Source organism: Notamacropus eugenii, chromosome 2, assembly GCF_028372415.1.
Source record: "Notamacropus eugenii isolate mMacEug1 chromosome 2, mMacEug1.pri_v2, whole genome shotgun sequence".
Classification (NCBI taxonomy): domain Eukaryota; kingdom Metazoa; phylum Chordata; class Mammalia; order Diprotodontia; family Macropodidae; genus Notamacropus; species Notamacropus eugenii.
In genome coordinates, this window is record NC_092873.1 from 360891705 (window position 1) to 361035883 (window position 144179).

The 144179-nt window shown below is 41.1% G+C and overlaps 2 protein-coding genes and 1 long non-coding RNA gene across 6 annotated transcripts; 1 reads left to right on the top strand and 2 right to left on the bottom strand.

Moving 5' to 3' along the window:
- The first annotated feature begins 45530 nt into the window (after positions 1 to 45530).
- Positions 45531 to 55862, top strand: WFIKKN2 (WAP, follistatin/kazal, immunoglobulin, kunitz and netrin domain containing 2). 3 transcript variants are annotated; one of them, XM_072646698.1, is made up of 3 exons: positions 45531 to 45621; positions 45929 to 46475; positions 51895 to 55862. In XM_072646698.1, exons 2-3 carry the CDS (start codon positions 46284 to 46286, stop codon positions 53407 to 53409), a joined length of 1707 nt encoding a protein of 568 aa, XP_072502799.1. In that variant the 5' UTR covers positions 45531 to 45621; positions 45929 to 46283; the 3' UTR covers positions 53410 to 55862. The 3 variants fall into 3 exon arrangements, with proteins under 3 accessions (XP_072502799.1, XP_072502800.1, XP_072502798.1); XM_072646699.1 differs by having other exon boundaries at positions 45602 to 45618; XM_072646697.1 differs by lacking the exon at positions 45531 to 45621 and having other exon boundaries at positions 45708 to 46475.
- A 14643-nt stretch (positions 55863 to 70505) lies between these two features.
- LOC140528658 (uncharacterized) lies at positions 70506 to 75176 on the bottom strand. Its single transcript, XR_011975244.1, has 2 exons — positions 71767 to 75176; positions 70506 to 71455 (listed from the first exon to the last, which is right to left on the bottom strand). It is a non-coding gene; the product is annotated as an uncharacterized lncRNA (long non-coding RNA).
- Positions 75177 to 87964: 12788 nt separating this feature from the next.
- On the bottom strand, positions 87965 to 92193 carry TOB1 (transducer of ERBB2, 1). 2 transcript variants are annotated; one of them, XM_072646700.1, is made up of 2 exons: positions 91853 to 92193; positions 87965 to 89877 (listed from the first exon to the last, which is right to left on the bottom strand). In XM_072646700.1, the coding sequence occupies exon 2, from the start codon at positions 89732 to 89734 to the stop codon at positions 88709 to 88711; it is 1026 nt and encodes a 341-aa protein (XP_072502801.1). In that variant the 5' UTR covers positions 89735 to 89877; positions 91853 to 92193; the 3' UTR covers positions 87965 to 88708. The 2 variants fall into 2 exon arrangements, with proteins under 2 accessions (XP_072502801.1, XP_072502802.1); XM_072646701.1 differs by lacking the exon at positions 91853 to 92193 and adding an exon at positions 90740 to 90971.
- Positions 92194 to 144179: the final 51986 nt, after the last annotated feature.

Sequence of the window (144179 nt, forward strand, 5' to 3'; positions counted from 1 at the left end):
CTTGAGTCTTATTTTAATAACTAGGTTGCCACCAAATATTCCATACAGAATCTGGGGCCAGCAAGGGGTCAGGCATTGTGTGGGACTGATGATGCTACCTTAGACTCAAGGATGGATGCATTTATTGTAACCCATTCTGATCTTTATGGATTATAGATTTAGACCATAAGGAAGTTTAGAGGCTATCTATTTTTTTCAAATTCATATTATTTAACACTGTTTTGAAATTTAGCCTCTTACTGGAGAGACTGTATGACTCTGAAGATAAAGAATTTTTCTTTTCTTTTTTTAAATTTATTTTTAGTTTTCAGCATTCACTTTTATAAGATTTTGAGATTTATAAGATTTTGAGCTCTAAAATTTTTTTCCCTTCCCTCCCCTCCCCAAGATGGCATGCAATCTTATATAAGCTACACATGTATGTATGAGGAAAAGCGAGGTGGCGCAGTGAATAGAGCACCAGTGCAGGAATCAGGAGGACCTGAGTTCAAATCTCACCTCAGACACTTGACACTCACTAGCTGTATGACCTTGGGCAAGTCACTTAACCCCAATTGCTTCATCCTGGGTCATCTCCAGTCATCCTGATGAATATCTGGTCACTGGATTCAGAGGGCTCTGGAGGAGAAGTGAGGCTGGTGACCTGCACAGCCCTCCCTCACTCAAAACAAAGTCAAGTACAAGTCATGTCACCATTTCTCTGATGGCATGGTCTTCTTCAGCAACGAAGGATGAACACACACATGTATGACCACAGTAACCTATTTCCACATTAGTCATGTTGTAAGACTCAAAGCAAAAGAGAAAAAACACAAGAAAAAGAAAACAAAGAAGAAAATATTGTATTTCAATCTGTAGTTAGACTCCATAGTTCTTTTCCTGGATATGGACAGTGTTTTCCATCATCACTCTTTTGGAATTGTCTTAGATCCTTGTGTTGCTGAGAAGAGCCAAGTTTATCAAAGCTGGTCATTGTACAATGTTGCTGTTACTGTGTACTATGTTCTCCTGGTTCTGCTCCTTTCACTCAGCATCAGTTCATATAAGTTTTTCTAGGTTTTTTGAAGTCTGCCTGCTCATCATTTCTTACAGAACAATAGTATTCCATTACATTCACATACCACAACTTGTTTAGCCATTCCCAAATTGATGGGCATCCCTTCCATTTTCAATTCTTTGAGACACTATGTATATAACACTCATTTCAAGAAATCTGCAGCCCAGAGAAGCTAAGTACTTTACTTGAGGACACACAGGTAGGTTACAAGTAACAGAACCAACGTTTGAACACAGGTCTTCCAGTTCCATATCCAGCATTCTTTCCCACTGTACCAACAACAAAGGTGTCCACATTTGTCATAAACTTTAGTAGGTGGTCCAAGGGTGGGCATCATCCCATCAGCTTCTAAACCTGTGCTACCTGAATTGTATCACTGACATTGAAGGTCACCAGTTCCAAGGGTTTACTGCCTGGTTTTTAGTCTTTTCCTTTGTGACCTCTGTGTTCACAGACTCACCTGGCTTCTCACTTTGAGCTCTGTCTTGACTGCTACTGGGTACTCCTCAGTTCTCATCTTGATGTCTCACTTTCAATATCAACTCATCCTTAGCTCTTCAGGCCCTGGCTTCCCACCCATTTTGAAATCCATGACCATCCTAGTGACCATGGTCCTAGTGAGACAGTGAACTCTTCTTGTCAACCTTGAAAGTGGAAAAAATGGGGCAAGGGACCACACTAATAGTTCCATCTGGGATCAAAAATCAAGTCACAGAGAAGATGTGAGTCCCTCTTCCACCTGAGGTCTCTTCTCTAAGGCCCTTCCTGGAAAAGTTCCTCCCCTGCCTCCCTTAGGTGTCTAAGATCAAGCGCCATTCTTAGTCTCTGGCTACTTTCTCAGAGCAGCAAAGTGATGGCAGATCAAGTCAGGCTGAGTAAGGTGGACACTTTCACAGCTTCTAATCTTATTGACAAAGTCTGAGAATAAATCCAGCTCCAGTCACTAGTATCTATCATGGGAAACCTTGTGATTTTGATAAGCTCTAATGCAGCTTAGAATGTCTGGGGTTTACTCACTCTCCACCCCTGATAATCTCCTCAAGTCTTAGCAAGAATGTGGCAGTGTCAGGCAGGTAGGGGGGCTGCCTAATCCCATTCCTCTCAGGAAAAATTTACAAAAAGAGTGGAGGGGGTGATGGGAATGGAGACGGTGTCTTTTTTTATTTTTCTCCTGGTGCTAAATGTTCCCCTCTTAGTGCTGAAATTTCCCAGATTCCTCATGGAAATCCATCCCAAAGTTGGGGTGTGTGTGAGAGAGCAACAGGGGAGATTGCACATATTGGTCCAACCTCCCCAACCCCCCCACTCCCGACTCCTTGGTCATCTCTTACCCTTGCAGATGGAATGGGCAGATCTCATCATTTAGAAGTTGACAGTGATAGTGACAAGGTCCTTTCCCTATTAGCCTACCATATTCTGGTATAAGGGCCAATCCTGGAAAGTCTGAGGATCTAGGCTCAAATCACACCTCTGATACCACCTCTTGGTCACATTGATCAATTTCTCGGACCTCTGTTTCCTCGACTTCAAAACAAGTGGGTGAGGCTGGGTGGCTTCTAAGGTTTAAGAGCCTATGACTCCTCAAAGGGACCTTGAAGTCCATTCAGTTCATCCATTAAAAAAAAGAGAAGCAAGGTTGAAGGAAGACAGTGTGCTAGACTCTCTGACATAGGCTGCTGTGTGACCCTGGGCAGCTCTCTAGAAGCTGACACTCCATTGGGGTGGGTTTTCTCACTGGGATCTCCTTAGATCAATGAAGTCACAGATTTGGAGCAAACAACCACAACAGATTTAAGGTTATTTTTAAGGTTCAGCACTCCACAGAAGCAGAATGGCCACAGAAGTCACAGTGTTCCTATGTTGTTCATAGTCATATTTTTTCATCTCAAAAAAAAAAAAAGGTTTATTAGCATGACTAAGAACATTTTTCTGAAGAATTATAGCCAGAGAGAAAGTAACTTCTTAATATGGAAGAATATCAGTTGTACCACGATAAACAGTGTTTGGAACTGAATGGACAGTTTTATTGCCACTCTTTTTGATTAAGTCCAAGCCATATGTTGATTGTATGTAATTGGGACTTCTGCTTTGCATAGATTGACTCCCTCGGTCATCATGGTTGGATTGTGGGGGTGTTAAAAATTGGTAAAAACAAAACAAAACAAAAAACATACAAAACAAACCAAAAAACTCAAACAAAAAGCAAAAAAACCCCAAAACTCTAAAATGAAATCTTCTTTCTTTATATTGCTCATCTCCTAATAACCCTTCTTCAATAGAACCTTCCCTTAAAGGAGACAAAGAAAACAAACCTCCCATTTACCCTCTATGACTGGAGGGCAGGGCCATGGGCTCCAAGGTTTCTTCTGTTTGAGGAAGGGTCTCAGCACTGTCTTCTCCCTGTTTCTCACCAGCTATACTGCTTTTGTTCATCATTGGACCTCTCCACCATACCTTCCTTCCCTAGAAAACTCATCATTATCCTGCAAGATTGAACCTGCCCTGTACTCACTCACATGTCATCAGTGTCCTCTGTCCCTCAAACTGGACCCTATAACTAGAGGGCAGAGTTATGGTCTCCAGGGCCTGTATTTAAGGCGGGGGCTCTACACAGTCCTCTCTCCATTTCCCATCAGTTCTGCTACTTTTAAATTTCTCTGGATTTCTCCCCTTTCCCTATCTTTCCTGCATCCTTGTGTTGTCTATTTTCTCCCATTAGATTATTAACTCCTTGACCACAGGGACTGTTTCTGTTTTTATTTGTACTTATATTGCCAGCATGGTATATAGTAGGTGCTAATAAATGTTTATTGACTGATTTGCTGAATGATCAGAGTTTCCCTAGCAAGTGATGGAAAGGATGGGAGGAGGGAGCTAGCCCAGAGACTAGAGGACCAGAAGTTTTGATCTCACTCTCTCCAATCAAAACAGCCCCAGGGCAGGAGTTCAAAGTTCTGAGCTTGGATGAAGGTATGTTCCACCATCAGTCCTCTGGATTCAAGATTGCTTCTTACATTGATTTGAATTTGGATTTCCCTTAAAGTTGATTTCCCTTACCTTACTGTGGTCATTGTGTATTGAAGCAGATCTGAAGAGCACTGGGCACCTTTTAGGCATTTAGGTGACCAGAAAGTCAATAACCTACATAACTGGAGGCCACCAGGAAGTTGTCCCAAGGGAAGCACAGTTTAAACTTTTCCCTGTACCTTACCTACTCACCTCTCAAGTCAATCAAGTCTTGGTTTTATTGCCTTTTAGGGAAAATATAGCCTAACTCAGGTTAAGGTAAAGAGGAAAAGGGAAACCCTGGTAGATATTGATCCTATTACATAGGTCCACACAACTTACCATTACCCTTATGACCTTGGCCCAAGTCACTTCCACTTTCTGAGGCTTGTTTTCCTCCTCTGTAAAATGGTGAGGTAAACTAAGTGACTTCTAAGATTCCTTCCAGCTAGGACTGGACATCGTTTGCTCCTCTGAAAGTCTGGTTCATTTTCTTTTAGGAATTCCTTGTTTTAACTTCTAGATGGGTTGCCTTTATAGCCCAGGCCACTGAACCACTCCAGCTTTTCTAGTTAACCATTACATCTGATCTCTCCGAACACTTGTTCCAGGTACTTCTCAGTTCTCCACACTAGGATTAGAATAACTGTCTGCATCTTCATAGTTATTTACTCAGACTCTAGTGGTACTAAGGCTATACCTAATTCCACAAAAATTTGGGGGAGGGAGGAGACTTTTTTGGCCACCTTACTTGGATATGAATTCCTGGGGACCCCACTTAGTGATTCGAACCAAATAGGTGAGCACTTTATCTCTCTGTGGTGACAGGCAGTGGGAACAGGGAGCTTATCTTAGGTGTCAAGAAAATCTATTTTCAAAGCCAAAGATGTTATGTGACTTTGGGTAGGTCACTTCTCAGTGACTCAGGTCAGTCTCTAATACTGTTATGGACAGGTGCTGATTTGTATGAGGGATTCCCTACATGAATGAAATCACAGATCTTGAATCCTCACTTCCCTCCAAAAAAATAAAAATGAACACATTAACTGGGACATGTTATATACAACTCACTCCTCAGATCCCATAGGGACAATTGGTGAACAGGAATCCAGGTTGCTAAAGCATCATAGTCTCCTTCCACCAAATTTCATTGCACCCAAACCTAGTACTCAGGCCTGGTCATTACTTTGTAAGAGAGACCCAGTGTTGCCAGAGAAGACCCAGAGAAAAGCAAGCAAGATGATTAAGGGCTGGAGTGGGGAAGGGCAACTTATAGGAGAGGAGATCCAAACATCAAAGGCCGTTTCTTTTGGAGTGGAGAAGGCTGAGAGCAGGTAGCCTAGGAAGGCACAATGAGATTTTAGTGTCCCTGACTGCTCGGCTGAATCAATGTGTGGGATGGCTGCTTGGAATCCTGCCGCTGCCCACCTATGTGGTCAGCGAGAGTCAGGTCTCTCAGACTTCTGTGCCGCAGCCCTGAGGGGAGTGAATTCTATGCACAGGCCAATGTCAGCTTCCCAGCTCCTACCAGCAAGAAGAGAGGTTGAAATAGGACAAAACAAATGCCAAAAGGCTATTGATTGTGGCTTAATTATAAATACCAATCTCAGTCAAGGGAACAGGTCAGTGAAAACAGTCTCTTAAGGACCTTCTTCCACACTTGGCATCCCACTTCCAAACTGCTTTATTTTTGTGTCATCAGTTACAAGAGAAATATCATAGCATAGTGGATAGGACACTGTGCCTGGAGTTATTAGAATCTGGGTTCAAATCCTACCTTAGAAATGTGCCATCCATGTGGGCAAGTCATTTAAGCTCTCTATGCCTCTATCTCTTTATCTGCAAAATGAAGGGAGAAGGTAGCCCTAATGATGGCCCCTAATGCTAACCCTCCTCCACTCCAGACAGGCTGCCTCCAGCTGAAAGGCCCTCTAGGGGTGATTGGAGCAGAGGGAGGCCCACCCAGCTAGTCAGGGTTTGAGTCCAGCTTTACATCTATAATCCTACATCTCTTCACTTCCCTCACTCTCACCCTTACCCTAGCCAGTCATCTGCCACATCTTTTTACTTCCATCTCTGCGGCATCTTTCTTAGCCTAAGTGACCACCACTTTAGTTCAGTTCCTTATCACTTTCCTCTTTAACTATTGCAAGTTGCCTTCCTTCCCTTTTTCTTCCTTCCTTCCTTCCTTCCTTCCTTCCTTCCTTCCTTTCTTCCTTCCTTCCCTCCTTTCCTCCTTCCTTCCTTTGTTCCTTCCTTCCTTCCTTCCTTCCTTCCTTCCTTCCTTCCTTCCTTCCTTCCTTCCTTCCTTTCTTCCTTCCTTCCTTCCTCTTTCCTCTTTCCTTCCTTTCTCTCTTTCTTTCTCTCAGACTGTAAAGTGTTTACACCAAAACTGGAAATAAGCCTGCTCTTTCAACAAATAAGTTCTTCAGGTTCTTAGGTTCCACCCTGTTCATCTCCTTATTACATGAAAATAGCCTGTAGTCCACATCCCCCTTCTCCTTATCACCTCAGTTATCCCCTTGAATTATGAAAATTCTTGATCTAAGAGGAATGAAAGAAACCATCTGAGGGACTCAGCACATTCCATCCTTGACCATGACTCCTGCCTGAGTCTTACCTTTCTCAGGGCCTGATCACTGAGGTATTCACTGGGATGGTTTGCATAACCCTCATTTGGTCCTAGGTACCAAGGGCATGCAGATAATAGTCATTTTACCTCAAGTATCACCTTCCATATTTATAGATTCTGAGTCCCAGTCTCACTATTGTACAGCCCATTGATGTTCATCTGATGAGTCAGGCCACTTGGATCTGCCTCCCTAGGTCATGATCAATTTTGTACAAAGACACTTCAGTGAAGGAAGAGAGTGATATGGTTCAGACACCACTAGCCTGGCAGATCACTACTACTTCCTACCTCATTCTCCTCTTCCTCATCTCCAGACTCCCTGTTCCATGAGAGAAACTTCAGGTCAGGGTTGGAAATAGGCCCAATTGTGAGGTTTAGGACCTGTTCACTGTTGGAACTGAGGGGTTTGAGAGTAACGTAGAGGGTATCCCAGATGGAGGGAAAAACCCAGTCAGATAAGGAGGCTGATCTGGCCCTCCCAGCAGATGACCTACCAGCAGCAAAGCACAGACTTCCTTAAAAAATCTCAGCAATGGAGACAATTAGACTCAAGGCTCTGGAGACCAACTAGAACCCAGCAGTCCAAGCCAAAGGTGAGAATGCCACCAAGGAAGAATCTCAAAATGTTGTTTTACTCTTGGAAAGGAAAAATTAGTTTCTTTATTTTTTTATACTCATATCCATGTTGAACTCTAGAATTTATTTCCTTTCATATAAGATAGGGGGTATGGGAAGGTTTACCAAAACATCAAGGAGTACTGGTACCAAAAATAGTCAGGAACCCCAATCTAGGATAAAACACAAACTCCTCAGCTTAGCATTGAAAAACCTCCATGATCTGATTCTGTTTCTCTTTCCAATCAGTTCATTTTGCTTCCAGTTAAACTGGCCTGCTAGAAGTTTTCTGCACATGACATCCCATCTCTAGCCTACTCGCCGTTACAGAGTTGGTTCCTGTGTCTGCAATGTTCTCCCTCCTCATTTTTACCTTGTAAAGCCCTTCCCTTCCCTTCCCTTCCCTTCCCTTCCCTTCCCTTCCCTTCCCTTCCCTTCCCTTCCCTTTCCTTCCCTTCCCTTCCCTTCCCTTCCCTTTCCTTCCCTTCCCTTCCCTTCCCTTCCCTTCCCTTCCCTTCCCTTCCCTTCCCTTTCCTTCCCTTCCCTTCCCTTCCCTTCCCTTCCCTTCCCTTCCCTTTCCTCAAAGCACAGCTCCAGTGCCCCCTTCTGTACAAGGGCTTTCCTTTTAGAGTTTTCCCTTTCTTGAGATTTCTTTGTCCTGCCTTGTACATATTTATTTGTGTACACATTGTATACCCCTAGAAGAATGCAAACTTGAAAGCAGGACTGTTGGTTTGCTGTTTATTTGTTTTGCTTTGGCATTCCCAGTGCCTACCACAAGGTCTGGTTCATAGTGAGTACTTAATGAATACTTGTTGAATGTTTGTTGAAATGTTGAGTCTTTACACTGGTGCTATGATGACCAAAGTCTCCCTCTTACTGAAATTAGGAAGTTCTACACTGGCGTGAAGATTAATGTCATAGTCTTCTAGATCTTGCAGGTTGTGACTTTCACTAGACTTGACCATTCTTTGTGTGCTACATACAGATTGAGGCCCAATTTCATATGATGTTATCACTTGAAGGGACCTCAGTTATCTTATACACCCATTCCAGAATAAGGATTCCTTCTTCAGCATACTTGATGAGTGGTCATTTAGGTTCCCCTGGGGACTTTCAGAGAACCCACAGTCTCCTAACAGCAGCTCATTTCAATCTGAATATCTCTTTCAGGAAGGTTTTCTTTATTTTGACCAATCGTTCTAATTCTGTTTTCTAGGTCAAGCAAAACAAGTTTAATTCTTCTACATAGCAGCCCTTCATATACTTTCAAAATGCTCTTATGTCTTTCCTTCCCCCCTCCCCAAGTCTTCATTTCTGAAGTTAAACATTCCTTTTTCCTCCAACCAAACTTCATGAGGCATAGTCTCTATCTCTGGCCATATTGGTCACTCTCTTATGTCCTAGTCACAATCTGAATTGTCTTAAGCCCTTTTTCAAAGGTGGTGACCAAAACTGAGTACAGTGCTCCAGAAGTGATCTGACCAAGGGATATGACTATCGAGAGGCTACCTCTTCCCTCTTGGCTTCTGAAAAAATATACCATCCAAGACCCCTTAAATGCCCTCTAAAATAACATTAGCTTTTAGGTTTGGGGTTATCATATCACACTATTGATTTGAAATTGAAGTCCACTAAGAGCTATAAATTTATATACAGACACATATATGTGTATATATGCATGTAAGTGCACAAGTGCATGCACACATATTTATAATACACAGATAAATACAATATACATATATATATATATATATACACATGCATATATTGCCATAATTCACATATATACTTGTACACATGTACATGGGCAGCTAGGTGGCACAGTGGATAGAGTGCAGGCCCTGGAGTCAGAGAAACTCATCTTTGTGAGTTCAAATCTGGTGCTACTTACTAGCTGTGTGACCCTGGGCAAGTCACTTAACCCTCAGTTTTCTCATCTGTAAAACGAGCTGGAGAAGAAAATGGCAAGAAAACTCCAAATGGAGTCATAAAGAGTTTGATACAACTGAAAAACAACTGAATAACAGCATGTATGCACATACACATACATATATTTCATATACATGTAGATTTGGAGGTTTTAGTGGATTTCAATTTCAACATGAGTCAATGGTGTGACATGACATACATCTACATCTACATCTACATGATTGGTAATTTGTTTTCACAACACAGTCATTTCATTTGTCCCTCCAGATTGAACCCTCTTTTGTGGTAAAGAAAGATAATTAAGCAAAATCATCTATTACAATGACTGTATCTAATAATGTGCCTAATATTCAATCCTCTGCCTCTCAGCCATGAGGAAAGGTATGTCCCATTATCTGCCTCCCAAGACCTCATTGGTTTTTCTGTGCTTCTGGATTAGGCTTCCATTTAGTAATAGTTTTCTTTGCATTGTCATAGCTATTGTGGATGTGGTTCTTTTGGTTTTGTTTACTTCGGTTTGTATCAAATCATAGATTTTTCCTTAAACCTCTGAAGTATCCATTTTTGCCATTTCTTCTAATACAATGCTATTCCACTGTCTGCATATATCCCAGTTTTCCTAGCCATTTTCCAATCAATGGTCACTCATTTTCTTTCTAGTTCTTTGTCACAAAGAGTGCTACTGTAAGTATTTTGGTCTAATCTGGATTTTTGTTTCTACTTTTAACTTCCTTAGGGTAAATGCCCAGAAGCAGGTTTACTATATCAAAAGATATAGACATTTTCATCATTTTTCTTTCATTATTCAAAGCAGTATTACTGATCTGGAGCATGTTTTCACATGGTCATGTATAGTTTAGAATTGATATTTTTTAAGATGTTCTTATTTTTTGACTACCTATCTATTGCTTCTTGATTTTAGATATCCATTTGTGTCGATTTCTACATATTTTGGATATGAGACTTTTATGGATGATATTTGAGGGAAATGTTTTCCCTGTTGTCCATTTCTCTTCTCATTCTATCTTTGTGGATTTTATGTATAATTTACTTTTCCCAGAATGCCTTCTCTATCCACAGCCTTGGGCACTGATAACATTAATCACATAACAAGGGTTAAAATGAGAGCCACTAATTCTTTAAATAGCAAGAGGAATTTGGTAGTGGAGGAAATAGCAAAGTAGCAGGGAAGAAAGAAACAGCCTGTGAATGTGGGCAGACCGTGTAGGATTCTGCTCATTGCAACACAGAAATATTTACTCTTATCTCTTTCCTCTCACAGAGTGAAACTGGAGCAGCTGCTTCCTTCTCTAACTCAGAACTATAGGAGAGGGATATTATCTCTAAGGGGGCGGTTTGGGTCATCTTACCAAACCTGCTTTGATCAACACCATATGTCTACTGGTCATATTACCCTGCTCCATCCATTAATAACTATGACGTTAACCACAGCAGCAACGATGATAACATCTTTTAGAGTCTTGATAGGAAAGATTAGGTGCAGCTAGATGGTACAGTAGATAAAGTACCAAGCCTAGGGTCAAGAAGACCTGAGTTCAAATCCAACCTCAGACACTTTCTAGCCAAGTGACCTTGTGCAAGTTGCTTAACACTGTTTGCCTCAGTTTCCTCAACTGGAAAATGAGCCGAAGAAGGAAATGACAAATCATCCCAGCATTTTTGCCAAGAAAATCCCAAATGGGGTCACACGGTGTTGGACATGACTGAAACGATTGAACAACAACCAAAGAGTAGACCAGAGGAGCACATATCCAGAGACAGCTAAGTATTTGACTCTGGAAAAAGTCCATGTGATACCAAGATGAATTCTGACCTCTGACTTTCAACCTGTTTTGTTTCCCTTCGGGCATTTCTCCAAGAAATCTCCACAAAACAGACCAAGAAAACCCAGGCCCACAATATCAGTGATGGAGGATTCTGGAGAGTGTCATATCTCTTATAGCAATGTTCATGAGACATTACACTTTTACATTTATATACACACATATACATACATGCATATATACATGCACATACATACACACACATACACATATAGCTTTTTCCTGTAGAATGTAAGCTCTCATTTCCTAATGAAACAGTAGGAAATGTTTCATTCTATTCATTTGTATCCCCAGTATCTAGCACATTACTTCTATTGGGATATAGTGGAGGTTTAATAAATGCTTGTGGTTTGATTGATTATATTTTATAATCTACTTTATCTCTTGTTTAGTGAAGAATTTTCCCCTTAGCCTTAGTTAGGAAAGGTCCCTGATATTGAATCTCTTCAGAGTTTTATAGTATGTCCTTTTATATTCAGTCTGCTATGAATTGTAGTGATTAGAGCAGTGGACTTTGAGTCGAGAAGACAGGAGTCTAAATCCTGCCCCAGATATTTACTAGCTCTATGACCCTTGGCAAACTGCTTATTCTCTCAGGCCCAAAGTTTCCTGGACTGGACTTGCTGGCCTCTATGTCCCTTCCAGCTTAAAATCTAGGTTCCATTTTAAGTTTATTGTGGTATCTGGTGTAAGATGTTGGCTTACACTTAATTTCTGCCAGACTTCTTTCCAAGTTTTTCAGAAATTCTTGTAAAAAATAGTACTCTCAATAGTAATTTATGTTCCTGAATTTAGCAAACACTGGGCTGCTGTTTTCAGCTGCTTCTATTTTGTTGCTAGCTAGTCTGTTCCACTGATCTATTTTTTTTAAACCAGTACCAAAGAGTTTTAGTAACGACTGTTTTATAACATAGTTTGAGGTCTGATAATATAATTCCCCTCCCACTCATCTATTTTCTCATTATTCCTCCTTTGAGGTTCAAGATATTTCATCCTCCAAAAAATTAAAGATATAAAGTGAATTTTTATATTATTTTGTTCCCCAGATCTTTTTTCTCCAACATGAACTGCTGTCTAGACATATTTCTTCATCTTCTTCTTATAAAATTGATTTTGGAACCCAAGTGTAGAACTTTAAATTTGTCCTTATTAAATTTCTTTTTGAAAGGAAATATGGTGTAGTGGAGAGAGGGAAGGTCTCCAAGTCAAGAGGCTTTGGGTTCAGATTTCCTGCCTCTGATGCATTTTGGCCATGTGTCACGTAATGCCATGGGAAAGTCACCAAACTCCTTTAATGCCCTAAACACTTCTCGTTGTTGCATAAGTCTAGAATATCTATGTTTATGTGTATATGTATATGTATATATATATATATATATATATATATATAGTATCACCTACATATGTATATATAAATATAACATATGTAACTTACATCGATATATATCACCTACATATGTCTGTAAATTGCTGAATTACAAGTTTCCTCACTAGAAACTTGTTACATAACATCCATGAAACCACATATCCAGAACTGTCCCCTGCCCAAAAGATATCCATTATTTTAACCTGTAGGGATCTTTTTCTGATCCTGTGTCTGTCATCCAATATGTTAGCTGAATCTCCTAGTTTCACATCTTTTGAAATTTTAATAATCAGTCATGCCTCCTATTACCCTCAACCAACTCATTAATGAAAATTTTGTAGAGTACAAGGAAAAATCTTCCAGACAAACACCAGTAAAAGCAAGAGCTTAAGGATTTGATCCTTCTTGGGTGTATTCCAGACACTGAAGAGTTATTCAAAGCCACCAAGCATGGGGAGTTCTGAGACATCTTTGAAATAGAGGGAACTGAATAAGGGAATAATATCCAACCAAACTAGTAGAATGTTGGATTTAGTGTTCTCTCCTGGCCTCTCAAATGATCATGTATGTACTTATCTTTAATACTCTAACGAATCTGGAACACAGGGACTAATTTTCATTAGTCTTTGGCACCCCACTGATCAGCATGATGCCTTGCATACAGTAGGTGCTTAATGCACATGGAATTGGATTGGATTCAGAATCAGAAAAACTGGATTTGTATCCTCCCTGTGCTGCTACTTACTAGTTATGTGATCCAGGAGCAAATCATTTCACCTCTCTGAGGCTCAGTTTACCTCAACTATAAAATGTTTCTACTACCTACTCCATCAGGTGAAACTCACATGAAAGGCTATTCAAGAGCACTTTGTGCTTAAACCTTAGGGCACTGGGAAATGGTTTGGAAGAAGTTAGATTAAGAATAATATTTATCATAATAAGTTTAAAATGCATATTCTATCCATCAAAGATCATACCAAATAAAAATTAGAAGAAAAGAAGATTAGGAACTTTTCAAAAGTATGACTAGAGGGAGAATTCTTAAACAACAGAGTATAGTGGAGATCATAACAGATAAAATAGGTAATTTTGATTAATTGATAAAATGAAAAGTTTTTGCACAAACAAAATCAATTCAACAAGGATAAGAAAGGAAACTATTGATTGGGGGAAATCTTTACATTAAATATCTCTAAGAAGCATCTGATAGCAAAGATATATAGATAATTAACACAAATACATGACTCCAATGGGTAATTGATATGAATAAAGTTTACAAATGAGAATTACAAACTATTAACGACCATATGAAAGATTGTTCCCGAATCACTAATAATAAGAGAAATTAAGATAAAAGCAGCTCTAAGTTTCCAGCTACAAATTGGCAATATACTCTTAGTGGAGGTATGGAAAGGTCCAATCATTCTAGAAGGTAATTTGGAATTATACCCTTGAACCTAGAAATTCTACTGCTAGGTATATAACCCAAAGAGGTTAAAGACAGAAAGAAAACTTTCATATACACTAAAATATTCATAGCAGTCCATCTCATGGTAACAAAGAATCTGAAACAAAGTTGACACTTATATATTGAAGAGTGTCAAGACAAACTGTGACACATGAATGTAATGGATTATTTTTGTGCCATAAGAAACAATGTTTATGTAGAATTCAGAGAAGCTTGGGAAGACTTATCCAAACTGTTGCAGAGGGACATGGGCAGAACTGGGGAAGAAAGTATACATACATACACACACACATACACACATACGTATGTATGTATGTGTATATATATATATACTTATATATACACATATATACACACACATATATGCAATTACACAGCAAAATAAATGAAAAGAATGAAAAAGAAAAGTAACTGAGTATTTTGCAATTATAATGATGGAGCTTGGCCCTAGAGAAGAACTGGAAAAAATGAACCTGCAGAGGTAGGGGGGCTGTGAGTGTGATGTGTTGGTTGGTTTTGTTGAACTATTTTTTTTTGTCTTTTTTTTTTAATCTTTGTTACAAGGGATGGCTTGCTGGGTGGGTGGGTGGAGATATAATTGGAAATGAATGTGATATAAAAACAAAAGACATAATTTTGTAAAAACCCTTAAGGCACAGTGTGAATGTGAGCTCTTCTGCTAACACAATGAAATACACTATAGCCAGAAAAAATGAGAAGTATGTGGACTATGTTTATACTTGGAAATAAGAACATGAAATAAGGTTAAGGAGAAAAAAGGCAGAACATAAGATAACATGTACCCACTGAATTATGTTAAGTCACATGCATGCCAATCAACAAAGATCAGAAGACTATGTGAAAAGATGTAAATAGTTTAGTTGAATGTTCATCTCTTGTCCCTGTGGAATTGCTTAAATTAAAAATAGAACTAAGAAAAGAAAAAGAAAAAAGTGAACTGGGGTTCTTTCTGATTGCTGACCCACAAATGCCTGGCTGACCTTCAAATAGGCACCCTCCAGTTGAATCTATGCCCCACCCTCTTTCCCCTGGTCTTATCCATAGAGAATAACCTTGGACCAAACTTGAATGGTGCCTCATCCTTCTATTTGGGCCCTTGGAAGGAATCCATGTTCAGTAGATGAGAAGGTTAGGGGAAAGATGCAGATGGAGCTGCCATAGACTATTTGGCTCTTATCTGTATCATGGCAAACAACCCATGCACCCTTGTCATTATCCCAGGGAGGACCGAAGTAACTGCAGGGACCAATTATTCATGTAGTATACACTTTAGTGAGAATTCAGAAAAGGCCGAAGTGAAAGCATTGCTTTTGACATCTGCTCTTATCATTTGAGCATAGTAATGCTGCAAGATTCGGTAATATTCTACCAGCATGCAGACATTTTGTCTTTTATAACTTTGTGGCCCTGGGCAAATAACTCCCTCTGTCTGGGCTTCAGCTTCTTCCTTTGTAAAGTAAAACGCTTAGGTTAAGATCTCAAGGTTTCTTCCAGCTCTTTAAGTCTCCGGGTTTTTTTGTTTTTGTTTTTGTTTTGTTTTGTTTTTCCTATTTGGGGAGAAGGAAGGGTGGAATAGGGACAAAATTAAATTTATTTATTAATAGTTAATGGTTATATAGGTGACATTTGGTATATTTATATTATATCACACCTTTAAAAAATCTCAAATCTTAGTGAATTGAAAATAGCACCATTTATGAACAAATAGCTCCCAAATCACCTAAATGTTGAAAAAAATCTTTTTTCCCAAATTTCGTCTTTACATTGCCTTCATTTCCAAATATAGCCCTCTCTTTCCTCTCTGCTTCCCCTTTGTGACTTCCCCAGAAGCAAAGAATGGAAAGAGAGAAAAAGAAAACAGTTCAGCAAAACAAATACATCAAACCATTCTGATAGTATATATAATGTTCCACCTCCATAGACCTCCACCTTTATTTAAAAAAAAAAAAGAGGGAGAGTTATGATTATTTTTAAAAAATATTTTACTGATTTTTAAAAATATTACAAATGAGAATTATATAGTAAGGAATAAAGGATGGTATCAGAGAAATGAATGACTGGAAATATAGGGGGATCATATAATGAAAGTGAGGGTTCTCTCTCTACAAATCCCAGAAAGAAATAGAAATTTCTGTTTGGCTTTTGAAGCCTTTCACAACCTGGCCTCTTTTTACCTTTCCAGTCTCCCTGTCTTTATCCCTCTCCCTGTACTCTCCAATCTAGACACGGGGCTTCTTGCTTTTCCTAGCACAAGACATTGTATCTCTGGACTGTGCATTTTCACTAACTCTTTTCCATGCCTAGAATGTTCCCCTTCTTCATCTTCACTTCTTAGTTTTCCTGGCTTTCCTGTAGACTCAGCTCAAGTCCCTCCATCTGCAAGAGATTTTTTTCCCATTTCCTTTCATGGCTACTGCCTTCCCTCCTACTTTATCTCCCATTTATACTGTACTGATCTTGTATGGATGAGATAGCAAGTTGTTATTGTGCAGTGGATAAAGTGCTGTGCTTGGAGTCAGGAAGATCTGAATTCAGACACTTACTAGATGTGTGACCCTGGGCAAGTCACTTAACTTTGTTTGCCTCAGTTTCCTCATCTGTCAAATGAGTTAGAAAAGGAAATGGCAATCCACTCCAGTATCTTTGTCAAGAAAACTGCAAATGGAGTCACAAAGAGTCATTGGCAATTTACAGCTCATTTTACAAATGAGGAAACTGAGGCAAATAGGGTTATTAAGTGGCTTGCCCTATTTCACTGCTTAGCACACAGCCTGATAGACAGGAATAGAGATAGGGATTGGACTTGGGATTTCATTGATATAGGGAGCTTCCAAGTGATGTAACCCTCTACCGATACAGAATGATCCCTTCTTTCCAACTTTAGTCTTGGAGAATTGTGGCATGGAGGATAGAGAGCCAGCCTTGAAACCAGAAAATCCTAGGGTAGAGTCCTGCCTCTGACACATACTGGCTGTGTGGCCCTGGGCCAGTCACTTAACTTCTGTGCTTCTGGCACTTAACAAATGTTTATTTAGTTTTTGATGGAGCCTGCCAGAATCTATTTGTTACTGGCACAGTCTTTGACAACCCTAGGTCACATGCATATCAATGCTGAGTCATAAATGTAGGACATTAGGGAAGCTGAATAAATATATTTGTGTACGTATACATACACATATACTACAAATGCAATGCAAGACTGCAAAGTGAGGAGACTGCTGTATTTTGTTTTGTTTTAAGCAGTGTGCTGGAACATACATGTTCAAAGGAGTAACCTGCTTCAAACTCATTGGATTATTGGATTTAGAGCTAGAGAGGGAGTCTTTAGATCAATTACTGCAACCCCTTCATTTAAGAAATAGACAAAAAAATTAAAGAAATACACATTAAAACAGCTCTGAGGTACCATATCACACCTATCAGAATGGCTAATTTGACAGAAAAATAAAATGATAAATACTGGAGAAGATGTGGGTGGAGTTGTGAACTGATCCAACTCTTCTGCAAAGGTGTTTGGAACTATGCACAAAGGATAACCAAACTGTGCATACCCTTTGATTCAGCTACTGGATCTGTATCCCAAAGAGATCATAAAAAAGGGGAAAGGATCAACATGTGCAAAAAGGTATTTATAGCAGTCCTTTTCATGGTGGCAAAATATTGGAAATTCAGGGGATCCTCATCAATTGAGGAATGGCTGAACAAACTAATATATGAACGTAATGGAATGCTATTGTGCAATAAGAAATGATGAATAGCCAAATTTCAGAAAAACCTGGAAAGACTTGTATGAACTGATGCAAAGTGAAATGAGCAGAACCAGCAATATTGTGTGATGATCAACTATGAATGACTCATCTCTACTCAGCAACATAATGATCCAAGACAAGTACAAAGGACTCACGAAGGAAAATGCTGTCTACATCCAAAACACTGACGGATTCTGAATGTAGATTGAAGCATAATATTTTCACTTTATTCTTTTTTGTATTTTTTCCCTTTTGATCTGTTTTCTTTATCACAACTGTGATTAGTATGGAAATATGTTTTACATGATAGCACATGCATAATCTATATCAAATTGCCTACCATTTTAGGAAGAGGGGAGGAAGTAGAGGGAGAAAAACTTGGAACTCAAAATCTTCTGAAAATAAAAGCTAAAAATTGTTTTGACATGTAACTGGGGGAAAAAAATAAAACACTATTTTTAAAAAGTCAAGATGGACAAAAAGACTTGGAGAAGTCTAAGAGATTGCACAAGGTTGCAGGGAGATGACTCGAACCCAGGTTGTCTGACTCCAAGCACAAAGATCTCTCAAATTTGTGATGTCTTCAATTTATCCTTCCTCTTCCCTTCCAAGTCTCCACCTGAGGTCAGGTGAGGTTCTTATCATCTCTCCTTTGGGCTCCTATTATAGCCATCTGACTAGCCTTCCTGCCTCCTATGGATTATTATTGATCTTTTATTAATATTGTTTGAACTTTACCAAACGACCTAATCAATTTCTATACAAAACTATTTCAAATTTGAGTGTTTGTTCTTATGAACCACACTCTTTTTCTCTTCCTCTCCAAATCCATCTTCTTCAAAATGTTCCACTTTGATCATGTAACAACCCTGCTCAAAATTTTGAGTAGGTCTCGAGTGAGTACCGAATAACATATAAACTCTTTGGTCTGGCATTCAAGGTTAAAGAGCATATTCATAAATATTCATAGTCTAGCTCCAGTGTGGCTCCCCAGTCATTTCATACGTGGTCTTCTCCCAATTCTGCCTGACTTGCCAACCTGCAGCACCATAATATGCAGCTAGAGGATGCAGCGAACAGAGCACTGCCTCTGGACTCAGCAAGACCTGACGTGTTCATCAAGAGTTCAGATGTGACCTTAGCTGCTTACTAGCAGTGGGACCCTGCCCAAATCTCTTAAGTTCTGTTTGTCTGTTTCTTCAACTGTAAAATGGGGATAATAATAGCCCCTACCTCCCAGGGTTATTGTGAGATCAAATGAGATAATATTTGGAAAGCATTTAGTACAGTGCCCAGCACATAGTAGGTACCATATAAATGCTTATTCCTCTCCCTTTCCTACTTTCTCACCTTGGAACTTCCTCAGTCTTTATAGCTTTCCCATTCCTCTGCATCTGAAGCCCCCTTCTCCCATTGATGAGTTCCTCCCATTTTGGGGATGGTCCAGGGCAACCATCTTTCATTCCTCTTCTGGTTCTGCTTTTGACTCTCAGAATTCTCCACCATGCCCCCACATAGGGGTGCATCTCCACTCCCATCCATCCCCAAGCTCCCTTTCATGTATGCCTTTCTCCATTAAAATGGAAACTCTTTGAAGGCAGGTGCTCTTTCTTTTTGCTTGTCTTTTTATCTCTAGCACTTAATGCCATCCCTAGCATCCCTAGTGCTTAATAAATAATTATTGGTTGACTGACTGCCTCCACTGATGCTGCACAAAGCATTTTCGAAGTTTCTTGCAGGTATAGATTGGACCAGAATCTGCATTAACCCAGATGTTGAATTGATTCAGCCAAAGTCACACACATGCAGAATCAGGACTTGATCCCAGATCCTGGAACTCTAAATCCAGCATTCTTTCCACTGCAAGAATTATTTCTTCTTTTTCTTGCATACAGCTTGTTTCTACATAGTTGTTTGCTTCTTGTCTCTTCTATTAGATTTTAAGCTCCTTGAGGACAGGCATTGTTTCTCTCCCCCCCCCCTTTTATTGTTTCCCCAGCACTTAGTATATTTGCCTGACACAATAGTTTACACTTAATAAATGTTTATTGACTTACTGATTATACCACATGTCTTTTTTAATCTCCTATTACATAGATGAGAAAATTGCAGTTTAGAGAGATCATTCAGTCAATCACCTCACAGCAAAAGGGGTTTGTCCCAGGTCATTTAGCTATTTAGTGCCTGGGCTGACCCTGGAGTGCAGGTCTTCTCGTTTCTTTCCAGTGGGTCATTCCCTTGACCTCAGGCAACTTGTCTCACAACTGCCTTCTGAGTCTGTTGTAGTTCAATCTTTTACCCCATTTGGGGTTTTCTTGACAAAGATTCTGAAGTAGTTTCAATTCATTTAACAGATGAGGAAACTGAGGCAAGCAGTATTAAGTCACTAGTCCAAGTGTCTGAGGCCAGATATGAACTCAGAAAGATGAATTTTCCTGATTTCAAGCCCAGTGTTCTAACCATTGTGCCACCCAGTCTTCCAAGTTAATATAGGCATTTTCATCATTGTCCTTTTTCAGATAAAGAAACTGAGGTACAGAGGGGGAAAGTAATATCACACAGCTATTAGCTGACAGATTCAAGATTAGAAGTCAGCTCTTCTCACTCTTGGGATAAAGTTCTTTCCACTACCTCATGCTGCCTCTTTGTATTATGGACTGAAACCAAACATAGGAAGAAATAAGGATATCTTAGGTTATCAGATGCCCCTAATTCTTTTGGATCAATTAATATGACTTATTGGACTGAGAAGGAATTGGGTTTGTATTGTTTTAATTATGTCATGGTCCTTCCTTCTACCCACTTAAAAGAAGTTCTCTGTTACTCCTAAAATCCATTCTCTTTAACCTGGCATTAACCATGATCCTTGGCACACTATTTCTTTTCCTAATTTTACAACTTTATTTCTGCCACACAAACCCTCTGAGACAGCTGGAATGATCTATTTCTGCCCTCTGAACACAACGTGTGCATTCCTCAGCCTAGGATTCTAGACAGGCCATTCCTTTTGCCTGGGAGCCCCTCCCACCTTTTCTCTGTCAAAAAGAACCCAGTCATTCTTCCAAAGTTCAATTCAACTTCCTCTTCCTCAGGGAATTCAGTTCCATTCACAATAATTTATTAAACACCCACTATCATAGTACATAGGTGCTGTGGATAAAAAAAAAAAAACAAACCAAAAATAAGGTAATGTCTGCCTTTCTGAAGCTTGAATTCTACTGGGTAAGGAGGTGCATGGAGGAAGCTAGGTGACTCAGTGGATAGAATACTGGCTCTGGAGTTAAGAAGACCCAAGTTCAAATCCAGCCTCGGACACATAACTAGCTATGGGGCCCAGGGCAAGTCATTTAACCTCTGTTTGCCTTAATCCACTGGAAAGGAAATGACAAACTGCTCCATTATCTTTGCCAAGAAAATACTATGGACAATATGGTCTATGGGATCACAAAGAGTCAGATGTAACTGAAAAACAACAAAATGGAATGAGACATAAATAGATAAGGGAAAAAGTGTTTATTATGTGCTAGGCACTTGACAGAGAATACAAATAGAAGAAAAAGAAAAAAAAGTTCATTCAAAGACCTTCCATTTGAATGGGGAAAGATGACATAGAAAAGTGGAATGGGAGGACAGGAGAGGGGAGGTGCTTTTTTGAGACCAAATAAGGATAATCTATAATCGATTCAGAAGCATTTTTAAGGACTTCCTTAGTAAGTACCAGGCATCGGAAATTCACAAATATAAATGTGAGATAGTCTCTGCCATCAAGGAGCTTAATTTTACTAATCAAAGAATTTGTTTCATTCTGTAAGCACAGGATGAATTGTTATTAGATGTTGTTACAGTTGTTGTTCAGTCATGTCCAACTCTTTGTGACTCTATTTAAGGTCTTCTTGGCAAAGATATTTGCCATTTCCTTCCCTTGCCCGTTTTTACACAGGAGGAAACTGAGAAAAACCGGGTTAAGTGACTCACCCAGGGTCAAACAGCTAGTAAGTGTCTGTGGCTAGATTTGAACTCAAAAAGAGGAGTCTTCCTGACTCCAGGCCCAGTGCACTATCCACTGAGCCATCTACCTATCCCATCTTACCAAATTGTTAGACTGCAAAGTTTGAAGGATGTTGCCTCTACCTTCAGAAGGATAAATACTCAACCCCAAATGGCCTGTGAAATCTTTCAGGCAGACATCACTGGTCTGGGTGATTCCTGTCCTGGAATCCAAAGAAACACAAAATTGACTATTTCCAGAGGCAGGTGACCTGGAGTCTGGTACTGCTATTATCTGAAGTCACTTATATCAGACTCTGCTTTCCCCCTTTCTCCCTCACAGTTCTAGCTGGAGTTAATATGCACTGAGTTTCCAATCCCCTCACTTAAAACAGAAGAACAAATACCAGAGTAAGCAAAAAAACTGAAGCCTGAGTCTGTAGGACCACATATCAGTCTTGGATGCGGAGGGGAGGAGCGGAGGGAGAAGAGAATAAGTTCTTATTTAGTGCTTACTATGTGCCAGGCACTGTGCTAATTTACAAATGTTATCTCATTTGATTCTCACAACTACCCTGGAAGGTCAGTGCTAGAATTATCTCTATGTCACAGTTGAAGACACTGAGGCAAAGAGACAGTGACTTGCCCAGGGTCATACAGCTAATAAGTGTCTGAGGCCAAATTTGAGCTTAGACTTTCCCAACTCCAGGCCCCTAACCCTATCCATTGTACCACCAGCTGCCACTGTAGGGAGAGAGGCTTACTGAAGATGCCTCCAGTTCCCATTATACAAATTCAGCCAATCAAAGAGACTGCCATTTGCCACATGGTTAGCAGACCAGAACCAGTTACAGGATGTCCATGCATGCTCCAAAGTGTCTCCACATCATCACAATTCTCCTAAAAGCAGGTTTCCCAGCCTCTTCTGCATGGGGGATGGTATCAGCCATTACAGACTCATAAAGACTGGGGTTTACTGGCCAGTCCTCCCTTACAGGGCATAGGTCTGGAGTACAGCCAATGACTGTCCAAGAGACTTCGAAGCATTCATTTTATTTACAATGTGCCAAGCTCCCATTCAATGCCACATATCACAATGCCACCTTGATTGTTCTGCTGTAGTCCTTTTTCAGGTAGCTTTTTCTGTTGTAACTTCTTTAGATCCCATCAGCAGCATACTTGTTTTATGAAAACTTTATCCATTGGATCCCTAGATAGAATGTTTGTGAGTGGATAGAAAATTTGAGCATCTCCCCTACCCAACCTCTAGGAGCTATGGATACTGTGACCATGTTTGAAATGTGGGAGGAACTGAAAAATCTCTAGAGACGTGAGAAGGGAACAGTGTGCCAAAGGTAGAATGAGACTTATCAGTGGTGGTGTGCCAGGAGAGAGTGAGGGCAGAGGAGCTGACTGCCTCACAGTGCTATGGACTTTTGCCATGATCTTGAATGAGATGGAAGGGGTAAGAGAGACAGAGACAGAGAGAGACACAGAGAGACAGAGAGAGATGGAGATAGAAACATAACAGAGAGAGAAAGAAAGGAGAGAGGGAGAAAAAGGAGGAGAGGATGGTGAGAATAAACTGCAGCTGTCCCCAGCTGTAAACCACAGTGATGAAACTCACATCTCTGTCACCTCTCCAGTAGCTTTCTTACTAAGCATATTTTTCATTACTTGTTTCTTTTAAACAGTCTATTTGGTTGGTCAAGTGTCTTCAAACAGAAACTAGCTTGTCTAAGATATTATTCTATAAGTAGGGGTGTATGTATATGTGTGATTTAAAGGAAATTGTAAAGAGGGGGGAAGTTACACTTCAGGATACAAACAAAAAGAAGGAAATTCTCTTTCCAGCTCACCAGGGTGTTCTGGCTGGGAGGCTCAACATGAATCAAAGAGGAGGAAAAAGAAAAGGTCACATGAATCTGGACCTCCCCTAGGCATAATAGCTAATTAGACTTCATAGGAAAGGAGCATGAACCACATCCCTCAGATTCAGTTGCCTTGGGTGTCTCAGATGTCTCTTTGTTCTTCCTACACAGGTTAAAGAGCTTCATGCTTCCTCTCTCCCGCTCTGAGGGAAGCAACTAAAGGAAAACTCACATCCACAGAGATGCTAGAAGGGAGGAGTTAGGAAAAGGGGACTCTAGCCATACGAGGGTGGGGGCCCAAGAGAGGGAGCACAGCTTTCCACCTTTAACCCTCAACCACTGTTAGATGTGGAACCTTCTCCTGGTTGTTTTATCATCATTAATTATTTTTTTAATCTGAAAATTTTCCTCTGCTCTGGGAACTTAAGTATTGTTTTAATTCCTCCCTCTTTTAAGCAGAAGCTTCTTTTCAGTCAATAAGCATTTATTAAGCACCTATTATGTGCTGGACATTGTGCAAACCACTGGAAATGCAAATAAGAAAAAGAATGACACAGCTTGCCCTCAAGAAGCTTCTAATCTACATGCAAAAGAAAAGGAAACCAAGAGTTCTAACATTACTACTACTAATGTTGAATATACTTGTGTTACAAAATTTTGCATTTTGATTTCTTGTTCCTTTAATTTTTATATTTTATATTTTTATTCATATTATATTTTAAAAGTGATTCTGTTTTTCCCTTAATTCCTCTAATAATTTCTTTGATTTGAGTGTAGAGTTGAATTTAGTGACTGGCTTTTACTACTACATAGAAGTTTTGTTGCCTGTGAATTTTATAATTTTGTCATATATTTCTCTTTCCTTTTGATAAAGTGCACATTTATTTTTCATTGATGTCATCTGAGAGGCATCATGGTGTAATGAGTGTTTGGAAAGTTGACCTTGCAGTCAGGAAGACCAGAGTTCATGTGCTATTTGTGTGCCCTTTACCTGATTAGTGTTTTAGACTAAAGTCTAGATTAAAAATTGCTAAGAAGGTGCCCATATGCAATTAGCCTTGTGGCTACAGTAAAAATTCTGTGCTCCTTCACGTAAATAAAGCTCCCATTGGCTAAAGAAGTCTAAGTGAATTCTTTCACACCAGAACCGCTCTCCTGATTCTGACGTCAACAGAGGTACAATGGATAAAGTACTAGGTCTGGAGGTCAGGAAGACTTCCTTCCTAAGTTCAAATCCAGCTTTAGACTTACTAGCTATGTGACCCTGGGCAGGTCACTTAACCCTGTTTACCTCAGTTTTCTCATCTCTAAAATGAACTAGAGAAGGAAATGACAAACCACTCCAGTGTCTTTGCCAAGAAAACACCGAATTGGGTCAGATGTGATTGAAAAATGTCAAACAACAAAAAAAGACATGGTCTGTAAATTCCTCAACCCATGTGAACACTCAAGTTTTCCTCAAAAAAAAAAAAAATGTAGGGAATAGTACCTGGAATTGGTTTGTAATCTTCCATCTAAAACAGAGTTCTATTTAAAAACAAAAACAAAACCTTGCAACATTAATGAATAAAATGGAGGAGACAGAGGATCATTGATAGAGGAATCTGAGGAAAGATTCTTGTCATCAAAATCTGATATCTTATCTGTGAGGGAGACTTAGTCTGTACTTTTTATGAAACAAATGAAAGCTTTCCCTGTCCATAGAAGGAGGACCAGTACCTTTAAACCATATAGAGGAGCGTGTGTTCATCCTTAGTTGCTGAAGAAGATCATGCCATCAGAGAAATAATGACATGACTTGCACTTGACTCTGTTTAGAGTGAGGGAGGGCTGTGCAGGTCACCAGCCTCATTTTTCCTCCAGAGCCATCTGAATCCAGTGACCAGATATTCACCAGGATGACTGGAGATGACCCAGGATGAGGCCATTGGGGTTAAGTGACTTTCCCAAGGTCACACAGTGTCAAATGTCTGAGGTGAGATTTGAACTCAGATCTTCCTGACACCTGCACTGGTGCTCTATCCATTGCACCACCTAGCTGCCCCATACAGAGGAGTACTTCCTATAAGAAGTTCCAAAGCTTGGTCTTCTATGACAAAAAGTGATAACCTACCTGTGCCTAAGGAAGGAAGGTCTAGATCTCCTGGGTTGCACACAGAAGCATCATATGTTAGCAGGCACAGAACTTCATACCTCATTAAAGACAACATTGCTGGAGTCCAAGAGGAACTTTCCCAGGAAAGGGTACTTGCTCTCCTGGGGAAAGCTCAGGAGAAGTCTGTGCCATATGTTCAGCAGAACTACTAATGAGCATGCAGGCATCAAAAAAGAGACATGACAAATTGCTTGATGGGAAGTATCAGAAGCCACACATTCACATGCTTCAGGGTCTAAGGAAAAGAAACACTGGGCTCACGTGTTTGGAATGTTTACTAAATCGCAAGTGGTTCGATAGCCCTGGTCCAACAGCTGAGTTTGCATTTCCTGAGTCTGGAAATACCATTCAGTACTAATTAGGATTTGCCATCCAAATTTGTATCTTGAGTGAACAGACACTTATTGAGATTGATAGTGAGAGGAATGGAGTCACTTGAAAGAGAAGAAATGACAAGATTGAAACAAACAGTCAAAAGAGTACAGGATTACCCTGACTTAAGGGTATCACTAAAGATTAAAGAGTACCACTAAGGCAGTGAAATGATCATTAGTGTGATAAATTAATGGACCATGTGAAACCATTTGAGCAATTGGAATGTCATACATGAGATGGCCTATATCCCAAAAATTCAACCCCAGTGACCTTGGGGTCACATTCTAATGTGTGGGCCCCAGGAAGCTAAACACAAGAGTTATCATGCAGGTGAAAACTTGAAGAGACTCACAGAAAATCTGGTGGGAGAAAAAAGCCTGTTCTTTTGGAAAATTAAGGAATACAAGAATGGAGACCATCATAGACTGATACATAAACACTATCATCGTGAGAAAACTAGATGGACAGAGCTATCTTTTGTTCCAAAAGTAAAGATAGTCATGGGGGCAGCTAGGTGGCCCAGTACTGGGCCTGCAGTTCAAATCCGGCCTCAGACATTTACTAGCTCTGTAGCCTTGGGCAAGTCACTTAACCCTGTATGCCTCAGTTTCCTCATCTGTAAAATGAGCTGGAGAAAGAAACAGCAAATGACTTCAACTAAGGAAACTCCAGATGTGGATGTGAAGAGTTGAACTTAACTGAACAGCAACAAAGATCATCATATACCAGTTGAATGTGCTCTTGAGAGGAATGCAGTGTTGGTGCTACAGAATCTGAGGTCTAGGAGGCTAGGTGGTGCAATGGATAGAGCGCTAAACCTGAGGTCATGAAGACAAGTTCAAATCTGACCTCAGACATTTACCATCTGGGTGACCATGAGCAAGTCACTTAAACTGTCTGCTTCAGTTTCCTCAGCTGTAAAATGGGATCATAACAGCACCCACCTCATCGTGCTGTTCTGAGGAGCAAAGGAGGTAACACTTGGAAAATGCTTACCATGGTACCTGGCACATAGGAGGCCCTAAATCAATGCTTGCTTCCTCTCTTTCTAAGAGACCAGCATTGGGAAAAGGAGATGGAGGCCAGGAAATAATGTCATCCCAGATGCTGAAAACAGTAAGCATGACCTCATCATCTATTCCTTGTGGGTCTATTCCATCTGGACTTATTGGACCCCACACAGGGATTATAGTGAAGATTGAAAACGTAGACTGCACTGCTTGTCTTTGATAGTGGAACAAGGAAACATTGTGTTCCAGTCGTCGTATGAGAGACATCTGAGAAAAAATACTTTTAGAGCTTTTGAATCAGCTTGGACTTGAAATATTGAGTGGCAAAATACTCCCAGATTTGGCATACATCAAAGTGAGCTTGAATTTCCCAGTGAAGTTGCTGGTGTCAACAGAGCAATAGGCACCTTGGCTCTGGTCTGTTCAGATCTGCCATGTTTTTTAATGGAGTGTCAGCAGTAATTGGAACCAATTCCAGTCTGTTCATGATATTAGGAGGATACTGTAAACAGTTAGCTGGGACTCGATACTTTTGCTCTTTGGCCATCGACAATCTGTGCAAAGGTTTAAAGGAGAACGGAAATAAGTGCTGACGGTGAACATTATAAGAACTCATCAATCTTATCTCTCGTTTAAAAAGTTTTTATTAATGTTTTGTTTCTTGTATCATCACAGCTATCTCCCAGTATCTCCCTCCTCCCCCTCCCAGAGAGCCATCCCACATAACAAAACATTTTACAGAGGTTTTTTTAATCAGCACAACTAATTGATACGTTGAAAAATTCTGAAAATATAGGCAATGTGTAATAATGTCTGTGAACCCCCCTCCTCTATGAAGGGGTAGGGTGATGAGTTTATTTTCATATTTATTCACTTTATCCCTGTTTGATTTTTTTATAATTTTGTTATATTTCCTTTATATTTTTCTGCTGTGTGATGGTTCTTTCCATTTACTCTGCTGTTGTCCCTGTGAATATGGTTTTCTTGGCTCTGCCTACATCACTCTACATCAGTTGTGTAGATCTTTCCATTCTTCTCTGTTGTCATCACACACAACATTTGTTACAGTGCAGTGATAATACTCATGTTCCATAGTTTGTTTAGCTATTCCCCAAATCAATGGAGTCTATTTTGTATCACAAAAAGTCCCTTGCCTTCCCTTCCTTTCCCTTCCCTTCCCTTGCCTTCCCTTCCCTTCCCTTCCCTTCCCTTCCCTTCCCTTCCCTTCCCTTCCCTTCTTGTCTCCCCTAAACTCCTGCGTGCTCTCTGAAGCCCATGGATTGCAAACTGAAGGGTCCCTGCCCAACCTCCACTCAATGGCTGCTTTTGGAGCCTTCGGCTCAGTGGTAACAGTTTCTCTTCAAAACAACAACCCTGAGGCTCCTGCCCCTCCCACAGCTATTTCTTTCTTTCTTTTTTCTTTTCTATTAAAGGGGCCACCCCCTTGACTACCTTTTGAAGAGGCTCATCCACTCAATGGGCATTACCTCACTTTAAGTCAGTACCTGAAAAGGCCTTAGACTAAAAGGCCAAAGTCTCCCATTGCATCCTGGGTCATCTCCAGTCATCCTGATGAATATCTGGTCACTGGATTCAGATGGCTCTGGAGGAGAAGTGAGGCTGGTGACCTGCACAGCCCTCCCTCACTCAAAACAAAGTTAAGTGCAGGTCATGCCATCATTTCTTTGATGTCATGGTCCTCTTTGAAAACGAAGGACCAACACAACAACCGCAAAAAGTAATAAGACTTTCTTCTTATTGATGGTTTCCTTGGAGGATAAGCCCAGCAATGGAGTCTCTGAGTCAAAAGGTATGGACATTGTAGTCACTTTATTTGCATAATTCTAAATTGAGTTCCAAAATGGCTATATCACTTCACAACTCCATCAACAATGTGTTAATATACTTGTCATTACACAACACCTCCAGTGTAGAATATTGCCACTTGTTGCCATCTTTGCTGATTTCCGGGGTGTAAACTTGTTTGGATTTGCATTTCTTTTATTATTAGTGATTTGGAGCATTCTTTCATGTAGTTATAAATAGTTGGCAATACTTTCAAGAGCTGTTTGTTCATATCGTTTGACCATTTCTCTATTGAGGAATTGTCCTTTCAATTTATAAATTTCTACTTGTTGTCTATACATCTTGGATACTAAGCTTTTATTAGAAAATTTGATACAAAAACTTTTCCCCATTTGACCACTTCCCTTCTTATCCTAGGAACTAACTTTGTGCAGAAGCTTTTCAGTTTCAGGTGATCAAAACTATTTACTTTATTTTTTGTAACTGCTTTTGTCTCTTGTTTGGTTAAGACTACATCTCCTACCCATAGCTGTGAAAGGTATAAAGTTATTTTTCCTCTTCTAATTTTTTATAGTCTGATCATTAATATTAAGGTCACATATCCATTTAGAATATATTGTGGAAAATGGCATATGGTATTAGTCTAAGCCTAATTTCTTCCAGGCTATTTTCCAGTTTTCCCAGCAGTGTTTATCAATAAAGAGATTTTTTTTCTAGATAATTTATGTTTTCCACTTTATCAAATATTGAATTATTGAGTTTCACTGTTTCTGACTCTTCCTTGACTAGTCCTTGATGAGGGTTGTGTCAGTGAACCAACCCATAAGATCTACCTCACTCACTACTTGCTGTTCCGATAATGATCTAGGAAAATTCCTTTTTTGTGATCAATAACTTTAGAGTGCATCTCCAGAACCTGCTGATCAGTGGCATCATCACAGTTTAAAGGTGGCATCACCACCTTTAATGCTAGTATTAAAGAAGAGTGGAAAGATATGCATATGTACAGACTCCTAAACTTTGAATAATAGTGCCAAAGTGGACCAGTCCAATAGCCCAAGAGTTCAAAGTTGTCTGGTAGGAAGCCAATGGTTTCCAGTATTGGATTTACATAGTGGTTATAGACAGAGTCCTATGGCAGAAGGAGACAATAGGATTGGTTTCATCGGTACCTCTGAATTTTATCAGTTTTACTTTATGCCCTGAGACATCTTAGGAAAATTTTTCAGAGAGTGGTAGAAAAAGTAATTGGGTATAGAAACTACCTAAAGGTGTTGGTACACCTTAATAACATTCTTGTCTTTAGAATGACCCTAGAAGAACATGAAGAAAGAGTTGGATTGACTAAAGGAAAATCAGTGAGAGCATCAGCTTGGACTAAGTTTGGACTAAAGCATAGACTTTGAAACTATACTGCTCACAGAGACGTTAACTTTCGTATCAAGTCTAGAGCTATATACCTTAATACTCTCAAGGGGACCTCTTGCCGGAACATTTCAATTACACACTATTGAACATGTTAGGGACACTAAACCAGAACAAAAATCTCAGTGGAATCAATATGTGTCATCCCTAGTTCACATGTATAGCTCTAACAGGAATGATACTACCAGCTTTATGCCCTACCTACTGATATTGTGGTAAGTAACTTGTGTTTTGGAGTCTCTGAGGATGGAGAGATTCTCAGCATTCACAATCAGTCCTGGATAAGACAGAAACTAAAAGAAGCTCACTGTATAACCACAACTTTAATTCAGGAAAGAATTCAAAGGTACAAATGTCAGTATGATGTCCTAGTCTATAATCAACACCTTCAACAAAGTAACAGAGTTTTGCTGAGAAATCTTAGTGTTCTTGGGACACATAAGATAACAGATAGATGGAAAGTTCTCCACACTTAGCTCTATAGAGACTGGGCAATTTGCCTGTTTACCAAAGACCCCAGAGATTGGTGGGACCTTGCAAAAACACTTCACCACAACCATTTACTTCCTGGAAGTGAATTGGTTACATTGTGGGATGGAAGGTTAGATTCTGATGGACTACTACTACTAATAATAACGATAGCTAATATTTATATATGCAATTAGGTGGGGTAGTGGATAGAGCCCTGGGCTTGGAATCAGAAAGACTCATCTTCCTGAGTTCAAATCTGGCCTCAGATCTTTACTAGCTGTATGACCCTGGGGAAGTCACTTAACCGTGTTTGCCTCAGTTTCCTCATCTGTAAAATGAGCTGAAAAAGGAAAATCATTGAAAAAGGTAAATCTCTCCAGTGTCTTTGGCAAGAAAACTCCCCAAAATGGAGTCACAAAAAGAAAAACACTACTGACTGAACAACAAAAAACATTTATATATATATATACCTTTCCTAATCCCCTTTAATGCCAATGCCTTCCCCTTTTGATTATCTTCAATTTATCTTATATATCTTGTTTGTACATAGTTGTTTGCATGTTGTCTTCCCCATTAAACTTTGGACTCCTTAAGAGTAGGGACTCGGTTTAGATTTTTGTTGTTGTTTTTGAGGTCTTTGCTAGAGAAAATGCTCAAAGCTGAGAGTTGGACAGTCTTGTTTGTGGAACAACAAAAAGTCCAGTGTCACTGGATTACAGAGTCTGTGGGGTGAGGGTGTAAGGTATGAGAAGGTAAGATTATGAAGGGTTTTGGATGATAAATAGAGGATTTTCTATTTAATCCTGGAGGTGATAGGAAGCCATTGGAGTTTATTGAATGGGTAGGGAAGAGCAATGTGTGACGTAGTCCGACTGTCATTTTAGGAAAATCACTCAGGTGACCGAATGGTGGATGGACTGGAGTTAGAAAGAGACTAGTGGGAGGCAGACTCACCAGCAGGTTATTGCGATCTTCCAGATGTGAGATGATAAAGGCCTGAACCAGAGTGATGGCAGTGTCAAAGGAGATGAAAGATGGTGCAAAGTGAAATAGACCTTTGCAATTATTTGAATATGGAGAATGAGAGATCATGAGAAGTGGATGATGACACCTAAGCTGAAGGCTGAGAAGACTGAGAAGATGGTGGTGTCTTTGACAGTAAAAGGTAAATTTGAAAAGAGAGAGAGCTTGAGGAGAAAGATGAATTCAATTTTGGACGTGTGGAGTTTCAGATGTCTAGAGGACATCTAGTTCAAGGTGTCTGAAAAGCAGCTGGAAATGAGAGACTGGAGGTCAGCAGAGATGATAAATAGATTTAAGAATCAGCAATATAGAGATGACATTTAAAGAACACAAGCAAATAAATTTAATAACAGAGGAAAAAATAAAGCAGTAATAACTTGTAGAATAACAAAATATGCAAAATAGCAATATATATGCAAATATAGACAAGTAAGAAAACCATACATAGCTAAAAGTCTAATGTAATTACAATGGCATATTAGTGCAAGAACAAATAAACATGAAAATAACCAAATAGTAAGACTCAAAATATTCAGTAATTAAAATGTGCACACCATACCTGAGAAAGCTGATGATGTGACTGGTCATAGTTCTCATCAGAACTTTTTTGCTCTGTGGAATGTGTCTGTACTTGAGGGATCTCAGATGTAGAAGTCTGCGACAAAAAAGATGTTGTCTCTAGATTCAGTCCTTTCCCCTTATTTGAACTGAGAGACTTCATCTGAAATGTCTGTTTATAAGCCATTGTCCGGTTCGGTGTCTTTGTCTTACCGGTAATTGGTTCCTTTTTCTTAGAGTCCAGTCAGTCAGCATTTATTAACACCCCTACTGTGTGCCTTGTATGAAGAAAGGCAAAAGATAGTCCCAGCTTTTAAGGAGCTCACACTCTAATGGGGGAGAAAACAGTCAATAAGTATTTATTAAGCCCTTATAATTTTGCGTGAATACACATGTATAACCTATATCAAATTGCTTGCCTTCTCAATGGTGAGGAGGGGAGGAGAAAAGATGGAACTCAAAATTTTTAAAATGAATGTTAAAAATTGTTTTTACATCTAATTGGGGAAAAATAAAATACTAAATAAATAATTTAGAGTTTTAAAAAAGCCTTTATTATGTGTCAGAACCTGTGCTAAGAGTTAGGAATACAAGAAGGGCAAAAATAAAACAAAATAAAATGCCTGCAACTCTCTCCTTCCTCATTTCTGCCTCCTGGCTTCCTTTAAGTCCCAGCTAAAACCTCACCTTTTCCAGGAAGCCTTCCCTAATTCCCTTATAATTCTAATGCCTTCCCTCTCTTAATTATTTCCTTTTCTTTTCTGTATGTAATTGTATTTGTTTCTTTGTTGTCTTCCCCATTAGACTAAGCTCCCCAGTGTATAGTGCAACACTTGGTGCTTAATAAATGTTTATTAACTGACTGCTTGACTGAATATGTGTTTATTGTTGTGATTTTTGGATGCAGAGTATCCTGTGTGCAATTTAGACCTGTAGTTATCAAGCAATGCTTTACCCAGTGCTAAATCTGTTGCTTGTATTATCACTGTGTCTTTGCTGTGAAGGGCATCTTGATATGGTTACCTGGGAGGCTAGATTAATCATCCTTATTCTGCTAAGTACTGGTGCTTATTTTGATGTGTGCATCTTGGCTGATTTTGCTGGGGACTATAAAGTTTCTGATACTGGAGAGGACTGTAGCGGATTCCTAACCTAGAGATAACTTTTACAAGATATCTCCCCTACCTGCCTCCCAAGAGGCATGGAGGCTATGACCATTCTTGAAACGATGGTTTCTTTTTTCCTTTCATTTGAAAGGAGTGAGAAACTGAAAATCCTGAAAGGATCAAGAAAAGAACAATGCAAGTAGTGTACGATAAGACTTCTGAAGTGGTAATGTGCTCAACCAGAAGAGAGTGGGAATGGGAGAGCTGGCCACTTCACAGTGCCAGCTGTTTTTATGACTGAACTTGCAAGAGAAAGAGAATGACAAGAAAAGGAAGGTATAGAGCGTAGTGATTCCCTGCCAGTTGTGAATTAGAATGGATAAACTTCCACATCCTTATCTCCTAATTCATGCTGGCTTTTTCAGTGAGCCTGCTTCCCATCCCTTGTTCCTTTTAAACAATCTCTTTGTTTTCTGAATTGACTAAGTGTTCTTGAAAAGAAACCAGTTTCTCTAAGGCTGGTCTCAGAGCCTGGAAGACGTGTTTAAGTTTAGATTCTGAATGTGTGACCCTGGGCAAATAGTGTAACCTCTCAAACCTCTAAGCCAACTCTCTAAGAATATGTTTCAGAAAACCTTCCAACTTGCTTTCGGAGTTTCCTAAGTCAATGAAATCACAGATTCAGTCCCAATACCTAATGTATATAAGCTATACACTTTCCCACACATATTATAATGTGTGGGAAAGGGCATGGGAAGCATGTCCTTTCCCTGACATGGGGAGAAGGAGTATTCCACTGCCAGCTGGCACACACTATAGTGGAATCAAGAGTAGCAGTGATCACCAGTCTGGCCCCATGCCTCGCTATTCCCTATAGCCAGTCCATCTTGTACCCTGGGGGTCCCTGAGAAGTTATCTGGCCCAGTCTCCTCATTTTTCTGATAAGAAAATCGAAGCCCAGAGAAGGGAAATCTTATTCTGATAAAGTAAAAACTGAAATTCAGGTCACCGGAACTTCTAGTTTACCAAACAGACAATAAATAAATCATGCAGAAGCAACTCTAATTGTGGGAGGATTTACCTGGGATACTGGAAGATTTCTAGATTGCTGAGGGACAGGAGGCTGATAAGAAAGTTTCTTAGAGTGAAGGAAAGGAGTGATCTGAGGGGAAGAGAGCACACATCTCCATTTACATAGAAATGTGTGCTTCCTCAGCCGCTCAGAAACAAGGGCCCTGTTCTTCCCTTACAGAGGAAGGAAATTGAGAGCCCAAATATACAGCCTGGCTGTTTTTTCATCCCCAGTGGACCATATCCTCACTGGGTGTTTTTCTTGGCTAGGAAGATGAGCTAAAGATTTTCTGACACTGGGGCCCATTTCCATGGTCATTTTCTCAATTTCTGCAAGGCAAAGACATAAGCAGAGGGAGCCAATTAGGTAAAAGAAGCAGCTAATGTAGTAGGAGACTTCTGGATAGGGAGTCAGGAGACATGAACTGTAGTCTCAGCTCCACCACTAGCTAGCTTGTGACCTTCAACAAGTCATTTTCCTTCTCTGAACCTCAGTTTCCTCATCTGTAAAATGAAGGACTAATGATCGATTCTTAAACTGTGGGTCATGACCCTATGTGGAGTTGTGAAAAATTTGGCAATAGTAAGAGGTTTCTGTATGTGCAACAACAAAAAATTAATTCAAAATCAAATCTATAATGAATCCAAGGTGTTTCTGGCAACACTTGCCTGTGTTACATGGGGCAACTTTACTACAGCCTTGGTATGGAACCTCAGGCCACACAATACCAACCAAAGCTACCATAATGAAAAGGGGTCATGAGCAGAAAAAGTTTAAGAAGCCCTGAAATAAAATGCAAATCTATAATCCTTTCCTTTTCTATGATTTTATGTAAAGGAATTGGAAAAACAGGTCTACAGGTCAAACTGCCTGCCTTTCTTTCCTTCAAAACCAAGCTTAAAGCATTTCCATGTTAATACCATCTAACCCTAATGGCACTTTTACCTAATGACATCATGGCTGGGCCAAGTCATACTTTCTATCTGTTCTCAGGGTTCTGGTTGGGAAACAGAGGGGAAGGAACCAACAACGTGGGATCAATGCTTCTGAACATCTTAAACAAAAAGTATTGTCTAAATTGCATTAAATTACACCACAATCGGATTTAGGATTGGATTTATGTAGCAAATGGGTTGACTGTGTGCAGAATCTGGACTGGCTGAAGAAATGCTATAAGAACCGTTTGGTTCTGGTTTTCACGTGATCTCAGAGTTGTAACAAGAATGAGGCACCTGGAGCACTGTACCAGGATATAAAATTTATAGGACGTTTATAGCACCATCCATTTTCTCTTCATGGTTCCTTCAAGTTCATACACCTTCATTACCCTCTGACCACTCCTTTACCTCATTCTCAGAAATTTCCCTATCAACATCCAGTCCCTCAGCAATCTAGAAATCTTTTTTAAATTATTTATTTATTTATAGTTTTCAACATTCACTATTATATGATTTTGAGTTCTAAATTCTTCCCCCGCCCCAAGACAGCATGCAATCTGATACAAGCCATCTATGTACAATCATATTAAACACATTTTCACATTAGTCATGTTTTAAAGAAGAATCACAACCAAAGGGAAAAACCACGAGAAAGAAAAAACTACGAAAAAAGAGAAAATAATCTGCTTCAATCTGCATTCAGACTCCACAGTTTTTTCTCTGGACGTGGATAGCATTTTCCATCACGAGTCTTTTGGCATTGTCTTAGATCAAGCAGTCTAGAAATCTTCAAGTATCCCAGGGTTTGCTTCTTCCCCATCCACTCCCAATGGGATTGTACCTCAGATGAATCCTTCCACAATTAGAGTCACTCCTACATGATTTATTTATTGTCTCTTTGGTAAACCAAAAATCTGGTGACCTGAATTTGAGTTTTTGCGTAAGTATAAGATTTCCCTTCTCTGGGCCCCATTTGCTTATCTGAAAAACAAGGGGACAAGGCCAGATAACTTTTTAGGCACTTTTCAAATTAAAAAAAATTCCCTTTGTTCCACTCTAGGAGGGTAATCAGCACATATATCTATACAAATGTATTTGCAGGTTCACATATGCTGATGTCAATAGAATATTTTTTTTTCAATTACTTAAAGGTTGGGTTAGGTACTCTTTCTACCCGCACAGATTGCACTCAGTCCCTTTATGATTTGGCAAACAATTTTGTGAGAGCTGATAGTTTTTTAGGCCAAAAATTTCATCACCCTGAGGCCAACTTGGTAAAGAGCCTCTCCAACTTAAAATAGGCCAGTCCTTGGACAGGAGACACAGTCCATCATTAGATTCATACTTGAAACCTTTCCAGATTGGTTGAAACTGCTGGAGTCTGCAGTCCTCTGGCATTGTCTTTGAGAACCCAGGGTCACCTCCATGACATGAGAAGGCATTAGAGTAGGATGTTAATGGAGGACCACTATGGTGGCAGGGTTCCCAGTATCTTAACAAATACATCATTGGCTTCCAGACCTGGGGATTGTAAGTCTGAGCTCATCTGGGTGGCAATGTAATTACTCAAAGGATACCCCTCCTTCTTAAAAGACTATGCCAGTCAGGCCAGGCAATGGAGGAAGCACAGTTAGACAGCAGTTCATCTGAAAAAAAATCAGGCAACTTCACTGCAGCCTTGGTATGGAACACAAAGGGGTTCTAGTAGATTGAGGACTCTGTGTGGGTCAGCAATAGAAGCCAAAAATTTATGGTAATTTAATATGATCTTGTGCTGCATTAAGAAACGCGTAGCTTCCAGAAATGAGGAGGTGATAGTACCTGTCATGGTTACACAGTTGGAACTATGGTGTTCATTTCTGGTCAATACTTTAAAAAAAAAACAACTTTCTTCTTATTATAACCTTGACAAATATCAACAACCAATAGCATAGCACTTTCTTATGCAAAGAATAGAAAAAGAGGAGTGTGTATGACATTGTGAATCTCTAATATAAATAGCCTATTTAAAAAAAAACCCAACACAATAGTGGCTAGGATTTATATAGTCTTTTAAGGTTTGCAAAGCACATTATAAATATTATCACATCTGATCCCCCCAACAACCTTGGAAGATAGGTACTATTATTATCTCCGTTTTACAAATGAGAAAAGTAAGGCAAGCTGAGGTTCAATGACTTGTCCATGGCCACACAGCTTGATTTTAACTCAGATCTTCCTGATTCCTGTCCAAAAAAGAAAATTTTATATGCATATATACATACATATGTATGTATTTATAAGTATATAATATGTGCTGCACATATATGCACATATTCCTTTTATAAACATATATATGTACATGGGTATGTTTGTATATCTGTGTTTATATATGTGTATGCACATAAACATATGCAAAATTGCTCAGTACTTCAATACTTTCTTGTTATTTGTATCCTCTGGAGCCTCCTTCTATTCTCTTCTGTGTATTCTTTTAAATGGTTCATTGACATTTCTTTCTTTCTTACCTTTTTAAAAACTACCACTATCATTCTCCATTCCTACTACTTTCTCCTCAGTAAAAGCTCTTTATTTAAAAAAAAAACATATCAAACAAAACAAATCAACACACTGTTTCTGAAAATGTGTTGCCCTCTGTATTTCTTGTCCATTATTTCTCTTTCAAGAGGTAGCAAGCAAGCTTCAAGCAAGCGCAGTCTTCTGTGCTGTCTTCCCCCACTAAAACATAAGTTCCTTCAGGGCAGGGACCGTCTTTCTCTTGGCTTGTATCTGTATCCTCAGTGCTTAGAGCAAAGCCTACTGCATAGCAAATGCTTAGCAACTATCTTCTTGTCTTCCATAGCTTCCCTTCTGATTATAACTATTGATTTTGTTGGTACAGAAACTTCAATTTTATGTAATCAAGAATGTCCATTTTAGTTTCTGTTGTCCTCTCCCTCCCTCATTTGCTCAAGATCTTTTCCCCTATCCATAGCTGTAAAGATATCCTCTTCTCCTTTAATTTGTTTATGATATGACCTTTTATAACTAGGTTATGTATGCATTTGAGAACTTACTATAGTATATGGTGTGAGATGTTGGTCTAAACATTCAATTTTTGCCATGCTATCCAATTTTTCCAGCAGTTTGTGTTGAATAGAGAATCTTTTCCCCAGCAGCGAGAGTCCTTCAGTTTGTCAAACACTAAGTTCAATTGCTTTATGAGTCTTGAATACCTAATCTGTTCCACTGATTCACTTTTCTTTTTTTAACCAATACTGTCATTTTGATGATTACTGTTTTGTAGTATACTTTGAGATCTGGTACTTCTAGTCCACTTCTCACCCTCTGCTTCCTTCCCACTTCTTTCATTATTTCCTTTGAGATTCTTGACCTTTGGTTCCCCCACATAAATTTTATTATTAGTTTTCTAGTTCTATAAAGTAATTCTTGGCAGTTTTATTGCTATGCACTGAATCTGCAAATTAATTTAGGTAGCATTTTAATTTTATTATATTGCTAGGGTCCATCCACGAGCAATTAATATTTCCTTGAATTATTTAATGGGGCAGCTAGGAGGCAGAGTGGATATAGTACTGGATTTGGAGTCAGGAGGGTCTAAGTTCATATCCTCAGGTCACTGAGGTCTCATATACTTACCAGTTGTGTGACCCTGGGCAAGTCACTTAACCCTGTTTGCCTCATTTCCTTACCTGTAAAATGAGCTGGAGAGGGAAATGGCAAACCACTCCAGTATCTTTGCCAAGAAAACCCCAAATGGGGTCTTGGAGATTTAGACACAACTGAATTGCCACCACAACAAATTATTTAAGTCTGTATTTCTAGAGAGCACATTTTGTAGTGATATTAGTATAATTCATGTGTGTGTGTGTGGGGGTGTCTGTGGGTGTGTGTGTCTGTGTCTTGGTATAGACATTACATTTTTGCAAGGATATTGCTAAACTAGAGAACATGCAAAGGAAGGCAATTTAGGATGGTGAGGGACCTCAAGTCCAAGTCCTATGGGGAGTGGTTGAAGGAATGAGAAGGTGTCTAACTGAGAAAAGAAAAGACTCATGGAAAAAAGCATGATAATTGTCTTCTGGTCCCTGAAGGACCAGACTACTTGTTCTGCTTGTCTCTAGGGGGTGGAACTAGGAGTGACTAGGAGTGATGCTTGGAAATTGCAAAGATACAAATTTAGGCTTGACATTGGGGCAAACTTCCTAAAAATTAGAGCCACCCTAACCTGACAAAACAGGAAGATGATAAACATTGGAGAAGATATGGGAGAGTTGGAACGCTAATTCACTGTTGGTGGAGCTGTGAGCTGATCCAACCATTCTGGAGAGCAATCTGGAACTATGCCTAAAGGACTATAAAAATGTGCATACTCTTTGACCCAGTAATATCACTTCTAGGACTGTATCCCAAAGAGATCATAAAAATGGGAAAGGGTCCCACATGTATAAAAATATTTATAGCAGCTCTCTTTGTGGTGGCCAAGAACTAGAAATTGGGGGAATGCCTATCAACTGGGGAATGACTGAACAAGTTGTGGTATATGAATGTAATGGAATACTCTTGTGGTATAAGAAATAAAAAACAGGCAGGCTTCAGAAATACCTGGAGAGACTTATATGAACGAATGGTGAGGAAAATGAGCAGAACCAGGAGAACATTATACACAATAAGAGCCACAGTGTGCGAGGACTGTTTCTGATAGACAGCCTTTCACAGCAATGCAAGGACCTAAGACACTCCCAAAGGACTCAATGCAAAATGCCATCCACATCCAAAGAAAGAAAGAACTATAGAATCAGAATGCAGAATGAAGCAGACTATTTTCTCTTTTGTTATGTTTTGTTTTGTTTTAGTTTTTCTCATGGTTTCTCCCACTTGTTTTAATTTTTCTATGCAACATGACTAATGTGAAAACATATTTAATAAGAATGTATGTGTAGAACCCATATAAGATTGCATGCCATCTTGGAGAAGGAGGTGGGAGGAAGGGGAAAAAATTTTAAAACATATGGAAGTGATTGTTGAAAATGGAAAACAATTAAATTGATAAAAAACAAATTAGAACCATCCTAGAGAGGAATGGGCCATTTCAAAAGGCAGTGAGATTGCCATCACTGTAGCTCTTCAAGTAGAGGCTACGTGGTCAGTAGTCAGGTGTGTTATAATGAGGATCACTTTGGGGGTATGGGTTGTACTGAGGTTCCTTCTCACTCTATGATACTGTGAAGGGCTTTTGGTCACTCTTTCCACACAGCCTATCCATCCTAGTTAAAGATCAGGCCTCTCATCTCTGATTGATAAAGTAGATTCTCTGCATGAGATGGAGACCTAAAACCCAGTATAGAATCATCCTGCCCCAGGACTGAGAGTTGGCGCTGGCTTTGGCAACAGAGAATCTGGATTCAAAATCTCCCCCTTCCACTGTGACACTGGGCAAGTCACTTAACCTCCAGGGCCCTGGAGGTTTACTGCTCTGTAAAATAAACGACTTGAGTTTTTGTACCATCTGGTCTCTGAGGTCCATTTCATCTCTAAATCTTAGATCCTCTGACCCAATTCTTATTTTCTATATCACACACATTTGCCCTATATACTTAACTGTTCCCAGAAGTACTCATGCCTATAGTTAAAGGGAGGTCCTCCTCTTCAGAATGGTGGACTCCATTGGCACAGAGTGGTGCTCTGAGGAAACAGGCAGGTATTTCTTCAACGCACTGAATAATAAGACCCTGTGATCCTCCAAACAAACCTCAGCTTCCACCAGAGGATTTGTCCCCCTCATTCCAAGGCCCACACCCATTGCTTTCTACCTCCGATGCTGACCCAGCTGGTTGTCACCCTTGTAAGAAGAGGCACTTTTGGCAAAAATGTGCAAAATGAGAGTGCTGTCCTCATCCTACTCTGCACAGATGTTGGCCTGTCACGTGGCTGAAGGCTAACCCCCCCAACCCCCCCACCCCCAGCAAAAACCATCTGCTGAGGCCCCGATAATTATTGCAAGGCTGGCCTTGTCTCCCTCTGAGGGGAGAGTTCACGCTGTAGTGGTAATGTAGCCCAGGCCCTGCTGTGCTGGGCTCAGGAAGGGGGTCCCCAGCTGGGTAGCAAGCTCCCCAGCTTTATTGAATTTCTCCTTGCCCAAGCCTAGAAGCTAATCATGTTTAGTTTTAGCAACCTCTGCTTCCTGATGACCTGTTGGGGAAACAAAGACCCCATGTGAGTTCTCTGCTTTCTCCCCCCTCCCCCTAAACCTCAATTCTGGCCCCTTGATGAGCAACTATCAAATCTCTACCTCCTCCCCTTCTCACTCCAGCTAATGTACAATCTCAAGGGTCAGGGAAAGAGGGTCAGAACTGGTGCTCTTAGGACGCAGAATCTGGCCTCCTTTCTCCTCTCATTTACTCTGGACATCATTAATAATTGTGTAGACCATGTGGTTGAAAGGGGCACAGGCCACATAGTTCAGGGGCCCCCAGCACAGGGGCAAGAGGAGACTTGCTAGCTTGTACTTTGGCTAAGATTTCTCAGTGTGGGCTAAGTATTTCCACCCATCACTTCTGCCTCGATTTCCCCAGTCCCCCAAAAGAAAAGAAAGGAGCTTGACCCAAGGTGACTGTACTGTATGTTCTGAAACTCAGGACATACATACAAGAATGGGTTAGAAAACTGTTCTCTGGCCCCTGTGACCCCTTGTAAGATGGCTATCCACTCTAGCATAGGGACATTGAATAAATGAAGGGAAAATATGATCCCCTGACTCCTTTGGGACCAGAGCATGAGACACCAGGAAGGAATTTTGGGCATTAAGCAAGTTTTTAGTAACTCAGCCTGTTGCTGCTCCCCTACTCCCCCCTCCAATTCTTTGTGGACACCAGTGTAAATGGGAGAGGCAGTGAGGGACGGTGTAGAGGTCAGTGTACCTGGGTATATCTGTGGATGCTTGTGTCTGTCTGGGTATCTCTGCCCATGTAAATACTCATTGTGTGGGCCTAAGTGTATGTGACTCAAGACTACCTAGGCAGGAAGATCTGGCTCATTTAGGAAATGGTGGCAGTGGGGGCCCTCCCACCATTTTTTGGTAGCTCAGATTCTGAGAGTGAACCCAGAGTCAATGGTCACTCAGAGTTCATGTGTCCAGGTGACATCTTGCCATCTGCTCCTAGGAGGGGAGAGGTAGGATTGAGGAGGGGTGGGCAAGCTCACACCCTGATCAAAGGGGTGATAAGGCTAGGTTTCTCAAAGTAGAGTCTGAGAATCCCCAAGGGTTCCTTAAACCCTTTTAGGAGGGTCAAAACTCTCCATAAGGTAAAATCTATTTTCATAATAATACTAAGATGTTTTAATTTCGAATGTGGTAAATATTGATAGATACAGCCTGCATAAACAAAAATTCTTGGGAGGTCCACAGTTTTTAAGAGTACAAAGTGGTCCTGAGACCTAACCCTAATTCCTGAGGTCAGAAAGTTTGAAAGCAGCTGTACTAAGCCAGGATGCTTTTTATTGGGTCCAGAGGGGGCGGAGAGGAAAAGAGCCTTCTTTAGTGGAGTTAAGCAGCAACTTCTTGGAGGTGAATTTCAAGTTAGGTTTGGGGGGTAAAAGAAATAGATTGGGGGAGAAGTATGCAAGAAGTATTCAGGGTCTTCTTTTTGTGAGAACACTATGGGCTCTCAAACAAGCTGGCAAGGGAATGAGAGGAACTAGGGGCTAGATGAGAATATGGAAGAGTTCATAACCCCCTCTTCTCAGTGGCATCAAGTTGGGGGGATAGCCTCGGCAACTATGATTAGGATGAATGGTTCTCCCATTTCTATTTTGATCCCTAAAACAAAAGCGAACTACTTCTGCTCTAGTGATCTCTCCTGAGTTCCTCCACTCCTCCATCCCATGCTACCTTCTCCCCCCACCCCCAACCATCTTCTTCCTTCATCCTGGCCATGCTGTAGAGCAGGAATTTGTGGGCCCCAGCCGTTCTCTCCCAGCTGTATCTCCGTGGGTAATGGGGCTGTGACAATTTTTCTAAGTCCTGCTTGTTAATGTGTCACTGTACATTTCTCTTGGAAACATCAAAGGGCGCTGTGCATCCCCCACCATTTGCGAGCAGCAGTCGAACAAGACAGTGAAGCTGAGGCCCCTGCCCGGAGCAGCTGGAACATGGGTTTATAAAATTACAGGGAATGCAGAGCCACAGACATTGCCTGCTGTCTGACTTCATTACAGGGGCAGGCCTGGTGTGCAAGTATATTCCAACAATTTGGGAGATTAGGATGTGACATCTTTCATTAGCTGTTTGACATAAACAGAAAAGAGATTTTTACTAGAAAAAGTCCACAAAGCAGAGAGTCAGAAACTGAAGAAAAAACCCCCCACCAAACTGCTGAAATAGACAAAAGTCTATAATGGGAAAAAAAATAATTATATTTTACTTATTTGCAGGCAAACCAGCTGCTGAAATTCTAATCTAGAGGATGAAATGTACTCCCTAAAGGGATAGTAGGTGCTGGGAGCGGGGTGGGGTGAAAACAACCTGGATACAGGACTCCTAGGTTTCATCTTTGCTCAGCAGCTGACTTACTCTGGGAGCTTGACCAAATCTTCTAAACCTTTATTGCCTTAGTTTCCCCAACTGTAAAATGATGAAAATAACTAAATTTACAGAGCTTTGTGGTATTGTGGAAAACAGACAGTGTTTGAAACCAGAGTAACAAGACTCTTCTAGGTTACATAACTAGGAATCCTGGTTCTGTTATGATATGATATGTGCCGCTAACCAAATCCCTTCACCTTTGGAGGCCTCAGTTTCTTTAAAGTGAGGACTAGTTAATCTCTGATGTTCCTTCTAGATCTAAATCTATCATTCTATAATCTGCAGTGGTTGAAAAACAACAGGTGCATATATGTAGCATGTAAGGTCCTTGAGGACAAGACCTGGTTTTGTTTTGTCTATTTCTAGAGCCCAGCATAAGATCCTATACATAGTAGGTGATACATATTTGCCAGATTCAATTAAGTTTAAAGTACAGAGTGTCTTATAGTTCAGCAATGAAACACAATAGACAGAGTATCGACTTGGGTCAGGAAGTCTTGAGTTCAAATCCTGCTTCAGATCCTTAGCTGTGTGACCCTGGACAAATCACCTAACTCTGTTTACCTCAGTTTCCTCATCTGTAAAGTGAGTTGGAGAAGGAAATGGAAAACCCCTTTAGTACCTTTACTAAGAAAACCTCAAATGGGGTCACAAAGAGTTGGACAAGGCTGAATAACAACAGCGAATATAAAATGTTTAGCCAAATTAAAATGTGCATCGTATTTCATTTCCTACCCACTTACACAAAAATGCTCCCCTCTCTTCTACATCCCCACCTCGAGGGTGCCCCGGCTATTCCAGGTCAGCCTTGACAAGGAAAGCTTAGAGTAGTTTCTGCTGTGCAGGGGCAAGAGGGAGAGGGCACAGGGAGCCCTGTCCATCCCCATCCTTCCATCAGCTGTTCGTTGACCCCTTCGGTGGTGAGAAGGTGGCTCCCTTGCCTAGCCCAAGGCATGGTAATGTCCGGGCAGGGCTCTACCCTCCTCTGGTGAGTGGATGTGGAGGAATGTGCTAAGCCTCGAACTGCCCCAGACCCCCCAGTGCGGGAGGGCGTGCGGGGGTGTGGTGCGAGATGGTGGGGGGGCGCTGGAGCTAGAGCCCTCTCTCCTCCGCACCCCAACTTCCCCGGGGCTGATTCTCTAGGGCTGGGGGGCCAAGCCGGGACCTCGGGGAGCAGCGGTGCGAGCCCGGCGCTGCCAGCGTGGGCCCCAGCCCCGGTCCCCGGGCTCGCGGGGAGCTGGGGGCGGGGGAGCAGCGGGGAGGCTCCTAGGTGGGGACTCGCAGCGCTGCTGCTGCCGCTGCTTCGGGGGCTGCTCGGTCCGGCTCCCGGGCGGCCTCTCGGCCCCAGCCTCCCTCGGGCCGGGAGGGCGTTCAGGCAGCGCCAGCACTGAACGAGCCTGTTGTTTTTCCACGTCATTTGCTCTCCAATGTGTTATCAGGGCCCGCCCGGCCGCCGGGGTGGGGGTGGGGGGGAGGAGGGGGTACGGCCGGGCCGAGCGGGTCCCTCCCTGTAACAAGCGATTGTGTGTTCTCGCTCTCCTTCGGAGGTGGTAAAGGAGAGAGGAGGGAGGGTGGGTTGGGACTGGAGGGGGAGGCCCTGGGGAGGGTCAGGGGTACTGCAAGGGGAGGGAGGGGAGGAGGGGGGGAAAGTCCCTTCCCTGCCCTGGTCTCGTCCCGAGCCAATCTCCCCCTCGGAAGTACGTGCCATTCCCGGCGCGGGAAGGGGTTAAAGGCCTCCCTGCGCTCCGAAACATGCAGGTGTCCCACCGTGCCAGATACAGACGCCTAAACTGTTTCCAGCTCCCCCCACTTTCTGTTTTTTTTCTTTTTCTTCTTTTTTTTTTTTTTTGCAACAAGTCTGTGGGTCGGCAACGGGACAGAGGCAGCGCAGCAGCTCGCCGATCCCCGGCATCGAAGCTGCTCTCTCCAAGTTGCTGCCGGGGCCTCCGGGGAAACTGCTCCCCCTTCAAATCAAGGGGTGCGGGGCGGGGCGGACTGCTCCCGAAACCTTCTCCTCCAGACCGTGGAAGGCCGAGCGGCGTCGTCTGACTCCGGGGCGGTGGGGAAGCCTCGCTGGGCTTGGGAGGGGCAGGTGTATCCCGGGCCCTCAGAGGAAAAGAACCTAAATCCAGGGTGGGTGCTAGGCCGGCTCTAGCTTGGGGGGGAAGATTTTTTTGTTTTCCCCTCGGAGAAACCTCTCTGCGAGGGGACCATGTGTTCCTGGCGCTTGTGGGTCTGCTGGGGACCTCTAGCCGCCTTGCTGCTGCTCCTGGAGATGCCACCCGTGGGCCACGCACTGCCCCCCATCCGGTATTCTCACGCTGGGATCTGCCCCAACGACATGAACCCCAATCTCTGGGTTGACGCTCAGAGCACCTGCAAGAGAGAGTGTGAGACAGACCAGGTGAGTCTGAGAGTCGGAATGGGGGATGAACCCCCACAGCTACCTGGGGAGCAGGGGAGCCTAAAGGCTCAGCCAGGTTCGAACATGGCTTAGTGATATGGTCCATCCTGAACATAGCCCAGATTAGATGGTTTCATGATTTTTTTTTTTGGACACGAACTTTGGAAAGTTGGGGAGAAATGAGAAAGGCCCCTCTCTACCTCCCAGAAAGATGCTTATCCATTGGGTCCTGACCAGTGTTGGAACCTCCCTGCCTGCAGCTGCTTGCCTCCACCCAATGTCTAGTGGAGTCCGGGAAAAGATGTAGCCAATAATTAGTAAGTGGTGGGAAGGAGAACGGCACCGAGGACCAAAAAAAAAAGCCCCTTGCTGCTGCTGCTGCTGTTTTTAAGGGGGATCATTCTGGGGGAGCCCTTGGCTTCTCTCCCTGCACAGGTCAATTTCTGAAACCAAAAGTAAGGCTGACACTTGGAACCGGGATACCAGAACTTGACTCGACTCTTAACACTTCCTAGCTTTGTGACCCTAGGCAAGTCACTATTTCTCTGAGCCTCAGTTTCTTAAACTGTAAAATGAGAGTGATAATACTCAAACTGCTTTTGTCAGAGGGTTGTGGGAAAGGCAGTTTGTTAAACTAAAGTTCTGGTGAATGTAAGTTGTTATTCCCTCCTAGCAACCCTCGGTTAGTTTCCATAGCAAAAATGAGGAAGTATAGAGCATGGAGGCAGTGTCTTGTAGAAAGAGCCCTGAATTTGCAGTTATGAGACCTGAGTTTGAGTCTGGACGCTGTGTGGCATTAGGCAAATATCCCTGCACCTCAGTTTCCTGATCTGTAATAGTAAGTTGTCCTAGATGACCTCTGTAACTCATTTCAGGGCAGCTAGGTAGCCCAGTGGACAGAACACACTACCTGGAGCTAGGAAGACCTGAATTAAATCTGGCTTTAGACACAAGTTGTGTGACTCTGGGCAAATTACTTCACCCTGTTCACCTCAGTTTCCTTATCTGTAAAATAGGCTGGAGAAGGAAATGGCAAACCACTCCAGTATCTTTGCCAAGAAAACCCCAAATGGGATCACAAGAGTTGGACTCGGACTGAACAACAACATGGCTCATTCCATCTTTAAATTGTATGAAACCTGTTTGGCTTGGGTTCTTCTGGTCACTACTGCTTAGTTCTGGCACTAATTAGGTGTGGGACCTTGGATAAGTTGTTCTCACTTTGTTACCTATATTGAACCAGATTGATTGAATCAAATGATTTCCAAGCTCTTTAAACCCTAAATCTTATGATATGTAGGGGTCCTTTTGGCCTCCCTTCAGCTAATTCAATGATTCAGTGAGGAACTGAATGGCAAGGAAGACCTAGTTTTAAACCCTACCTCATACATACACAGGTTGTTTAACCCTAGGCAAGTCATACAGTGCGTAGCACATAATAGCTGCTGCTACTCAGTCATATCTCACTCTGTGAACCCACTTGGAGTTTTCTTGGCAGAGATACCCAAGTGGTTTGTCATTTCTTTTTCCAGCTTATTTAACAGAAGAGGAAACTGAGGCAAACAGGGTTAAGTGATTTGCCCAGGGTCACATAGCTAGTAAGTGTCTGAGGTCAGATTTGAACTCAGAAATGTGAGTCTTTCTGACTCCAGATCTGGTAGTCTTTCCATAATGCTTTCTAGTTGCCCTGGCACATAATAGATACTTAATAAATGCTTGTTGACTGACTCCCTAACAACTTCTTGATGCTCTAGGCAACTTTCTCCGAATACAAGTTCTCAAGAATATACCTGCATTAGTGGAAGTTTTGTCTGAGGGTTACCTATGCCAATGAAATCACTGTCCCTATTCCCTATCCCTATTATTCAGTATGGAACAGTGAGAAACACTATTTCTAGAGTAAGGGGACCTGCCTCTGACTCTTACTACAATCTGTGTGAATCTTGGCTAGTCACTGAAACTCCCTGAGCCTCAGTTTCCCAATCTACAATATAAAAGGGTTAGATAGATGACTCTGATCCCTTCTGGTTTCAGGTCTACTATCCTTTCAATCTGTTCAGAGAAGAAGACTCTAAAAAGCCAGAGACCACTGTCCACTGTTTCCTGGCATTTATCTAGAAACTATTTCTCTTCATGTCCCAGGCTGAAGCAGTTTCATGCCAACTGACTCAGCCCTGTCCCCAAAAGTCAGCAGATAGTTAGAGGTCTTGGCCATTGTGAGTAAGTCTATGGATCTGAGTCTGAATTAACTAGTGTTGCCATCAGGAAACTTGTTTTTGCTTTCTTACCTTTGGGTGTAGGGTAAGATCACTCCACCCTTAACTCTTTTTCTTCACCACAACCATTTCAGTCATGCCAACAGAGTCAGAATGGTAACAGGGACTTCCCACTTCCCAAGTCCCTGGCCCAGTTGGGACAATTCCCAAGACAAATCAGTTGCACACCACACAAGTCTTTTGTATTGGCTCTGAGAAATAACAGATAGAAATGAGACAGTGTATTTTCAGAGGCAGAGGACCTCTCTCCTGGCTTGTAGATGGGCAAGAAGACTGTTTGCTCTGTTGGCATGGATGTGGGCTGCATTTGGTCAATCTGACCCAATAAACAGGCAATTTATTCAGGGATGGGATATGACAACATGGTCCCTGCCAACTCTGGATGTCCATCCATGAGTGTGTACACCTAGGATCACAGAGCTAAAGTTGGAAGAGACATCAGAGTCAATCTGGTCCACCCCTCTCATTATATAGATGAGGATAGTGAGGCCCAGAATCACTTAAACAGTAAGCTTCAGGAGTATAATTGAAATAGATCCTTAGATTCCTGAAACAGTACTTTTGCCCCTGTGCTGCACGGGTGGCTGAAGACTCAGAGTAACCTTAGTTTCATTCTGGGCCTCTGAGCAGAACTTAGCAGATGGATCAGGTCTGGCCTACATTTAGGCCAGCAACCTCCCATTCTCCAAGCACTGAAGTCCATTCTCCAGCACCAGCCCCCTGTGAGACTCAGTGGCTGTAAGGGAAAATGAACAAGTAGCTTCCTTCTACTTCTTTCCTGGAGTCTTCTCTTCTTCGATCCCCTTATCACCTGGCTGACTGTAGGCTGTCAAACCTAAGAACTTCCCATCGTGGGTCCAGTGCTCCGATTTGTTTAAAGCAAAGGAGTTCTGGAGTCCATGGATAGATTTCAAGGGCTATGTGAACTTGTATGGGGAAAATTTCTACATCTTTATTCTCACTAATGTCTAACTGAAATTTACCATTTCATTTGATTAAAAAAAAAAAATCACATTATTCTGAGAAGGGATCCATTGGCTTTACCAGACTGCCAAAGGGATCCATAACTCAAAAAAGGCCAAGTAAGAACTTCTAGTGTAGAGAAAGGAGGGTCAGGGATAGGCACTGGAGCAGTGATTTCACTGGCATAGGGATTTACTTGGTAAGGAAAGTCCCCCTACAGGTCAGCACTTAGGGTCTTCGAGAGTTGCCTAGATCACCAGTGACTTGTCCAGGGTCACACAGCTAGTGTGGCTGCCAAGCCAGCTTTCTCTCCACTGTATCATCTTTACTATCTAGTCCACTCTTATAACTTTACAGCTAAGGAAAGCGAAGGCCAGAGAAGTATCATATAAGTAGCAATGGTAGAACGGGAATGTAAAGCCCAGGTCTCTTGACTCCAGCCAACCCTTTTGTCATTGCACTACAGAAGTCACTCTTTAGGGAGGTCTGGGACTAATAAGGTCTGTTACTCCCAAAAGAACAAATCGTCATTCTTATCAGCAATTGGGAAAAACACCTCCACCACCCAGGAAGTCCAGTTGCAGAGAAGCGGGAGAGGCACTAGTACTTTTCCCCTCTTAGCTGATATTGCATTTCAAAGGGGCTGAAATCAAGGCAGGAATGAAAAGCCGCAGGTTATACGTGGGCTGCTCCTTGTTTATGCTCCTGGACCAAGCATGCAAGGCACAGAGGGATTAGGAGCTCCGTTGCCCAGTAGGTACGATGTGTTATTGTTGGAAAAAACACACCGTGAAATCCTTGATTGTTTCTGATCCAAGAGTGTGTTGCTAATTTCGAGGAATTAAACTAATACCTTACGTGCGTGACTCCAGAGAAAATCAGAGGGAATTACATACAGGTTGGTAAATCCTCGCTTATGCCCTCCCTGACCTTTGCTATTGAGAGAGATTTACTGTGGCCGTTTTCTGGGATGGATTATTCTCTCTGTCTGTATGTCTGTCTGTCTGTCTCTCTCTCTCCTTCTACACAACCAGATTGAGTTGTCAGAGCGTAGTCATCCCTGTCCTATCATTTACTTAATAATAATAATGATAGCCAGCATTTATATAGCATCTTAAGGTTTACCAAGTACTTTACACATTATCTCATTTGATCATCACAATAACCCTGAGGCATAGGTGCTACGATTATCCGAATTTTATAGATGAGGAAACTGAGCAACAGAGATGTTAACTGACTTGCCCCAGGGTCAAGGACAGCTGAGGCAGGGTTTTAACTCAAGTTTTCCCGACTCCAAATCCAATGGTTTATGCCCTGAGCCACCTGCCTTTATAACATGGACAACTCTCCCTAGGGCCTTAGTTTCATTGATCTCCATTTCATTGATCACCAAAATGGGTAAGTTAAATGCTTAGGCAGCCCCTCAGGAAATAGAAAGAAATTCTTAGATGGCTGGCTTAGCAGCTTTCTAGCTGTCAGTTCTGTTTTTCTCTTTAAAGGCTGGGACAGTTTGTGTTTCATACATTTATTTACTCATTCATTCTTCAACAAACATTTATTAAGTGCCTATTGTACAGAGAACATTGTGCTCAGTGCTGGGGAAACTCAGTGTTCAAGGCACAGTTTACAGCTTCATGGAATCTAAACTACAAGCCTGTTCAGCATGTCCCTGTGACACTACAGAATTCACTGTTAATCTAGGTATTAGTTTAATTCCTCGAAATTAGCAACACGCTCTTGGAGCAGAAACAAAGAAAGATTTCATGGCATGTTTTCGACAATAACACAGCGTACTTACTGGGCAGGCAGAGCTCCTAATCCTATGCTATGGAAGTAAGTCCAGGAGTAAGTCCTAGGAACCAGGAGCAGCCCATGTACTACCTGCGGCTTTTCATTCCTGCCTTGATTTCAGCCCCATAGAAATCCTGGATAAGGTCAAATGCTGTAAATGTCCTTCTCCCTAGGCTTATGGTCACCTTCTCCATTCTCCCGTAGGAGAAACATAGGATCATAGATTTGGAGCTGAAAGGGACCGTAGGCTACTCCTTCATAATTATTAAGAACCTACTTAATCCCAAGAAAAAAAAATATCCTATGCCCCCAGGATGCTTATGTTCTCTCCCCCTCTTCCTTTTCTCCTCTTCTTACATTCTAACCTCCTTCTGATTGGCTCCTTCCAGGAGTGTGAGACATATGAGAAATGCTGCCCCAACGTGTGTGGCACCAAGAGCTGTGTGGCTGCTCGATATATGGATGTGAAGGGCAAGAAGGGCCCTGTGGGCATGCCCCGGGAGGCCACCTGTGATCACTTCATGTGCCTGCAGCAGGGCTCTGAGTGTGATATCTGGGATGGCCAGCCTGTCTGCAAATGCAAGGACCGATGTGAGAAGGAGCCCAGTTTCACTTGTGCCTCTGACGGCCTCACTTACTATAATCGTTGCTACATGGATGCGGAGGCCTGCTCCAAAGGCATCACGCTCACCGTAGTCACCTGTCGCTATCACCTCACCTGGCCCAATACCAGCCCCCCACCCCCAGAGACCACTCTTAGCCCTACCACGGTCTCCCCAGAAACTCCCATGGTGGATGTGGCAGCCCCAGCCCTGCTTAATCACCCTCACCACCAGTCAGTCCGTGTAGGGGAGACGGTGAGCTTCCTCTGTGATGTGGTGGGCCGACCTCGGCCCGAGATCACGTGGGAGAAACAGCTGGAGGACCGAGAAAACGTGGTTATGAGGCCCAACCACGTGCGTGGCAACGTGGTTGTCACCAACATAGCGCAGTTGGTCATCTACAACGCCCAACCACAGGATGCTGGCATCTATACCTGCATGGCTAAAAATGCTGGGGGGCTCCTTCGTGTAGATTTTCCTCTGTCTGTGGTGCGGGGGGAGGTGTCAGCCTCAGAGCATGGGCCAAATGGGACAGCCTTCCCCATGAATGAATGTCTGAAGCCGCCTGATGGGGAAGACTGTGGGGAAGAGCTGACTCGTTGGCACTATGATGCCCAAGCTAACAACTGCTTCACTTTCACCTTTGGTAATTGCTACCACAATCACAACCACTTTGAGACCTATGAGGCATGCATGCTGGCCTGCATGAGTGGACCCCTGGCTGTCTGTGGTCTGCCTGCCCTGCAGGGCCCCTGCAAAGCATATTCCCCTCGTTGGGCATACAACGGGCAGACCGGTCAGTGCCAGTCATTTGTCTATGGAGGCTGCGGGGGCAACGGGAACAACTTTGAGAGCCGAGAGGCTTGTGAGGAGACTTGCCCCTTCCCTCGTGGGAGCCAGCATTGTAGGGCCTGCAAGGTGCGGCAGAAGCTGGTGACAAGCTTCTGCAGGAGTGACTTTGTCATTCTTGGCAGAGTCTCAGAGGTGACAGAGGAGCCAGATTCTGGACGAGCCCTCGTGACTGTGGATGAGGTACTGAAGGATGAAAAGATGGGGCTGAAGTTCTTGGGCCAGGAGCCACTGGAGATCACCTTGTTGCACATGGACTGGGCCTGCCCCTGCCCCAACATAACTGTCAGTGAAGCGCCACTCATCATCATGGGTGATGTGGATGGCGGCATGGCAGTGCTTCGGCCAGATAGCTTTGTGGGGCCTTCTAGCGTCAGGAGGGTCAGGAAGCTGCGGGAGGTCTTGCACAAGAAGACCTGTGAGCTCCTTAAGGAATTCCTTGGCCTTCACTGACCCCCTTCTCTCTGTATCCCATTCCTCCCTAGTCCTCTTTCATTCCTCACCCCTCCCCCAAATCACCTTCTTGAGCATAAATACACCTGGCATAGTTAGGACCAACCCTGAGTCTTACTTAGACCAATAAGAAAACTGCAAAGAAAAAATCAATCTGGAGCAAGCCACCATTTCCTGAGGCTGCTCCTGAGAAGCAAATCTTTAGTCTTGTTAATTTTGTTTAGCAAGGGGTCGACTTCTCTTCTAGCCTTTCTTTATCCTGGTGATTTAGGAGCCAATACTAATGTAGCCAGTTGTCTCTGGGGGTCTCCAGTAACCTTCCTTGGTAACCTGTGCCCCTATTCTATTATCCCTAATTCTGGGTTCTGTAACATTTCGTGTGTGTGTGTGTGTGTGTGTGTGTGTGTGTGTGTGTGCATGAGAGAGAGAAAGAGAGAGAGGAAGAGGGAGAGGGAGAGAGAGTCACTAGATGAGATGGAAGAGGAGAAAGAGAGAGCATTGGGAACAGTTTGTCCTGGCCTGCAGTGGCCTTTTGGGGGCAGAAATACCTTGAGTTAAAATGGGTGCGGCTGCTTCAGGCTGAAATCCAGAATTGGTGGAGGGGCAGTTGGGGGAGGAGGGAGAGGAGTCCTCCACTTTGAGAGTAGAACCTAAAGTATGCCCCTAATTGTAGACTTCTGGGAGCTTTGGAGGGCAGGCCATCCCTCCCTCCACCTGGTGGGTGACCCAGTTTTCATGTGTGGACCAGGTGTCTTTGGGTGGGAGCTAGTCTGTGCTTTGGAAAAACATACCCTGGGGTGCTTAATGTTACAAAGACATCAACAGGGTACGTTTTCCTTTAGCTTGGCTGCTAGAGAGAGCTGGGGAAGCAGACCCAGTTCTGTTCTGTCCTATCTCTCACTGCATCCCTGAAGGAAAGGTAAACAACACCGGAGAAATCTCTAGCAGAGGCAGGGCAAAAGGGCCTGTTGTTCAGTTTCTGATGTCTGTTACACCATTATCCAGCTTACGTAGAGTTCCATTTCTGTACTCCCTCCTCAAGACTCCCCCAGAGGTACACTAATCTCAGCAAAACTAATTCCCAGGACATTGTTCTAGCCTGTCCATGCAAAGGCCCAAATCTCAAAATGGAGACTGGGGGACTCTAGGACATCACCATTTAAGAGATAACTGGGTATGTTTCACTTGCCAGGCTATCATCTCCCAACACAGGCTCCCAGTTAGGGAAGTCTCCTCCCTGGATATAGCAGCTACACTAACCTTATTTCATTCCATCCCATTCCAGGCACAGGTGTAGGGGCATACATTTCAAACCTAACCAAAGACTTCCCTCTTGGATACCATTCTGTGGTCTCATTCCATAGGTGGGGAAACTGAGACGTACAATTTCCTTCTTTTCTCCAACAGGAGTCCTGGGGTAGATGTCCTGATTTTTTTTCTGGCTGAGAGCTTGGGCTTGTCTGCAATAGCTTGCTCTGTTAGGAAAATAAGTGGGACAAAAATTCCATTGTCCAGATTCTATCGTCTCAGTGGGAGTGAGTTCTTAAGTGCACATGACTTAGCTGTCACCTGTACCTAGAAATGCACCCATTTTTGTCCTTTGGTATTTGCACATACACACGGAAACACACACACACACACACACACACACGAGTTTCCGAACATGTCAAGATCAGGAGCCACTTTGCTTCTCTCCTGTGAAAGTGACATGGGAGACAAAAGCCGTTTCTAGATAAAGATGTGGGAGAGGAAAGAAGGAAGACAAGAGTTGAAGGGATGGAAATGTTGCTCATTGCTACCATCTGGTGGTCAAATCAGGAACCAAATTAGGCATGAGAACCAGAGCGCAGTCTAGAGAGAAATAGACCCAGAGAAACCTTGTCCAAGGGCATGAGCCATGAGTGCCTGACTTCTTAATAGGTGCTTATTAAGTGCTTGGCTGATTGATTATTGATTCATTGAGGATCTGAGATTAGAACAGGAGTCATGAAAAGTTAGGCTCATCCCTCTATTGTTGGATCTTAGAATACAAAGCTGTTCTCCCTAGCCAGACCTCAGAAATCATCTTCCGTCGTTTTCCAGGGAAGGCACCTCAAATGATTTATCATGGTCAGTCATCATGAGAAGACTTATCACATAATCATGTAATTTCTCGACGACTGCACACCTACAGGAGTGACCACTTATTCCTTAACTAGCATCTCTTATCTCATCAGGCCTTCTGCCTTCATTTCCTTCTGCTGAACCTTAACACAAAGTTAAACAGTGGAACATGTCCGAGTGAACAGATCAGCACCACCCCCTCTTTGCCCCATTTCTCCCTGCTAGCCCCATCAGGAGAGCACAGAGGGGAAGACCTGAGACCCTAATGAAACAAAAGGGTTGCTGCAGGGAGTTTCTGTGACTTTCCAGAGTGTCTGGAGAGAGAAGTGTAATTAAAAGGTCAAACTATGTCTGTTCTTACTGCTTGGGTTGGGGGCAGAAAAGTATAACATTTTCTGTGGTCACTTCAGAATGGGAGAGGGGTCTGACAAGGACTTCATCTCTTTCCCTTTGTGACAATAAGGCATTTGTTTTTCAGTGGCTTCTTCCCTAGTTGTCCTGAGGCCTTTGGCATCACCAAGAACGTTGAAGGGAAGGAAAAATGAGTTTTATGTAGACAAAGGAATGACCACTCAAGTAGGTTTTCCAGTAGGTAGACTTTGAGGAGATAAGATGGACTGAGCACCTGGGTTTGGGAACTGTGGAGAGGTCAAGTCTGCTCGAGTCTCTGTGATGATGCGTTGTGAAGTCCCCAAACTCCTGCCCTCCGTACTTTGGAGTCTCAGGACTGAATTTTTGTCACCTACTATACATCATGGCCTCTCTATTCATTTGGATTCCCTGTCCATGGACCCTTCTTTAAAACAAGAGGATGAGGGGACACATGAAACTGTTGACACCATTCCTATCTCACTGTGAATTAATCTGATTCTTTTTTCCCTGTGGGCTTGGGAATTTTTGGGAGGAGAGAGGAGCACATTTCTGAGCACTGGACAAAAAGAGCAAGTCTTAATTGGATCTCCAGTGAGTAACCTGGAGACACTAGGTACAGGGTCGAGAAAAGGGAGAGGCTCTCAAAGGGAAGGTGACACATCACATGTGATAGACTTCTCCTATGTCACAATTTTGCCCTGGGCCAACCCTGTCGGGGACATTCTTATCATCTCCCTGTCTTGCTGAATAGGCTTTAATCAGAAATCTTATGAACAGGTGAGCAGAGTTCTGTCCTGTCTTTCCCCCACCCAACCTATTTTCTCTAAAAGCAGAAAGTATTTTGTTCAGGGAACTTGTCTCGTGAGCTGAAGAACACCTGACAAAAGGCGGTAATCAGGTTGTGAAGGGAAAGGTCACCTTGGAGGGACTCAAGATTTCCCTTTGTCTCCTTTGCAGAATCTTTGTCCAGGTCACGCCTGATAAAGGTGGTTGCCCCCCAGGACTGTCCTCAGCCTTCTTCTCTTATCCCTCTATGTTATTTCTCTTGGGTTGTGGTGTAATAGAAAGAGTGCCAGAAAGACTCATCTTTTTTAGTTCAAATCTGACCTCAGACGCTTACTAGCTGTGTGATCCTGGGCAAATCACTTAACCCTATTTGCTTCAGTTTCCTCATCTGTCAAATGAGCTGGAAAAGGAAATGGTAAATCACTCCAGTATCTTTGCCAAGAAAACCCCAAATGACCACAGAACTGAAAAACAACTGCACATCTCGTCAACTCTCACAGATTCAATTATCATCTCTATGCTGAAAATTCTCAGATCTACTTATTCAGACCTAACTTCTTCCCTAACCTCCAGTCTCACATCTAAAACCACCTGTTGAAATGGATATCCTGCAGTCATCTTAAACTCAAAATACCCAGAACTTTCTTTCTTCTCAAACCCTACCTTTTTTCAAATCTCCACATTCTTGTCTAAGGTACCACCATCTAGGGTAACCTAGGTGTTACCCTTAACTCACCATTATCTCTTATCCTCCATATCCAATTTATTGCCAAGGTCTGTTGATTTTTACATTTACAAACTTAACATTTAACATCTCTCACATATTCCCCCTTTCTCCCTATCACCTCATGCTTAGAATATAGCGATAGTTGGCTGGTTGATCTCCCTGACACAAGTCTCCCTCCACTCCAACCTGTCCTCCACTCAGCTGTCAAATTTGTCTTCCTAAAGTAAAGATGTGATCATGTCATCCTCTCTACCCAACTCAATAAACTCCAGTGACTCCCTATCAACTTGAGGGTCAAACACAAAAATCTTCTGGTTGGCACCTAAAATCACTTCCCAACTTGGCTCCCCCTTCTACTTTTACAAACTTTTTACTAACTTCCCCTCAACACACACACACACACACACACACACACACACACACACACGCACACACGTGCGCACACAGCAATCCAGGGACACTGACCTCTTTGCTGTTCCTTACACAAGACCTTCATCACCTGAATCTGGATTTTTTCACTGCCTGTACCCAGTCTTGCCGCTGGACCCAGATGGCTCAGGAGGAAAAAGTGAGGCTGGTGATTTTGAACAGCCCTTCCTCACTTATATCCAATTCACTTGCCTGTCATGGCATCACCTTCCTAATATCTTGGTCATCTTTGAGAACAGACAAACATAACAAGGACCACCCAGTGCCTGGAATGTTCTCCCTCCCCATCCCCCCCTCCTGACTTCTCTGGGTTCCTTTGAGTCCCAGGCATTATTCTACTTTCCACAGGAAGCCTGACCCTCAGAATTCTTGATTATTCCCTATTTATTCTATAGTTGATTACATGTTGTCCCCCATTAGACTATCCTGTTTGAGGGTACGGACTGTCTTTTACCTTCTCTGTACCCTCAGGGCTTAACACAGTGCCTGGAACATAGTAGGTGCTTAATAAATATTCGTTGACTGACTCGCACTCCTCTTAGCAACATCACTCAAGGTCCTGTTGGAGTATCCAGTTTCAAAATGTGAGTTGAATCCACCAATTCTATTCAATAAAAAAACATGCAATTCAATACAATTCAAAGTCATACATATAATAAAAGCATTAAAAAGCAAAAAACTATTTAATTAAAACAAAAGAGCAGGAAAATCACAAGGAAATGAACAAGGTCATAAGCATTCCTTGCACCTACACACAAGTTACTTCCTTCTCCCTAGATTTCAGGGGAATTTACTGACCTAAATTATCCATTGAATGTCTCATCATCCCTGAAATAGTAGGAAAGAGATGCAGTCATTTCAAATTCAACACGAAGCTATTCTGCCTAGCCAGATTCCCCATTAGGCTTGGTGTAATTGACTTCTCATGGCCAGAATAATACTGAAGCCTCCATCAACACCTTGCAGGCCATCATCATGGTCTAGAGTTTAGGCAATCAATCAACAGCATTTATAAAGCACTTTGTATGAGCCAGACTCCATTCTAAGCATTGGAGATGCAAAGATGAAGATGAAATTTGAACTCAGGTCCTTGTTGCCCTCAACGAGCCTTGGTCTACAGGTCTAGATGGGATGACAGAGCTTAGCACCCCCATGTCCACACCACTTGATTGTATTGGATAGTTTCTTTAGTGTCCTCCTCCATTGCCGCCCACGTTTCTGCTGCAGGTCTGTGAGCAGACCTACCCCCCAAAAAAAGGTGGGGGATGGGCAGCTGTGGATAAAGCACCGGCCCTGGAGTCAGGAGGGCCTGAGCTCAAATCCAGCTTCACACACTTACTACCTATGTGACCTTGGGCAAAGTCACTTAACTTTGATTTGCCTCCCTGACTCCAAATAATAATAATGATTGAAAAAAAATGTACAGAGTACACACTGGATGATGTCATCACACTGTGGGTTTGTGCGCAGCCTTCTGGGAAATGAAGGACAAAGAACAATTGAGGTTCTTTAGGCATATCCCTTATATTTTTGATGGGAAGTGAGGAGGGAAAGGCCTGTACAATCTGTGAGTGTTTGGTCATCTCTGTGCATCTCAAAGGAAGGACCAAAGTCGCTAAAGTACCGTATGGGGCCCTGGTTACTAGTCCCTGTGTCAGGGTTCTCAGCCTGGGATGGAGCAGATGCTACAAAGGAATTGGGAGTTCCCCAAAGGATAATGGGTCATGCACATACCTCAGTGAGAGGAATAGCTTACATTTTACAGTTTTCAAAGGTGGGGATGAGTGGAAACAGTGGTCTGGGTTTCCAGACACTGTCCAAGGTTTGCATTATGAAAATATTTCAACAGGCTGCTTTGCGGAAGGCTTGCACACTTCTCAGTCATGGAGATGTGGAACCAGGTCAATAGAAAGGAAGGAAGCTTTTATGTTCTGTGCCCCCATCATAAGAAGGTGCTAGGAAGAGTATGGTAGATCTCTCTGACTGTACTTATCCCCTTCCTATGACTTTCTAAGGACCTCTCAGTTCTGACATAGAGACTAGGAGACAAGAAGATACTGGTTTTGACCCTGCTAGGGTGCAAGATGAGGTGTGCCCAATCTCAAAAACAGTCACAACCAGAAACTTTGTTCCATGTTTAACTTAAGATGCCAGGAAGGCCAGAAGGCATAATGGGACCCTGCAGTTTGGCTGGAGAGAGCCATACAATGGTCTTTCCCGTATCACTTGGGCCAGGATATCACACCATTCTAATATAAAGTCAAGAGAATATTCCCTCTTTCTCCCTAGGGCAGGACTCTATAAGGAAAATCCAGCGTTTATTACATTATTACATTCTCCCTAATGTTAAGCAAAATCCCAGGATACCAGACCACTAAGCGGAATGTTGAGGGCTCAAGCCTCTGCTTCTCCTTTCTTTCTAAAAGTACAAACACCGAAGGTGATGCCCCCCACATCCTATACTTTATTGCACTGGTCCTTGGGGATATACACACACTCACATACACAGAGCACATTCATACACAATACAACTTTATTGGGACTCCAAACCCCTCCTTTCCTCCTGTTCCTCAGTTCAAGATTCTACATAATCAGAGTACCCTACTGGACTGAGGGTCCCATCCTTGGCTGACCCACTGGGCCCCTGTCCTGAGCTTCTCAGGAATAAGAGGCACCAGGCCCTAACTCAAAGGAGATGAATTCCAGGGATAAAAAGACACAGGGCTCAGCATTATAACTAGCAATTTGAAGGCCTGGACCTAGTGGCACAAAATATACCCTCAGGCTGTGCGGAACACCTTCAGCCATGGGTGAAATCTTAGGACATCCCCTGAGAACCTGCTTTTGAGGGAGAGGGAAGGAACTCCTCTGGGGCAAAGAAATAGGCCATCTGGCAAACTTCTTATTTTAACTAATTTTCTCACTAACTATATGCTAAACTTTGTTATTTCTTTTTGCTGACGAATTGGAAACCTTTACAACACCCTCCAAATTTGGGGTATCCTGGAGCAAAGCCATCCTAACCCCTTGGTAGCTTTGACATGTAAACACCAGCTTAGAAATCATATGATTAAAGTTGGAATGGATTGTAGGGATCATCTATCTAGTTCAAATCTCTTATTATACAGAGGAGGAAACTGAGACCTGGAGAGGTTAAGTTACTTGCCAAGGTCACATAAGTAAATAGCCTAGCTATGATTTGAATGAAGGTCTATTTCTGATCCAGTGTACCACACTGGACTGGTAGGGGCCAGGGTGGAGGGTGAGATAGTGTGGCTAACAGGTAGTAGGGATTTGATGGCTCATGTTTTATCAAAAGGTTCAATGGCTTCTTACTATCATGTTATAACTGGTTTTTCGTTTCTTAATTTATTTTGGAAACCTATTAGCGAAAGACTGGGGTGGGAAGAGGGTAGGAGAACAAGAACAGGAGATGGGGAACTTTCCTCACCCCCATTCCAGGTGTTGGAGAGAGGAAACCTCTCAGCAGCCCCCAGAGTGAACGATATGTAAAATATGATGAACGCATGGGGAGGCAGCTGGAATAATAATTGCTACAGTTACATGAGGTAGGTGCTGTTTTTATCCCCATTTTGTGGATGAGTTAACTGAGGCTGAGACTTTAAGTGACTTGCCCAATGTCACACAGCTAGTGAGTGTTTGAGGTGGTATTTGAACTTGGGTTTTTCCTTTTTCCAAGCTGAGTCTTCTATACACTCTGGCCCCTTCCTGTCTCTGAATCCAAAGTGCTGACTTCCCTACTCCAGGGCCCCAGAGAATAATCATCTTATCACCCTCTGTTTGCCTCTCCCCTCTGGTTCACAAAGAAGCCAAACCAGGCAAACAGGGCTAATCCCTCACCTATTATTTTACCTCACCCAGGATGGCAGGACCTTCATACCCACTCTGGGGAGACAGCCAGGGGAGGATGGAAGTCTGCACTTTTGCACAACCATCCTTCTTAACATAAACAAGGCCTTAAGTCTTGGCATCACAAAAGAGAACCGCTGTCCCAATTCCCTATGGCTTTCCTGTTTCTGGATATCCTAGCTCTGGGTATCTGAGGCCTGGACAGCAGGTGGCAGTGCTGCCTAGCTCCTGCCCTCTGACAAGGCAGCGCTGAACACTACATGCCCATGTGGGAGCTATGAGGGGAGATGGTTGTTGGGCAGTGGGCAGGCAGGGGAAGATCACAGTCTGAACAAACTACACAACTGACCCTTCTGCATTTTTACCAATGCTTTGCCCAAATCACAGTTTCCACATTGGAGTACCCCATTGGTACTCCCCTTCACTCACAGCCTGCTTTTGCCCGCAGGGTGCCCATGCCTGACAAAGGCATCTCAGAACCCCAAAGTCTGGCCCCTCCTCATCTCAGAGGAGAGAGGGAAAATCCAGAGAAATAGGTCCCCAAATCTAGCCAAACCCACTCCCATCTTTAACCCTTCGCTTCCTGATATGGGGTCAGGTTTTCCTCTCCTAACAGAGCCAGGAGGGCTCATACTACCTCCTACCAATCTTTTTTTCCCCTCCCCCTCCTCATTCTTTTTCTTTATTCAAGACTTTTCTAACACCAAGAGTTAGGACCATGCTGCAATTACTGGTGAGGTCTGGTCTAGCCTTGACTATCTGTGGGTTAGCTCTGAATAAGACCAGTCCCTGAGCAAGCCAAGCCTCTTGGGTCAGAGACAGCTGAGGCTGACAGGAAGGTTCAGGAAACAGGAATTATCCCCTTGTTTCTTCATCACTCTAACCAGAAACCATGCCCTTTCATTTTTTGAATGTCTACCCTGAGTTCCCATGCCCTTACTGATAACTTGGGCAGCTCTTAGCTCACAATTTCAGGTTAACTTCACTCTCTCCACCCCAGTCTTCTTCTCCACAGCCTTGCTACCTCTGCCTCAACTCCAGTTCCTTATAACTTTCAGCCCCAAAAGCCTTTCCCTGGCCACCAATACCTTTTATAGTGTTCCCTCTCTTAGAATGAAACTTCCTTGAAATCAGGGATTGTTTTTGCTTTCATGTTTGTATCTTCAGTGCTTAGCACATAGTAAGAATTTAATAAATACTTTTTCATTCATTCACATTCATCCCACAAACAGCTTGGCTTTATCCCCTATCCTGGGTTGCTGTATTCCATTGTCTGACCATGTTTCCCAGCTGTTTTTCAGTTTTTCAATTCCTTAGCCTTCAATTAGGTCACCCTCTCCCAGAAATCTTTATTTCTAAATTACACTTCCCTACATAGATATGCACCCATATGTGTGTGTGTGTGTGTGCGTGTGTGTGTACCAGGAGCCAGCAGAGCCTAGGCTAGGATAGAAGGATGGGGGCATGGATGACAGAAGCCCAAACCAAGACCTGATGTGGAGGAGTAGTGGGTTGTAGGGGAGAGGATGAGAGTTGATATTCAAAGGCCTTGTGTGGGATTTTTCTAATCTAATAAGATTTCCCTTTTCTGTGTGTCAATTTGTCTTTTACCCTATGCTCTTTTCTCCCTCCCCCCTCCAAGACTCTAAAGTCTCATACTTCTAATTCTGGGGAATGTATGATTAATGCAAAGAACTGGGCGCCTGGATTTCTGGGTCCTATTCTTGATGGTGGCATCAGCCTGGTATGTGCCCTGGGGTCAAGTGACTTCTCTCTCCCAGGATACGTCAGTGCAAAGAATAAACCTCAGGCTGGCATCCCTTGGAATGAGGTAGGGGGTGAGGAGAGGGAATGGGAAAGGGGGGTATATGTGTGGATGGAACAGACCCATTGTTTCTGCCTCCTTTATGGGAAACCTGGCTCCTCAACTCCATGTCTGGTCTAATTCAGGACTAAGTTGAAGTTTCCATGTCTATATCTCAAATTATGTTTGGTTCTGGAACCCTGTGATATAGAATAGGGTACTAGACTAAGAGTCAGGAAGCAAGTGGTTCAAATCCTACCTCAGGTACTCATTAACTGTGTGATCCTGAACAAGTTACTTAATCTGTCTGTACCTCAGTTTTCTCATCTGTAAAATGAGGTGGTTATGATTTCTAAGGTCCCTTCTAGCCTTTGGCTCCAGAGACTGGGCTGAAAGTGAAAATCCTGGTTATCTACTCTGCAAGAGGCACAGGACAGAGCTCCCAGAGGGTAATGGGATCTGCTTCCCAGAAAGAAAAATGAGGAGTCTCAGCTCCAGACTTGTCCAGGGTCACATAAATAATACATGGAAGACTCAGGATTTGATCCCAGGCCTTCTGTCTCCAAACTCAGCATTCTTTCCACTATTTCCTAGGATATCTGCTCTCATCTCCTTCTGCTCCAATACATCCAATCTCTGACCTTTAGAAATAACTGTAGACAAAAGGTCTCATTCTTTGTCCAGTTCTAGGCAGGACAATGGACCTTCCACATGTTCAACTTGTTGAACCACATCAAACTCAGGATGTCTCAATCAAGCCCTGGACTCATGGAAGTGGTCTGGTATATTGTCATCTTAACTTCCTGCCTGGGGTCCTGAGGATCCTAGGTACTGGGATGGCATTTGTTTTTGTCTTCTAGAAGGTGCAGTGGGTAGAACACACTCAGGGAGATCTGAGTTCAAATCCAGCCTTAGACATTTACTAACTGTTTTACCCTGGGCAAGTCACTTAACCTCTGTTTGCTTCAGTCTCCTCAACTATAAAATGGGGATAATAACAGCACCTACCTCCCAGGTTTAGCACAGTGCCTGGTGCATATTAGGTACCATGTACATGTTTATTCCCTTCTGCCCTTCTAGTAACTACTACTATTTGTGAATTCCAATAATTTTATTAAATGATTTTAATTTCCTTATAGGCCTGAATGTTGCAAAGCCTCATTAGTCATAGGATTGCAAAGTCAGAGCCAGAAGGGTATTTAGAGATCATCTAGGCCAAACTCATCTTATTACAGCTGCAGAAACTGAGACTGAGAGAGATAATGTGTCTTGCCAGAGTAGTAGGGCTAGACTTGAATCCAGGACCATAGACTCCAAATCCAGTCTTCCTTCCATTACACCAAACTGTGAGCTATGGTGAGTACATTTCAATTCAGCAAATTCTTATCTAATCTTTCTCAAATGGGCAGGCTACAGTTGCCAGGTGCTAGGGTTCAAAGAAAAAACCAAAACAATCCTTGCCCTCAGGAGTTTATAGTCTATTACAGTGGAAAGAACGCTGAATATGGAGTCAAAAGACCTGTGTTTTTTAAATCTGTGTTCTTTTTAAATCTAATCTTGAGAGATTGCTGCTTGACATTGAGAAAATGCTGCTTGAGGGATGGAGGACTGTGGTCATTCCTTATTCTGTACCCAGGCATGTGATTTGGACCTGCGTCAGTCCCAAGGAGCCTGCCTCTATTAAGGAGAGTTAGGGATTCTTTTCTTATACTCTTAGATTTATTAAACCCCTACCTTTTTGCTTGTAGCTTGGTTATAAGTTTGGGAGAGAAGAGGTATTAGACTGACTACCAAACTGAAGGTCTACAGAGCCATTGTGCTGACCTCATTGTTATATGCTTGTGAAACATGGACAGTCTACTAGCACCATGCCAGGAAATTGAATCGCTTCCATTTGAACTGTCTTAGGAAGATTCTGAGGATCACCTGGCACGATAAGGTACCAGACACTGAAGTCCTTCCTTGAGCTGAACTGCCAAGCATTCAAACTATGCTTCAGAGAATGCAACTCCCATGAGCTGGCCAAGTTGTCTGAATGCAAAATGTACACTTGCCAAAAAGACTATTTTATGGAGAACTCACATGGGGCAGGCAATCACATGGTGGTCAGAAGAAGCAATAGAAGGACATTCTCAAGGTCTCTCTCAAGAACTTTGGATTTGACTGTGTAACGTGGGAGACACTGGCACAGGATTGTTCATCATTGCATGCCCACATCAGAAAGGGTGCTGTGCTCTGTGAGCAAAGCAGAACTGAGACAGCACAAAGTAAACATAGGATGCACAAATTTGGAGTAACCACCCCAAATATTCACACAGACTATCTGTGCCCAACCTGTGGTAGAGCATTCCGAGCTCATATTGGTCTGATCAGCCACAGTCGGACACACTGAAACTTCACTTTATCATGATGACATCATTTTGGTTCTCTTTGAAAACAAAGGACAAAAACAACATTGAAGGTTTCCCTGAAAGGAAAAGAGGAAGTAAAAAGGTCCTCAATGAATCCAGTAGAGGACAGGTAATTTATTTCTACACACAGAAAAAATATTCAACATAAAGGATTCATAGTATTCATTAATGGAACAATTTAAAATAGAATTCATTAACTTAACTTATAACCACTTTTATGGTCTTCTGGGAGGCAGATACTTAAACTTCAACAGAGGATAAAGCAATTTGCATGACTGCTAATTAGGCCTTTTACATCTCAACGTGGTTCTGGACTGTCCAAACCACACTTGATACCAATGTACTGGTAAACTGGTCAGGTTTGGGCCAATTCTTGTCAGTAGTCATCCTCTCAAAAGAATGTGGTCAGGAAGGCTTGCTGCCATCAACAATGTGGCCTATTGTCAGGAAGGATTCCTTCCCCACCTCCATTCAGCTCCAATCCAATGGGACCCAGAACCTCTCAAGTTCACGGGGTCTCCTGTGAGCCTGAACACATTCATCTTCCGATAGAAATCTGAAGATTATGATGAGGAAAGGCCAAACACAAAAGCACTGAAAAGGAAACCAAGAGCCCAGGAATGAACTCACCTAGTGGAGTCTTAGACCAGTTGGGATTGGTTATGTCATACCCAAGTGCAAAGTCCTTTCCAAGTTGTGTCACCACATGGCTAGAGGAAGGCCCCAAAGCTCCCGTGTTGTCAACTAGAATCAGGAGTGACAACTCTGAAAATATTCTATGGGATGTGCCCACCAGGCCAATTCAGTATCAATACATAGAAATGAAGAAACAGGCTCAAAGAGCCTCAGCTTACCCAAGGTTACACAGGTAGTAAAAATCTGAATTAAGATCCAGTGCTCTTTCCAACTATTCCAAACTGGAGAATTCCTATCTGGTATGAGGCTGAAATTAAGTAACATAATTAAAGCACTTTGGGAACTAGAAAGCATCACATAAATGTGAGCTTCTATGTGGCAGGCAGCTCTGCTCTGGTCACATATAGCCCTACTTGCACTATCCCAGACTGGCACCAGGGGGTGTCCAGCCCCACCAGCTCTGGCCTGAATTATTGCTGCCTGAATTGGTATCCTCTTTCCTATACTGGGACTCTTTCTTGTACTCCAGGACTCTTAAACAGAAGTATCTTACTGTAGTCTACCAGTTCAATAGGAGTAGAGACTGTCAGACCACAATACCAAGAAATTCAACCTACACCTGAACAAGAATCCTCTCTTAAAAACATATCTGGAAAGTGATCAAATGGTTTGTGCTTGAAGACTTCCAGGAAGAAGGAACCCATGACCTTTGGAGGTAACCCATTCCTCTTTGGGGCAACTCAAATTGAGAGGAAGTTTTTTTTTCTGACATCTGGCTTCTAAAGCTGTCTCTTTTCTCCCCACTTTTTTGGGGGGATAATTAGGGATAAGTGACTTGCCCAGGGTCACACAGTAAATGTCAAGTGTCTGAGACTGGATTTGAACTCAGGTCCTCATGACTCCAGGGTCAGTACTCTATCCATTACACCACTTAGCTGCCCCTAACCCTGTCTCTTTAATTTCTACCCATTGTTCCTAGTTCTGCCTTTTGGCACCAAGCAAAGAAAGTCTTGTCTCTTCTCAACATGATACCCTTTCAAATACTTGTAGAGAGTTCTCATGTTCCCCTTAAGTCTTCTCCTTTCAAGACTAAATATCCTGTTTCTTCTACCCATCCTTTTTTGGGTCAGCTAGGCAGAGCAGCACATAGGACTCTGGACCTGAAATCAAGGAGACCCGATTTCAAATCCAGCCTCAGACTCTTGCTAGCTGTGTGACCCTAGGCAAGTCATTTAATCTCTATTGATCTCAGTTTTACCATCTATAAAATGGGATAATAATAGCACCTATCTCCCAGGGTTGTTGTAAGGATTAAATGAGATAAAAATTGCAAACTGCTTAGTGCAGTGCCTAGCACCTAGTGCTTTACAAATATAGTTAGGAATCAGAGATCTTTCACCACGCTGACTGTCCTTCTCCAAGTATTCTCTAACATATAATGCCCTTCCTAAAATGGGACACCCCAAGCTGAACACAAAATCCTAGATGTGGTCTGACCAGGGCAGAAGTAGAAGTATTCTTAAACATTATGCCCTTCTAAATGCAACCTAAGATCACATTAGCTTTCTTGGACTTAATCACATTGAGTCATATTGAGTTTACAATCCCCCAAATCAAGATTTTACTAGTTTCCCCTGTTTTCTTTCCATTATGGGAAAATCACTGGGCTTGGGGTAAGAAGATCTGGGTTCAGTGCCTGAATCTGATGCTATGTGACCATGGACAAGAATTGCAAACTAGGCCTCAGTTTCTTAAATAAATGACTATACCTTTCCCATGTCTTCTCTGGGAGATGACAAATCTCAGAGGTGAAGTCCACCCAGGGGGACTCAAAGGGAAGAGATAGCTGCCACTTTCCTACTAAGGATCTCAGCCCTTTCTGAAAGAACTCCATAGCACTCCAGCTGAAAAGGGCACACTGACTCAGTTAAACCAGAGTCTGGAGGTAGTTAGTAGAGGTTATAGCTGCCAATGAAGGATGAGAACAGTGGATCAACCTATCCAATAGAAATACCACATTTTGTGAAGAGCCAGCATTCAGCGGAGTGACCTACTTGGTCCAGTCTGGTAGCAATCATGTTTAATGAGGAGCCAGTCCAGTGACTGAGTGATCTACTTGGCCCAGTCCTACAGTAGATTAACCTATCCAACAGAGACACCATGATTCTTGAAGAGCAAGCCTCTCATCCAGATGAGATGCCATACCCTGAGGTTAGACTGCCCAGTCTATCAGTGGAGTGATCCTTGCTGTCACAGACATCACAACGTACAGTGAAATTCATGGGGATGCTCTAAAGACAAAGGAACTTAATGTCCTGTAATTAAAAAATTATGAGTTGTCTAAGTCAAATGTGTTCCCTGTGTGTGTGCATTACTACCATTGTACTGTAACTTCATGCTCACTCTCTACCATGACAGAATGTATTTGTGGGAGAGTGCATCCAAGTTTGAGAGAAAATGTTTTGTAATTACTGTTCTTGCTATGTCATTTGAGTAAATTTTTTTTTGCTAAGAACTGAGTGTACTGATCGATTGTTAATAGGAAGCACACCAGTGGGGGCTCATGTGCTACAGTATTAATAGGCTAGCCAACCACAAGATTACTTCTAGAACCAAAGGTAACAGCTGCCCCTCTGGGGATCCAACCTACCAGTGAGTGAACCCCAAGGGAGTGTTACATTTGCAAACCTTAATATTTGTTTGTTGTTCTTCCTTCATTGGAAGAGGACGAATGACATCACAAGGGTGATTACTTACATATATGACCCTACTGTATTCTGTAAATGTGAGCTATGTATTTTTTTTAATTTAAATTATTTTTAACAGGTGCCTAGCTTGAGTTGTGAGGAATATTTAAATAAAAGGCACATGGACAAGAGTGGTAAGGGAAGGAACATCTCCCTACACTCCCATAGACAATATAATCAGGCAAAATATAGTCTTTTTTCTCAAAAGTAGATTATGGGATGGGAGCAAGGGCTGGTGTAAGTCTGTCCATGATAAAACAAGCTAGGCTCACAAGCATCTTGGTATAATGTGGCAGACACAGATGAAATGAACTGACGAGGGTGATTATGACATGAAACCATGCCCTGAGATTATAAGGCCATTTCTTGCCCCCTTTCCCGACTATGTCAGGGTTCAGAGCATTCAGAATCCCTCTGACCAGCCCTGCTACCCTTTGTGTTCCTCAAAGGAACAAAGAACAAAAATGAAGGTAATCTCAGAGACTGCAGATGATCAATAACTGTTCAGTTCACCACAAAAGAGGACCACAGTCAAGCTGAATTGCTTATACTAATAGCAAGAGCCTTAATTCCACCCTACTTAACAGAGGGCATCCTTTATCTATCCAAGGCCAGGAGGAATCTGGGGTCACTGGAGACTTTTTCATAGGCTAAATCCCACAGGGCCTTTGGGATTACTGGCTAAAGGCATAAATAGTAGCATCTATGTCAACCCCTACCCCAAGCACATTTCCATCTCTTTCTTTCTCCAGTTCTTGCTCTGTACCCAGTGGCAATGTATAACCTTGAATAAGTCCCTTTCACTTCTCTCAGCTCCTTCATCTGCAAAGTAGGAAGAGTAATGTTTGCACTGTATACAACACAGGGTTGTGTGAAGTTCAAATGAGATTACATATAGTCTTATGCATAGAATGTGGGATAGCCAGCGTGTCAAAGGATAGAGTATTGGATTTGGAGTCAGGAAGACTCAAGTTCAAATCCAGCCTTAGATACTAAGTTATGTGGACTCTGGGCAAATCACTTCATCTTTCTCAGCATCAGTTTCCTTATTTGTAATAAATGAGGATAATAATAGCACCTACCTCACAGGTTATTGTGAAGATAAAATGAGATAGCATGTGTAAAAGCACAGACACTTAAAGCACTATATGAATGTTGTTATTGTTAGTAGCAGTAGCAGTACTAGAGGTAGCAGTAGAAGCAGTGGTAGTGACAGTAGAAGTATTATTTATGCTACTCTGAAACAAATAAATAACTAATACAAAATAGAGCATAGTTGTGGGTTCCCCCTACTCTCTTATACATTTCAGAGGATCAGAGATTCTGGGATTTTACAAGGCAGGCTTAGTACATTTCCATGATGCCTAAAAAAAATGCAAACAGAACAAGTAATCTCATGCACTCCTGGCTACAGTTGATCTTCTCAGCTTTTTCTTGAAGCAGGAGGCAGGCAGGTGAGGTTTAAGGGGAATGTGAATGTTTCCTGAACTTAGGCTAGCCATCTGAGCCGCCACCTAACCTGAAGATGACGGTGGCTAGGAATGTCCTGGTTTTGCTCCCTGCAGCAGCTGCTTGATCATTTTGTCCTTTCTGGTGAGGTTGGTGTGAGGCACAGGGCCAGCCCTTGCTCTGATTTCTGCCCCAGTACATGATCTAGTGCCAAAGCAGAGCAGTTGGTACTGCTACTGACCATGCCCAGGTCACATGAGGAGCACTGGCCAGTCTGCTGGGTATTTTCAGTTGGTGACCAAATGGACAGCAGCAGGGGGAGGCAAAAGGGGAGGTTGGGGAAAGGCAGCCTCTTGTTGCCTAGAGGCCTGAGTGGTTAGCTGTTTGTGACTGGTGCTTCCTGGCTTGGACCCACACAAAGCTTTCCCTCTGACCCTGGTGTTTCTGATTTGTTTTACACTCAGCCTGGAAGACCTCCAGAAGGCCACCAAAAGGCAAACAGGGGTGGAGGGTGGGGGGGTGGGAGAGGGGCGGGATAGGACCAGCAAGCTCCATGAAAACATAAATGTGCTGGGCCAGAGGCAGTAGGGAGGAAAGGAGGGAAGACTTGCTTTGGATCCTGGAAATCCTTTGCAGAGATAGGCTCAATGAAATGAATCCCCTCCGATCTGTCTTTCCAGAGAAGCTCAGTTGCTTGCTACAGTACCAAACTCTGGGGAATAAAACAGAAAACAATCAGATGCTTTTCCTACTATTCCCCTTCTGTCTAGGCCTCAGTTTCCTCCTACCTGTATGGAAGCCATTGTTAACAGATTTCACCAAACACAACACTCCTTTTGTAAAAACAGCTGGTGTGTTTGTAGTTGGGTAATCCATCTTCACACCTCGGATGTGGACTTTGGTTTCCACCTTCTCTCTAGGGTTTAGGGAATACATTTCTGGGGCAATATCCTACCCCTCCAATCCCAGATCATAGAATCTTAAAGGCAATGTCTCTAAAGAGATGAAGGAAGCTCTGCCCACCGTTCCGTTGTTCGTTCTCTGCTCTCTGCAGGATCTGTGTACTTTTCCACATAGGTTTCATTCTTAGGGGAGGAAAAAACAAAGGCTGAATTATTCTCTGTTAAAGCCCTGGTTGGGAAAATGGTGTCACTCTCTGTAGGGCCTCATCTTCTGACCCCTTTACGAGGGTGTTTTTCCTAGGTTCTGTCCCTGGCTCTCTTAGGTTTGCTTTCTACATTCTGCCTAGCTCTTCTGCACTTGCAGAAGAGGCTTCCCCACAGCCTCTGTGTGGATGACCTGGTGCTCCTCCTGAACTCTAGACCCACATTTCCAACTGTCTACAGGTTATCTCCACCTGGATATTCCAGCAACACCTCAAGAAAACAAGCAAATCCACACACATATCCCAAACTGATCTCATTATGAAGGGAAAGGAAATGTATGGGAAAAGGGACTTGATTTGAAGTCAGGAGGGAGTTGCATTTGAATCTTTCCTCAGGCCTTAACTGGCTGTATGACTATGGATAAGTCACTTTATTGTCTCTGTAGCTATTTCCTTATTTGTAAAATGAGAAGGTTGAATTAGGTGATTTCTAAATCATCTTCCAGGTCCAGACCTTAGGAGTCTATTATGATCTCTGACTATCCCCCATCCTTCATCTCTTCTAATTAATTATATATAATATTGATTTCAACTGCAATATCACAGGCATCCATGCCTCTTCTCCATTCCCATGGCAAATACTGTAATAAAATCCTCATTAACACTGACCTGGATGATTGCAAATCAACCCCTAAAAAGCATTCCCAGCTCTCTTCCCCAATTGCATTCTTCATATTTTTTAATTGTGTCTGACTCTTTGTGATCCTATTTGGGGTTTTCTTGGCAAAGAGACTAGAGTGGTTTGTCATTTCCTTCTCCAGCTCATTTTACAGGTAAGAAACTGAGGCAGATAAGGTTAAGTGACTTGCCCAGGGTCACACAGACACAGTAGGTGTCTGGGGCCAGATTTGAACTCATGAAGATGAGTCTTCTTTTAAAAAAATTTTTAATAGTTTTTTTTTCCAATTATATGTAAAGATGATTTTTAGCATTAATTTTTATAAAAATGTCTCCAGGCCCAGTACTCTATCCACCATACTCCCTAGCTGCTCTATGCTTCATATTACCACCAGACATTCTCTGATTTTTGTCTTCCTATGCCTCAGCTCAAAAAACCTTGGACAATTAGTCACTCAGTCAGTCAGTGAATCAATGAGCATCTAGTGAACGCTTACTGTGTGCTAGGCACTGGGCTAAGGGCTAAGGATACAAAGAATGGCAAAAAGCATGTTCCTTCCCCTCAAGGATCTCACATTCTACTGAGGGAGACAGAATGTTAACAACTACATACATACAAGGTGCACAAAGGATAAATGGAAATTTGGTTGGTTGGTTGTTGTCCTTCGTCTTTGAAGAGGACCAAAATGACATCACCATGATAAAGTGAAATTTCAGTGTGTCCAACTGTGGCTGATGAGACCAATACAAGCTTGGAATGCTCTACCACAGATTGGGCACAGAGAGTCTGTGTGAATATTTGGGGTAGATATCCCAAATTTGTACATCCTGTGTTTACTTTGTGCTGTCTCAATTCTGCTTTGCTCACAGAGCACAGCATCCTTTCTGATGTGGGCACGCCATGATGAACAGTCCTGTGCCAGTGTCTCCCATATTGCACAGTCAAACTTCTTAAGAGAGACCTTGAGAGTATCCTTGTATCACTTCTTCTGACCACCATGTGATTGCCTGCCCCATGTGAGTTCTCCATAAAATAGTCTTTTTGGCAAGTGTACATTTTGCATTTGAACAATGTGTCTAGCCCATCGGAGCTGGCTCTCTGAAGCATAGTTTGAATGCTTGGCAGTTCAGTTCAAGCAAGGACTTCAGTGTCTGGTACCTTATCGTGCCAGGTGATGGTCAGAATCTTCCTAAGACAGTTCAAATGGAAGCAGTGCAGTTTCCTGGCATGGCGCTAGCAGATTGTCCATGTTTCACAAGCATATAACAATGAGGTCAGCACAATGGCTCTGTAGATCTTCAGTTTGGTAGTTAGTCTAACACCTCTTCTCTCCCAAACTTTTCTTCGGAACCTCCCAAACACTGAGTTAGCTCTGCCAATGCATGCATAAACCTCATTGTCAATGTGTACATCCCTGGAAAGTACACTACCAAGGTAAGTGAACTTATCCACAGCATACAAAATTTCTCCATTTGTTGTAACTGATGGTTCCATGTATGGAGGGTGTGGTGGTGGCTGATGGAGCACCTGTGTTTTCTTGAGGTGTTAATTATTAAGCCAAAATTAGCACAGGCAGCAGAGAATTGATCCATCCTTTGTTGCATGTCAGCTTCAGAGGCTGCACTGAGTGCACAATCATCTGCAAACAGAAAATCATGCACCAACACTTCCTCCACTTTGGTCTTGACTTGTTATCTTTTCAGATTGAAGAACTTGCCATCAGTATGGTAGTTGACTTTGATGCTGTGTTCATCCTCATTGAAAGCATTTGTCAACATGGCTGAAAACATCATGCTAAAAAGCATGGGAGCAAGCACACAGATCTGTTTTACTCCATTGGTGACTGGGAAGGCACGAGAGCATTGTCCATTATCCAGAACCTGGGCAAACATGCCATCATGAAATTGACGTACAATATTGATGAACTTCTCCAGGCAACCAAATATTGACATAATTTTCCATAAGCCCTCACGACTAACAGTGTCAAAGGCCTTAGTCAGATCTACAAACATTGTGTATAGACCTCTGTTCTGCTCCTGGCATTTCTCCTGGAGTTGTTGAGCAGCAAACACCATATTGACTGTTCCTCGGCCCTTTCTGAAGCCACACTGACTCTTAGGTATGTGACCATCTTCCAGGTGAAGGATCAACCTATTAAGGAGGACTCTAGTGAGAATATTGCTAGCAATGACTAAGAGAGACATCCCCTGTGATTGTTGCAGGACAATCTATTCCCTTTACCTTTATAGAGACAGACAATGGAGGCATCCTTGAACTCCTGGGGGATAACCTCCTCTTGCCATATAACCTGGCAGTTGGGGAAAGAAGGGAAATATTGGTTTGGATCCTGAAGACACTTTGCAGAGATCAGTGGCAAGGATGGTCTTGAAGGAAGCCAGAGAAGTCTAGAGGTAGAGGTGAGGAGGGAGAGAATTCTAGGCACTAGGGATGCCCAATGCAAAGCAAGAAGACACTAAATGGAATTCCATGTTTGAGGAACAGCAAATAGGTCAATATAGCTGGATTGGAGGGGAGCAAAAAGTTACAAGATTGGAAGGGCATATAGGAAGGAGCCAGGTTATAAAATGCCAAATAGTGCTTGTTATATTTGATCCTGAAAATGGCAAACCACTCCAGTATCTTTGCCTAGAAAACTTTAAATGGGGTCATGAAGAGTTGGACATGACTGAAAAATGACTGAACAATAAGAAGCAGCTATCAGAGCAGAGAGATATAAGATGATAGTTAGGGGGATTAAGTTGGATGAAATGCCAGTTTTTTTTAAGGATGGGGGAGACATGAGCATGTTTTTAGGTAAGAGGGAAGGAGCCAGTAGATAGGGAGAGATAGTTGCTTGTCCTTCATTCTTGAAGAGGACCATGACAGCAGGAAAATGATGCCATGACTTGAAAGTGAATTGGATTTAAGTGAGGGAGGGATGTGCAAAGTCATCAGCCTCACTTTCTCCTCTGGAGCCATCTGGGTGCAGTGGCAAGCCATAGATCAGGATGACTGGAGATGACTGCCAGGAGAGATTGAAGATAAGACTGAAGATGATAGTGGAGTTGATAGTGAAAGACAGTGGAGGGTATGGGATCAAGAGTACATGGACTGGTGTTTGTCTTGACAAAGAGAAGGGCCAACTCTATCTGAGAGCAGAATGAAGAAGGAGATAGTGGGGGGAAAGATGTTTGAGTGTTGTGAGATGAAGAAGAGGGGAAAAAGAGACAGTTCTGGGTGAATGGCCTCACTTTTTTTTTTTTTTGTGAAATATCAGGTGAGGGCTTCAGCTGAGAGAGTGGGGAGAAGGGTGAGGCTCGATAAAGGATCTGGAATAGAGGCTGTAGTGAATGATATAATGAATGAGTTAAGAAGGTGTCTTGATGCAACAAGGGTCTAGTTGAGATTATGGAAATTTGTGCTGGATCTAGTTTTGTGATTTTCTCCAGTTCTGTTCATTATCATAAGAGTGAAGGTGGTAGATCATGGAGGTAATTCAAGACTGGGGTTTGTCAAGATGTGATTGGTAATAGGAAAAGGGGGCAAGGGATTTAATGTGGAGGCTAGAGTTGAGTTGAATTTACTTCCTATCAGTGCAGGGATGATAGCCTGTGAAAGAACTGAAGGGTGGAGGCATGGGAGGTCACAGTGAGGAGGAAAAACAAGGATAGGGGTTAGAAAGCAGAAGGAAAAGATGGCAGGATAAAAAACCATAAGATAAAAGAATTTCAGAGTTCATGAGTATGGAGGTAAAAAAACACTTATGGTTGATGGCAAGATCAAGGATATGATTATGTCTGTGTGTAGCTGAGGTGAAGAGGAGGGATAGATAGTTCATGGTAATTGAGTTGACTGAAAATTTGAGAAGTTAGGACATTTGAGGGAACAGAAATATCTTGGATCAGGGCAAGGAGTCAGGATGGAAAGGCTGTGAGTTAGTTACTAAACTCATTGCTATTGGTTGTTCATTCTCAAAAAGGACCAATGACATTAGGAGATTGATGTCCTGACTTGCAACCAAATTGGATTTAAGTGAGACATGGCTATGCAATCATCAGTCTCACTTTCTCCTCCAGAGTCGTCAGAGTCCAATGACAGGATGACTGGCAATAGCCCAGGATGCAGTGGGGGCTTTGGCCTTTTTAAACTAGATCTTTCTCAGATCTCAGTTTGTCTGAGGCAACACTCATTCAGTAGTTAAAGGCTAGGTAAGAATGGAGGCAAAAGATGGCCTAGTTTAACAAAAGAGGCAGTCTGGGAGGGGAAGATGCTCTGCTGAAATCATTGAAAAAGGAAGGAGAATATCCTGGAAATGAATAGATAATGGCCAACTGGATCCAGACTGGGTGATAAATTCAAATATTGTGAACATCAAAGGAGGGGAGGTTGCTGAGGGATAATGGCAGAGGGAGAATATGAAAGCAGAAATGAATACTCTTGTATGAAATGAATACTCTTGTATTTCAATTTGCCTACCATGACCAGTGAAGTCTAAGGAAAAATGCAAGCAGTACTGTAAAGATTAGCTACTGATGCCATGTTATCAGGAGAGCCAAGTCGCAAAGTGTGCTAGAAGATACAAGGAGTGAGGAAGCTAATGATTTAAGATTAAAGCAAGTTTACTAATTATTGGAGCAGGCCTTCCAGAGAATAAAGTAGAAGGGGCAGGTAGATCTGGAGGAGGAATATTTGGGAGTGGGGAGGGAGGTAAGGTTGAGGGGAGAGATGCGAGTAAACAGTAAACATCAGTAAATAGATGAGGATGGAAAAATGGGGTTTGTACACTGGCAGCCCTGGGCTGGGGAGAAGGTGAAAGGGTAGGAGGAATATGCTAGTTACTGAGGAATAAATCCAAGCAGATTATCAGTGGTTAGAGGAAGAAAGCGGTTGATTACACTATTCAAGGCCCTACCTTGAAGTCTGACCTTGTGGTTGGAAGAATGTTGTATCCTGCAACACCCAAGAGACTTACCTCTCAGTAGAGATAAGGCCTAGGGGAATGCCAGAAGGCAGGAGGGGGCAGAGTGAGGTGGATTGGTTCCAGAATATTGGAGACGGTCCTGGGGGCAAAGATGGAGGCCAGAGGTGGGGCTGAGTCAGGGGCCAAAGATGGGGGCTGGGTGGTTCTCTATTGTCCACAGGATAAAGTTCAGACTTTTTTTTGCCTGGTGCCACTGAGATAGCTATATCTCATATTCTTTCAAAGTGGAGTATTCCACATCTACTATGTGCCAGGCATTGTGCACTCTGGGAAACAAAAATGACAGGACAGTCCTCCTCCCTACACACCCTGTACTTTACTGCCTTTTTTCTTGGCTAACCTTGCACCTTGGGCCTGGAATGTCTTTCCTCCCAGATCCTCCCTAAGTCTGCTTAAAGTCCTACCCACCCTTTAAAAACCAACTAAAATGTGATTCATGTGGTATTTTGTATTCTAGTTGTAGGCACACATGCCACTCTATTGGACTGAAAGTTCCATGAGGGCCCGATCCACGTCTCCTGTAGAATCTATGCTCCCTACCCTTAATATAGTGCAGCAGCTTTGCACACATTTGTTGCTTAGTTAAAGATCTACTGATTCCTTCTTTGCCTTTTACCAACTCTGGGTCTTTGTCGTCATGCTCTGCCCTTTGCCTGAAATATGTCCTTCTCTGATCACTTGTTGTCTCTGCCTCTCAAAATCCTTCCCATCATGTGGAATATCCAAAATGTAGTAGAGAGAGTTGGTTTCTCTTACGTAACTCAGTTGAGGTATTAAAAAAAAAGGCCAGATAAGAGCAAACTGCAATAGAGATACTTGCCCCACAGGAGACACCACATTCACTGGGAGAATCAGGAGAGAGAGCTCCAAGAATTCTAAGCCCTGGCAGCAGATGGGAGAACCAAGTGTGGATGCAAGGGACAATTAACCCTGGTTGTTGGGAGTCTAACTTAGCAGAGATGTTGTGCCCAGGGAGAAGCAGCAAGAAGATATCACAAGAGGAGGAAGGAGATGAGAGCCCTGAGGTGCTGAAGCACATTATGGATATGCTTTGTGACCAGTGTACTCTTTGTATGTGCCCATTTCTCCTGCTGACACTATATTTATAGAGGGAATGTTTTGGTGCCATCTTAGTAAATGCCTTGACTATGAACTTATTCTGTCTATTGGCTAACTATTAAAGGTAAGTACATGGTAAGAGCCTGTGAACTATAGTTTTAGGATAGTGAACCCAAGAGTACCTTTGAATCCATAGGGGAACCCAATTTGCAAACACAAAGGGGGCGGGGGTTACATAAAAATGTCAGCTGTGACTAGTTTTGCTTTGTCAGGGATAGTTCAGTGGGTATGGGCTGGGGGAAAGATATATTCAGAAATGAATGTGATGTGGAAAAAAAGGCATCAACAAATTTTTTAAAAAATCCTACCCATGTTTCAAAACACATTTAAAAGGTCAGTTTTCCCCAATTATCCCAACCAGAGGTGATTTCCATAGCCCTATATTCATACTCCAAAAACACTTCATACCTACTTTATGTCATCTTTCCATATCCATTTGGTATTATAGTTATCTGTGTATATCAATGATTTTCCCTCTAGGATTATGGATTATAAATTTCTTAATTTGTACAGTGCCTTGTATAGAGGAGATATCCAATAAACTTCAGCAGTTGCAATATATATTATCTAATAGTAATTCAATACTTTCTTCTTCTAATATCAATTGCCTTCAGAGATTTGAGAGACACTGAACACCATATCCATTTCTCAAAATAATTCACTTAATGGTTCATAGGGTAGTAGCATGGACAATTTTTTTTTAAATCCATAACACAAAAACCATTCATATTTGTTCTAAACATAGATTTCATGGTTCTGCAATATAATTCCAGGTTGACATTAAAAGGACTCTGTAGTCCTGAGTACCTTGTCAGTCACCATGAAGAAATGAGCCTGAGATTACAAATTTGCTGTAGATAATTTATACGTAAGCACTCAATGTTAATTCTCCTATAAGGCTGATATATCCAAATGAGTTGTCAAGAAAGTCAGACAATGTCACTCTTCCCTTCCTTCTCAGTCTCTATGTTCAGGAGGTAGGGAGTTGCAGGGGGAGGAGGATCAAGAATTTATTAAATGCTTACTGTATGTTAGGAACTGTGCTAAATGCTTTACAAATATTTCATTGATCTTCACAACAATCCTATGAATAGGTGCTATTTTTATCCCCATTTTAGCTCAGGAAATTAAAATTTTCCCATGAGGAAATTGAGGCTGACTAAGAGACTTGCTTAGGGTCCCTCAGCTAGTAAGTGTCTGAATCTGTATTTGAACTTGCACTCTATCCTCTGGGCCACCTAGCTGCCCCTAAGACTCTCAAAGACTTTGCAGTCAAGGTTTTTAAAATAACATACATTTAAATAAAGTGGAATAGATGCTTACCCCATGTGACTTTTGCCCCAGAACTACCCCCCAAACACTCCAATTTAAAAGAAAGGATGTCCTTGATGAGACAGGCAGCATTATAGTGGTTGTATCCCAGAACTCAGACTACTGTTTATTCCTCATGACTCCCTCTCTCTCTCAAGAGAGTGTAGGAAGTCAGTAGGCCTATACATACCTGTAATGCCTACTACTGAGGAGACTGAGGGTGTAAGTCAACAAGCATTTAATAAGTGCCTACTATATACCAGGCACTTTGTGAAGCACTGGGGATACCAAGAAAGACAAAAAACAGTCCTTGTTCTCAAAGAGCTCAGAATCTCACAGGGGAGATAACATGCAAGCAATTATGTGTGAACAAAATATAGGAAAGACAAATTGGAGATAATCGACACAGGAAAGGCACTACTAGCATTAAAGTTGGTAGATTTCTTGAGTTACAGTGGGCAAAGTCAGTTGAGTGACCACACTAAGGCTGACACAAATTGGTGGAACCCTTTGGACATGAAGGGTGCCACCATGTTGCCTAAGGAGGCTGTGAATAGCCCTTGTATTTCCAACCTGGGCAAATCAGGGAGACCCATTCTTTTAAATAACAAAACAAAACAGGTTTTTGGATGGTTATAACTATCCATATAATACCCAGGGGGCAAAGCCCACTATCTTCTGGAAAAAGGTGCTTCCACCCTCAGGTATCCGAAATATTAATCCTTTTGGAAAGGCAGTGTCAAGTTTGGTCTTAGAAATTCAACCTTCTTATTTTCCTGATGAACAATAATGAGGTCCAGAAAAGTAAAATGACTTGCCTATAGTTATATAGCTAAGAATCAGACCTAGTACTCAGAATGTACTTCAACAGAAGTTGCTTCAACAGAATGACACTACCTCTAACCTCCACTGCAAGCAAAGTATATACTTCCTCCTGAGGTTTTGAGGTTATACTGAGGTTTTGAGATTATCTGCTAATGAAGAAGAAATCAAAGCTATCAACAGTCATATGAAAAAATGTTCTAAATCACTACTGATTATGGAAATGAAGATGAAAACAACTCCAAGATACCACCTCACACCCATCAGACTGGCTAACATGACAGAAAAGGAAAATGACAAATGCTGGAGGGGATGTGGACAAACTAGGATGCTAGTGCATTGTTGGTGGAGTTGTGAATTATTCTAACCGTTCTGGAGAACAGTTTGGAACTATACCCAACGGGCTATAAAATCATGTATACCCTTTGACCCAGCAATACCAGTACTTGATCTGTATCCCTAAGAAATCAAAGGAAAGAGAAAAGGACCTATTTGCACAAAAATATTTATAGCAGTTCTTTTTACGGTGTCAAATAATTAGAAATGGAGGGGATGCCCATCAATTGGGGAATGGCTGAACAAGCTGTGGTATATGATGATTGTGATGGAATATGATCATGCTATAAGAAATGCAGAGCAGCATGATTTCAGAAAAAGCCTGGGAATACTTAGATGAATGCATGCAAAGTCAGGTGAGCAGAACCAGAACCCTGCACATAGTAACAGTAATATTGTAAGGATGATCAGCTAGGAAAGACTTAGCTATCCTGATCAAGACAATAACCCAAGGCAATTCCAAAGGATCCAAGATGAAAAGGAGGTAGCTAGGTAGCTCAGTGGATAGAGCCTGGAGTCAGGAAGACCTGAGATTATTTGCTAACCAGACCACTGCATGAACAACAACAAAAACGGAAATTGGAATATTCTCTCTTAAACAAGAAAAATAAAATTCTGTTCTCCACCTATTGTCACCATCCTTTTTAAAATTTAAAGAATACAATCCTAAATTTCCCAGTTATATTTTTGTTATTGTTTGCTTTCTAGAGAAACTGGCAAGAGGTTCCTGGTCACTTTGGCTTTTCGTAGAAGTGTCTTGGTAGTCCCAATTATATTTCCTGGAAATAGAAAAGTATTAGGAAAAGGAGAAAAGGTACCAGGGCCAGAGTGATTATGAGGGTCTAAAACAGTTATTGTTCCACAAAGGCAAATTCCCTCCCAAAGGAGATCAGAGAGGGTGAAGAGCAGAATGATCCACTTGACCAGAGCAGGAGAGGAACTGAGCCATGAATGAAAGAATCTTCAATGTTCTTTGTTTGTTTGTTTGTTTGTTTTGTAGCAAGGGCCCTTTTGGCAGTCTGGGGAAACCTATAGACCCCTTCTCAGAGTAATGCTTTTTAGCATTAATGTTTTAATATTTTTATAATTAAATACACCTAATAATGTATTTTAAAGTAAAATAAAATACATAGGGTTCCAAAGGGAGCCACTAATATTGAAATTTAGTTATCGAAATATTAAACAAGTTTACAGATCCCAGGTTAAGAACTCCTGCATTGGGGTCTCATATCTGACCCTTTGATAACTGGTGGGTTTTTTGGTGGGGGTGGAATGATAATGGGAAGAGAAAGAAAGGGAGGAAAGGGGGAAAGAAAGGGTCATAGAAGGGAGCACTTGCATAAAGTCTGAAATAAAAGAAAGAGGCTGAGGTCTGTGACATGATCTAGCCTGTGGTCATGCTATACTTGAAAAAGGGAAACCATGAGATCAGGAACATTTTAATCCAGCTTCGGGTTACCACAATCTATTCAATCAGGAAGAGAACGGGATTCTAAACACTGAACCAGCTACAATATCAACCTCCTTCCTATTCAGATTCTTCAAACATGGGTTCTCAGGGCTCAGGAAGGAAGAGAAAAAGAATCTAGAAGAGCTGAAAAGGGGTAATACAGATAACAAGTAGTTAAAAATAGCCATGACCCCACGGCTAGAGGGAAACAGCTTTTGTATCGTCTTTCCCTTAACTTGCTCCTCTGGAATCTGACTTCAAGCATCCAGGAATAAGAAATAAAAGCAATGGCTAGCCTGTCTTGTCGGGGTGGTAGCACCACAATTATTCCTGAAATACACACAAGGAGAGTGCAGATCAAAGGGATAAGGCCTATAGTATATGCCAAGGTTTTTCTAAAAATATGTTACACCTGTTCTATGTTCTGCACACTGATCATATTTGATCAGTGAAGTAAAGTACTTGAAATGCCAGAAGGAATGTGTTTTTCCTTCCAAGTCTTCAATATTTTTCCCTTTTGTAATACAAACTTATTTTCTTACCTTTGTTTAAAAAAAAAAACAACAAATGCAATTAAACATATCACTCACACACACACAATTAGAGCTACACACAACTATCTCAACAATATATGGCACCTCAATTTAGTAACTTTTTACTTTTTCTTTTCTTTTCTTTTTTTTTGCTGCTACAGCTCACAAGAGGACTACAGCCAGCATTGTAACACTCAATTGAAATCAACTTGCTGATGTTACGAAAAAGAGTGCTGAAACATCTGTTTGCTTCATCTGCTTCAAAACCAGAACTACAAACTCAGAGATATTTATTACTGAAACTTGAATAGAATACTCTAGGGTGTCACTGCTCTAAAGAGAACTTTGATTTTGATTCCGACAGCTGATTGGACAGCAAGATGTTAGGTGACTTGATAGTTGCAAAATGCATGCTATTCAATTCGTTTGCTTTTTAGATTGAAGCCCAAGGGAGACAGCTCGCCTCCAGACCTTATTGCAGGTTCTTATTGGCCTTCAACTACCTTTCATAGTAAGGTATCAGTACTCTCACGGTTTGAGAGATAGAAAAGACTTTCCGAGAGAGTGTAGTCCAAACCTCTTCATCTGACAGAAGGGGAAGCTGAAGGCAGGTCACGCAGAAGGCCAGGATTCAAATCTTTGATTTCAGTTCCTTATGACTCTTCAAGGAGGCGTGTCGGTATCATTATTCCTGTTTTACAGATTATAACTGCTGATACATATGCTTTAAAGGTCTATAAAGAGGAAGGGAATAAATATTTATATAGCATGGCGTAGCACTGCAGTAAGTGATTTACAAAGTCATATTTGCCCCTCACAACGACCCTATGAAGTACATGCTCTTATTATCCCCATTTTACAGTCAAAGAAACTGTGACTTGCCCAGGTCACACAGTTAATAAAGTGTACAAGGCTAGATTTGAACTCGGGGCTTCCTGACTGGAGGCCCATTGTTCTAGCCACTGGGGACTCTCTACAAAACTGAAGAACAGAAGGAGATATAAGAAGCTGCTGAACCAAGATGAATAAGATGTTAGACTAAAGGCTTCTGACTGTCTAGTCTACTGGGGTGGACTAAATATTGGTATTTTAATTCTTTTCCTTTTAAGGCATTTTAAATGACTTTTTGTGATGGCCTTAAATTGGTAGTATTGATTTTAGTTTTAGCCATCAAAGCAAACTCAGAACTTTCAAACAGCTCCTCCCAAGACCCTAAAATTTCAAACAAGCCTTTCAAAAGGCTTATATAATGGGAGGTCCTTCTTTATTAAATACATATCAAAAAAATTTTTCATAACAAAGTTGGCAGCAACACTTCACAGTTCCATCCAATGGTCCAATTATTTCAAATAATATTTGATACAAACACATTCCAGTACAACCAACAAATCTGAATAGCTCATTGTTACAGAATTTGACCAACAGAAAGCTGTGCTACTTCCCCTGTTTTCAGAAGTTTCAGTTTTACTGTCAAGATTAAGTTCACAAACCTAGTGGCAGCATAACACTACAGTAATTATAAATATTAATCTTTAAATTTATATCTCTAAATATACTCAATTTTCTTGCTAAACCAAGATGTGTCTTGACTTCTAAAAAGTTTTTTTTTAAATTACTTTGAAAAAGGGGCCGTGAAAAAGCATTTGTTTCCATTTACAAAAGGCAAGCAATCCACCAGAACATTTGTGGAAGGACGAAGTTTGCTATTAACAGGTGATTATTGAAAATCATTTTAGAATTGAAGCTGTAAACTACATATTGGAAGGTCCTACTTTTTTCAACTTTAATTGTATTCACAGTGTTATCAATCAGTAATGAAGGACAGGAATCGGTATGAAAAAGTTTAGTTGACTTCAATATCATCTTTCTCAGAAGTTATAGGTCCAAGTTCATAGTCTTCATCCTGATTCTACAGAGTATATTCTGAGTGTAAACTTCAGAATCAACTGAGAGAAGGGAAGTTTGAACTCAGTGTATTTACACTGAAAAGATTTTAAAGTACTCTAACTTAAAACATCTTCCACAAATTACTGGTGCTTCTCCTGTGACAAGCTATTATAAATTGTTAAAGTGACATAATTAAAATCACAACAATTCATTTGAAATGGGCTTCAAACTACTCATTTTCCAACAGTTTACATGAGAAGCAATATGCCATATGATGATCATCCCTTAAGCAAAGGAAGTTAATGTCTTTCTAAGATATGATTCAACTTGAACAGAAGATAGTTGATCTAAACTGTCATCCTGGGACAGATGTAAGAGCAATATAATTGATATACCGAACAGGATATTCCATCCTGGTTAAATTGCATATTTGCGTTGTAATAGGGGCTGCTTAACCTTGCAAACTTGCTTTGTCCTCTTATCTGATTTTGCCCTATAGCTGTTATCCTGCTTCTGACAAAAGCATGCATTCTAGTCAAGTGAGGATATACACGTCAAATGTGCAATGCCTATGCTATTTTTTTGTTTGTATAGGGAAAGGGTGGAGTGGAAGTTGTCTTCCCATTACAGGCAGTTGACTCCATTACTTTAAGAGACTAGTTTTTTCCATATATACATGTCATGGGGACCTATTTCAAAATAACCCAAGTCCTGGGATTTTCTAAGATTATATCTCAATACCAAATAGCATTTAAAATACTCATGAAGTAAAGATACTGGAACCACCACACATCAGAAATAAGTTTTGAACTCAGACATACTTTAAGATGACAAATTGCATGAAGAGAAAAGAAACAAACTTAAGTTCAGTAATCTACACCACCTTTGGTCTAACACCTTCCTTACTCTTTCCTCAACTATAGAATCTCTTAAGTTAGCATTTCCATTATCAGGTCACAGAATATTTAAGTTAAACAATGACTGAAATCCTTGGCACTTTATAGTAATAGTCATCGTAGGTAAAGGAATCATAAAGGCCTATTAAAATCATAATTAAATCATCATTCTATCAACCAAAATAGGGTCTCCATGCAGAGAAAAATGCAACTAAAACTCAGCCAAAGATTCAGGAGTAATGGAAAGAGACTCAGAACTAAGACTAAGGTCACAAAAATATTTGAATGCTTTCAAAGGTTCACGATTTTAGAAGTGTTTAGCTTTCTTAAGCAACCTTGTATTATCATTGAGAAACTTTTTATAAGATATACTAGACAGGAGATTCGTTTAAAAAAACTTTTTCACCCTTAAAGAGCAGAAAGGATATGAAAAGGGGGCCTTTGTTTATTCTCCACCTGCAGAGCATTCTATTTTCCACAAGAATTTTTATGTTCCCAAGGAACTGATTTGAACACCAAACAGATCAACTTCATGTTTTCTTGGAAGAACTTTTAAAAGAAAAACTTGAGACTAATTTTTGTTATCTAAGTTCCTAGCACATACATACAGGTAAACTGATGACAGTTTGGAAATTTTTTACATTAAAATAAAAAATGAAACTCCCTGAAAATAATATGTACTATCACAGATATATAAAGTACCACAAATCTTAACATATAAGATTTTTAAAAAATCTACTTGGGTATTAACCATGAGTGTCATTTTTCAAAATCAGGATTAATGGATTAACCTATACTATTCTTATTTCTAATAGATCTCTCTTCCTTCAAAGCTAACCTGACATAACTATGGGTCTCTAGAATGGTATAGTGCTTACAATTATCGTGCCTATTCTCTTATAATTGTTGAACTACTGTGATCACAAAATAACATAAGTGATAGTGTTGGCAGACCATCTCTGCCTATTCTACTTACTATTCCAATACTTCATCATAACCTCATTCTGTCCATTTTAGCACAAAGATCTCACCATGGTACTGATGGAATAGCTCTTACTTCCAGCACTTGTTTTCTGAAAACAAACTTTTAACACTAATCTGTATGGCTAATTAACAAAAGGCTTTTGTAGAAATGTGTCCAAAGAACTAAATTGAGACCAAATTTATTTCACTGGTAACCCAGACAATGTTTCTTAAAAACAAGGTGCCAAGAAAATGTGGCATTTCTATTTACTGGATTTTTCACTCGAATCATGTCACTTCCAAATCCAAAAGCCAATGAAATTAAGAGAAATGAGTGATTATCCCCCTGTAACCTATTTGTCTCCAATAAAATCCCCTCAAACCTATTATTGTCAAAGTAAACAGAATCTACAATACTATCAGATAGAATCATTATCAATACAGTACCTCCAACCAATAAAACATTTCTAACTGAAATCAATATAAAAACTTACTTTTGGGAAACTGGTAAAACTGGAAGTTTCAGCAGTTTTTAAGTGTTTGACTAATTTAATAAATCCTTTAGCCCCATTGGACCTTGTCTAGCAACTGCAAATGTCGTTTATAAACAAATCAACTTTAACAAAAATGAAGCTTTCAACTGTTTTGGTTCCTAAGCTATTAATCTTCTGTGCTGATTTTACTGGTCATACCTTCTTAGGATAACTAATTCCATTAAAGTTTATCACTTGAATCTTTCCTAGATAGGTCAGGTCATATCTTACTTTAATACAATTTTTAAATTTTTGTCATCTAAATTCAAAAGTTCAGAGCCTTAACACAGCTTTAGTCTATTTTTCCCACTGGGGTGGGTGGGGAAATGGGGTGGAAGAGCTGGATTAATAAAGCTGGTATATGGCCAACTGTGCCTAGAAAACGTACTAAAAAGAAAGCTGTCCCAAGTAGTTACTCTGGCTCTGTGCTTCAAAAGGCCCATTTTATTTATGGACTGTAAGGTACAACTGTGGTACACCAATCTCCTTTGTCATTCCTTTGTGATACAATGAGTCAGCCCTTTCTGCATCATTAGCATTTACAACACACTAACTACAGAGTTCAGATCTTTAGCACAACAGTAAAAACAAAGACCACAGTAGGGATTTAATTTTAAAGAATTTTAATACAAACTTAATATAAACTATTTCAGGCCCTCAACATGTAAGACACTGACTCAAAATACTTTTATACCGTTTTCTTCAAGTATTGCACAATGTAGGTACAAAATTAATATTTACGATTACATTTTCTTCCATAATATATAGCAAAAATCTTTAAACTTTTAACAGAAAATACAATTTGTTTTTTTTAAAAAGCAAATATTCGTACATTTTAATTCCACCACTAAGGAATATTCTGTACACAATTTTTAGAATAGTTGATGTCTTTAAGATGGATATTTTACAATTTCAGTAAAAAAAAATACAACATGAAGCTGCTGGAGCTGTCACAGATCACTGTAGTAAAAAGATATAAATGCAATACCATGTAGTAGAAACAATATATATACTCTGATATTTTACAAACTTTGTACTAAATTAAATTATACAATTAGAAAAGACCAATAAACCCACTTATTAGTGCCAATTTTTTATAAAAAAAATTAGCCATGTCCTTGCTATATCTTAAATACTGTAAGAGGCCATATTTGAGAGTATACTTTAAAATGTACAGTCAGTATAAAATAACTTTGTGCTTGGTTGGCAAATGAAAAAACGATGCATGTTGTTTATGTAACCAAGCTTGAATGTTTCCATACTACAAGCTTTAAAAAAAATCTCAAGGGGGTGAAAAAAAATGCCCCCTTGGGCACGTGCATTTCAACTTGTACAATAACATTTTTTTTTCTAGTTAGCCATAACTGGCTGGAATTGCTGGTTAGAATACTGCATGTTATTTAAGCTAAAATTCAAGCCATCCACAAAAGACTTCTCGTTGAGGCCTCCATAGGCCGCAAACATATCAAAGGCATTACTGTATTGGAGAGGACTGAGGTTAAGGGGGCTGTCACCTGGGAACATTCCATTGTTACTACCTTGACCCTGCATATTAGGGAAAATAAACTCCTTTGCGTTAGGAGAGAGAGCAGAGGTCTTCTGCTGTGGCTGCTGCTGCTGTGATGGCTGCTGTGGCTGCGGCTGCTGTTGTTGCTGTGGCTGCTGCTGGCTGCCCAGGCCAAGCCCATAGAGAGAGTGCATTGAGGAAGAAATGGCTTTCTGCTTCAAGAGGTCATTCACATTCAAGCCGAGGTTGGTGGGAGAAGTGCGTGCAACCTTGTTGCTACGGCCACTATTTTTCATTTTGGTCGAGCCAAACTTGGTGGCAGCAAAAGTGGCAGTGGTAAAGGTTAAAGGCTGAGTGGATCGGGGCATGAAAGTAGGACTTACAGCAGCAGAATGACCAAAGGGAGGAGATGGAGAGCTGGACACTGATGAAGCTGGGTCACTTATCGGCATAAACACCTGGGCCTCTGGATTAAAGCTGTTTTTGATCTCCTTATCCAACTCGCATCCATTTTCATTATTATCATCCACATAAAGCACCTTCACTGGTCCCTTTTCACCAATTTGGTATGAAACTTCAAATGGGTCGATCCAAACACTAAGATCCTGGGGCAGGTTTCCACGAACATCATCAATGTCCAAACCACTCTCTTTGGATGCTTGCTCAATCACTGGGTCCACTTTATCCCCTATATGTATACATCTAAACCCTGATCCTTTGTATGGCTTTTCTGGATACCAGTGCCCTTCATATTTCTTTTTAAGAAGTCTTTCAAGTTCTTCACCAAAAATGTTGACTCGTCGCCTGGGAAGCTTATTGTACAAATACGAAATAATAAAATTTAGTGCTACTTGGATTTCAAGCTGCATAGCTGCTATGCCACAAGGTTAAGTTTGTGTTTCAAACCCCCCCCCCCTCAAAAAAAAAGTTCAGTTTGTGGCAAAGAAACAAAATTTCATTCAAAGTGCTGGTACTAGTAGATTATTATCCTTCACCTTGAGCAGTCTTGTCCCTTAAAGAAAAAAAAAACAAAAGCAAACATAGCCAAATAAGGAAAATGGAAGATAAATCCCTAAGGCCCACTTCTTACCCCTCCAACAACAAAGCATTTTACTTTTGAAAATGGGACAAAACTGTTTAAGAAACAGTCAACGTAAAATAAAGAAACATGCACACTTGGAAACCTTCTTAAAGTTCAAAACTTCACGGCAAAACTTAACGGCTTATAGTTAGAAAACATATGCTTAAATTGTAATTTAAAAGAAAAAGGTAATTTGCCAGGTCTGATTATACATTCTTACTTCAAACAATTTATAAAACCAAATCCCATACATTTTGCAACATGCTAGATTAATTTGGTTTTGAATGTTAACTCGGAAGTCAAATGCCTTTCAAACTCAACTGCCATTCTTCCCATTTGTAAAGTTCAATTAGATCATTTTAAACTTTTAGCTTTAAGTAAAGATATAATTCTGGGATTTAGTTTCATCCAGTATGCCAGAATTATGCCCTCTTCCTGTCTTCAGAACTTTCGTTAGAAAATGTTTTACTAGAAACAGAACTGAACATATGGTCTATGAGCTGGCTTTAGAGAGGTTGGCCATAATGTTTCCATTTCTAACTACTAACTTAAAAGATCTAGATATATTTTAGCCCATTGGTATATACTGTTTAACTGTTTTAATATTAACCATTTAGAAACCTGAGAAATTAAAGACACTTTCATTTTTACTTACAAATATTTCAAATCAATACACTATGAAAATAAACAACAGGCTACACTAAACACTAATGAAATGTATTATTTGGTGGAATTCTCTAATCAGTTGCAGTTTTTAAACACACAAGGCCACGAAAAATATAACAAATCTAACCTGCACTTTTTCTTTCTCTATGATTAAAAAAAAATCTTCCCAGATTCTGAAAAAAAATCCTCATCAGATTCACTGACAAAGGAAAAATAAATTTCAAAATTCTATCGATTATTCTGTTTTAATGGGAGTGTTTCTTGAATTTTATCCAGATCTTTAAAAGCAACCACTCTCGCTCAAACGATAAGGGGGCACGATAAGGCCGGTCGACCTTTAAACGATTTCTGGATCAGCCCTGGGTGGGGATAAGAAAAGATCAAGGGCAAACACAAGGTAATCACAAAAGGGGGCCAGGTGGTCCAGGGGGGCGGTTTTCCGAGGACCTTTAAAAAAGGCGGTGGAGAGGAGGAGCCCAGTTCCATTTCTCCCAGCCCGGCGGACAAAGGGCATGGAATCATGCCCCGGCCGCCCCAAACTCTCCGCACCGGCCGAGGCACGAGCCCCGGAGCCCTCGAGCGCACTCAGCCTCTGGAAGCGGCCGGGCGGCCCGGCCAGGCCGGCGGGGCTTTTAAAGCCCGGACCCGCGGGAGGAGGGAGGGGGGCGGGGAACGGGGAACGGTAGTTTAAAAGCCGAGCTGGAAGCGGAGCGAGAAGGAATTACATAAACAGCCGGTTGGGGCTCATTAGATTTCTGCTCACAAGCCCCGGGCCCGGGCTCTTCCAGCAGGAACAGCAGCACGGAAGGGGGGGAGGGGAGGCTGCGGGGTGGGGGGGAAGGTCCCGGGAGGCAGAGGGGGAGGGTGGAGGAGGCCTGGCCGCCTGGCTGACCCCGGCCCGGGCCCGCCGCCCGAGGGCCCCGGCCCGCCCGAGCCTCCCTCCCCTCCTCCTCAGTCACCTCCGTAACCCGACCCGGACACCGCCCCTCCCCGCCCGGAGGCTCCTGGGCCCCGGCCAGCCCCGGGAGAGCCCCGGGGTCTCCTCGGCTGGTCGCCCTTCGCTGACCAGTCGGGGTTGGCGCTGCAGCCCCTGCCTTCGTCCGCAGTCAGTCAGTCAGTCGGCGGGGGAGGCTTTGCCCCCGGCCCCGCGCGGCTGTCCGGTCAGTCAGTCAAGCCTCGCCGGGCCTCCAGCGGCGGAGAGGGGACAGCCTAGGCGGAGCACCGGCTCCGCGATACTTACTGGCTGCTCCGGAGCTGCTTCCCCAACAGACCGGGCCGCAGGGCGGGGGCGGGATGGAGGATGGCGCGGAGTGGGGAGTGAGGGGCCCGGCTGAGTGCAAGAAACAACGAACCCGGGGCTGGACCGCGGAAACGGGTCGCGACTCCTTCGAGGTCGGGGGAGGCGGCGGCAGGGGCGGGGGGGAGTCCGGTGAAGTGCGGTCTCTTCCCCCCAGTACACACTCGGATGCCCCGGCCCAGATTTATCCCTGATGTCTACCCACTCCGCCCCGGGCCAGAGCTCCGCTCCTTCTGCTACGGCGCGCGCCCCGCCTCTCGTTTTATAGCGGCCCCGCCCCCTTTCCCTCCCCGCCCCTCTCCGCCCCTCCTCTCCCTCCGTCCAGGGGAGGGCGCGCGCCCGCGCCCGCCCGGCGAGCGTCACTCCGCTCCAGACTTCGTAGCCATTCCCCGCCCCGAAACCTCACAACCCCTAGGGCTAGCGCTCCTCACTCCACCCCTGCCCTGCCTCCTCCAGCCATTGGTCAGGTCCCACCTGCCAATCGGACTCCGTAAGAGGAGCCCGGAGGAGTTGGGGAGGGTGGGGTTTGGAGGGGGTGAGGAAGGGAGGAGGCTAGGGCACACCCCGTGGTGCTCGAGATGTAGCCAATGAGCCGGCGTTCTGGAATGAACGTGGGCGAGGCGAGGAGGGATTTTGAAGCGAGATTGGACAGAAAGAGTGCCACTAAGACTGAGAAGTTGGGGGGCGGGGTGGGACCAGACCAGCTGAGTTGAGGGTGGAAGCGAACTGCGATGGGGATGGGGGGGTGGGGGTGGGGGTGTAGAAGGGGGTGTGTGCGAAGGTGGGGATGGGGGAGGGGAACTGAGAAGTAGTTGGAGAAGCCCGGGGAAGTAAAAGGGTCTGCAGAGAGCAGAGGCAGGGAAGCTTTGGAAAATACCCAACCCCTGGTGGACTGGATCTTGCTTAGGAAAATCCCACCTTTAGAGGAACTGTGTGTCCTCAGCAAACGTTAAGAAAAGCCAGAGGGAAGGCTGTGGGACCCATGTGCCAGAGACCCTTGCACGCAAAGATATTAATGATTAATCCCCCCGCCCCCCCTCCCGCCACCCCCAGCCGAAACAACTGCCACCGGGAGGGAAGGGAGCAACTGCAGAATCCAAACCTGCTGTGGTGGGGGTGGGGAAGAGGGGCCACCCAACTGACCCCACCTCCCACACCTCGTGGCAGTTAAACTGCCTCCTGCTTTCCACCTCCAGCAGCCAGTCCTTCCTGGCAACCTCAGGAGCAAAAGCATTGGCTTGGGGTGACTTTGGCCTTGGAGATGAGCGGAGGAGGACATTTCTTTTTCAAATATGTCAAACCCAGCCCCCTGCGCTCAAGAAATGGGGACGCCGAGTGCTGTGCCGCTGGATGGGCTGTCTCGAGTATTTTTATACAAGCACCAGTCTTGGAAAATGTCTTTTTACCTCTGTGCACATAATAAACATATGGTATCGCCCTGTCATGCCCTGTATCGTGTTACCAGCCTGCTCCTTTAAGACCTTTTTCAGTTGAAGTGTGTAAGGGAAAAAAAAATTGGGGAGGGGAAAAGGACTGATTGGAGGGGGTGAGGGTAAACAGGGAGGTGGGCCTTCTTCACAACCTGCAGCAGAGAAATGTATGAAGTTACAGAAGGAGTGGAACTGCCCCCCCCTCCCCGGCTAAAAATATTACTCACAGGTAGCAACGATGTCTGATTGGCCACACTTTCCTCTTAGCAACCAGGCAATTGGTTGTTTGGTATCTGGGAGGAATACGTCAAACTCCAATTTGGAAAAGGGGAGAGAAGAAATGGGAGGGAGCAAGGGTGGGGGGAGACACAAGGAAGGAGTAGGGAGAGAGAGGGGAGGAGGAGAAGGAGAGAAAAGGGAGGGGGACACAAGGAAGGAGAGAGGCGGAGGAGAAGGGAGGGGGAGGAGGAGAGAGGGAGAGAAAGAAGAGGAAGAATAAGACGGGAGGGAGGAGGAAAAGGAGAACGAGAGCTAGGAGGGAGTGAAGCCTTGAATGAGAACGCCCATGTTTCTAAACTCTTCTCCAGATCCCTCTCCAAAGCGCTTAAGGGGCCACGAGTGGGGGAAAAAAAGTCATGGGGCCACCTTCCCCCAGAAACTTCAGGAGCCCCGCACCCACTTTGTTTCAAGGAAGTTCAGACAAGCAACTAACCTACAAGTTGTATATCATGAGATGGGGCATGACCACAGCTGCTGGAGCTCCAAGGCAACACCTCTCTTAACGAATCGAGCCCAGAGGCTTTTAATGTTCACGGACATCAAGTCTGAACCGAGTATTCTCCCCCTCCCTTGTTCCTTCTCCCCTATTCGTTATTATTCATATTATTATTATTTTAGAAGGTGTATTGCCGGGAGAGCTGGGAGAATATTTTCTTCTAAAGCTGAGTGTGTGTGGGTGTGGGGAAAGGGTGTGTGTGGAATGGGGGTGGTGGTCAGATGACTGGTTTCATGATCAGCGCTGAGATTCCTAAAAAGACAGGCTCCTATATGCACACACATCTGTTTTCTGTCCGGACCTGTGATTTCATTGGCGTAGGCAGCAGCTCCCAGTTCTGCAGCTTAAGCGTCTTGGAGTTGCCTGGAGCGCTGAGTTAGGCGACTTGTCCAGGGTCTCATAACCCACAGGTGTCAGAGCTCCATTCACACACCGAAGTGCTCTTCCTTATATATTTAACATATTGATATAGAGTTAGGAACCGGACCTGTTTTCTCATTAGTATAGAGGTAGTTCTAGGTGAGGAAATTCCCTCTACCAAAGCATGTTGGCAGCTTCTCAGAAATGTAGTCTTAGGGAGTTGCCTAGGACACTGAAAGGTGAAGTCACTTGCCTAGGATCTCACAGCCAGTATAACGTCTGAGACGGACCTGAACCCCGCTCTTCCTGGTTCTTCCTAGTGAACGTAGCTTTTCCACACAGGGAGTTCCCTATATTGATGAAATAAACAAATGGAAAAGCATTTATTAAGCACCTACTCTGTGCCCGGAGCTAAGCTCTAGAAGTTTAAACACCCAGCAAGTGAAACAGTCCTTGCCCTTACATTCCAGTAGGGGAAGACATCGTTTAGCTCTCTGTCCACTACATCTGGTTTTCTTCTAGGTGTCCTCCCTATTGGCGTCCTGAAAGGTCCTGATTCTCAGTTTCTAGGTTTCACAACTTAACTCAGATTGTCCAGTGTAAAGTTATAAGCTGTAAAGAAATATCATGTTTCCGCTGTCAAACTGAGTCTTCTCAGTATTTCACATTTTTATAAGGGAAATTATATGTGCATAAAGGGGAGGGAAAGGGAATAGGTGTTTATTAACCTATGTGCTAAGCTCTTTACAAATACTATTTCTTGAAATAACCCTGAAAGAGAGGTACTAATGTTATCCTACATTTTACAGTTAACTGAGGCAAACAGGTTAAATCACTTTGCTGTCTGAGGCTGGATTGGCCCTCCAGTCTTCCTGATTTCCTTCCATTAGGCTACCTAACTGCCTCTAATCCTGTAAGACTGAAAGATTTTTGGAATTTCCGATTGAATTCTTCCTAAGGATACTGCTCTATGGGAAAGAGGGAGTGTGGCCCCATGTAGAAAGTACTGGCTCTAGAATTGAGACCCTTTGTTCAAATCCTGCCCCTGTCACTTCCTACTTGTATGACCTTAGGTGAATCATTTCCCTTCTCTGGGCCCCAATTTCCTCATCTATGAAGCAAAAGAGTAAACTAGATGGCTTCTAAGATCTCTACCGCTCTATAGCTATGATCCTGTTCATGTTCCAGAAACATTCATTCTACTTATCATTTGGCAAATATGGATTGTATGTATTTTGACTGAGATTAGAAATTCAACCCTAAAGATATCAGAGTACTGAGTAATCCTTTGAAGTCCTTAGCAAGAAAGGTTGCATGTCGTGATTGATTGAGGGGCTAACTTTGGGAGTTTGCTTCAAGTCCTGCCTATGAGCTGTGGGCGAGTCACTGAAATTCTCAGTGGCCGAGACAACTCTTTGCATTGGTGAAGGCAGCTTCCACACAGGGAGTTCCCTGTACTGATCAAACAAACGAATGAAAAAGCACTTATTCATCACCTACTAGATGCCAGGCAACCAGCTCAGCTCTAGGGGTATAGGTACCAGCAAGTAAGACAGTTCCCGTTCTGAAGGAGCTTAGGTTGCAGAAGACCAGATTTAAAGGGCAGCCAGAACTGGAAAGGCAGGAGGCTGGTATTCAGGCAACAGCAAGGTTTGGGAATGGCTGGATGTGGCATGGCGGCCTGATTCCAGACAAGATAAGCTGAGAGCTCATTTATTAGAGCTCAGGGTTCCAGGGGCAGAATCCAAATTCCAATAAGAGGAATAGGGTCAGAATGCAGGCAGCATGGTTTGGAAATTACTAGAAATCACATATCTGCCCCCATTAAAAAAAAATCAAGGTTATCAAGTTTTTAAAGCCAAAATTATTTTCTCCCACCCCTCTGGTCTGTAATGTCTTTACACCACTCAACTCGTAGGTACTAGTTAAGAGTCAGTTGAATCATAGTATTATAGTCAGCCAACAAGCATTTATTAGGTGCTTAGCTATGGACCAGGTAAGTTGGATGGGTCATCTAGGCCAGCCCTTTCATTTTACAGGTGAAGAAACTGAGACCCAGAGGAGATGGGTGACTCCTCAAGGTCACACAGGTAGTAAGTGCCAGAGTCACAATTTGAACTTAGGTCAGTCAGTTGATAAACATTCATTAAGCTCCTATTATGTGCCAGGCAACATGCTAAGCATTAAGTCCAAAAAACTTTCCTGTACACAATACTGTAAGCGGGTAGGTAGCATAGTGAATAGGGTACTGGTCTTAGAATCAGGAAGACATCTTTCAGAGTTCAAATCTGGCCTCAGACACTTACTAGTTATGGGACCTTGGGCAAGTCACTTAACCCTGTTTGCCTCAGTTTCTTCATCTGTAAAATGAGCTAGAGATGGACATGATAAACCATTCCAGTATCTCTCAAGAAGAGTTTGACATAACTGAAAGAACAAGACCATGCTGTGAATGGCACAATGTTTTTTCTTTTCAAAGATGGTTTTATAACCATTTTGTTATAAAACTTTTAAAATGCCATCCCCTCCCCATGCTACTCCCACTGCCCAATTCAATGTACTATCAGTAAAGCTGCTGTGGATTGCTCCAACAAGTCTGGTAAACAATATTGGAATCAAGATAAGTCACTAAACTGTTCATACCCTTTGAGCATATTTTCCAAGGAGGTCAAAGACAAAAAGGTCTCATATATACTTGAAAAGTCATAGCAAAACTTTAAAAATATTTTTACTGATTCTTTTTATTTTGGCATCATATTCATAAGGTTCAAATCATCCCTCCCCTTCTGCTGCTCATGGAGCCATTCCTTGTAACAAAGGTTAAAAAGAGAGAGAAAAAAGGAAATTCAGGATAATCAACTAAAACGTAAATCAACCAGTTGTGACATTGCATGCAATATTCTACCTCCATAGTTATGCACATCTGTTAAGAGGAGATGGAAATGCATTTTCTCACCTCTTCTCTGGGTGGGGCTGAGTTTGACCATTATAATTATAGAGTATATAGGGGGTTTGGGTTGTTTACGTTGCTGTAGTCATTATACATGGTATATATGTATTTCAGGTTCTGCTTAACTCATTTTTTAGCTCTTCATACATGTCTGAGTTCTTCATAGTTATTGTTTTACATGGTTCAAATACTACTCTATTATATTCATATACCATAATTTGTTCAACCGTTTCCCCAGTCAATGAACAACCAACATTGTTTGTAGTTCTTTGCCCTCACAAGAAGTGCTGCTGTGGATATTTTGGTGTATATTTATTTTTCTTTCTGTGTTTGACATTTTGGGGGTATATGACAAGCCATGGGATCTCTGGGTCAAAGGTATAGAAATCACAGTCACTTTTTAACCTAATTACAAATTGATTTCTAAAATGGTTGGATTCATCCGTACTTCTTTCAACTGTGTATCAGTGTGCCTGTCTTCTCACAGACTTTCCAACATTGACTATTTCTATCTTTTCTCATCTTTGCCAATTTGATGGGTATGAGGTGCTGTCTTATAGTTACAAAGCAGTTCTCTCTGCTTTGTAACAAAAAAGGTGGAAACAGAGGAAATGTCTGTCAATTGGAGAATAGTCAAACAAATCATCTTGTTCTAAGTACCAGAAGAAACAATAAATATAAGGAATTCAAAAAAATATGAGAAGACTTTATGAACTAATACAGCATTAAGTGAGCAGAATCAGGAGAATGACACAGTAGACTTCAATAGTGTAGTGTTCAGGCTCCAATTAATTGTAATGACCAATCTTAGCCCTGGAGAAAAGATGATGAAACAAACCTCCTTTCTCACCGTAAAATGTCACTTATGCTATCAGATATGTTTGCTTTGTTGTTCAATTGTGCTTAACTTTTTCCCTTGTACAAGAGAGAGTTCAGTGGGGTTGAGGAAGTGAGGAGAGTTTTATACTGGGAAGTGACTCTAGTGTAAAACCTAAACAAATCCTCAGTCATATGCTCAAGTACATCTGTTATCTTACTGGTTAAGGAGTTCCTTCCTATGATACTGACTGCAATTCATCTATGTCTGCCTGTTCCGTATAACTCTTGTCCATGTCCTTCCATATAAGTTCACCATAACAAGCTTACCCAATGTGCTGGAGATCTTCCTTTGTCTTGGCAACTCAAGGATACTATTGGCTAACTTTCCACCCATCATCCCTTTCCCTCTCCATGTCCCTAGACCATCTTCTCTTTCAAGCATACAATTTTTTGATGTCTTTCATTCCTGTCTTTCCTTGGCTTCTCTTTGATTATATGTTACAGCCTGCTCACAACTCCTGGGCATATTCCTGTTGCCATCTGTGTGATAATGTTCATTTTTAATTCTTTAGAGAAGATTTTAAAAGTACACCATATCTCAGTTTCATAGAGCAACAGATAGGATATTAGTATTAGAAAGATGGATCTTTGCTTTCATGGAAAACTTGGTAAAGGTGTTTTTAATTTCCTGAAGGAAATTCAATCCAACATCCTCCTCTTTTTCAACCCTGGGCCCAAATCATCCATCTATATTGTCTGCCTCAGATATACGTACCTATGGACAAATTTAGAAGAGGTCCATCTTCAATTTGCTTTCTGGTGCATCTGGACAGGTTTCATTTATGATTTCTTAAAATTAGTGTCCAGAGTTTTGTTTCTAATTCTGATTTCCAAGGAGCTCAGTAATTCTTAAATTATCTCTTCTTGATCTGTTTTCTAGGTCATTATCAGCTTACATTTTCTTCTGTTTGGGGGGGCTTTAGATTTCGTTCTAATGTCTCACTGTCTCAACTAATCATTGGCTTGTTTTGTCCATTCTAATTTTCAAGGAGTCTATTTCTTGGGTAAAGTTTACCCCTTTCTCTTCTAAGTTATTTATTTTCCTAATTTTATTCATCATAGCTTTTATTTCATTTTTAAAAAATCTCTTGATTTATTTCTTCTAGTTGTTCATATAGTCTTTGTGGACAATGCATTTTTTTTCCTTCAGGTCTCTGCTTCTAGTTGTTATTTGTAGGAACTGCCTTACTTTTCCATTTGCATCCTCAGTACGTAGCACAGCATTTTGCATGTGGTGTTTCAAAAGCCATCCATTATTTTTGAAAACCTCTAAGATATTATACTGGTTGGTGTTTTTTTGATTTACTCTCTTTCACTCTAGTTCCTGAGTTGGGCCTTTCTGCCTGGGATAGGCCCTATCCCCTCCCCTATGTTTTTGGGTGGTTTGACTGGTCCTGCCTGGGTTTACCGTGGGTCACCTGGTTTCCTGAATTGTCTTTACTAGGATTAGGCCTCCCTGGGTCTTTGAGTTCCAGATGCCTGTATCTTTAGGGTCTTCTCTGGCATCTAAAGACAGAATGTTAGGGACCTCAGAATTCATTGGTGTGGGGGGATATCCTGGTCTGAGCTCTGTGACACTTGTCATTCACTGGTTTTTCAAGGTCACCGCTGTAGATCTTTCTGATATTCCTAGGGCTGTCTCAAGGGAGACTTTGACTCTTACTGTCTTTAGATATAGAACTTTGTAGACTATATGTGTCCCTGGTCATCTCTATTTGCACTGAAGGGCCTTTGGCAGACATTAGCTCTGATAATTCCTGCCTTTCCTACTGCCCTTGGGCTTCTGCCTGACTTGGTGAAATCTGAGGAAGAATAAGTCACTTACTGCAGTATCTAACTCATTGGATTTCTTGAACATTATTCAGTCTGGTAGGAACTCAAGAGTTTTGCTAGAGTAAATATGTGTGGAAGTTGAGTGGTCTGTCTCCTGGTTAGGCAGCCATCATAGAGGGACATTTTGGGGCCCCAAAGATCTTAAGATCTCTAAAATGTTTCTGTACTGGAAATTTGCATGTTCCCTTTTTGCACAATTAGATCACCTAAAATGGAGACAGTCATGTTATATAGACTGGGAACCTGCTTCTGGCAAAAGACATTCTACATTTCCCTCTCATGTGGGTGAGAACAACCTTTTTTCACTGTCTATGAAGCTAGAACAGGCTTCATCTTTAAAACTACCAGACTGGGACAGTTTGCGACTCTGAGCTCAGGAGATGAAGGTCCTATTCCATCACAATGCAAGCATAATAAATTAAACTAAGCAAGAGGAAGGGCAGTCCCCACCCTCTTTTGGCCTTATGACTCTGAATAGCAAACTTGGGGTTTTAGTCTGTTTTGACTGTTCTTTTCAGTTAATAGTCCATAGGCCATGGACTTGATCCATGGATCTTGATCCATTTCAGGAGTTTGATACGTGGTGACCTTGGAGACGGGATTCCAGGCTGACCTACTCAACAAGGAAGCCCTAGTAAGCTGGGGTGCTAGCTTGAATCAAGTGGGGAGACTTTGGACTTGGAACTTGGTGGGACTATTACAGAGCTAAACTGTGAACCTAATCCCTTTCCCCTCCTCTGAGAGTGAGTTAGTGCGTGTGTGTAATTACGTACCTCTGTATTAGAGTGGTTTGTATATTTTTCTCGTTATACCTTTGAATTACAGTTCCTTTGTAAAAGTTAATCTGATTGTACATAGTTAAATGAAACTAGAGTATAGGTTCCCTAGAATTGGAGGGACACAACCCCTAGGGGATTGAGCCAATGGCAGAATCTGGACACCCTTAAGCCCTTTAAGTGTACTGGAACCCTTGAAAAAGGGTGGAATATGACACACTTCCTGGCTTTCAGGGGATCAGGACAGTCACTGTTACATTTCTAATATTAAATGTCTACCCAAAACTAAATATGGGTCCATTTTAAATATGCAATACAAGTACTAAGGAAGGTCAATTCCTTTGAGTTTTGTCAGCTACAAAGTTGTAACTTTTTCTTTGAACAGACTCTGGACTTTAATGGACATCTCATATAGTTTATTATTATTATTAAGCATTTATCTTCGTATCATACAACCAAATGGGCTTGTGAAATGCTGATCTATGGTGCAACAAGGACAAATCAGACATTATGTAACACTTAATAAATGCCCACAATGCCAGAGACTATGCCACTAATCTAGTCATGTTGACCTTAGGCAAGTCACATAACCTCTGCAGATCTCATTTTCCTCATCTGTCAAAAGGAAAGGATTGAATCAAATGAGCTCTCTTTTTTCAGTTCTAAATCCTGAGATTCTAAGTTCAATTCATTGGAAGTCCCACACCCAGTTTAAAAAAATCATCTGTACTTGTGTAGGATGGTAACAATAGTTCATGTAAAAAAGACCTGTGAGTTTTAGTGACTGCTAGTTCTTTCTGGAGTCAGAATGATGTATCTCTGTGAATCCAAATCTGACTTCAGACATTTCTTATCTGTGTGACCCTGGGCAAGTCACTTAGCCCTGTTTGCCTCAGTTTCCTCATTTGTAAAATGAGCTGGAGGAGGAAATGGCAAGCCATTCCAGTATCCTTGCCAAGAAAACCCCAAATGGGGTAACTAAGACGAGTGAACAAGTTCATTCTGAGGCCACAATGTGACTTGATATCCAAAAGAGCTAAGGAGGTGTGATGCTGCATGTACAGAAACCTGGGACACAGGGAGGGTAGGGGCAAAACCTGCCATTTCGCAAGTCCCTCTAACGGCGCAGGTTAGCGCTTCTCTGAAGTCTGTTCTCTCGGAGAATGTCTTCAACAGAGAGAGGTGCTATCCACTGTATCCATCAGGGGGGCCCTGAACCCCGCTCTTCCCAGTTTTGGGGTCACCTCACTAGCTACAATGCCAGGAGGCTCTTTTCTGTCCTGTGCGCATCCTATCCAGATGGAGCATCGACTTTGTTGTCTGGGCTAGGAAGCAGATTCATCATTGCCTTGGAATGGATTCAAAGAAAAGTTCTGGAGAGGCTGAGGGGTCCTGGAAGCCAAGACACCTGAGCGTGGGTGACACTAGCCGAGTAGGGCGACGCCTCCTCCCGATGAGAGGCTGCTGCACCCCTGGGACCTCTCCCTAGGAAAGCTGTGTCTCTTTGTATCCCCTCCTGGCACCCTTTATACTGTCCTCATCTCTTGCATTGATAAGCAATTTTTAATGTCTCTCATCCAAATAACCTTAAAGCTCAAAAGGCAGAGACTACACACACCACGTTTAAAGACGCTTTGTAATCTCTATCTTGGCTAGCACAGAGCTATTAGGATAGTAGCCATCAATAAAGTTTAGTGGGTTGAAACGAAAATAATCAAGGGAGGCAGAAATAAATAGTACTGTCTTAAAAAAAAGTTTTATTGATGTGCTTTCTTTTTACATGTCTCTTATAACAAAGGAAAATAACTAAGCAAAATTAGCAATATGGTGATTTCATCTAAAGTGCATGCAACATTCCACACCTGTGTGTAGTATCCTCATTCCCTGTATTTTAAAATTTACTTTTAATTAACATATCTGTTTTCTCTCTTCCCCCACCCCCTTCATCCATTGAAAGGGAAAAGAAAAACAAATTTCTTGTGACAAATTAGTATAGTCAATTAAAACAAATTCCTTCATTGACTGTATTCAAATATATGTGTATACATGTATATATGTATATATATATATGTGTGTGTGTGTATATGTATATATATGTATATGTCTGTCTACGTACATATATATCTGAACCCTAAATCTGTCACCTCTCTATCAGGAGGTGGAAAGCTTACTCTAGAATCATGGATGGTCAAAGTCCTTACAGTTCTCAAAGTTGTCTTTGCAATGTGGTGTTTGTGTAAACTGGTTCTATGCATTTCATTCTTCATCACTTTATAGAAGTCTTCAAATTTGTTTTTATACTATTGATATCACAGTATAAATTGTCCTGGCTCTGCTCACTTCACTCTGCATCAGTTCATATGTTTCCATATCTCTTTGAAATCATCTGCTTCCTCATTTCTTGTTGCACGGTAGTACTCTATTGCATTCATATATACAACTTATCCTGCCATTCATCAAATGATGAGCACCACCTTAGATTATAATTTCTTGCCACCACAAAAAGGCTGCTATAAATATTTTTGTACAAGTAGGACATTTTTCTATTTCTTTGGTCACTTTTGGCTATAGGCCTAGCTATGGCATAGCTGTATTAAAGGATATAAACTCTTTAGTAACTTTTGGTATCTAATTCCAAACTACTTTCTGCAACGTTTATACCTATTCACAGGTCCAACAACAGTGCATCAATGTATATGTTTCCCCAAATCTCCTCCAACGTTTATCATTTCCGTTTTTGATCACTGCTGTTCTGATGGCTATGAGGTAGAACCTCAGAATTCTTTAATTTACATTTCTTTAGTTAGTAATGATTTGGAGCAATTTTTCAAATAACTATAGATTATCTACATTTCTTCCCTTGAGAACTGTCTGTTCATATCCTTAGACAACTTATCAGTTGAGAAAGCTCTTTTTCTTGTAAATTTGAACCAGCTGCTTATATATTTTAGAAAAGAAACCTTTATCAGAGAAACTTGTTACAAAGATGTTTTCTCAGTTTGTTACTTTTAATCTTATTTTTGTCTATGTTTGTGAAAAAACTTTATAGCTTTATGTAATAAAAATTATTTGTTATTCTTTGTGATCCTCTCTATCGCTTGTTTGGTCATGAACTTTTCTCCTATTTATAGATCTGATAGTATTTGTATGTTTCTCTTATTTGTTTATGATGTGAACTTTGAGATCTAGTTCATATATTGATTTGGAGCTTATCTTGCTATAAGGTTATGAGGCTGGACTAAATTTAATTTCTTCCATATCACTCTAATTTTCCCAACAGATTTTGTCAAATAGTGAGTCCTTATCTCGGTAGCCAGATTCTTTGTGTTTATTGGCTACTAAGGTACTAGATATATTTGCTTCTTTTTCTTGTGCAGCTAATCTGTTCCACTGATCAATTTATTTTTTAACCAGCACTAAATTACTTTGAGAACCACAACTTTGTAATGTAGTTAGTGATCTGGGACTACTAGGCCCTCTTGAGTCCCACTTCTTTTCATTATGTCCCTTGAGACTCTTGATCTTTTTTTTTTTGCCTTCATATAAGTTTTATTATTATTTTTTTCTAATTCTATAAAGCAATCCTTTAGTTGTCTTTGGTATGGTATCAAATAAATTAATTTAGGTAAAGTTGTAGGTTTTTGGTTATATTGATGGATTCTACCCATGAGCAGTTAATATTTTTTCAATTATATATCTGTCTTTATTTCCATTAAATAGGGGTTTGAAATTGTATTTATATAGTTTTTGTGTGTATCTTGGTCAGTAGACTTCCAAGTATCTTATACGTTCTATAGATGTTTTAAACATAATTCCTCTTTTGATCTTTTTCCCTTGAATTTTATTAGTATTGTACAGAAATGCTAATTACTTGTGAGGATTTGTTTTATATCTTTTATTTGCTGGAGTTAATTTTTAGTTGACTCTTTGAGGTTCTCTGTATGTCATATCATCTATAAAAAGTGATAATTTTGCTTCTTCTTACTCATACTTATTCCCTCAGTTAGTTTTTCTTGTTTTAATACTATAGCCAGCATTTCAAGTAATATGTTAAATAGAAATGGCGACCAATGGAAACCCTTGTTTCATCTCTTATTTTATCAGAAAGGATTCTAGTTTATCTCTATTACATATAATAATAACTCTTGGTTTTAAATATGTATTATTTATCATTTTAAGGAAAGGTCCATTTATTCTTATGTTTTCTGGTGTATGTGTATTTTTAACAGAAATAAGGATAATATTTTGTCAAAACTTTTTATGCATCTATTGGTATGATTTTGAAAATTTTGTTATTAATATGGTTAATTCAGTTTATAGCCTTTCTAATAATCAAATTCAAACTTGTTGTAGTATAAAATATTTGTTTTACATTGTTTTAGCGTCTTTGATAATATTTTAAAAATTTTTGCATCAATGTTCATTAGAGATAGTGATCTATAGTTTTCTTTTTCTGCTTTGACTCTTCCTGGTTTATATACATGTATGGAGAGAGAGAGAGAGAGAGAGAGAGAGAGAGAGAGACTATCTGTATCATGAAGGAATTTGGTAGAATCACTTCTTTTGCTACTTTTATGAAAAGTTTATGTAGCATTGGAATTAATTATTCTTTGAATATTTGGTAGAATTTATTTGTGAATCCATCTGGTCCTAGATTTTTTTTTCCTTTGGAAGTTAATTTATGGTTTATTCAATTTCTTCCTCTGAAATTAAGTAATTTAAATTCTCTATTTCTTGTTTTCTTAGTATAGTTTATATTGTTGTAAATAATATTTTATTTCATCTGAGTTGTTGGTTTTATTGTATTAAAGTTGGGTAAAATAATTTCTAATAATATCCTTTATTTCTTTTTTCATTTGTCGCAAATTCTCTTTTTTCTTTTTGATGCTACTAATTTGATTTCCCTCTTCTTTTTAATCAAATTACCTAATTTTATTGATTTAAAAAACAGATTCTAGCTTTATTCACTATTCCAATATGTATTTTTTATTTCTAATGTTAATCTCTTTAATTTTTAGGATTTCTATTTTGTTGTTTAATCAGAGTTGAAAATTTTATTGGTTTTCTAGTATTTTAGTTGCATTCCCAATTAGCTGATCTGTTATTTCTCTTTTTTGTTAATAAAAGTGTTTAGAGATAGAAATGTTCATCTAAGTACTGCTTTGGGTGCATCTCTAAAATTTTGGCATATTGTCTCATTATAGTTAATGAAATTGTCTATCATTCCTATGATTTGTTCTTTGACCCACCAATTCTTCAGAATTAAGTTAGCATTCTTTAGTTGGTTTTTGATACCTTTTTCATTGGTCCTTAACAGCCTGTGCAAAGGCCAAGTTCAGAGAACAGTAAGTAGGTGAGTCTGGCTAGAACATGACGTGTAGGGAGGGAGCCTTAAGCAACAAGCCAGGAAAGATAGTAGAACCAGATTGTGGAGGGGTTTACATTCCAAGCTGAAGAGTTTGTATTTGATTCAAGAGGCTATAAAGAGCAACTGAAGTTTCCTGATTAGGAGATTCCTGATTAGGGCAGCTTTGTATTTTAGAAAGAATATTTTGGCAGCTCTGTGAAGGATGGATTGGAGAAGGAAGAAAATGGAAATTGGGTGACCCATGAAAAATTGCCCAGATAAGAGGTGGGTGAGGGCCTGAAATAGGATCAACAAGCATTTATTATTGACTTGCTGATAGGATGATGAGAGTCGGGGTGGAAAAGTGGGGAAAGATGTGAGAAATATTGTGAAAGCTGAATCAACCAGACTTAGCAATTGATTAGATATGGGCAGTTAGGTGGAGCAGTGGATAGAGGGCTGGGCCTGCAATCAGGAAGACTTGGGTGCAAATTCAACTTCAGACACTAGCTGGGCAAGTTTTAAACTCTATGTGTGTCAGTCTCTTCATCTTTAAAATGAGGATAAGAACACCTACCTCCCAGGGTGGTTATGAGGACTGAATGAGATGACAATCATAAAGTACCTAGCATAGTGCCTAGCACATAATAAGTGCTTTATAAATGTCAGTGAGCATTTACTAAGCACCTACTATGCGTCAGGCACTATAAGTGCTGGTGATACTCTCAAGAAGCTCTCAATCTAATGGGGAAGGCAACAGGTAAATAATTATATATATACATACATATGTATACCTACATATATACATACATATATACATATATTTATATGATACATACAGAAAACTTCTTGTAGAAGTGGGATTTGAGCGGAGTCATGCAGAAACATGGGAAAGCTAAGAGACTTCTGACCTGAGATGAGCCTTCCAGGAAGCTAAGGATTCCAAGAGGTACAAGTGAGAAGAGAGAACATTCCAGGCATGGAGAACAGCTGGAGCAAAGGGATAGAGGTTGGAGATGGGGTGCCATGTGTGAAGGACAGGGTAACTGCACTGTAGAGTTCCTGGAAAGGAGTCAAGTTGTGAAGGGCTTTAAATGTCATACAGAGGACTTTATGTTTGATCCCAGATCTAATGGAGTTTATAGAGTGGAGGAGCTGACATGGTCAGAATTATGATTTAGAAAAATTCCTTTGGCCACTGAGTGAAAGACAGATTGGAGTGGGGAGAGAGCTGAAGCAGTGAGAACAAGTAGGAGGCTATTGTAATAGCTCAGGCAAGAGGTGTTAAAGGCCTGAACTAGAGTTAATAGCTGTCTGAGTAGAGAGAAGGGCTCAAATACAGGAGATGTTGTACACTTGGAAGCAACAAGGTTTGGTAATAAATTGGGTCTCTTTTTTTGTTTGTTTTTTAGGGTCAAAATTTTTTTTTTTTTTTATAAATTAGTTCTTTGTGTTAACAGTGAGGAATGGATGACACTGAGATTGTGAACCTGGATGACACAGAGGATAAGGATGCCCTTGAAAATTATGGGGCATTTTAGAAGAGGTGATAGTTTTGGGGAAAAGACAATGAGTTAAGTTTGAAATGCCTAGAAGAAATCCATTGAAATGTCCAAAAGAAAAAGATGGAAGCAAGGGTGGATAAAAGACTGAAAGCCACAATGTGAGCAGAATTCTGCATGAATAGTGTGAAAAATGTCAGAGTTCAGAATGAACTGTGGTCCATGGTTACAATTAAAGAAAACATGAAGCTTGAGGTTTGTTTCTTCCAAGCTAAATTAAGGAAAAGAGGAGGATCACAGAAGAGACAGGACTACTGCTTTGGAGTGGGGCGGGGAGGGATGGGACCACAATAGCAAGTGATGAAGATTGCCCATAAAGCTTGCTTCGTTTTTCTTCTGTTTTCCCTACCAAAGAGAATACCCTTTGTACTGGAAACAAGACAACAAAAGTGGCTCGTATTGAATTGGTGTCTTAGATAGGTAGGGAGATGTTGAGAGAGCTGCCCTTCCTTTATTCTTTTAAACGTTGTATTCCTCCTAGTAGTATGTAAACTCCTTTTTATTTCATTGTATTCACAGTGCATAATGTACGGTGGCATGCGTATAAGCAGGCATTTAATAAATGCCTTTTGAATTGAGTTGCATTAGACCATGTTCCACAGTACTGAAAGAAACGGTGAATGGATGATATCCAGGACTGGCTAAGGACAACTGTTGTCTCTCTCTCTTTTTTTTTTTTTTAAAAGAAAACTGGGCTTTGATCCTTCAAAAATTATGAAATCATTCATTAAAGATGGGATAGTGAACACAGGGAAGCTACGTGATGGAAGAAACAGAGTGCTGCCTATGAAGTCAGGTAGAACTTTGTTCAAATCTTATTTTAGATCCTTATGAACTGTGTGACCCTGGGGCAGTCCCTTAATGTCTCTGTGTTTTAGTTTTATCATCTGTAAAATTAGGAAAAATACTTTGACTACATAATGAAAAGATAGGACTCATTGGAAAAGATCCTGATGTTGGGAAAGATTGAAGGTAAAAGGAGAAGGGGAAAACAGAGGGCATACAGTGTTGTGGAAGCAATGAACACAAGCTTGGACAGACTTGGAGAGATAGTGGAGGACAGAAGGGCCTGGCATGCCATGGTCCTTGGAGAGTCAGATATAAATGAATGACAACAGAAATGAGGGAGTTGGGTCTGGTGGCCTCTAAGGTCCGTTTCAGCTTCAAATCTATCATTCTATGATCTGGCAAAAGGGATCATCATAAATAATGTGATTTTGGCAAGATCCACTCCCACCACAAAAATCTTATATCCGTTTTTGACAGAATTCATTAGAGTGGTGGATCAGAGAAATGCTATAGGTAACAGTTTTCTTAGATGGAAGCTGGGATGTGTGTCTTGTGTACCTTTTACCCCCTTCTTCTGGAGATCTGGTTGTTAAATTTTTTACCAGTATACTTACTTCTGGCTATGAGAGAACTTAGAGATCTAGTTTCTCATTTTACAGATAAGGAAACCTAGAGAGGTTAAATGTCCCACAGGTTTTTGTTGTTCAGTCATTTTCAGTCATGCCCGACTCTCCATGACCCCATTTGGGGTTTTCTGGGCAAAGATACTGGAGCAGTTTGCCATTTCTTCCTCCGGTTCATTTTACAGGTAAAGAAACTGAGGCAAATGGGGTTAAGTGACTTGACCAGGGCCACATAGCTAGTAACTATCTGAGACTGGATTTGAATTCAGGAAGATCAATTTTCTTGAGTCCAGGCCTGGTACCTTATCCACTGCACCACCTAGCTGCCCATAATCAATGACAAATAGGAAGAATTCAAAGAAACTTAGAAACTTAGACTTCACCCTGGCTCTCTCATGCCTGGAATGGTCTCTCTCCTCACCTCTGTGGCCACTTGCTAGATATATTGTAGAGAGGATTCTATTTCAGATACAGGTAGGACTGAGTGACTTTGACAGTTCCCTCTTCCCCAACTCACATTCTGTGTTTCTGTGATAGACTTTTTCTCTTTGTGCCAGTGTCACTGGGGAAAAGATAAACATTCTGAAAATGGCATTCTGAGATTGTGGAAGGATGACATGCTGGTTACCTTGAAGATATATCTGCCACCACTGGGGCAAGAGCAATTGATGTCAGAACACTTCAGAGGGTTATCATATGGACTGGAAGGGACCTCAGAGTCATCTATTCCAACCCTCACATTTTACAAATGAGTAAACTGAGGTACAGGGAGTCTAAGTGACTTGCCTAACGTCACAAAGTAATGAATTTGCACCTAGATCCTTGTACACTTTATTTCCTTCTATGTACTCTATGAGGGTGCTCCATCATAGCTACTTACTTCCTATTCCTCACACCTGACACTCCAACCCTCTCACCTCCATGCTTTTGCACTGGCTGTGGCCCACACCAGGAACCCTCTTCCTCCTCCTCACCTGTCTCTTAGTTTCCCTGGCTTTCTTCAAGACCCAACTCAAATCTTATCTTTTGCAAGTAGACCTTTCCTAATCCCCATCCCTACTGCCAGTGCCTTCCCTCTGAGATGACTTTTAATGTACACTGTGTAGATCTTGTAAGAACATACTTATTTCTGTTTTCTTCACCATTAAGATATTCCTCGAGGGCAGGAACCATGTGTTTGCCTGTCTTTGAGAAGTGTTTAGCATAGTACCATTTATTAAGCATACAGTAAGTGCTTAATAAATGCTTGTTGATTGATTGAACTCTGTAATGCCTGGTCAGGGCTGTGCTGGTAAATATTTAACAATCAGCACTCCCTCTAAAGTGCATGCAGGACACACTTTTACGTTTAATCTATATTAGTGACATTTTAAAATCTATTTTATTAACATTTTCTCCATGACTTTTTTCATTCTTTAGTATTTTCTTTTTTCTCCTATTACATGTAAAAAATTAAACATTCATTTTTTAGAATTTTGAATTTCAAATTCTCTCCCTCCTCATTGAGAAAGCAACTTGTATATGTGCAGCCATGACTTTCTTAAGTCTAGACAATCAACAAAACAATAAACCAAGCCCTGATTTGTATCTTTTCCTGATTTCTGAGGCATAAATGCTGACACTGAAATGTTAACAATCAGCTTTCCTCAGCTCACCCCTGCTTCCCAATTCATGACTCTTTCTAATAACTAGCTATGTGACTTAGGTAGAGCTGCAAGTAGGGATTTATTACCTTGGACAAAAATGTTGCCAGAGACATGACAGCAGCTCAGAGAAACAGCAGACAGGCAGTGGTGATGTCATAGGGGGCAGTCTGACCATGCGTGCATTCACAGCAGGAGAGGGGCTGACCTGTCCTCTTGGCCTCTCTCCTATAGGGGCTGGAAAGTGGAATGAGGACAGCCGGCCCCAGCAGATGGATGCTATGGTGATGGGACCCAGACGTGGCAGATGTACTGCTTGGTGAAGGATGTTGAGGGGAGGCACTTAGATCTTGAAAAAAGTTTTTCCTTTCTCTGGGTTTCATTTTCCTCATTTGTAAAATAAAAGATTTAGACTTAGATGATATCTAAGATCCTTTTCATTTCTGCCATTCTATGAATTATAATGTGATGAAGCAATTGCTTGCTTTTAGGGATAAACTCCTTCTTGGATTCTGTTTTGTTTCTTTATAACCTGAAAAGGGCTAAAGGCAAATCAGCACAATCAGCCTGTGTGTGTCCTTGCATACACTTAAGTTCTCAGGAGTTGAAATGACTCTAATTGGAAAATTATAAAGCAATACATCCCAACATAAAGTACTACTAATACTGATGTTACTCAACTACTTTTTAGACACTGGTGGGGGCACAAATCATAGGCCCTCCTCCACCCCTCAAGTTCCCTGTCTTAAAGCTTCCTAATGAAAGTAAACCCACAAGGGATGAAAAAACAAGAAAATTGATTACTTCTTATATATTCCATTAATTAGACAACAGTCTGGAGCTATGCTGGACACAGCTGGCCTTAGAATTAAGACCTGGGTTCAAGTTCTGACACATACTGACTGTGCAATCCTGGGCAAGTCGCTGAACATCTCAGTACTCCAGGCACTTTCTGTGAGGATCTATAGATTGGTAAAGGGAATATTTTCACTGAAAGTTCCCCAATAAAGTCATATACTGGTGAAATCCCAGATCCAACCCCATATCAGCCCATTTCATTAAAACAGGAAAGACTAAATATGATGTTTATGCCTGAGGAAACACCAGAATTTGGCTTTTTCTGCTGTTTGTTGCTATCCAGAGCAGTTGTTAGGAAAGGGGCCCTAAGCACTCCCTACTTAATTTCATACAAATGTAACACATTTGTAAATAAAAGATGAGAGGCAATCTCAAACAAGTCAATTTTACTTTGGAAAAGTAGGAAGGTCCCATCTTGTAGCCTGTTCCTAACTTCCTATTCCCACAATACGCAAAAGTTCAAACCAGATCTTGGAATATCGTTCCATTATTTTCAAATGATCATAGATGGAGATGTGAGTCATGAGTCTAGGGGTGATACACACAGTACAAGTACCCTCTAAATAAGCACAAAAGCATCAGCAGTCCCTTGTGCCTAGACATGAAGTACAGACGCAGCTAGTGATACAGTGGATAGAACACTGGGCCTGGGGTCAGGAAGACCTGAGTTCGAGTTTGACCTCACATGCTTACTTTACTATGCTAGGTGACCCTGGGTAAGTCACTTAACCTTTGTTTCCCCAACTATAAAAAAGGGAATAATTAGCACCAACTTCACCAGGTTGTTATGAGGATCACATAAGATGATATTTGTAAAGTGTTTAGCCCAGAACCTGACATATATAGTAGGTGCTATATAAATGCTCACTCTCTTCCCTTCACCATTCTTTAAATGTATACACTCAAAATTTTATCCTTGGTACACTATATTCGGGGCAGCTAGGTAGCATAAACGACTAGGCCTAAAGTCAGGAAGACTTGTGCTTGAATCTGACCTCATATACTTACTAGCTGTGTGACCCTTGGCAAGTCACTTAACTCTGCCTCAGTTTCCTCATCTGTAAAATAAGCTGGAGAAGGAAATGGCAAACCACTCCAGTATCCAAGAACACCCCAAATGGAGTCACAAAGAGTCAGACATGACTGAAAATGACTAAACAAGAGTATATTAAGGAAAATTACAGTTATTCCTTGGTGGTAATTTAGAAATTTACCTATTTTATGAAATAGTTGCTTAACATACCAACCAGAAAAAATTCTTTATAGGAAAAATCTCAGTCTTTTAATCAAATTAACATTTTTTTCAAGAAGACTTGAATTATTTGTTCCTTATGTAATCACAGATCTAGACCTGAGAGTCACCTCAAAGGACATCTAGTTAAGTTTAGATGAAGGAAAATTGATCTCTGATCAACCCCATAGCCCGGAAAGCCCAGAATTTAATTATAAAATGATATGGGGGTATACAACTAACTGGGGAAAAACTTCTAAGCTCTGATCCCTTTATGAAGCATGAACATCTTTTTCTGAGTTAGTCAGAAAGGAACAATGATTGACTGAGCAAATATATTAGCTACTTCCTTGGAGGCTTTCAGGACGTAAGCTTTGGGAATCTCAACTTGGGAGATTTATGGGGGAGACTTCTGTATAAGATTTCTCCTTTTGTTCCTCCTCCCTCCTTCATTGGCCATGAGATATCATGGGAGTTGGTCCAGCTGAAAAAATTTGAGGCACAGCAGAGGGAAACAGAAGGCAGTCACTCAAGGGAGAAGAATACTGCTGGCTCTTGACTCCAGAGAGAGCCAGCCCTGATAATAAAGAGTTGAAAGTACTGTGTAAGGATAGGTGAGACTTCCAGGTGTGTGGTTTCAGAGTTGTCAATTGCCTTGGCTGCCATCACATTCCAAGTCTGAGACTATACCTCTTATAGGTATGTATTTGTGGGAGATTACATCCCAAGGTTATGAGAGGAATGTTTTATAGCTCTTACTATGGCATCTTCATAGGTGTTTTTGCTGAGAGCTGCTTGTTAGGAATGTCAGTCTGAACACCTGCCATCTGGCAATGCAATTTGTGAATGTGAGAACAAGTTGGAGGAATAGTCAAGGGAGTGCTATATACAGATGAGAAAACTGAGGCCTGGGGAGGTTAAGTGACTTGTTCAAGGTCATACAGGCTGTAAGTATTAGAGGATTTGAACTCAGGTCTTCTGATGAGTTCAGATGAGTTTCTCATGAGTTGAGAAGGTGAATTTTTCCTATTACATCCATATCATAGGCTACGCATAGAGTCTCTTCTTGTCAATTCAAAGTTTGAATGATACATTTAAAAGCAACCCCATTTATACTATAGGCTTTGTATAGAGTCCCTTCTTGTTTTATCTCTTCCAAGAATTCTAGTTGAATTGGTGCCAGGCTGAGTTTATGCCCCAGATGACCAGGGAGCTGCATCAAGGAAACTGGGGCCAATTAAGTCCTGGGGCAGCTTTGTCTTCTTTAAGGTAAAGCCTCCCCATGTTGTGGGTAGGAAGAAAGAAGTTTCTTCAGGGAAATGCTGGCCCAAACATAATAGGTCAGAAGAAATAGAATCAGTCCATCTCAAACACTGGTCTCACAGGCATCTAAGTCAACAAAATCATAATAAGCCCTTAGACTCATCTTAGAGGAGGTATCAAGGAGTATACTCATAACCTTAGCAAAATATAATCAAAATCCTTGTCTTACCACCTTGCCTGTAAATTCATCAAGTTGATAGGGAAGTCTCTTGATCAGTTCCTTACATTTTCCCCTTATTAAATATTTTTAGTTTCTGTAAATCAAATTGGGGTGCCTTAAGATGCATTGGACTGTGTTTCCAATTCTGAATAGCTCTCTGGAGACCTGGGATGACTACCCTGCAAAGGCGTAGGTAGATTACTCTCCTCTTTGTTATCCTTCTAAACAAAGTTCAAATCATGAGATGGTGCTATGAATTTGCATGACTTTTAGATCCTGTGAAAAATGGGACTCACTGGAAGAGAAGAATTGTGTTGATTGCTAATGGGCTACTCTGATTCCTTTATGTGTTTTTATTACATTATCTATGGACTTTTTACACCCTCTGTGTTTTTTTAACTTTCTGTGAGACAGAAACAAGAATGTCCCATGTCCGATATTTTGATTTTTACCTTGAATGCTTATATGGGATCTGAAATCCCTGAATCTACTTATGTGGAAGCCGGGATAAACTTGTTTTGAGATTTCCCATGGGGATTCTGAGTAAAGGCTCTACAAGTCAAGGAGAGAATGTTTTTTTAGGCTTGTACTAAGATTGGACCTGGTTCATGTAAACACAGAGTATGGAGGTTCTAGACCAAGGGTTATAGTCACAAATACCAATGACAAAACAAAAAAAAAAAGGGAACAAAGTTCAAAATAAGATGTTAAACTCCAAACTGTGTGTTCTCATATATTTATGTAAGATTTTCCACCTCCTATTCTAAACTATTTGTTTTCCTTACATTTCTTTCCTATAGGGTTTTTATTTTAAATATACATATATGTATATCTTCATTTATATTTTAACAGTTATATTATACATTTATAATTTGCTTCATTTCTTCCATGTTGAACACCGGTAGTTCTTATGGTCAAGTAATATTTTTCCCTCTGGAGCTGTGCTTAAGGTTATTATAGAGTTGTTCTTATTTTTTCAGATTCACCTCTTAAATGTCTTGACCCATAATATTTCTTCAGTGTCTTCTTTCATTTACTTCTATCTCCATATTCAGTTCCTGATTTGACACTTTGTGACAGGGCCAGGGTTTACTGCCTTTTGTCTTCTTAGATGGGATAGTCAGGTTTTGTTTCATTTTGCTATCAATTTTGTACATTCCTGCCACTGACTTTTTTACTTTCCCCAATGTGTCTACACATTAAAGTATTGGAAAATTTCAATCTTTTCGTGTAATAGTGGGATGAAGAAATCATGAGAAAACTGTAATTTTCCTTTGTATTTCTTGGTCATTATTCAGTTCAAGGCTTTTTTTCAACTTTTGTTGAAGTATATGTAGAAGAGGGCAGCTAGGCAGTGCTAGGCACTGAGCCTGAAGTCAGGAAGATTCATCTTCCTGAGTTCAAATCTGGTCTCAGATACATACTAGCTGTGTGAGCCTGGACAAGTCACCTAACCCTGTTTACCTCAGTTTCTTCATCTGCAAAATGAGCTTGAGAAGGAAATGGCAAACCTCTCCAGTAAATTTGCCAAGAAAACCTCAAATGGGGTCATGAAGAGTTGAAAAATGACCGAACCGAATTTATGTGGAAGAACTAAACTCTTTTGCAACTGTTCCTGCTTCCATCTTAACTAGATATCTTCTGTTCTTAAGAAGTAGATCAATGTTATATCCAGGTTTTTGCGAACTATAGTTTTGTCTGTGATAATGTAATTTATTGATTGAGTTCTCCAAGATATTTTGAGCTCTATGTTGATTGTACAGGGATATATCATCTGTTGGTCTATGAAAAGTAGGAAACTTCTACTTTTTTTCCACTTTAATTTTTCTCACTTTTTTGGCAACATGGCTAATTTGGAAATATGTTTTGCATGACTTCACTTATATAATCCCATATATAATTGGGGTGGCTAGGTGACACAGCAGATAGTATGCCAGGTCTGAAGTCAGAAAGACTCCCCTTCCTGAGCTCAAATCTGGCTTCATACACCGTGACCCTGGGCAATTCACTTAATTCTGTTTGCCTCAGTTTCCTCATCTATAAAATGAGTTTGAGAAGAAAACAGCAAACCACTCCAGTATCTTTGCCAAGAAAACCTCAAATGGGGTCACACAGAATCAAATCTGATTGAAACAACTCAAAAACAAAAACAACCTGTGTAATCGATATCCTATTTCTGTTCTTCTCAATGGGTGGTGAAGGGGCAGGAGGGAGAGAATTTATAACTTAAAATGTAAAGACAAAGTGTTAAAAATAAAAAAAAGTAGTGAGCTTCTGACATATTATTCCAGCCAATAGGTCATGTCTTTGAAGGTATTCAATTGGTGCTAGATGCTATAGAATATAGTCATATGTTGTACAGTTCAACTCTTTCCTTATACAGTCTACATAGATCATTAAGTCTGGTTTCCTTAAGGAAGTCACTATCTTTCCCCAATCTGCAGAAACTTCTATAGCTACTGTTGTTAAGGGCCACTATTACCACCTCTGGTCATCCATGAGACTTCTAATGGGATCTCTACATCTCTCAAAGTCATCAGGTCATCTAAATACACCTATCTTAGAAAATTCATTCACCTAGGATCAGGAAAATGCAAACGCATACAAAAAATTCCCCAAACGTATTAAGCACCCATGAACAACACATGGTTGTTGGGTGGGGTAAGGTAGACAACCCCCCCTTTCCCAACCAAACACCTCAAAGCAGTACTCTCTCAAAGTTGCAAACAAAAGAGATCAAGAGATGGGTAGGTCATCCCTTTTATATGCACACTCAATGTCAGCTCCACAGCTCCTGAGTCATTCATTCTTCTGGCTTTGCAGCCTATTAGAAGACTTTTCATCCTCACACAGTCTAATCCCTGAGTCACTCATGGCTTGAAACTGGCTCCCCAAAGTTTCCATGTGGTTGGATTAGGAGCAGGTAGTGAAAACTTTCATATGCTTTTTAAGGACTGAGCTCTCACTGGCAGGCCCCCCTCACCTCATTAGAGCTGTTTCATAGACTTGATCGAGAGAGAAACTATTTTCAGGTACATTCAATAAATCCAATAGTGTGTACCTATTATCCATTTTTCCAATTGTTTGCTGAAGTGGTCTTATTCCAAAAATATTTCTTTAGGTTGTTGATTTGTTTAGCATGCATTCTTAGAATGAATTTCAATTTTCTTCATTCTTTTTGGTAAGGAAGTACTAATCTTTCTATAGCTGTCTTTGGATTATAGAGACTGTGTTTCATTAACAATATATGGGTTCTGGGAAGGAAAAAAAAAGGTTGTAGAGAAGCAAGAAGAACAGTGAGCCCTTCCTCCCACCAAATAAAGAAAAATTTCTCCAAACAGATCTAGAAAGTTCACCCAGCCAAATCCTGATGAGTAAATCCAAGTAAAAAAAATATGACAGTTATTTTTTCTGGCTCAGGTAGGTATAGAGAGACAAAGAGGTCTGTAGATCCTGGTGATGGGGTCTGTCCAGGAGCATGGAGTATTCCAGATCAAGGAAAGACTATGTACCAGGGCAAGAGGAGTTTCCACATCCAGTATAGAGAAGTTTAACCTGGTGTAGGGCAAAGGAACAAGTGCCAACTGGCAACTTTGTCACTTACCAACTGGCCCCAGGTCACAGATTCAGGGCAGACCAAAGAGAAGACCTATCCGTAGGGGTAACATTCAGGATGAGAAGCAGTTCTTGGCCCCAGGCTGTGTACTGAGTAAGGAGAAAGTTTAGAAGCAAGTAGTAGCCGTGTGTCCTTGAACCCTGGAGCAGAGCAGGGACTCAGTTCCAATTTCTGGTTCAGTCTGAAGCCTGCAGTAGAATGTCCTGGGCCAGGAAACTCACAGCAAAGGGGAAAGCCCACATACAGAGCTCAGGCCAGAGGGTCAGCAATCAGACTTGGACCTAGATCAGATCGAATTGGGAGCACTGAAAACTCATAGGTCCCCATTCTGAGCTCCCCAGAATAGCACAACACCAAACACCCCCAAGAAAACAGCAGAAGAACCAGTCCAGACATTTCTTTCAGAAGTACAAGAGTGTTGGCCCAAAAGAAAATCTGAAGCTAGGGAGTAAGCTGGAATGAGCAAACAAAAGAAGAATCTCACCATTAAAAAAAAAGTTACTATGGTGTCAGGGACCCTCAAGGCATAAACCTAGAAGACATGTATGACTCCAAAATGTCTACAAATAAAACCTCAAAAAAAAAAAAAAAAAGAGCTTGAGTAAATTCAACTAGAATTCCTAGAAGAGATGAAGCAAGAGTTTAAAAAAAGTCAAAAATATTTTAATAAATAAAATGAGAATCGAGTGGGAAAAATTGGAAAAGAGAGCTATAGAAAGAGGGATTGATAAGGGAATTAACAGCTTGTCAAGACAAGTACAAAACTTTGCCCAAGTGACAAACTCCCTAAAAATTGAAATGGACCATCAGAAGTCCATGACTCCATAAGAAAATAAGAAATATTAAAGTAAAAAAAAACCTGACAAAATCGAAGAAAATCTAAGGTATCTTATAGGAAAAGCAAATGACCAGGAAAACAGATTGAAGAGAAAAAAAAATTTAATTACCATAGGATTACCTAAAACTCATGAACAAAAAGAAAAGCCTAGACATATTTCAAGATATCTTAGAAATCAAGAAAAGTACCTACATCTTTTAGAACCAGAGGGCAAAATAAAAATAGGAAGAATCCACCCACCACCAGTGCCTGAAGGAAATCCCAAAATGAAAACACATAAGAACATTATAACCCAAATCCAGAGCTTCCAAGTCAAAGAAAAAAAATGCTGCAAGCAGCCAGAAAGAAGAAAATTCAAGTGCTGTGGAGCCCCAGTCATGATTTAGCAGCATGATTTATGAGGGAGTGGAGAGCTTAGAATACAATAGTCCAGAAGGCAAAGGATATATATAGTGTTATAACCAGGAGTAACTTATCCAGAAAAACTGAGTACAATCCTACAGGGGGGGAAATAGACATGTATTGAAATAGAGGGCTTGTTGAAAAAGCCAGAGCTGCATAGAAACCAGGGGGGTGCAAATTTAGAAATTAAGAGAAACATAAAAAGGTAAACATGAACGAACAACCATAAGGTATTAAACAAGAATAAACTGCTTACATTCTAATGTGGGGAGATAGTACACATGTCCCTATTTAATCCTATCATCATTAGGCATCCCAGAGGGTACCTAATTAGACACAAAGTCTGAGAGTGGTTCTGTTATCTCTTAATGATCTTAAAAGAATGGAAAGGAAAGAGAAAAAAGAATACATTAAGGGAGGGAAGTGAGAAGAAATTTAGGAAAAATTATCTAACAAGACTGGAGTTCATGAGTAAAAATCTATACAAAGAAGGCGTAAGGATGTGGAGCTGCTGACGCTTGAATCCCACTGTCAGCCGAATCGGTCAAAGGAGGGAAGAATGTGTATACACAGAGCTGGGCACAGAAATACATTTCGCTCAACAGGGAAATAGGAGGGAGAGGGGGAAAGGGGGCAAATTAAGGGAGAGATTTGTCCTAAGGAAAACATACTATAAATAAAGATGTACCAAGATGTCTACAGCTCTTTTTGTGGTAGCAAAGAATTGGAAACTGAGAGGGTACCCATCAGTCGGGAAATAGCTGAGCAAGTAACAGTATATGTATGATGGAATGCTATTGTGTTGTAAGAAATGATGAAGGGGATGATTTCAGAGAAATCTGGGAAGACTTATATGAGCTAATGCAAAATGAAGTGAGCAGAACCAGGAGAATAACTTATAAAACGTTAATGATATTGTAAAGACAGTTAACTTTGAAGGAATCAGGAACTCTGATCAGTATAATAACCAATAACAATTCCCAAGGACTAATGATGAACCATGTTACCCACTTCCTGATGGAGAAGCGAAAGACTCGAGAGTGCAGAATAAGACCTTTTTTTTCTTTACGTGGCCAATTTATTTTGCTTAATTATATATATTTGCAACAGGGATTATAACTTTTTCAGTTTGGGGGAGGGTGGGATGGAGAGAAGGTTTTTGATGAATGAAAAAATGTTAATTTTAAAATAATTTAAAATAATTAAAATTTTAATTTTAAAATAACATATGGGTTTTTGTTAGCATGCTTTCCAAATCTGTTCTGGTTTATAATATTGTTCTGAAAGTGTATATTATACCAGTATTGCATAGGTAAGTATTCTTTATTAATTATTAATAGTATATAATAATAAATAATAATTGACATTATTAATGCTCTTCCTATTCAGCTTTGATTTCAGGATGCTAGCAACTTTCTTAACATATTCAGCTACAATCTTCTCTTTGGTAGCTTTATGTTTGATTTATCTTGTCTGGAAGAAACCAGGTTATGTGTGTAAGCATCATTTTTATCTATATATTGGTTAAATGTGACCTCTAGATTAAATCTTGAAGCTTTTAATCTCTGGGCAATGTGTGCTGGCTCAGTGCTGAAGCACTTGATAGTTTTTAAATAATGAAGCAATCTCTTTATTGAACACTCTGGTCGGGAAGAGCTGCCCATCATTCTCTTTGGAATGGTGTGGGACACTCTCTCTCTCTCTCTCTCTCTCTCTCTCAGACTTCCCATGAAGGTGGGTAGAGGGACACCTCTTCCACTCTCTCCCCACCTCCCCCCTCCCTCCCACACAATGTGCTATCCAGGTGAACCTGGGCCTGGCCCCTTTCTCTATGGCTGTCTCCTCTGCTTGTGTTTCATTCTCTGAGCATAGGTGACCAAACAACAATCCTTAGATAGATGTTTTCCAACGTCAAGGGCAACCTTATGAGTTTGAGAGGTCTGGAACTTCTTGCCCCCTCAATCAGAGCTGATTGGCATGAGGAGGTTTCTGTAAACACGGTCTTCTCAGAAAAGATGACCAAGTAGGGATGATGAACCCAAACTCTGACCTGGCTAGCCAGAAGGCATGGACCTTGAAGGATTGTTCAGACAGTGCAGAGATGAAGATAAAATGCCTATTTACTTGACAGTTCCACCAAATTTCTCATGTTTTATTGTTAAGTATCAGTCTTTTGGAAGAGTGTAATAGGAGTTAGAGGTTACTATATTTGTGCTGGAAGTATTTCTTTTGTGTGCTGGGGATAATAAATAGATGTCAGATATCTGTGCTATATTGTACACTGTGTACCTTTCATTTCCCTTTTTGGAAAACCCTAGTCATGAGCCAAAGTAAAGCTTTAAATGATTTTTCCCCAGGGAAAAACTTGAAGGGCATAAGATCCTGTTACAGTGAAAAAATAACTTGAACCTTCTCTTTGAAAGTCAGGATCCCCCAGAACTGAACCTGGTCTACTTGTGAATTCATGGCTAGGGACCCATGCCAGGCAGAAGGCAAGTGTCCCAGCCTCCTGGACCCAACAAATTCATCAAATAATTATCAAAGCAATAATGTGTCTCCTACACCCCTAAGAACTTTTAGCATAACCTTTTAGCTCCTCAGCCAATATATTTTCTTATGTTTATAGTTAATTATTGTTGTTTCAAGTGGGTTCATTTTGACTTGCCAGTGTTGCAACTCCTTGAGGACAAGAACTATATCTTACACTTCTTTTTTATATATAAAAACTTAAAATTATTGACACATTTTCTTTTGGCACAACAGACACGATTTTCAACAAAACACCTAAACAAACCTCCTTACAAAATGCATTCCCAAGAAACATTTTGCCAATTATTGAGAAAGTAGAGATATATCATTAGTTAGTGGTCATCATAATTATTAACTGGGCATTCCCATGTCCACCTTGGGGAAGAATTTCTGAGTTAGTATTGTGGGATTCTCTTACAATATAAGAAGATGCAAATCTTTCTATCCCTCAATTCCAACTCTCTCTATAGAACAATGCCACTCCTTAGCCCATGACTATATGAATTTGAGACTCTCCCCAATCAAAATTAGCTATGAGCCCCCACCTTCAGGCTAACTCTGTATCCCTTTGAACTGTTGTATTCTAAAGAGTGATAGTCATGTGTCTTCGGCATACTAGAACTAGTTCCCAGTGGAAGCAGGCGCACATATTGGAATATTGGAAGCATCATTTTTACTCTTAATATAGACTCAGTAAGTAAAAAGAAAGCACTCAATAGCACAATGATCATAAGACATACAGAACACCAGAGTGGTCTTGAGTTTGCCATTTTCCTAAAGCCTAAAAATCTTCCACTATCGATCTGGAGTTCTAGCCAATGAATGCTCTGGTTGAGTCCTCACTTGAGCAGGTAAAGGAGTGTAACAACACAGTCAAACTCACCTCTCATAGAACTAACTGGTCATTAGATGTAAATGAAGAAACTCTGAAGTCAGGGTCTTGGCCAGAACAGGATTCATTATTTTTCCTCCCAAGTCCTTCTCCCTTCTGTACTTCCCCATTACTGCCAAGGACACCACCATACTCTCAGTCACCAAAACTTATAACTTTAGTATTATCTTTGACTCAGTCTCGTTCATCCTACATATTCAATCTGCTGAGAAATCTTGTCTTTTCTACATTCACAACATCTCTCCTACATGTCCCCTTTTCTCTATCCATACTACTACAACCTGGATTACTCACCTGGATTATTGCAATAGCCTCCTAACTGGTCCCCCTGTCTCTGGTCTCTCCTTACTCCAATCTATTCTCAACTCAGTTGCGAAGATGACTTTTCCAAAGTGTGAGTCTGACCATGGCACCTCTTGCTTAATGAGCTCCAGCGGCTCCCTGTTGCTTTGAGGATCAAATTTAAAGTCCTCAGTATGGCATTTAAAGCCCTCCATTACCTGACTCCTTGCAACCTTTCCAGCCTTCTACATTTTGCTCCTCTTCAACGGTACCTACTACCCTGGTCTACTATGTAGTTTCTTGAACACAACACTCCGTCTCCCTTCATCATACATTTCTTTACACTGGCTTTGTCCCCTGTGCCTGGAATGCTCTTAGCCTCTGTCTCCTTGTTACCCTCTTTCTTTAAGACTCAGCTCAAATCCAACCTTGTATAACAGGTCTTTCCTAGTATCCATCTTCCCTCTTCCCCTACTGTCAATGCTTTCCCTCTGATGCTATCATCCAATTATAATGTACATATGTTATATGAGCAGTTATTTCCATGTTGCCTCCTCCATTCTATTGTAATGTAACCTCATTGAAAACACAGACTATTTTTGCTCACAAATCAATAGAAATTCATGCTCTCTTTCAATAATTAATCACTTGACCCTGAACTCCAAATTTCTATAGTAAATTGGAGAAAACTTTTTCCTCAACAATTTTCTCTCCTCTCTTCTCGGGTCTTCTCTCCTCTCTGTCTCTGTCTCTGGGTGTCTCTGCCTCTGTCTTTCTGTCTCTGTCTGTCACTCTCTGACAGTTAACCCAGTTTTCAGGAGAAAAATCAAACTGCTTCTCTCCCAAGATTCTATTCCTTTTATATCTATAGGAAGTATCTGTTGGAGGAGTTATTGAAGCTAGATTGGGAAATGGATTTGACCTTGAGTACTCCAAGGCTAAACCACTGAATCATAAGCTTTGACAGGGCTTACAAACTGGAAAGACCACAGGTATGGGTCAATTGACAAATTCTGTGTGCTTGTGTGTGCATGTGCGTGCGTGTGTGTGTGTGTGTGCATGTGTGTGTGTGTGTGTGTGTGTGTGTGTGTATGTCTGTCATGAAAGAATTGACCTAGCTAAGTTCAAGAAAGTATCTTCATCCAAAGGTTGGCTACCGGCTGACAAATATTTTTAGCCTTAGAAATTATGGAGATTCTCTACTAAGGTATGAAAGGATTGCCATCACCAGGGTGGAAGGAATCTCTAATAGAGATGAATCAAAGCTCTTTTGGGTCAATGAAGGATTGAAGATACTTCATAAGCACCAGAGTTGAATGAATAAAGGGTCTCAAGTTTTATAAAACAACACATTGCTAATTCTCCTTGTCTGTGAAAGTCAGCACTACAATTTGATGCTTCTACAATGTTGGAAGCTAATTCTATTGTTAAATTGTGCTGCTTTAGCAGTAAGGACTGGAAAGGCAAGCTGGCCACGTGATGTCACACTCTTATTCACAGAGCAAGTCTTAATCCCTCTCAAGTATATGTAAAAAGCTCCCAACATTTGCATTCATAAAAACATCTACTTTTCTTGTTTAAAGTAAAACACGTAGTGAATTTGGAAATGAGGGAGTATGCTTCTGACCTCATCATTCTTCCCAAACTGTTCTCTCCCAAATGAATGACCTTTTGATGATCATGTCTGATGGCTTCTTCTGAATCCTCATCCTTCCTGACCTCTCGGCAGCGTTTGTCACTGGTGGACCACCCTCTCCTGGATACTTTCTGTTTAGGTTTTTGTGATGTTACTTTTGATTCTTCTTATCTCTGCAAATGTCTCATGTACCCTTCTATCCCCTTGTTTGGCCACTATCTGAATTCAAGGCATTTGATAGCTCTTGCCTGGGATACTGCAATCTAGTTTGGTTGTATTGACTCAAGAATCTCCCCATTCCAATCTATCTTCCACTTAGTCCAACAAAGTGATTTTACTAAAGTATTTCCTGATCATGCCCTGTCCTTACTCAATGCCCTCCTTCCTAGGTAGCTGCCCCCATATACAGAATATAAACAAAAAGAAAACAAAAGTAGTTTGGTGGAAAGTCCTTTCAAACTGGGCTTGGCAGGGTGGAGGCCCAGAATCAAGAAAGACTTCATGTAGAAGGCAGAATTTGATCTGAATGCTGAAAGAAATCAGGAATTCAAGGGGGAGAGGGGAGGAAGGAGAGCATTGCAGGCATGAGGGACAGCCAGGGCAAAGGTGCAGAGAAGGGAGATGGAATTTTGGGTTTAAGGACAATATGTAGGACAGTATGGCAGGATCATAAAGTGAGAGGAGAAAAATATATAAGATGACTAAAAACATATGAAGGGATCAGATTATGAAGAATTTTAAATGCAAAGCAGGATTTATACTTGATTCTAGAAAATGAGACAGTGGAGTTTATTGAGTAGGGACATGGCATGGTCAGATTGGCTAAAATGATAGAAGGGGAAAGTAACAAATGTTGGAGGGGATATGGAAAAATTGGGACACGAATTCACTGTTGGTGAACTGAAAACTGATCCAACCATTCTGGAGAATAATCTGGAATTATGCTCAAAGAGTTATAAAATTGTGAACAGAGTGCCAGGCCTGGAGTCAGGAAGACTCATCTTCCTGAGTTCAAACCTGGCCTTAGACATTTACTAGAGATGTGATCTTGGGCAAATTATTTAACCATGTTTGCCTTAGTTTCCTCACTTGTTAAATGATCTGAAGAAAGAAATGGAAAACTACTCCAGTATCTCTGCCAAGAAAACCCCAAATGGGGTTACAAAGAGTTGGACACAGTCAGATATTATCTAAAAGCGGCTCCTCTTAAATGAAAATATTCATCATTCTCTGGACTAACTGCTCTGAAATGTCAAAGGGCAATTGAAAACATCAAAGGTGCCTACAGGATGTTATTTTAGATAGGTAGTTAGCATGGATGAAATGGTGACGTCACCCTGATGGCCATCACCCTGGTGTCAGTCAACTAATGTGCAATCTGCTCCTCTCACCCCCAATCCCCAAACAGGCAATTGCCCTTCTTTATGTGATAACATTCAAGGCCAGATTGGTCACTGTGTCTATGTGAAATATTCTGCAAGCGGGAAGTCCAAGGAAAGAGCTCTCCAGTGGGGTGTTCACTCTATCCCCTTCCAAATGGACTCTTGAACTTCAGAGTTTAAAAAAAAAACAATATTTATTCCCCCTTGTCTAAAAGAATGATGGACATCACAGATCACGATTAATTTCTGAGTGGCTATAATGCCCTAGGGAAGAGAAGGAAGAACAGAAAAAGGTGAATCCCTTCTAACATGTAGTCTTTTAACTCAGGCAAAAAAGAAAATGATCCTAGCAGGTGCTATTTCTTCCTAAATCAAAGATTCTTAACCTTGTTTGAATTACAGATGCCTTTGGTGCACTAGTGAAGCCCATGAAGCCCCTCTCAGAATAATGTTTTTAATTACATAATTTACAAAAGAAACCAATTAGGTTGAAATAGGTGAAATTGGTTATCAAAAAAAATGTTTAAATTCACAGATTCCCTCTCCCCACCCCTCAGGTTAAGAATCCCCATTATGGAATTCTCAACACCTGAGTGTCACTGGTTTTCAGAACTTTAGCCGGGCAGCAGTTAAAAAAAAGAAGTCAGGGGAGCAGCACAGATGGGATAGCGCAGAGGACTGTCTGATTCAGGGAAGGGGGAGGAAGGACAGCTGCAGTTTGTCCACAGGTGAAATTGTACTGGAAGAAGGGCTGGTCAGTTCCTTTCCTCCTTCCCATCCCCTAGTGGCCTGCGTCCCAACTTGCTCCATCTCCTAGGCTCTCCCCACACCCCCTCCCCCCACAGTCCCCACTGAGGGGTTGGCTGATGACCATTGCAGAGAAGAAACATGCTCCCTCCCCCCAAAGCTGAAGTGTACCCCCAGATGATAGCACCTTGGGAAAAAGCCAGTTTCCCTGCCCTCATTATGGATTGGCTCCATTGTGCCCCCAAACTACAGTTCTCATTCCACTTAAATTCATTTTTACCAACAGACTATCAGTTGTTAGTTCTACAAAGAGCAAAGGAAAAAACAGATTCACAACTGGTGACTTGCTATAGTTCAAATTCTCTTTATTTGCACCTTGCATCTTGGTAGACCTTTCAGAATGGGGAGGCAGAGGCGGAGGGGTGGGGGGGTTAGCTTACACTAGAAGCTATCTTTTTCAAAGCTAGAGACATCCTGGTGGATCCACAGTGAAGAAATGAGCCCAGTCCACTGAAAGAATAAAATTCTTGACATTCTCACCTCTGGAAACTCCTTCCTCCTCCTTGGATTGTTCCTGAGTAACCAGCTTATAGGTTCTTTTGGTTTTTTTCTTTGGAGCAGCATGCTCCCTTGGAGCAGCATGTTTCCCGATGAATTTTCCACTGGTACAGCAAACCTGTTTGTCTCCAAGAATAAACCCAGAGCTCTTAGCACCAGGGAGCTGGGAAGGCCTGCTCTCTTCCTTCCCCTGGGGGGCACATTGTTTCCATTACAGTATTACATTAGGAATGATTTGGTTTGGGGGAATTTTGAGATGCATCATTGACGACAATGTCCTCTGCAAAAGGCCTGACTGTATAATGGTCTTAATTCATTTGTGGGACTATGTTGTCCAGACCTCATATTCCCTAGAACTGGTAGAGAGTAAGATTAGCCTCATCATAGGAATATAGATTTATTCAGGGCTGGAAGGAACTTCAGAGATTTTCTAATCTTTCTTTTTTTAAATTTTTTTTATTTTGAAGTTAAATACAAAAAGACAAAAAAGCAGAACATTTCCATGTAAATAGCACACAGTAAAAAAGAGGATTCATCATAAAGTTATGAATTTCCATTTCACAGTAAGAAATACTACACATCATTTTCAAAGCAGCCCTGCTTTTCTATGCTTCCAAGTTTTCTTTTGTTTCCTATTGTCTTTGGTTCTCTACTGCATTTTTACTTTTTTCTCCATCCCTCCACACTCTGCCCTAGAGAAGGCTACTAATTAGACACATATATGTATATATGTGTGTGTGTATGTATATATATACATGCATATACATACACACACATATTATATATATCTTTGTAAAACAAGCTATACATGCTTCTATTTATCAGTTCTTTCTCTAGATGTGGATAGCATGTGGACTTTCATAGGTTCTTTGTAATTGATTGGTGTATTTTATAATATTCAAAGTGGCTTAGTCATTCAAAGTTGTTCTTAAAACAATATTACTGTTACTGTATACAACATTCTCTTGGTTCTTCTCATTTCACTCTTCATTATATCATGCAAATCTTTCCATGGTTTTCTAAAATCAAACAGTTCATCATTTCTTCTAGCACAATGCCATTCCATCACAATCCTGTACGTTCCTCAACTGACAGGCATTCTTTCTATTTCCAGTTTTTTTGCCACTACAGAGAGCTGCTATAAATATTTTACAACATATAAGATTGTTTTTTCCCTTTTTTCCTAATCACCCTGGGAAATAGACCTAGCAGTGGTATTAATGGGGCAAAAGGTATACACAATTTTATAACTCTTTGGGCATAATTCCAGACTACTCTCCAGAATGGTTGGGCTAGTTTTCAGTTCACCAACAGTGAATTAGTATCCCAATTTTTCCACATCCCCTCCAACATTTTTTACTTTCCCCTTCTATCATTTTAGCCAATCTGATAGGTATGAGATGATATCTCAAAGTGACTTTAATTTGCATTTCTCTAATCAATACTTATTTAGAACATTTTTGTATAACTACATACAGTTCTGATTTCATCAAAAAGCTATCCATGCATATCTTTGACCATTTATCAATTGAGGAATGACTTGTGTTCTTATAAATTTGACAACGTTCTTTATATATTTGAGACATATGACCTTTATCTGAGAAACTGTCTATAAAAATTTTCTCCCAATTGTCTGTTTTCCTTCTAATCTTGGCTATGTTAGTTTTATTTGTACAAACCCTTTTTAATTAATGTAATCAAAACTTTCCATTTTACACTTCACAATGTTCTCTGTTACTTATTCATAATTATTTCTCCTATCCATAAGTCTGATAGATAATACATTCCACATTCTTCTAATTCCCTTATGATATCTCCCTTTATATCTAAGTCATCTATCCATTTTTACCTGATCTTGGCAAATGGTATAAGATATTGATCTATGCCCAATTTCTGCCAGACTACTTTCCAGTTTTCTCAATAGTTTTTTACCAAATAATGAATTCTTATCCTGAAAGCTTAAATATTTACATTTGTCAAACATAAAGTTATTATAATCATTTGCTACTGTGTATTATGTCTACTCTGTTCCACTGATCTACCTTTTTATTTCTTAGCCAGTATCAGTTTTGATAATTACTGCCTTAAACATAGTTTAAGATAACGGTTCTGCTAAATCTCCTTCCTTTACATTTTTCATTAATTCCTTTTATTTTCCTGATCCTTTGTTCTTCCAAATGAATTTTGTTATTTTTTCTAACTCACTAAAAGAATGTTCTGGAAATTTAATTGGGATGGCATTGAATTAATAGGTTAGCTTAGGTAAAATTGTCACTTTTATAATACTGATTCTGCTTACCCATGAACAATTAATATTTCTCCAATTCTTTAAATCTTACTTTATTTGTATGAAAATCATTTTATAGTTATGCTCATGTAGTTCCTGGATTTGCTTTGGTAGGTATATTCCCAGGTATTTTATATGGTCTACAGTTATTTTAAATAGGTTATATATCTTACTATCTCTTCTTGCAGGGTTTTGTTGGTGATACAAAAAAATGCTGATGATTTATGTGGGTTTATTTTATTTATTTATTTGCTAAAATTATTAACTATTTCCACTAACTTTTCATTTGAATCTTGGGGATTTTCCAAATATATTATCATCTGCAAAAAGAGAGGTTGACTAATCTAACACCCTTATTATAGAGGAAAAGAAACCAAGGCCCAGAAAGGTTCAGATGCCTTGCCTAAAAGCAGAGCTTATTAACCCAGGATCTCAGATTCCAAGTCCAGCATATTTTCCATTGTACTATGGTGGCCCCTCTGTGGGACTCCATTCTCCCTGACCTGGGCTTGTACATTGTCAGAAGGTTGGAGTAGAAGCTTTGAATGCTAATGCATTCATGGAATACAAATCCATTAAGTGCCTTCTACTCACTGGGCCAGGCAGGAGAGGGATGCTAACTAAGGTAAAACATTTCCCTGTCCTCCTGGAGCTTAGTCCAGTGGAGTGATTAGTCAGACCCAGATATCTACATTACACAATATTATGTGATAAAGCATTGTTGTTGTTGTCAAGTTGTTTTTCAGTCTGTTTTCTTGACCCAAGTTGAGGGGTTAAGTGATTTGCTGAAGGTCACACAGTTTGTTAAGTATCTGAGGCCAGATTTAAATTCAGGAAGAGTCTTTCTGATTTCAAGCCTGGCACTCTATCCACCATACCACATAGATTCTGCCCAGAAAAGGACATTGGAGAGCTACAAATTAAAGCATTGTGTGAATTCAGAGGTAAAAAGTCTTAACTGAATAAATAAGGTCATGGCAGACTTTCTAGAGAAGATAGCATTAGAGGTATGCTTTAAAGGGCAGGTAGAAGCTTGATGGATAAAGAGGGAGTGGAGAAGATATTGCAGGCATAAGGAATAGGTTACCGCAGCCCATTAGGAAACTGCCTAACCAACATCTGAGGACTCCCATCCTGCCCTGGAGCTTTCCACTTCACAGCAGATCTTTTAGCCAAGTAATTTTCATAAGTGAAATAATTTTCATGTAAATTTAACTCATTCAATTGTAGAAATTTATTAAGTTCTAAGGGTTCTTGACCTTTATTTTTTTAGTGACATGAACCCCTTTGGCAGGCTGGTGAAGCCTATGGACCCCTTCTTAGAACCATGTTCTTAAATGCATAATATAAAATAAATAGGATTATAAAGGAAGTTTTATTAAATTATATAGGATTACAATGAAATAGAGTTATCAAAGTATTTTTTTTTAAAGTTCATGGAACCCAGGTTAAGAAACTCTCAGCCTTAGGGTTGTACATGCAGTAGCAAAAGCAAAACTGTCTGGTCCCTCAAGAGGATTCTATGGAGGGAGGAAATATGTGCTCAGATCAGTAAATGAAAGCTATTGACAAAGGAAATCTAAGACATTTTGGGGGCAGTGAATGATTTTGATAGATGGATGGGAGACACCTTGGTGGAAAGAATCTAGAGAGAAGCATTATATTCTATGGAATCAAACCTTTTTCATAGCCAACAAATAATATTCACAGGGGATCTTATATTCTTTGCAGCTTTCAGTCAACTGTGAAATGGTCCATGTTGTTGAATATTGCTTTCAATAGACAACTTGTTGCCTACAAATACTCATTGAAGATTAGGGATGTCTTGGATTAGTGTATAGATGACTCATGAAGATTTTATATAGATAGCCACGTAGTTAGATGACTCATGAAGGTTTTATATAGATAGCTATGTGGTCTTGTAGATTGGCAATTACTGATATTCTCTCAGTGAACTTTTCTCAGTATAAATTAGGTTCAAGATTCTGCCTCCCATATCTTTAATTATCTTTGCTGTTGTTTACTTATTTTAGTCCTGTCCAACTCTTCATGACACCATTTGGAGTTCTATTGGCAAAGGTATTGGAGTGATCTGCCAACTCTTTCTCCAGTTCATTTTACAGATGAGGAAACTGAGGCAAACAGTGTTAAGTGACTTGCCAAGGGTCATACAACTAGTAAGTGTCTGAGGCTACATTTGAACTCAGATCTTTCTGACTCCAAGTCCCACACTGTACTTCACCATCTATCTGCCTTGGCATTCTCTCAATGCCCTTATAAGAGTTTTGTTTTCAACTTATAATCATCATCTTCCTAAAGAATTGATAGACAAGTTTACATATTAACCCAATGCCGCTAATCAGCCAGCTGTTTGCTGAACTAAGGTGTTTTGAGGCTTTTTTTCTCCTTGTGGAAACTTTTTCAAGTATGTAATTGTGGCAATTAATTTACATTGGCTTACCTTCTGCATAGAATTATTATAATGGCATCGGCATCATTTCTATCATCTATTTCCCATCTTTATTGTCAATTACTTATTTAAACATTGTGAAATTGGGGTGTTTCAACTGCATGTTATATCTTTTTTCATTATTATTCTTTCTTTTTGTTTTTTCACTAATCCTGCTCTTAGCCAAACAAGTCAATGGTCTGAACAATTTTGATATCACTCTCCTATCTACAACAAAGTCTTTTCCTTCTGAAGGATAGAAATGTCCATGTACAATAGGTGTATCCACATGGGTTGTCTAAAGGTATAGATCTGGTTTGCAGATGGCACAGACAGATAGCTCTGGAATCTGGCCCACCCCTCTCCAAAAGAGACTACAATTTCTGCCTTGAGGGGAACAGGAATCTGGCCCACCCCTCTCCAAGGGAACCTATAATTTCTGCCTTGAGGGCAGCAGACCAGCCATGGTTTGGCACTTACTGCTTCCTTCCCTTACCTTCTCCAAGAAAGGTAACAGTCTTGAATTATATCTATTTGTCTTCTCAAATATTGTTAGTCTAGGGGTATGTGTCTGGTTCAGAAGGAAAACTGCTTCCCTGATTGCCCCTAAATGGAGGGAAACCCTTGGCTTATATTTGCCACCCTCACTCCTTCCCACCAAACCCTGGTTACAAAAATGACCATCACAAATAGAAAAGAAAGCTCAAATTCATTTACATAAGCAGAATGGCAAAGGAAATCAAAGAAGCTCTACAGATTGGACTATACACCTGTGTGAATGAACCCTTCAGCTGGGAACAAGATGTTATATCCGCTTCAACAGGGGGAGAGAGAGAAAGAGAGAGAGACAGACAGAGAGACAGAGACAGAGAGACAGAAAGACAGAGATAGACAGAAAGACAGAGACAGACAGAGACAGAGAGACAGAGACAGACAGAGATAGAGAGACAGAGACAGAGAGAGAGAGAGAGAGAGAAAGGCAGAGACAGAAAGAGAGAGACAGAGACACACAGAGGCCAAGACATGGAGAAACACAAGGGATGGGAGGGGAAACGAAAGACTGTCTTTACCCAAAGAGGTTCATTCTAGCAATCTCAAGGGAGTCAAATTGGAAATCAGAGATATGCTAAGGAGCCAGTTTCCTCTATATATCTACAGCTTCGAACCACACCCATCTCCCAAGAAAATGTGGTAGAGGCTTTTCCCCCTTATACACATGCTCAGTGTCATGTGATACTCAGCATCATATTTTCTCCAGCAATCCAAAGTCATATCTCACAGATGATCCAGGCTTGATTGGGAAGCTGGTTACATAACCTGTCAAAATATTGACCTTTGTTTTGCCACTGGACTTTAATGACTCTGAAGGAGAGAATGAGGCCAGTGACTTTGTGTAGCTCTGCCTCACTTAAATCCAATTCATGCGCAAGTGAGGACATCACCCTTGTGACATCATTCATCCTCTTGGAGAAAGAAGGATGAACAACAAAAACAGGACTATTTTTTGGCTGTTATTTGGGGTTCATCTTGTCTAGGACTTACTGATCTCTTTCTTGAAGACAATGTGTGTGTTACAAAGATGTGAGGCTTCTGTGTTACTGAGAAGTCTGACCTTTCTCCTTTCTTCTCCCTATGCCTCCCCATGTTACTCTCCAACCTCACCCTTTTCCCATGGTGGGTTGAAATCATCAAGTATCAGAGAGTATGCTGATTTAATTTGGAAGGTTTTATCATATTCTTTATAGAATTTGTTCAACTCCTGATTCTCAGCAGCCTATGTCGGTGTTTACCTTAAGCTGCCATTATTTTCCTCATCTTCTTTTTTGCAAATACTTGTCATTAGCATTGCAACACGTGAGGACCAAATAGCTCATGAGATAATGCTTCTAGTTGCCTTTGGGGGTATGATACAGCCCACTCCGCCAACTCCTTTCTTTTTCTTTCCAAGGAGGAGCTGTGAGCCATCCTGCCTTTGAGCTGCAATTTCCTTCCTTCTTCTGGTTTCATTTTTTAGCAAGAATGTCAAGATTGTTATGATTCAACTCCTCTAGCAATATGTCTATTTGTTGGTCACTGGGGAAGCATCTCACATTCAGAGTATGAATAGTCAAATGAAAGTTTATAGGCAGGCTAAAAAAAATGTGAATTTTAGTACTCTACTTTCCTTTCCAACCAGTCTGCTCCAAAAGGGCCCTTAAGAGGTCAGAGAAGCATTTTGTTTTTTTCTTTGTTTCATGGGTTTCCATGGACAAATAATTCATCACCAGATGGCTAGCCTACTAGCAGTGAGTTAGGTTGGTCCTTGGAAAACAGACTTGGTCTGCTGCCAGGGCCATATTAAAATCCTTTCCAGCATGGTAGAATCTGCCAGAGCTTACGTGCTATTGGCACATCCTTCAAGAACCCAGGATGACCCATAATGAGGCATCAGGATAAGACTTTGTCAGGGAAAGGGTTCCTTTCAACTCTAAATCCTAGGAACTTCATTCCACTGAGTCAAGATCCTTATCTTCTGTAGGCACCCCAGGCTCCTCATCTGTAGAAAGACAGGATTGTTCAAGATGGCCTCTGAGGTCCCTTCTAGCTCCAAATGGTCCTATGACACTGTGATCCTAGAGGACTTACCAGTTGGCAATAGGGCTCCTTTAAAAAAAAATCTCTTAGAAAGATGGAAATATGACAGACCGTCTTGGACATATGCCTCATTGCCTCCCCTCAGGGAAAGCCTGGCCCTGAACACGTATGTCACTTAGGATCTCCAAAGTAGAACAGGATATAGAGAACTTAAGGGATCAGAATTCATAATAGTTGCCTCCATGGAATCTCCACTTGGAAGTTTTGCTCAAAGTCAACATGGCCAAAATGGAATTCATCATTTTCTTCTATTCCCTCCCCCTCCTCTGCTTGGCTTCAAATCATTTTCCTCCTGACATCCCTTTTTCTGTTAATGGTACCATCATCATTGGAGTTTTTGATGTTGTATGGTTCTTTAGTCATTTCAGTTGTATCAACTCTCAGTGACTCCATTTGGGGTTTTCTTGGCAGAGGTACTGGAGCAGTTTGTCATTTCCTTCTCCAGATCACTTGAGGAAGCTGAGGCAAACGGGGGTAAGTGACTGGCCTAGGGTCACACAGCTAGTAAGTGTCTGAGGCTGGATCTGAACCCAGGAAGATGAGTCTTTCTGATTCCAAGTCCACCTAGCTGCTCAAATTCAAAACCTTAGAGTCATTACTCTCTCTCCCTTCTACCCCACATTGGCAAATCCTCTGCAGAATCTCTTGCAGCTCTCTCCTCCTTCCCATTCCTATGCCACAACCCTAGTTCAGGTCCTCATTCCCTCTTCCCTGGCCCTTTGTAAAAGGCTTCTAACTGATGTCACTACCTCCAGTCACTCCCCCCCACACCAATTTACCAGCTGTGGGAGAAATCCTCTATATCTTGCAGGATTTTAAAACCAGAAGACATAGTTTAATTCCCCTCATTTTAGAGATGAGGAAACTGAGGACCGGAGAAGTAAAATGATTTGAAATCAAATAGACAGTAAGTAGTAACTCAGAATTTAAGCATAGGTCTTCCAACTCCAAATCCAGAGCTCTTTTAAATCGATAGGTCAATCAACAAACAGTTTATTGAGTGCCTACTATGTGTCAGGCACAGTGCTAGACAATGGAGATACAAATACAAATGGCAGACAGTCCCTGCCTTCATGGAGTTTATATCCAACCAAGGACATATATGTTGTGGAAAGAGTATTGACTCTTAAGTCAAAGGACCTGAGTTCAAATTCTGTCTCTGAAACTTATTACTTGTCATTTCACCTCTGAAGGTCTTGTTTCCTCATATGTACAAAGAGGGACTGATGTAAAAAGGACTGATGGCTCTGAAGTCCCTCCCAACTCTAGACTTCTGAGCCATGATCATTTACGTGTGTATGTGTTATGTGTATGCATATATGTATGTTTATATAAATATTATATGGTATAAATATTAACTCTAAATTGTATATATCTATATATGTATTATATATGTGCATACATTTATACATAACGTATATACCCACACAACATATTAACTCCCCCCACCAAAAAAAAAAAATACACAGTGATGTCTTCGTAGTGCATCATCCAAGATCACTTCCTGCTCAAAAATATTCGGTGACTCTCTATTGCTTACCAAATACAGTTGAAACTGCTTGATTTTTTAAAATTCGAGGCCAACCACAACATAAATCAAGCTGCAGAAAACACTCCCTTCAGCTAACCCAAACTCTGGATAAGCGATGTATGGGGTGTTCCAGAAAGACTAGAGGGGAGGGCTGCTGAACCCTTTTCAGGGCTGCTCATCTACCTTTGGTACCCAGCTGTCCCCTACCTCTCACCTGTGACTCCAACGAGCTATGGCATGTGCAGCAACCACACCCTAGTAAACCATTTTGGCAGATGAGCTAAACCAGGTTGAGAGTAACTGACAGGCTTCAAACCTCAAGTTGTCTGAGGTCAGATTTGAACTCAAGGTGTGTGATCTATCCATTGTAGCACCTAGCAGCCCCAAATAGGCAGGGTAGTGGAAAATATTCTGAAAGACTGAAGAGGCTGACTTTGAACCCAGAACCTCCACATTCCTGCAACAATTCAGAATATTTCTTACCACCCCTCCAATTTAAAATTTTTGTCAGGGAGGCAATCAGGGTTAAGTGACTTGCCCAGGGTCACATAGCTAGTAAGTATCTGAAGTCGGTTTTGAACTCAGGTCCTCTTGACTCTCTGTGACCTTTGCCTCCTGGAATCTTATTTAGCTTTCTAAGGCCCAGCTTAGATCCTACCTGTTCAAGAAGCCCTCCCTGATTCACCTAGTTAAGAGTAGTCTCTCCCTTCCCTGACATCATATAGTGCTCTATATCTTTTACAAGCTTATTAAATTCCACCTTACTTTGGCTCCTAAAATCATGATTGCCAGGGTTCTAAAGAAAAAATAAGGAAAATAAGTCTAAAAATATTTAAGATAATCTAGTTTTTTTTTCAATAAACCAGGAAAACGAGAAAATCTTGGGTTTGTTTTTTTTTTTTTACTACTAATAATGGTTTATATGGTATTGTATAGGACATGACATTAAATTAAATTTCTAAAGCATAACTCATTATAGCATCCTAAACTCCAATATGCTATTGATGTTTGCCTTTTCAAAGAAAAATTAAATTAGTGAGATATCTTCTATCAAGGTGGAGAGGAGAGGACAAAAAAGGAGGGGGAGAGGAGAGAGAAAGGGAGTGCAGAGGGGAGAGGAAAAGAGGGGAACGGAGGGGAGAGGTCCTCAGGCACTTACTAGCTGAGTGACTCTGGGCAAGACGCCTTACCTCTCTGAGACCCAGTAGCATCCTCTGTAAATGAAGGTATTGGACTCAGTGGTTTCTAAGGCCTTATCTGGTTCCAAATCTATAATCCTATTAAAAGGAATGTCTGGATTTATTGAAAGTCACATCCCATCCCTCTTCAAGCTGGTCTTAGCCTCAGGGTTAAAACATTGATAGAGCACTGGTGCCTTGGTATCAGGAGGATCTGAATTCAAATCTGGCCTCATACACTTACTAGCTATGTGACCGTGGGTAAGTCATTTGATCCCAATTGCCTCTCCCTCCCAGTTACAACTTTTGATAAATCTGCTGAATCAATTGGTATGTATATCCCACTCTGATATTCCAAACCTGCCATTAGTACAGAAATTCGTATGTATGTGTCTCATCTCCTCTACCCAAGTGTAAGCATTTTGAGGGCAAGGACAAAGTCCTGCCTCATTTAGCACCTCCCACAATGGCCAGTACATAATCGGGGCACTTCCTAAATGGTTAAATTGATCTAAATACTCCAGCCCTTCATAGACTTTCTCCTCTGGAAACCGAGTCACCAGCACTAACCCAGGGACTGTGGACTCTGCCAGCTTATCTAAAGATTTTACTGCTTCTTCAACGTTTTTTTCTTTTTAATTGTATGCTTTGCTCAAAGAGCCTGCAGGGCTTAAATGCAATAAAGGGTACACTAATTAAAATATTGAGAACAACTGGCAGCAATTCCTCAAAGACCTGCACGGAAAGAACATAAAATAACGCGGCTTTATTTGGACATCTGACAGGAGGTGCCTTGCACTGGCCCTGGGTGAAGCAGGGAAGCAGCTCTATTAGACTGATACTAGAGGGTGGTGTTAAGGGGAGCTTTCAAGTTTACAAAGAGAATTTAGGACTGGTAGGGACTTCAGGGACCATTGAATCCATCCCCCCAACCCTTTAGAGAGAGGAAGTTGAGACTAAGTGGCAGGGAGGGACTTGTCACTTGGATAATAGGGAGCAGAGGCAGGATTTGCAGTGCTTCTTCCACCAAACCACATGACTTCTGGACCTATAGCTATAGATTCGATTTCCCAAACCACATGAGCACTAGCAGGTCAGGTCTTCAGAGCACAGCTGACTATGTTTCCTCCCCTCCCCCCCACTTCAGGGTGCTAGGGGTACCCTTGAGGGGCAGCAAGAATCTTCTAACGCTCTTAGCTTGTACCCCCATTCCAATGTGTTCCCCCATCAATCAATTGTGACTGAGTACTCCCAGTGATGTTAACCATTGGACATCAACTAACTTTCTAAAAAGGAATATTTACAGAAAAAGTATATAGCCAGCACCAAAATATAAAAATATGTCCCTTCAAAACGGGGCTATCTTAGTCTCTGAGGAGAATGAACCCAAGTTTAAAGTGGTAGCTATAAACATACTCTTTCTACTTCTGGGTGCAACAAGTCACACCTCTGCTTGCAGGACAGAATATCATGACAATTAGGCCTTGTACCAAAGGAAAGAAGGCCCAGATAGGAAGTGATCCCATCCCAGACACACATTTGCCTAGAAGGCTACGTGCTCATGGACCAGCCCAGCTCAGGGAAGGGAAATATATCGCAGCTCAGAGGAAGGAGGGTTCCATAGGTACACTCAGTGCTGCTGCAGGAGACAATTATAAGGCTTTTCTTCACTGAACAGTAAGCACACAGAAAAGTCAAAAAATGCTTGCTCCTGTTATGAAATGGGGACAGGACTCTCCATCATTAGCACCCAGATTTGCCCCCCTAGCAAATCCTTGAGTCAACATCAGGCCAAGTGGATTGAGCATGCATGCAGGACTGGGCCTAATAGAGACAACAGGTCTAGTTCTCTGTTTTGCTTCAGTAAAATGACTTGCCTGAGGTGTCACAGGTAGTAAATGGTAAAGACTGGAAAGTCTTCTAACTCCATAGGCAACTAGGTGGTACGGGGGATAGAATGCCAAGCCTGATGTCAAGAAGACTCATCTTCCTGAGTTCAAATCTATCTTCAGACATTTACTAGCTGTGCTAAGTAACTAGAAAAATCCCTTAACCCTGTTTGCCTCAGTCTCCTCATCTGAAGAAGGAAATGGCAAACCACTCCAGTACCTTTGCCAAGAAAACCCTAAATGGGGACAAGAAACAACTGAACAAAAACAACCCCTTCTGGCTCCAGTGGAAAAGTCCTTTTTTTCCCTGCAGGATTTTTTAGTGACTAAGACTCAAGGACTCCCCCAAATCAGCTCTGTGTCTAGGGGAGCTGAACTGAAAACACTGTAGCTTTTTTTCCCTTTTTTAACCCCAGGCTGGGCTAGCCTAGCTCGAGGTATTAAAAGTCTCAAAAGATTTCCCTGCTTTTGGACATTAGGTTGCTTTTATTATAGCACTTTTTTTATATACAAGTGAGTTTTGACCATATTGCAATGACCATTCTCCCCACGTCACTCCCCACCCCCATAACTCCCAACAACGTGTTCAGTAGGTAGGGCAGATCTTAACGATCATTTTACAAGTGAGGGAACCGAGGCTCAAAGAGAAATGGTTTGTCCCAGATCACAAGGCTGCTGGAGTACCATAGTGCCTGGGAATCAAATCCAAGTCTTCTGAATCTTAAGTCCAAAGCTTTTCCCTCATGCCAGGCTTTTTTGCCCATTCGTTATTCACAGGCAAACCTCATGCCAAATAACTGTGAATCAGCTTCTACTCTTTCTCTCTTTTTCTGTGTTACAAGGAAAAGTTCACTGGGTGGCAAGGGGAAAGAGGGAAGATATATCTGAAAATAATTGTGATATAAATACAAAAGGCTTCAACAACCCTTTAAAAATACATGAAAGGGGCCGTTCTGAGAAGGGGCCATGCAGGTATTTTCTAAATATTTGTTGAATTGGACTAGGGAGAACTGAAGTTTTGCAGACTGACTTTTACTGAGATTGGTTATTGTTAGTCTGAGAGGGAAGGCCAGCTAGAGCCATGATGAAAATGAGAACTCAGCTGCTTTAGATCAACAGTCTGCCTGGCTGTCCTTCTTGGCCCCAAGCCCCCAAATCTGAAGAGCAAGTTTAAACCATCACTTTGGGCTTCTTTTCCCTTTTGTACTAACAAAAATCTTGTTGCTACTTTCCTAATACTTTCTTTAAAAAAAAAAACAAAACAATTTGTCCAGGCTTGGTGGTACGCACTATAATCCCTGCTAGTGGGGGAAGTGGACACTGGTGGATTGCTTGAGTTTAGGAGTTCTAAGATGCAGTAGAGCTGAGGCTGAGCCAGAATCCATACTAAATCCAGCACTAACATGGTGAGCCTCTGAGAGCCAGGGGCCTTAAGCTGCCTAAGGAGAAACAAATGTTTCCCCGGATCAGAAAGAAAGAGGGTCAAAGGTTCCATGTAAATCAGCAGCCCAGTTGGGCCCATGAGTGGCTGTCAAACTTCCAGCCTAGGAAAAGTAGGGAGACCTAGTCTCAAAAAGTATAATAATAAATTTTATTGCTACCTTTTGTTTTTACTTAGCCATCCCTTGCCATAGTTTTCTTTTTTCAAATGGGGAAAAAGTTCAGTAAAACTAACTGACATATCAAAAAAGACTGCCATAACATAAACTGTCCCATACTCATTGGTCCCCATCTCTGTTAAGAAGGGAGAGACCAAACTTGAATTTGAGGTCAAACTTGATCATTATTATTTCAAAACCTAAGGTTCCTAATGTTCTGTTGTGCTTCTTTCCATTTCTATTATGTATATTATTTTTCTGATTGTACTAAGTTAAGTTTTCATTAGTTCACATAAGTCTTCCTATGCTTCTCTGAATCCATCAGATATATTTCTTAAAAGCAAAGTAACATTCCATTACATTCATATGCCACAACTTGTTCAACCATTCTCCAACTGATATGTATCATTTTGTTTCTAGTTCTTTGTTTTGACACAAAGTGTTGCTAGAAACATTGGGGTGTATTTGGAGCCTCTCTTTTAATCAGTCCCCTTGAGGTATATCAGGCCTAGCAATATAATATAATACATACCCACCAGCCTCAACTTAGGCCAGATTAGACCTGTGAAAACTCCCGGTGAATATGAAAAGGAATACTGTGCCATTTCTCAAAAATTCTGGAGTTTTGGTAGTTTCTTTATCTCTTCCAGTGGTTTCCAACCTTCTCTGTAACTTCAGTAGGTTGCCCTCATCAATCAGTTAGTGGTCAGCATGCAAAAATAGCATTCTTGATTCAATTCAGTAAACATTTAGGCACCCCTGAAGGGCTATTTCTCAACAGAGTACTTTCTAAAAATTAAGTCTTAAAATTTTTATTTATGCCTTTTCTTTTTCTCTAGTAGTTATATCCAGGGCATGCTTCCAGCTGGGCTCGTGTACCCATTTAGGACTTGGGATTTTTGGGGGATGACAATCTTCTTGCTTGCTTTCAACCACACATGACTCAGTACTGAAGGATTTGTTTGCTTTGGGGATAATGAAGACATCCCGTTATAGGTTCCTGAACAGGAAAAAGTGATACTCAGTCGATTCTTTAAATGGGACTGACTTGGCCCCATATTACTCTTTTTTTGACCCTCAAAGTGGTCTTATGTAAGTCTTCTTATGAAGGATGGGGAAGCATGACCCTTCTCCATTGGAGTAACCTGTTGACTGGTCCTATATGGCAGCAAGAGCATTGGGGCTTGGCAAGGTAACCGTGAACCTGGGCCAATGGATGTCTGTTTGGCTTCCTGTTGCTTTACCTGCCTCTAGATGACCAAACATAGCTTGTACAGGCTTGGAGGCAACTTTATGAGTTGAAGAGGTCCAGAGATCAATCCGTGTCCTTATTTGGTGCCCCTTGTACTTTGGAAGGAGAGCTAGGCAATCTTGGAGAAGATAAAAACTTACTTGAGGTTTTTGCTTTGTTCCTTTTAGAGAATGCAACAAATGAGTAATGGGAGAAGGGATAAAGGAGATTTCTCTCTTCTGAGACACAGATAGCTGGTGGTACAGTGGGTAGAATGCTGGCCTTGGAATCAGGAAGTTCTGAGTTTAAATCTGACATCAGATATTTATTAGCTATGTGACCTTGGACAAGTCACTTAACCTCTCTCTGCCTCAGTTTTCCTCAGCTATAAAATGGGATGCATAATAGTACCTACTTTGGCACATAGTAGGCACAGCTCTATATAAATGCTAATTCCCCAATAATGTTGTCTTACAGCAAAAACACACAGTCACAGGAAACAACTCATCTAATAGAGAGGGAAGGGCACAGAGAGTACAGTAGAGTGAGATGCGTTATTCCCATGGGGTACAGCAGTATGAGGATACTACAAGAAAAGATATCGTCATATCAGAAGGGAAACTACACGGAACTATTCCCTTCCCTTCCATTCAGTTAGCCTTCCTTAATGACAAAGAAAAACATAAGTAAACCTGACTCAGCACTGCCTGTGACTATATATGTGGCATTCTGCATCTAGAATTCATCACTTCTGCAGTGGAAAAAGGATAAAGGGTTTCCTCATCTCTTCTTGGAATCAAGATTTATTACTGCAAATACACAGGATTTGAGGTAGTGGCATCAAAGGCTGAGATCTGCCTTTAAAGGCAGGAATACCTGGGTTCCAGTCCCACCTCTAGCCGCATGTGACACTGGACAAAACCTCTTAGACTCTCAAATGCTAAAAAAGTTGCAGAGAAGGTGCCTACCTATGATGTATGTATGTGTGTGCATGTGGGTTTTTTTTTTTTTTTTTTGAGGCAATCAGTATTGCCCAGAGTCACACAGCTGGTAAGTATCTGAGGCTGGATTTGAACTCCGGTCCTTCTGACTCCAGGGCTGGCACTCTACCTATGATGTTAGAGAGAGTATCTACATATGGGAGTTCCCTCTACCAGTAAAATCACATGTCAAATCCTTTTCCATATCCCTATCCTTGAATTCTTTTAATGTTGTTTAATTTTCATTTATGTTACTGCAACTTTCATAGGTCTTGCCCTCCTGATTTTGCTTACTTTACTCTGCATCAGTTCATATAAGTCTTCTCAGATTTCCCTGAATTCCTTGTTTTTCTATTTTTCTTTTCTGACAGTGAAATATTCTTTTATGTTCATGTTTTTATACCATGATCTGAAATATTCCTTTTACTAGGATCCTGGGCTCCCAATCCTTAGTTGGTGATCACCAGACTCACAAATTTCAGTGACTAGAGAAACATATTATAGAATGGTGGACTTGAAGTCAGAGAGAACTGTGTTTTAATCCCACCTTCAGTATTTATTAGCTTTGAGACTCTGAGCAAAGCACTCTGGGTCTCAGTTTCCTCATCTATTAAACAAGGTGGTGGTTCCCTTTGGCCTCTCAGGTCTTTTCTAGCTTGAATTCCATGATCCTATGATCCCCTAAGGCATCACCTAATTATGCCAAATCCAGTCCTTTAAAATGAAGGTCAGCCATTCTTCAGAAAAACCTGGAAAGACTTGAATGAACTGATACTGAGTGAAGTAAGTAGAACCAGGACAACATTGTACATTAGTAACAGCCACAGTATTCAATGACTAACTTTGATAGACTTATCTCTTCTTAGCAAAGCAAGGATCTAAGAAAATTTCAAAGAACTCACGATGGAAAATGCTGTCCACATCCAGAAAAAGAGCTAAGGAGTCTGAATGCAGAATGAAGCATTTTATTTGCCCTCTTTCTTTTTTCTTCTTTCTTTGTTTCTTCTTTCTCATGGTTTCTTCCATTGGTTCTAATTCCTCTTTATAACATGACTAATGTGAAAATAGGTTC

Bases quoted from the DNA above. Each gene is read 5' to 3' on its own strand.
- TOB1 (XM_072646700.1), bottom strand. From the start codon at position 89,734: ATGCAGCTTGAAATCCAAGTAGCACTAAATTTTATTATTTCGTATTTG.
- WFIKKN2 (XM_072646698.1), top strand. From the start codon at position 46,284: ATGTGTTCCTGGCGCTTGTGGGTCTGCTGGGGACCTCTAGCCGCCTTG. The intron at 46,476-51,894 runs GTGAGTCTGAGA...GGCTCCTTCCAG, and splicing joins GAGAGTGTGAGACAGACCAG to GAGTGTGAGACATATGAGAA.